Source organism: Rhodnius prolixus, unplaced genomic scaffold (assembly GCF_049639745.1).
Source record: "Rhodnius prolixus isolate KJV_2025 unplaced genomic scaffold, Rpr scaffold_47, whole genome shotgun sequence".
Lineage (NCBI taxonomy): Eukaryota > Metazoa > Arthropoda > Insecta > Hemiptera > Reduviidae > Rhodnius > Rhodnius prolixus.
In genome coordinates, this window is record NW_027411631.1 from 1 (window position 1) to 144,179 (window position 144,179).

At 33.6% G+C, this 144,179-nt stretch overlaps 6 protein-coding genes across 9 annotated transcripts in view; 3 read left to right on the plus strand and 3 right to left on the minus strand.

The window, feature by feature from the left end:
• Window positions 1-11,527: 11,527 nt before the first annotated feature.
• LOC141460008 (uncharacterized) lies at window positions 11,528-34,043 on the minus strand. The gene is made up of 2 exons (XM_074139605.1): window positions 33,442-34,043; window positions 11,528-11,712 (listed from the first exon to the last, which is right to left on the minus strand). The coding sequence occupies exons 1-2, from the start codon at window positions 33,662-33,664 to the stop codon at window positions 11,543-11,545; spliced, it is 393 nt and encodes a 130-aa protein (XP_073995706.1). The 5' UTR covers window positions 33,665-34,043; the 3' UTR covers window positions 11,528-11,542.
• A 2,078-nt stretch (window positions 34,044-36,121) lies between these two features.
• Window positions 36,122-40,457, plus strand: LOC141460014 (protein C1orf43 homolog). Its single transcript, XM_074139613.1, has 4 exons — window positions 36,122-36,465; window positions 37,319-37,469; window positions 37,681-37,903; window positions 38,505-40,457. The coding sequence occupies exons 1-4, from the start codon at window positions 36,295-36,297 to the stop codon at window positions 38,683-38,685; spliced, it is 726 nt and encodes a 241-aa protein (XP_073995714.1). The 5' UTR covers window positions 36,122-36,294; the 3' UTR covers window positions 38,686-40,457.
• A 157-nt stretch (window positions 40,458-40,614) lies between these two features.
• Window positions 40,615-46,794, minus strand: LOC141460013 (peroxisomal leader peptide-processing protease). Of its 2 annotated transcripts, XM_074139611.1 has the most exons (9): window positions 46,617-46,793; window positions 45,486-45,760; window positions 44,577-44,795; window positions 44,041-44,183; window positions 43,519-43,706; window positions 42,833-42,936; window positions 42,016-42,193; window positions 41,498-41,776; window positions 40,615-40,862 (listed from the first exon to the last, which is right to left on the minus strand). In XM_074139611.1, the coding sequence occupies exons 1-9, from the start codon at window positions 46,621-46,623 to the stop codon at window positions 40,777-40,779; spliced, it is 1,479 nt and encodes a 492-aa protein (XP_073995712.1). In that variant the 5' UTR covers window positions 46,624-46,793; the 3' UTR covers window positions 40,615-40,776. The 2 variants fall into 2 exon arrangements, with proteins under 2 accessions (XP_073995712.1, XP_073995713.1); XM_074139612.1 differs by lacking the exon at window positions 41,498-41,776 and having other exon boundaries at window positions 46,617-46,794.
• A 5,193-nt stretch (window positions 46,795-51,987) lies between these two features.
• On the minus strand, window positions 51,988-104,792 carry ITP (ion transport peptide). Of its 3 annotated transcripts, none has more exons than XM_074139614.1 (4): window positions 104,405-104,790; window positions 56,633-56,865; window positions 54,981-55,101; window positions 51,988-52,234 (listed from the first exon to the last, which is right to left on the minus strand). In XM_074139614.1, exons 1-3 carry the CDS (start codon window positions 104,429-104,431, stop codon window positions 54,981-54,983), a joined length of 381 nt encoding a protein of 126 aa, XP_073995715.1. In that variant the 5' UTR covers window positions 104,432-104,790; the 3' UTR covers window positions 51,988-52,234. The 3 variants fall into 3 exon arrangements, with proteins under 3 accessions (XP_073995715.1, XP_073995717.1, XP_073995716.1); XM_074139616.1 differs by lacking the exon at window positions 104,405-104,790 and adding an exon at window positions 91,409-91,804; XM_074139615.1 differs by lacking the exon at window positions 54,981-55,101 and having other exon boundaries at window positions 104,405-104,792.
• A 22,195-nt stretch (window positions 104,793-126,987) lies between these two features.
• LOC141460010 (uncharacterized) lies at window positions 126,988-134,264 on the plus strand. The gene is made up of 6 exons (XM_074139606.1): window positions 126,988-127,260; window positions 128,567-128,726; window positions 129,023-129,287; window positions 131,349-131,459; window positions 132,028-132,142; window positions 133,996-134,264. Exons 1-6 carry the CDS (start codon window positions 127,062-127,064, stop codon window positions 134,229-134,231), a joined length of 1,086 nt encoding a protein of 361 aa, XP_073995707.1. The 5' UTR covers window positions 126,988-127,061; the 3' UTR covers window positions 134,232-134,264.
• Window positions 134,265-141,873: 7,609 nt separating this feature from the next.
• Pngl (N-glycanase Pngl) overlaps window positions 141,874-144,179 on the plus strand; it is a 7,871-nt gene continuing 5,565 nt past the window's right edge. Inside the window, exons 1-3 of the mRNA XM_074139607.1 lie at window positions 141,874-142,313; window positions 143,005-143,187; window positions 143,558-143,799. Coding sequence (XP_073995708.1) covers window positions 141,975-142,313; window positions 143,005-143,187; window positions 143,558-143,799 — 764 coding nt within the window. The 5' untranslated portion in view covers window positions 141,874-141,974. The remainder of the gene's footprint in view (window positions 142,314-143,004; window positions 143,188-143,557; window positions 143,800-144,179) is intronic.

Here is a 144,179-nt window from a genome sequence, read left to right on the forward strand (position 1 = left end):
AAATTCCAGTAAAGCTAGCTATGATTTCCTATTTTTCCCTTTTTACTGGACCTCTGCATCCAAAACTAGCCGACCTAATGTTGTATAATGTATGCTGGCTTAGAAATAGAATGTTAGAATCAGAAAATAAGGAAATTCCAGTAAAAGCTAGCTATGATTTCCTATTTTTCCCTTTTTACTGAACCTCTGCATACAAAACTAGCCGACCTAATGTGTATAATGTATGCCTGGCTTAGAAATAGAATGTTAGAATCAGAAAATAAGGAAATTCCAGTAAAACTAGCTATGATTTCCTATTTTTCCCTTTTACTGAACCTCTGCATCCAAAACTAGCCGACCTAATGTGTATAATGTATGCCTGGCTTAGAAATAGAATGTTAGAATCAGAAAATAAGGAAATTCCAGTAAAACTAGCTATGATTTCCTATTTTTCCCTTTTTACTGAACCTCTGCATCCAAAACTAGCCGACCTAATGTGTATAATGTATGCCTGGCTTAGAAATAGAATGTTAGAATCAGAAAATAAGGAAATTCCAGTAAAACTAGCTATGATTTCCTATTTTTCCCTTTTTACTGAACCTCTGCATCCAAAACTAGCCGACCTAATGTGTATAATGTATGCCTGGCTTAGAAATAGAATGTTAGATTCAGAAAATAAGGAAATTCCAGTAAAGCTAGCTATGATTTCCTATTTTTCCCTTTTTACTGAACCTCTGCATCCAAAACTAGCCGACCTAATGTGTATAATGTATGCCTGGCTTAGAAATAGAATGTTAGAATCAGAAAATAAGGAAATTCCAGTAAAACTAGCTATGATTTCCTATTTTTCCCTTTTTACTGAACCTCTGCATCCAAAACTAGCCGACCTAATGTGTATAATGTATGCCTGGCTTAGAAATAGAATGTTAGATTCAGAAAATAAGGAAATTCCAGTAAAGCTAGCTATGATTTCCTATTTTTCCCTTTTTACTGAACCTCTGCATCAACGACCTAATGTGTATAATGTATGCCTGGCTTAGAAATAGAATGTTAGAATCAGAAAATAAGGAAATTCCAGTAAAACTAGCTATGATTTCCTAATTTTTCCCTTTTTACTGAACCTCTGCATCCAAAACTAGCCGACCTAATGTGTATAATGTATGCCTGGCTTAGAAATAGAATGTTAGATTCAGAAAATAAGGAAATTCCAGTAAAGCTAGCTATGATTTCCTATTTTTCCCTTTTTACTGGACCTCTGCATCCAAAACTAGCCGACCTAATGTGTATAATGTATGCCTGGCTTAGAAATAGAATGTTAGAATCAGAAAATAAGGAAATTCCAGTAAAACTAGCTATGATTTCCTATTTTTCCCTTTTTACTGAACCTCTGCATACAAAACTAGCCGACCTAATGTGTATAATGTATGCCTGGCTTAGAAATAGAATGTTAGAATCAGAAAATAAGGAAATTCCAGTAAAACTGGCTATGATTTCCTATTTTTCCCTTTTTACTGAACCTCTGCATCCAAAACTAGCCGACCTAATGTGTACAATGTATGCCTGGCTTAGAAATAGAATGTTAGAATCAGAAAATAAGGAAATTCCAGTAAAACTAGCTATGATTTCCTATTTTTCCCTTTTTACTGAACCTCTGCATCCAAAACTAGCCGACCTAATGTGTATAATGTATGCCTGGCTTAGAAATAGAATGTTAGAATCAGAAAATAAGGAAATTCCAGTAAAACTAGCTATGATTTCCTATTTTTCCCTTTTTACTGAACCTCTGCATCCAAAACTAGCCGACCTAATGTGTATAATGTATGCCTGGCTTAGAAATAGAATGTTAGAATCAGAAAATAAGGAAATTCCAGTAAAACTAGCTATGATTTCCTATTTTTCCCTTTTTACTGAACCTCTGCATACAAAACTAGCCGACCTAATGTGTATAATGTATGCCTGGCTTAGAAATAGAATGTTAGAATCAGAAAATAAGGAAATTCCAGTAAAACTGGCTATGATTTCCTATTTTTCCCTTTTTACTGAACCTCTGCATCCAAAACTAGCCGACCTAATGTGTATAATGTATGCCTGGCTTAGAAATAGAATGTTAGAATCAGAAAATAAGGAAATTCCAGTAAAACTAGCTATGATTTCCTATTTTTCCCTTTTTACTGAACCTCTGCATCCAAAACTAGCCGACCTAATGTGTATAATGTATGCCTGGCTTAGAAATAGAATGTTAGAATCAGAAAATAAGGAAATTCCAGTAAAACTAGCTATGATTTCCTATTTTTCCCTTTTTACTGATCCTCTGCATCCAAAACTAGCCGACCTAATGTGTATAATGTATGCCTGGCTTAGAAATAGAATGTTAGAATCAGAAAATAAGGAAATTCCAGTAAAACTAGCTATGATTTCCTATTTTTCCCTTTTTACTGAACCTCTGCATCCAAAACTAGCCGACCTAATGTGTATAATGTATGCCTGGCTTAGAAATAGAATGTTAGAATCAGAAAATAAGGAAATTCCAGTAAAACTAGCTATGATTTCCTATTTTTCCCTTTTTACTGAACCTCTGCATACAAAACTAGCCGACCTAATGTGTATAATGTATGCCTGGCTTAGAAATAGAATGTTAGAATCAGAAAATAAGGAAATTCCAGTAAAACTAGCTATGATTTCCTATTTTTCCCTTTTTACTGAACCTCTGCATACAAAACTAGCCGACCTAATGTGTATAATGTATGCCTGGCTTAGAAATAGAATGTTAGAAACAGTAAATAAGTGAACAATGTCACATCTTGAAAGGAAGGGCGTTTTTCCAATTTCTAAGGAACCATAACAGTGGTTAAGATGCGGAGAGATATTATTTACAACAGAGAAGTAGTAAAACTTGCTTATTTAGAAAAGTTGAAGCAAGTATGAATTTGTTTGACAGAATATCAATTGTGAAGCCTTGTTCTATCACTTTTTAGATTACCTTAATTAATTTTATAATAATTTGATTTTTTTTGTTGCTAAAAACAGACTTTGACAAGCGTATAATGGACAGATCCTTTTACAAAGAACTGAACCAAACAAGCTGCCAGTTTCTCTAGCTAAAGAGGAATCAACACTTTGACTGTTCTCTGATTACTTCTCTGCCTATCTGGGTGGCCTTAATTCAAAAACTTGTTAGTAAAAAAGGAACCAACTGTTACGACAGCTAAAGAACTTTGGATATCATCGACGCTAACAACACCTTCTAATTAATCTGATGTTAAGCTTATCGTCAATATTACAGAATATTTTTTATTATTTTAACCTAAATTGAAGTCCATCAACCTGAATTTTTAGAAAACATTTTTTAATATTATTATATTTTCCTGAATCCAGCTCCTACGGTATTTTTTAACTTTCGTAAGCAGTTCAACTTAAGAGACATGTTAATACCTAATAATTCATTCAGATCAATTATTTGTAATAATACTTTGCAAAAAATTGATTAATATAATTAGAATTTCAGAAAGTTAAGACAAAATACGTAGTTGACTGATAGAGACAAGAATTGCCAAGCCTTCTGTTTGACAGAAAACAAAATGACTTACTGTTCTTTAGGATATAATATAAGGGCTAGCTTTCTACAGAGAAGTATAATATAAACGTTAGAACATCTATGATGCCCGGATGAAGAACAAATTTTGTCATTGAAAAAGCCAGTAATACTGTTCAGTTCACTTCTAGAAGCCATAAATCTGAAAGATGCGAGTAAATTGCATAGTGCTACTCGACAAAATGATCCACAAACCTTCAGCTATAAAACTATTTAAGTGTTTTTATAAAGAAATTAGATTCCCCTATATTTAATAAAGTAAATTTATAAATATTATTATAATTCGACTTTTACATTTACATGAATTCTCATTTTATATAAGTTTATTTCTCTTAAATATTGCCTTTTTAATTATTTTACCCCTTAAGTTAACATAGAACTCCAAAACTTCCTTAGAAAAGTCTCCAGTGATTCAATAATTATTTAAATTAAATATTTTAAATAAGTAAAGAGCAACCCTCCGAGAATATTAGATTACAAAATAAAGTTAAGTAATATTACAAGAGCAAAGGCAAAAAAGTAAAACACTAAATGGTTCCAATAGCCAAAGAACAAGTACCATTGAGTGAAATATTACGTATTACGCTATATTGCGACTAATATTACGAAAGTACATAATAAACTTAAATGAAGAAAATCAAATAATAAACAATAAAAATGTAGTAGATAGCTAAATTGTCTATAATTAGTGTACATTAAATTAGTAAAATGTACATTAATTTGGACGAATCCCGTGATTTATCATGATTCTCTGAGTTTTTAATTAATTTCTCTTTTATTCTACTTTTTACTTATTTTAAAATGCCATCCTTACTGTTATAAACTATCACAAAACATTAAATACATAAAAAACAAAAATAGCTAAAAAAAAATTAAATTAAATTCTTTTCGTTCAAAAAGACAATATTGTAACGAAGTTGACCTGGGCATAGAAGAAAGGCCTAGATTGTTCTAGGGGTTGAGCGATCAAAGTCGGTATCAGGCCACCACTGTGTAGACAAAAGGGCCGGTCTCTACCTGAACTAGAAAGGAAAGGGCTAGATTGTTCAAGGAGTTAGTGACCTGTGTAAAAGCCAGCTAAGAGAAAGGCCTCAGTTGGGGTGGTGGCATATGTGTTTTCCCAGCCAGTGATTGACAGGTAGGAGCGAGACAGAGAGTAGGAGGAGGGCGGCCCCAGCTGAGGTGGTGGCAGTATGTTTTCTCCAGCCAATGAACGTCAGGAGGGCGTGGAAACTTATGCTCAGAGAGTTGGAGGAGGGCAGTCCCAGTTGGAGGGAGGCACGCAGTTAAAAGGAGGCAGACACAGCTGGAGAAGTCAGTTTTAAGGAGTTATTAGAGTTGTTAATCAGTTAGTTTTGAGTGAGTCTTGGAGAGACGTTAGTTTGGAGAGACACTTTGGAAGTGACAGTTTGAGAGAGTCAGTGTTGCGGAGTGCTTCAGAGATAGCTAGTCAGGCGGTTAGTCAGTTAGTGAGTAGAGCTTTGTTTGTGTAGCAGAGACTAGTGCAATTCGGTGCAGTGCGGACCAGTGGTCAGTCGGGGAACAGTTTTGTGGCGTTACGTAGTGAGTAAGTAACAGTAAACTGTTGTGACTGTTGTAAATGGTGACTGTAATGAATAGCGTTAGTTGCTACCAATGGTTAATGTTAGTTAATGTTAATGTGTTAATAAATCAGGTTATTACTTACAAATTTAGCGAGTTTTATTATTTATCAACCCACATATTATTTAATAACTAGTGGCAGGCATTAGTTGTGTAAGTAAAGTTCTTTCTTAGTAAAAGGACAAGAAAAACTTTACAATATATTCTTATTAAATCATATCGGTCTGAATACTTTTAAATGTGCACACTAAATTCTTCAGTATACGATATAACAAGAAGAAGAAGAACAAGAACAATTTTTGAAATCTATTCAATCTTTGTTGTAGCAAAAAAAAAAATTACAGTTATAAAGGAGGATTTGCCCTATATTTTAAAGAAAATTTGGGAATTTTATCTTTTATAGAATAAGAGAAATAAATTGTCAAAGCTGGGGTGTTTTTCAACGTTACAGCTTTTTCTGTGCACTTTTTGACGATCAACCCTTATTACAAGTGTCCTACCGGACAGTTTTAATGTTGTTAGGCAGTAATATATCTTCTTTCTCATTGTTATTACCCTTTAAGATTTCAGATCCGTTATTTGGAGATTTATTATCTCTAATTTAAAGTGACTTAGTATTTAAGTCTAAGTTCGATGGTCAAATCTTTACTCAATAATTATAATGTGCTGGATGTTTTTCTGCATTTACATTCTTTTTTTCTAATTTCATTTATCACTATTCCCCTAATAATTCGCTTATTACAACCCAAAAAGTGTTAGCAAACTAAAATTTACATCTATTTATTACATCTGAATCAAATCTTTATGTATGGCTAATATTTATGATTAATTAAATCTGATCTCTTTGAATGAGATTTGAGATTTTAATATCTTATTCTCTTTTTATTACTTCTTCGGTTAAAACCAAAAATAATTTTGGTGTAGAATCAGTAAAGAATTAGAATACTGATTGCGCTGGTGATGGTTTTAGTAGGTCTTGAAACGTCTTCTAAAGACATTAGACAAAGATGAGTTTTCCTCTATCAATCTACAAGCTAAAAATTCTATCATTCCCAAAAAAATCAAAACTCTATATGAAATTATATTTAGATTACAAAAGGAACACCAATCAACTAGTGATGAGTTAATTTCTCCTTCATTCAACAAGAATGTTTCCTCTTACGTAAAGTATTTAAACACTTTTAGAAAATTGATGGCGGATTTATTATTCTTAAATTTCTGGAATGGTGGCATTGCCTGTCCGAAATATATGGCTGTCATTCATGATTAAGGACCAGCTCGCAGAGAGCATACGACTAAAATCTTCACTGTCCCATTCAATTGTACATGTATTCGATTGAAGAGAGATTGTCATTTCATTAATACGTTCTGTCTGAATGGAATGAAATTCTATAACCTCTCACTGACAATTATCGACCATTTTACTACAGACAAATCAGGTCTCAAACGCTGAAAGACTCATTGTAGCTTCTGATGTCTTTCTTAGCACCACTAGAACTGGTCAATTTCATGAAATTCTTTCATTGGTAGCCTTCGACCAAGTAGAAGTGTAAACTAAAAGGCGATTTAAGACGCGGAAAAGTTTTTGCCAGTAAATTCATCGTCTTAAGTCGTATATCCAATCCAAGCCAAAAGCAGTAGACAGAGGCGACCTTCACTGATTATTTTCTTAAAGATTCCACAAACGTGAAGACAGAGCTGGATGCCTGCTAATCGTAAGTATTCGAAGAATTGGATAACAGTTCTGCTCCAAATGGTGCGCGATTTTACCGGAAGGAAGCTTCATGAAAGAGTTCATGCATACCAACAATTCTTCTTCTTTCAAAGTTGGTTAACTGCGCATAACGCTATCTTCTGGCAATTCTTGGCCGACCGTAACTTCATTGCTCTTCTTTTTCATTAGATAAGGATTTATTTACAAATATATTGAATGTATTTATAGCATACCTGGCTATAAAAGTACTATCCAACTAGCTACATACGTTAAATGAAAGATTGAATCTTAATTAATACGCATGTTTCTGATTTAGACATATTTACAATCAAGAAAAAATAAACAAAAAAAAATGTAAAAGTTATTTTATAGCAAGTCCCTTAGATTAGTTCATTTTTTACAGTATTGTGTCTTTATTATAGTCCAAAGGTCTCAGGAAAAGGTGGCTTGCCACCACAAAGCAGAGACAGGCGAAGGAGTTCATAACAGGCTTATTCGCCAAGGCTGACTGCAGAATTAAATCCGTCAAGGCCGCGTGGGGCTATAAGGATAATTGTAGGCCTATTAAACTGGGCCACTGCAGGCTCAGAAAACACATGCATCGCATGGGCCTGGAAGATGATAGCCATTGTAGGTTCTGTTAGGAAGAGGAGGAAAAACCAAGGCCTGGTGAGCTTTACCCAAGAGTCGCTCTCCAGAATTAAAGAGTCTGATTAAACGGACGGGTCTCTGGAGGGCGAGCTCTAGAGTAGGGGAGCCACAATAGATCCAAATGGGTCGCAGTGGCGTAGGCCTTGAGGGGGCCGCCCATATTAGAATCTTAACTTATTATAGTCCAAAATATTGGCCCATATTAACTATGAGCACTGTTAGACTATAAGTCTAAATAAGTCTTTCAGTTTGAAGCTGCAAAAATGTCCAGTACAGAGTGGATATGATGAATTGGAGTCCAGTGTCCATGGATCCTATCGACTACAAAAATTTAGTGTGCACACTTTCGGTTTGAAGCACAAGATTGGATTAGTCAGAAAGATGCGTAATTCTTACATAATTCTATTCAAAGGCTGATTATTTATTGAAAAATGAACTTAATTTGTTTGTTGACTAATATGACTTCTTTTACGTTAAACGTTCTTCTTTAATTGTTGAACTAAATCATTTGCTACTTAGATTAATGTAAATAATTACGAGAGCCTTAACTTAATTCTTCTGGCTAGTAATTACTAGTTATTTAATTATAAATAAATAAATACGGTTCAGAGGTACCTAAAAATATATCTTAGACAGGTTCTCAGGTTAGAACATAGAAAATTTGCCTTTTCGAACTGTAATAACTGCAGTAAGGGAGTGTCCCCACAAGAGAATTTCTTTATGCCAACTAGAGGGAGGGCAGTAGAGCAAAACCAATCGTTGACCTAGATAACTGAAGGTCTCACGGCATCCTGACGACTAGTCGAACGCACGCACATAGCTGGGGAGCTAAAAGTGAATTCTACTTTCTTCATTAGTTAGATTGATTTTCCCAAATATACAAAAAAACGTTACAAACATTAGCGTTATGTACATAATTTAATGATAATTAGGCTGTGAAATGGCATGCAGTGTCATGCAGTCTGTTTACTATGTATGTCCGTTTAAAGCTATGTAAGTATCGATTTCTGCTCCTAATAGGGACACACCTTCTTTACAGTGCAGCCACCCCATTCAGCACACATCTTTGGCCTCTTAGTATTACATAGCATCATTTCTTACACTCTATATGACACTATCTTTTCCTGCAATTTACATTCATTGCAAGTAAAATGCTGTTCCTAGAGACCTAGTATGGACCTTTACCTAACACCAGTTTATTACATTTTGAATAATTTGACAAATTTCTCTTATGTTTAGAGAAGTCCTGCCATAATTTACGACAGTCTAATACGACATTCCAGGATTACCAACTGTGGTATTGTGGTTCCACCCCAAACAACACTCCTATCAAATCCGGAAGTCTTGGTTTCACGTATAAAGCTAAATATCTATTCACATTAAATAATTTTACAATCTGCCCCCATTATTCCTAAATTGTTTCAAACGTTATACGGACATCTCTTGAAACGATCCTCAGTCTATAAACATCAAACATTTAGTTTGTTTAATTTGATCAAGACAAACAAGTCCTATTTCTAGAAACAAAAAAAAATCTAGAAAAAGCTCTTCATTATTATTGGTTATTAAAGAAAACGGGACTATCCTTATTTTCACAAACCAGGGTATTAACAGTCATTATTTCACGAGTACGTAGGGTTGTCAACTGCCCTTTTTTGGAAAGGACAGTCCTTTTTTTAACACCTGGTTGTCCTTGTCCTTTCTTAAATTAGGAAAGGACGCCTTTTGTCCTTTTTTCAGATATTATTCACACAAATCTAATTGATTTTATGTATTTTTGATTTAAGTTCTGACTTCTGAGACTTCTTCATTTAGCGTGTTGTTTTTCTGTTCTAACTGAACTGAATAGGTCAACAGGTTATTGATGTAACGATGAACAAAATGCAAAAAATGGTACTGGATTTGATGGATTCTGATTAATTATATTCTTATGGTAGGTGAATTCCTTTCATAATGCTGACGCTATTTTGAGGCCTACTTTTTTGCAATTAATCACAGATTTCTGCATCAATTTTTAAAATAACCACTATTCATGGTATACCTTTCGAAAGGTGATCGTATGTAGATGTTTTTCATGAATAGTGCACGTTTTAAACTTATATAATATTTTTGAGAAAAATGAAGTCAAAGTTTTTGGAAAAAATTAGAAACTTGCTATTTCTTATGTTTGGGCCACAAAGTGAAATACTTGATATTATTATTTTGAAATATAAATTAGCTTATTTAAAAGGAAATTTAACCTTCTTTCTAATGAGCTTATTGAAATTGCTGTAGCTTTAATAGTTTGAGAAATATAGACATCTGTTTGCTAAAAAGTAGTAATACCTTGAAAAAACATAAAATTAAAAATATCTATACAATGGAGCCGAATCGTGCCATAATTTATATAGAATTTTTTTGTTGCAAATGATGCCCAGAATCGCCTCCCGAAGTAGCGGTAGTCTTATGCCGAACACCCTATATATTCCCGAGCCCCAAAATCCTGTCAACGGCCCTGTACGTACCCAATTTTAAAGCTGGCAACCCTGTATTTTCGGTCTTGGGTACTGAAGAGTAGGTCAAGAAAGTGCTTATTTATGGTAAAGTGGGACACTGTACTAACCAGCCTGCAAGTTTTCTAGCGCTTGTTCGAGGATCAGCCCCTACTACAGCTTCCCTTAAAACAATTGGGTCCCAGAAACCGTGGACCCCCTGCCCGTAACTCATAACTTCTTCTCCGAAATTTCAAATCCATACTGTGCAGCACGAATTGAAAAAAAATCTAAAAAGTTTTTTTCTCTGCTCGAAATTTAAAAATCAAATTAGAAAATTTAACACAATCGCAATACTTCCCTCTATCAATTGTAAGGGAAAGTAACTAAAAGTGGCGCACCTAGATTTCCTTTGGAGGGGGTCATTGAGAAGTAAATGCATCAATTATTCACTTCATTTAGGATGCATCACACTCTTCTTTTTCTTTGCTTTTTACTGAGAATACGTACGTAAGAAATGTTTTTCTTTAAGCTATAAAATGTTAATTAACAATTGTTAGTTGCTAATAATTAAGTAATCATTTTAAGCTTATAATTCTGAATTCTTGGGCGACTCCAATTCAGATAAACCTGGGAAGCCAGGGGTATGACGCTAATCCAAGGTCCTAATCCTTCTCGTTAGTACTTAGCTATAGAAAAATGGCTACAGCCTTTCAGACAGTATTAATTGCAAAACCTTAGTATAGTAAAGATTATAAAAGAAGATATAATCAATTCCAAGCAGTTCTTGTGGCTATTACATCCTACGAAGTTATTGCATAGCAGTAAGAGTCTGCCTGAATGGACGTTATGGTCTAAGTAATCAGGCAATATGGACAAAAGTTTAATGAGGCGGCTGTCTAGCCTGTAAGAATTCTTACAGAATAGCAAAATAGTGTGGTAATGTAGGAAACAATGGAGAGGAGGTACAAATAGTCTTAGCAATGTTGGGTGAAAACATCAGACTATTCTTAAAAGACTGCTATATTACTTCAATAAGACTAGAAGAACATTAGGACATCATAGGCTTTATGTGATCTACTGTAGACTTAGTAAACATATATATGCAAGAGCCTGATAATGAATTGTCTAAAACACATACAAAGTATTCCTTGTTGGAATTCGATTCCTTAAAATAGAAAATCTTGTCGTTTCTTCAAGCTTTCCTTCTAAACTCCTATGTCTAATCAAAGAGGCAGTGCTTTAAGTAAAGGGCATTACAAGCCTTTTGATTAGCGTTAGCATACTCTGACTGGACTATCCCACACAATCTAACCTAATTTAAACTTTCGTAAAATTTTTAAATTAAAGAATTATGTTTGGAATGCAGACACCATAATGGAGACATGTTTCAATACAGCTGAAGGACCGTTTGAGCTACTGAATTTGTCCTGGAGCTGAAATTTCCTATAAATTAAGTACCATAAATTTGATAAAGTATTATTGAAAGAGTTTGATTTTGTCATACATTTTGAGTCAATCCCTAAAACCATCCTAGGTAAACCTATGATAATAAATACTAATAATTTTGAAAAATTCTTTACCTGATTCAGGTCCACAGACTCGAGGTATTGTCTCTAGGATGGGCGAGCACGAGGGATCTTCGAAACACAGCTGTCTGGCCAGCAAGCAGTTCAGTGTTTCTACCGAGCCTTTCTCTTCTCCTAAAACAAACATGAATCCATTGTTATTCTCCGGGTTAATCTTCCACAATAATTCTGTGCTATTAAAACTGTCCAGTAAGACAGTTCTCAATTGATCCACAAAAAATTGCACGAAAATACGTAAAGGTTGAAAAACACCAGTCCAGCTCATAGGGGAAGTATCGCAATCGTTTATAATTATCGACGCGTGAACCGTTTTAAGAACGATGAATCATGAAATTCAAAAATTTTAATAAATCTTAATTTTAGAGAGCATCTTAAGTATCGTAGATTTAGAAATCAATTTCATAAACAACTTGAGGAAACCAAGAATGCTAATTTTGAACTTATAATCGATTAAAAAGAAAAAACCCAAGAATACATCAAAAATGCTTAGAAAACCATTTGGGTAAACAAAAATTATACGAGGGTCGTTTGAAAAGTCCGTGCAAAGTCAGACAGATAGCACCACTGGCGCGTATCGAGGTTATGTTTAGTTAGTAGCATCTCTTGGAAGAACACACACAAGTTTCAGCCAGATCGGTCTATTTCTTTGTGTTTGGCATTCGTTTGAATCGAGGAAGTCGAGTGATTTTCAAAAAATGGACGAAAAAGAATTTCGTGTGTTGATTAAACACTACTTTATGAAAGGCAAAACCCCTCAGGAGGCTAAAGAGAAGCTTGATAAACATTATGGTGACTCTGCACCTTTGATTAGAACAGTTTATAAGTGGTTTCAAAATTTTCGGAGTGGCCATATGGGCACAAGTGACGCTGAACGTTCTGGACGCCCTGTTGAGGTTACTACTCCAGAAATCATTGATAAAATCCATGATATGGTGATGGATGACAGAAGAGTGAAGGTGCGTGAGATTGCTAGTGCTGTGGGCATCTCGAATGAACGGGTACATAATATTTTGCATCAACATTTTGATATGACAAAGCTATCCGCAAGATGGGTGCCGCGATTGCTCACGCTTGACCAAAAACGAAATCGTGTGAAGTGTTGCAAGGACGGTTTGCAGCTGTTCCAGAAGAATCCGCAGGACTTTAAGCGTCGTTTCGTCACTGTGGATGAAACATGGATACATCACTACACTCCTGAGACCAAAGAACAATCTAAACAATGGGTTACCAAGGGGGAATCTGCTCCAAAAAAGGCGAAGACCATTCCTTCGGCCGGAAAGATTATGGCGACTGTCTTTTGGGATTCGCAAGGAATAATCCTCATCGACTATCTGGAAAAGGGTAAAACTATTACAGGTGCATATTATTCATCGTTATTGGACCGTTTGAAAACCGAGCTGCAAGAAAAACGCCCACGATTGGCCCACAAAAAAGTCCTTTTCCATCACGACAACGCACCAGCTCACACCTCAGCAGTTGTGGTCGCAAAATTAATGGAAATAGGGTTCCAACTCGTTTCACATCCCTCCTATTCTCCAGACTTGGCTCCCTTGGACTACTATTTGTTCCCCAATATGAAGAAATGGCTAATGGGAAAAAGATTTTATTCAAACGAGGAGGTGATTGCAGAAACGAATGGCTATTTTTCAGACTTGGACAAATCCTATTATTCGGAAGGGATCAACAAACTACAGCAGCGTTGGACGAAGTGTATAAGCCTAAAAGGAGACTATGTTGAAAAATAAAAAAGGTTTACCCCAAAAAATTAAGTAGTTTTTATTTTTGCACGGACTTTTCAAACGACCCTCGTAATTAAGGACTTATGGTCGATTAAAATGACAAGATTGAAAAATACATTAAAAAGGTTAAGAAATCTATTCCAGAAAAACACTTGGTGGAACAGAAATACTAGTGTAGAAATTATGATCGATTGATAAAGAAAGATTAAAAATAAATCAAAAAGGGTTAAAAACCAATTTGTGGTACAATGAAAGGTAATTTAAAACTTAAACAACTAAAAAGAATAGATTATAAGGGATACATTAAAAAGAATTAGATATCAATTCCAAAAAAAAAAACATTTTTGGGAAACCATGAATGAGAATTTTGAACTTATAGTCGATTAAAAAAAAGATAAACAATAAATAAAAAAGGTGTATTATTCAATTCCAGAACTAGTTTAGAACTTATAGTCGATTAATAAAGACAGATTTACAAAAAACGTTTAGAAATCAATTCCAAAAACAACATAGGGAAATCAATGCTAACATAATTTAGAACTTATAGTCATTTAAATAGAAAATATTAATGAATAAATTATGTTTTCTATAAGCCCTGAGTCGAAAGCTCGGCTTAATAAAACATTATGACTGAAATTGGCAGTTATTTTTTCAACCTATTAGATCAATAAATCAGTCACCAAAAACAATGAACAAATGCTTATAGTCTGAGTGTGTAAAAAATTACCGCAGAGTTACCTTTGTCCACTTAAGTTAGAATGAGATAATTCTTTTTTAGTTTCTGCCTTAGGTTATTGGCTGTGCCTAGTTCCTGAATATCTGCTTTGTTCTGTGTCTTCAGTTTATTAATCGGTCGCTAAGTTTCTTGTGATTTCTTCAATTCATGAACCCAAATATTTGGACCAATCTGATGGGAAAAAGTGACCATAGGCCATTGACTTAGAATGATTGCGTTAAATTTACTTTTGTTTTGTTTTCATTTGTACTGTACTGTAACTGTTGCTAGGTAATTCTGTTCTCTATCACTAATGTTTTATAAAAACTTATTTAAAGGCTTCGCTCATAGATTTTGTTTGGGTGAAGTATATTGTTACGGATATACTTTAAGATTGAAAACAAAAATCGATTGAGAGGTAGTTCGCTTCTATCGAAACAAATTTCTGAATATACATATCGCAAATCTTACCGTAATTACCCCTAGACACTTACTCGTATGTAAAGAATAACTGAAAGGTTTTAGAGACTAAATTGACTACAGGAGGTGCGATGGGCTGAATCAGAAAAGTAACTTGCTATCAATTTGTGGTTTTGCTGTTAAATTCCTTTAATCAAAGCGACAGCCTGCAGAATTTCTAGTCCATGGAATTGCTCAGCAAGATTCCTGAAGGATTTGTCAGCAGTTAGACAAAATCCCATTTCCGGTGCCAACGGGGTGCATACTGAACCCCCTCCCCCTCGAACAATTCCAGCTCCTTGTTACATAACCATTTTGAACTATTTGAGGGAAACCAACAAAATGACCAATGAGAAGCCATTTTTATGCTAACAATTTTAACAAGATTTCTTAAGCACTTTAGATTAAACTATTTTCTTTAAATTTGGTGGTTTTAGCATGCTTTTAATATTTTGAATTAAATGCGCAAAACAGTAAATTATGCGCAAATGATACTTCAGAGTTTCCCAAAAATTTTACAAAATTCAAATTACTGAGAAAATGTTACAAATAAAAGACTGAAATTTAAATTGGTACGAAAATTTTAGTGACATTTTCGTGAAATTCGCACCTAAAATAATATCAATTAAAATCTAAATAATTAAACAAATTTACTGTACCAACATCGCATAGCCCAAATCAAAGTACAAGTCTATTTAAACATAATTAATAAGTAAAGTTAGATCTCCTTTCATTTAGAACAAAATAACTAACTTCCGAAGCACAATAGAAATTATTCTATTGTTCCAATTCAGAAATTAACAAAGTTGTTTCTAAATTTTTTTTGTTCTGTCTTAGTTTTTAATGTAAGTTGATGAAAGTTCCAAGCTGTAACTTTACATCTTCTGGATAGAGCATTTTCAAAAGAAGACAGAAATGTACGTTCGCTTCAGATGGTTTTTTATCAGAATTGCTTTACGACTTAAACAGCAGAATACCCATTCCAACGATATAACTATAAACCCACTGCCATCTATATTATATTTGAAAGAAACAAAAAAGTCTAAAGAAAATATGTCTCTTAAATTTTTTAATAATTGGAATTAGTGAAAGTCCGTATCATTTGTTTTACACCAGATTTTTTTTTATTTTGTAACATAATTTATACGAATTAATATGACAGTTTAAAAATAATATCTTCAGTAATTAATATAAAAGAGGTGGTAGAATTTGACGAAGTGTTTGGAAGTGAATGTACGGCATTTTTAAGAAGTGAGCTACTGGAGCTAATGGGACTTTGTCGTGACCGCAAACGGCCCTCGTCCGACATCCTACAGCTACAGTCATGACGTGACCCCGGCCCAAGGCACTACGTCATCAACCATCATACTTGCCTGCCCACCTTCCGCTCAATACTTTAACAGGAAGTCAACTATAAAAATATATATGGTGTGAAATACTCACATTGCAGTTCTAAAGTTAAAATATTACCATCTCTTAACTCTAGAACTCTATTAAAATAAATATTTTAAGAACTACATTTTAATTAGTAATAATCGCATAAACTTTACAGAAAATCACGAAAGCCAACGTTCAGGAAGTACTGAACTAATTGTTAGTAATGTTGCATTTCCCAAGAATCAATTTCCTTTCAATTCTGTCCACAAATTTGAATCTTATTAATTTTAAGCCATTCATCCCCACAAGTGGACATATGAACAGATCTGATATGGTCTTGATTTCATTAATTTCAAATAAAAACAAACAAAAAATAGTCGTAGTATCTCTGAGGATCTCTTATAAATGTTTTATAGGTAACATTTAATACTAATAAAAATAATAACTGCTACTGCAATTCCCTCTTCATGAGGCTATAAAAGCTTGAGTTCTTAATAAAAACTCTGTGAAACACGAACGACCTTTGTAATTCTATTACTACTTGCTATAAGAGTTCGCGGTAAGCAATATATCGCTGGTAAATTCTAGGGTTTGATCACCCCTTAGCAATGCATGTTTTGAAGCCTCTTGACTAATAATTCTCATAATTACTCTTACTGCAACTCATAACAAATGCATTTTTCTTATAGACACTATTCTAAACAAAAATTCACGATTTTTTTTTTCCCAGCTTTTTGGAAAATTAGTTTGCAAATTCAGTATTTGTACGAAACTTCATTTTAAATTACACGTTCTTCGTGTATACGAAGCCTATACATACTCTTGTTGGATAAGCTGCTTTTAGAAGTAGTCTTGCCATTTGGAAATATTCAGAAAGGTGGGATGCCCATCGAGTTATCAGCTGAAAGATTGAATTGAAATGCATTCTAAATGCACTAGAATGAAAATTCACTTTATCAGTACTAGAATTGTCTATTCATCACTTTCTTGCCCTTTAATTGCTGTAAAATTCATCAGCAGTTTTGTAAATCACTCCAATTGTAAACCTGAGTTTCATGTGTGCAAGTCAAGGATTCAGAATTATTGGTTACAAGATGACCTTTTTTTTGGCCAACTTGTCCGTCCTCTTCCATTACCTTGTAAATAATGCCTAGCTTCTAGAAAATATTTGATTTTACGCTGTAGAACAGATGGAAACTTAAACTTGGAACATCCCCAAATCAAACAACTCCATAATGTCATGAGGTTAAGTATGTCATTAGTCGAAAAGTCTCCAAACTGTAGGCAAATGCCAATGCCAAGTTACGTATAGTTAAACAGTTCACCTAGAGCACAATTTGAAAACCAATTTAGCTTAGTACTAGTTAAACATGCTTTCCATTTAGAATAGTCAAGCAATTTGCTATATGATTTGTAGGTTAGTGTTATTTTCGTACATTTGGCCTTTTTTATTTTAATTATATATCGATATTCGGCCAGTTAAAAGTCTTTAACTTTACTAAAAATTATGATTTTGGTGTAAAAAAGAGTTTTAGCTGCAAAATAACTCTTACTTATAGCAAGCTTAAAAAAAATGCCCTAGAAAGTTCAAATTGAGCCCCAAATGGCAAGACTACTTCTAAAAGCAGCTTATCCAACAAGAGTATGTATAGGCTTCGTATACACGAAGAACGTGTAATTTAAAATGAAGTTTCGTACAAATACTGAATTTGCAAACTAATTTACCAAAAAAGCTGGAAAATTAGCGAACTATCTTTAATGTAGCTTAGATTTCTTCTTGGTTTGCTTCTATCCCAATGCGGAATTCCCCATCCGTCCAAAGCAATTGGTTAAATTGGTTTAGTTACAAGTATATTACAACTAAACTGCAGACAAATCTATGAAGAAGGAAATCAACGCCCTGTTCAAAGAAATATTTTCCTCAGCAAGCATATATGCTCACGATTCCTTAGGAAGGGAAATGCGTTCAACAGTAGGATTCCCATAGGGGCATTCTATACTTGATCATTTCCGTTCTCATCTTCTATATTCTTTATAGACTTTCTAGGACTGTTTTGGAGCAAACATTCCGAAAGAATAAGCGAAAGTTATTCCCTGTCTAGGCATTATAATAATTATTAGATAAATTCTGATAAATTGATGTCAAGTAAAAAAAAAAAAAAATGTAAAACAAAAATAAACAATAAAGTAGAAGTGAAATGTATAGAACTTAAAAAGAGAACAGTTAGGGGTATGCGTGCGAGGTAGCCTGCCAGTTTGGATCGTTAGGCAACCCTCATGCCTCCATTTATATTATATGTCGAGTCGAAATTGTACACGTTCATGGTCGATCTTGGTCGAATCAACGTCCTCTACTCAATTATCCCACACAAACACACACCGCAAAAAAAACAAAACATAATTCATCTTTGTATCTCCAATCCGCCGCTGCTCATTTAACAGAACAAACAAAAATTTGACAGATCTCAATAATTCTACTGAATAGGATTGCGCGAAACATAAGTTCTATTTCTATTATTCCAATTCTGAAAATTCTAACTTGAAAATTAACTCAAACTTTTAAAATTTGATTAGCTTGAATATTATATAATATTTATTAGTTTAGAGACCGTAAAATATTAAAATAAGTATTCAAATTGGCGAGGAATCGGTCCAAATAAAAACAACAACTCCGTCTTTTTGCCTACGTTTCAACCAATATATTGCCTACTTCAGAGCGTGGCTATGTGGCTTCAGAGCGTTGGTTCAGTTACAGAAAACTAAGTTCTATAACCTTATATTTGTCGAAACGTTAACAAAAAGACGGAGTTGTTGTTTTTTATTTGGACCGATTTCTCGCCAATTTGAATCCTTACTTCAATATTATATTTCAGGATCACAGCAATAAAACTGTAGGTAAAGATTCATGGATTTATGAATATATCTCTACAATTGAAGAGCTTGGTACAAAAAGGAGTTATCTACAGTTTTTTAAAATTTTTAGTAGGGACAAAAAACTAAATATCCTTTAAGATGTACTCCTTATGTTGTGTCTGCTGTAAGGATTAGTTAATATATTGTGATGGGGGTCATTTGGGGCTCAATTTGAACTTTCTAGGGCATTTTTTTTAAGCTTGCTATAAGCAAAAGTTATTTTGCAGCTAAAACTCTTTTTTACACCAAAATCATAATTTTCAGTAAAACATGAGTACATATTAAGTACTTTAGTCAATAGATTTCTTGTTTTTGAGCTTTTAAGTGGCATTTTGTGTCTTGTCGAAGCGAATGTTAGATATATTATTATGCCTGTCAAAAAGAAAAATAATAATATCTACCTAATATAAACATTAAATAAACCTAATAAAAAAATTTTTGTTTGATTGATGGCGTCATCTTTTCTGTTTGAAGCAAAAGAAAGTTATCTGCAGTAGAAAACTCATTTTTGCTCCAAATCTAACCTAAGTTAGAGAATAAGTAATAATAAAAGAGTCTACATAAAGACTCGTTTATGCACCAAAAGATGTAGAATTGAACATACAATAGGGGGCGCCACTAAACACATTTTCTGAAAAAAATGTAGATAACTCCTTTTTGCACCAAGCTCTTCAATTAGCGACTCACTGACGCAAAAACTAGAACTAAATCTAAGAATATATAGTGTTACTAGTGATTCTACTATAAGTGGTTCTCAATCACTTTGATTTAAACGTGTTAATTGGAATTCATTGGTTTGGCCTTAGTTACAACGTACATCAGAAAAAGTGTACTTCAGACCCGTGAAACTGAGTATCAGTAATTCTTCTTCAAGACCGTTCAATATTGAATGCTATGGGTTTGTTTGCGTGGATTCTGTATAGGAAGAGTTCTGTAGCATGTACTTAGTCTAAGTAAATACTGCGAGTATGCTGATGTGTTTCTTCATGGAAGGCACCAGAAAAAGCAGGAACTTGCTGGCACCTAAAGAGACTTCTCAATAAACCTTGATTACGATACCATCAATCACGGAAGATATGGATACCAATTGTTGGTGTTGGTGAACAGCTCTCAGATTCTGTTATACCACAGATATTTCAGTTTTGGGTGAGTTCTGTGGGATAAGCAGTCTCACGTGGTACCAGTGGAGGCGTCACAATAGATTGCCTAACACCTTCTCCACCAAAAGTGTCGCTTAGTTGTTTGGTCTTACCATAAACGAGAGAATTAAGCAGGTTGCTGAAATTCAGTGTTTAAAGCAAAGCACTTGACCAGAGGAATGAATTTCTTGAGCGATTCAACTATTCAAATAAAGACCTAGACGGTTTTGTTTCGAATTATTTTCATTAAAAAAATGATTTAAGGAGATCTTCTGGGATGCCCAAAAATCCTTGTATTATATTGAAGCCAACTAACATTAGGTAAAAAATAGAAGTTTGTAAAAGCTTAGGAATTTTGGTAAAAGAATCAGGTATTCCACATCAGATTCATTTGATTTTCTCGTCACGAAAGAAAAGCTCCTCGGTCCAATCCCCTGCTGTCTGTTTGCTGAGGACGTTCTACTTCCTTTTTGTATAATTAATATTGAATTTTGATATTATTATTGTAACTAATTAAAAGATATTAGTGGAGAAAGAGAGCGTGAGATTGGAAGTTTGGCAGGTAGTTGGGCGAGGCAGTTTGGATCGTAGCGGCCGCCCTAGACCAGGGCACTGCAATGCAGGCGAATGGATCACCTTACTGCCGCACTCAGACACAGCCTATTGCCCCTGATTTATAGAAATAACACGAGTTACTACTATTACTTAGCAAAATAGGTAAGTTCTTCCAACATTCACTTACCGCAATGAAGAAGTATTGCGCGCAGTGTAAAATTGTTCGAAAATGAGTTATCATGGGTAATACGTCCTTGCGGGTAGATCACACAATCAGATATTCTGAATTTATTTATTTTAAATTTATATACATAAATTATTAATACCAATTAATTTAAAAATAGCCGTATCGAGCTATTCTTGTTTAGTACGCTCGTGTGGAGTGGAATTAAAGAATGGAGCGAATGAATGGGTCGCGTAGAATGACTCGTTTTTTATAATGACGTGTAGTGCAACAATAGAAACTACCACATCGACTTTCAAAAGACTATAGCGCCTCAATGGATTTCTTTGCACCTCCAGTGTATTTAGAAACAAAGAAGCTGATGAATAAGTTGGGCCGATGAGTGGTACGGAATGGGATCAACCAAAAATTATCGCTATCCATGTATTTCTTGAAAAAGATAACCATAGCCTTTTGACTTCGCATAGAGGTTGAAAATTATTGAACTTGCGCCAAATTTGAAGGGAAGCGCTAGCAGATAATGATTAATCCAGTCTACAAACGACTGATTGTTTACTTCCATCTCCTCACTGGGCAACATTATTTATTGGCCGGAAATTTTCTGAGGCACAACTTATCATGCAGGCCAGATCTGAATCGTTGTACCTTAACTACAGGCCTTTTAGTACGGAGTCTAGGCAAGAGTGTATCCTGTTTAATCTATCCTGAGATTGAAGACATTTTCCACTTTATTGGGATATGCCCCTTTCTGGCTCCTTATAGATTACAATATCTGGGAGGGAAAAAGTTAGCACAGGAAGACGTCATTCTTTTTCTTGATGGGAAAAGTTGGGACCACTTAAATAAATAATACTTAAAGGCAGCGCTGTTGTAGAAGACTGATTATGGAGGAATTTGTGAATTGTTAATTTATTTTTTGGTTAATTTTATAAATTACTTTGCTGTAACATACTACCGATGATGTATTATTTTGTTGTAGTATTTCGATGTAGCAATTCGACAGACGGATTTTTATTCATGCTGAAAAGGTTTATTTTCTTTTTACTTTTATTTTATCTTTGTATCATTTGAAGTAAATTATTATTATTATTATTTATTGGTCTACCCAAAAGGGGTTAAAGAGAATCCAACTGAGTCTTTTTGGAAACCAAGCCGTGACATCAGACACCCTCTTTATTGAATGTAACTACAAAATAAAGCTTCAACCAAAGATCAAAATTATATTGGGAAGCCTGACGTTGCTTGCCGTAAACTACTTCTAAACATGAACTCCTGGTAATCTTACAAATCTTGAAAATCTGTACAATTGCAATACTTCTTCTTACAAATGGCAAGAAAAACTAATAAAAATTGATTAAAATCGGTTACAATTTTATTCTATTTAATAGGATTTTCATGAGAGAAACGCTCATGCAGGTGAATAAAATTGAGTACCTTAATAATAAATTCTACAATAGAACATATTGATCTAAAGCTTTCAATATTCGCGTACGTTAGAGGCATTAATTGGATGGCAGTGTGTAGTAATTCGTACTATACGTAACCTACATATGTTTTGTGACAGTTACTATATGACCTATCGCAAAGGACACGCTGCTTCATTAATTAAAATTCAATCGTGCTTTCTATTTTATACCTCTGCAAATAAATTTTTTATGACAAAAATGAGAGGTTGGTAACACACAATTTATTACAATTCTTAATGCTCATATAGAAAGTTTTTTTCTCCTTCCAATTTTTTATTAAAATATTGGTTCAGCTAATAAAACTGATACTGTATAGATTTAGTATAATAAAACTAAATACTTTGATAGAATCGTCACGTCTCGGCTTTTCCTAGAGTTGCTCTAACAATAAATTCAAGCAAAAAAAAAAAGCTCTATCAAATTTGAGAGGTCTATTTACTAAGGAAAAGTGAGTTTTCTGTCTTGTACAGAGATAGCACAGCTGACATTTAACAATGTAATTGTAATTTGGATCATTATAAAAAGTATCCGATTGAGTTTATCAGCTGAAGAAAGTGTGTCCATACAACAGAAAAGAAACAGCTATCAAAGAACTGAGCAAAGGAAACCGTTGCTCAGTCTTACGAAGGACAAATTCATTTCACATTAGGAGAGGCACAAGCCTCCTAACATTTACATAACAGCACAAATATCAACAATTTTACAGTTCATCTTAATTAAAACGCATGTATTACATTAACTTGCTTATAGTTACGAAATAATTTCACGATTTTCATATTTAAATGATAGCAATCAATTACAGTTTAATCCTACATGTTAAAGCGAGTCTTGTGTTTATCGTACAGATGCCTGGAAAGTAAATATTTCAGTAATATATGATACGAGGTACCTGAGACATTGTAACTCATCTATCCCATATTCATCCCTTCGCAATAGTTGCCAATTAAACCTGCTAGTCTCGTTACAGTATCTTTACAAATCCTCTGAGTCCGACCTATAAACTTATCTTTTTGAATAACATCCACGCCAAAGATCCCTAAGCAGGGCCAGATTTAGATGAAAAGAGGCCCTAGGCTATTCTACTTATGAGGCCCTTTCACCTCCCATTTTTAAGTTTGTAATTTACATGAGAGATAATAAAATATATCACTACTGTGATATATGTATATCAATATGTTAAATGAAACATGTTATTGGAACTGTTTTTAGAATAGTGTAGTTTTAATTTAGCTAACAATTTGAATGTAGGCCACTCTTGATCTTGAGGCCCTAGGCTGAAGCCTAGTTAGCCTAAAAGAAAATCCGGTCCTGTCCCTAAGTCTACAAAACGCGGACATTTTCTTAAATATTAGTTTTTTTTTTGGCATTGGCTTTCGCCAATTAAAACAAAACTATTTACATAAACTTCAGCTAATGGATGGATCAGAACTCTAAATTCCTGCCATCCTTATAGCTTAACCGAAATTAAAATCACCGTAATCCTTCTCTAATCATTTTCTTGCATTCATTCTAATCGGCTATAACTTTTAAATACATTCTTGTTTCATTGCTAACTCTGCTACAGATTTAAACACATAGAAATGTTGGTGGAGAATATTATGTCTTCGTAGCGAAATGGTGCATCTAAATACCTGTATATGTCGTCAAACATTCGTTTCCTTTCTACTACATAACGTAGACATATCATTATTATATTGTCTTGAAATCCTCCTCCTCAATGCAATCTACGCAAAGAGGAGAGAGGACCTTTTGTTGATCCTGTGAAGATACGATCTGCACACCGCGTGGTTCACTCTCAGCCTGCTTATTGTCGTAACAACCCATTTATTAGTGACAGTTCCCTTAAGTATTAACATAGTTCTCGCAGACTCTTAAACATTTCAATCTTTAAAACCTATAAAGATATTTCCAAGTTACATGTATTATTTCGACTTAACCTATTTCTGATTAGTATAAAAAATCAAATAAATAATGCGAATTTAGATACTGTTAATTGAACATCCTTTCAAAAATTCTAATAATTATTTAGATAATTGTAATGATTCCTTTACAGATTTAAAAGTTTATAGCGAAACACTGGCTCCAAAGCACTTAAAAACAGATATTACGAATATACTTTTCGATAATGCAAGTTTGACTGGTCTTGGGCACTGCAAATGTTGATAAATCCCAGAATTATTGCTATTTTCACTAAAAAGATATGTCTGAAACCAACGGCATAGTATCGTCACACTATTACTGCAACTAACGCTAACGTGATATAATAATAATTATTATTTTTTAAATTATAATCATTATTATTAAACCTTAATTGTGCAAGAAGTACTGCTAATTTTGACTTTGGCGAATCATCTAATTGTTGCTATTTCGAAAAGCAAATATAAATGAAAAAACCAAAACTCAATGGCAATATCTAAGATCTTCAAGTTGGAAAAGTCTTTCTTAAGTGGCATTAAAGATAGACAAATGGCAAATAGAATTAGTTTTAATAGAATTATTTAGTTGCAGTTAAGTGGTAAAATAAGTTGTAGATTAGTTTAGTTTTAGTAGTAGTTTATAGTATTAGTTCTAGTTGAAGTTATATATTATATATAGTATTAAGTTTTTGTGGCATTAATTTTATAGTATTAGTTATAGTGTGATCTTAGTTTTGATAGATACTTGAAAATCTTCTTACAATCTTGTGGTAAGATTAAAATCCTACCGGATATATTTCAGAATTCTTTTAGCAAATAAAAGGGCATCTTCTAAAGTTTATAAACAACTTCGAGGGCTTACTTAATGTCCAGTAACTTGCAATGATTACCCAATAAAATGGAAATCACCAATTCTATTAGGCTGGCCATCCTTACAACCACAAAAACTCGTTGTATAGATTGTTCAAAAATGAAGATGCTTTTTACGTTCTAATTAGTTGCTTTAATCTGGTTTTAGTTGTTCAAATTGTTGGACAGAAAATACAGAGAGGGAGTGTAACAGATAAATGCAATTGATATAATGATTGTGGTTTTAAAATAATATTATTTGAACCTTTCTTAACAATATCGTTCAAAATATAGAGATACTTTATTTGTTACTAACTGCAAAACCAGAAAATACAATACTTACACCTCTCAAACGCAAAGTGAACGTCCTGCTCACCTAAATTCTTTGTTAAATAAATTAAATGCTCGTACATTTTAGGTAAATTTAAATTTTTCTAGAGTACACTCAGTACGTCAGTTACATTTTCGAACAGTATGATTTTCGAACTATTCAGTACCATTATATTCTAACAAATAATTTATTTAGCAAATGACTGAGAAGAACATGGCGCTAGGCGATTTCAAAAGGCATTTAACAGTTGAATTCATTTCTGCTGTTTCGCACATTGTCCAGTAGAATGAGCAAAATATTCTTTTACCACAATTACTTGTTTCGTTGTTGTTTATCAAAATATTGTAATGTCAAAACGTTCCTCAAATGCTCGTCGTTGCACATTGAAAACTTTGCGATCTTCTAAGAGTAAAAGATTTTGGATTGTCTTACTTTTCTGGCCCTTAAAATTCAATTAATCATCAAAGTACACATCATTGCCAACAGTATGATGCACTTTCCATTTCAAGTTGGGCCAAATAGCGGGACTCACAAATTCTATAACGTTATTATAATTGTTGATAGAAGTTGTACAGGTAATTACCTCAAATGGGAATACAAAATACATTTATGTCTTATGAACTGTTTTTAAACTAATTATCTATTGCCCAATGGAATTCATTGTGCCTGTACAAAATTATTTATCCCAGGTGGCCATAGTGTGAAAGGTTCATGAATAAACAAGATAAAATAAGAGGCAACACCCTTGAGGTATACCCATAAAATATAAGGTAATATCGAAGACAGCAATTACTTGATGCACAGATAATAGTGGAATTATAATCTGCTTTTTGGTCCACCAGACAATTTTGTTTAAGAAATTTTTTTGAAACATAAAAAAATCCAATTTGCTGCCATTATTGGCAGCCATAATATTATTTTAGTGTAAAAATCAATTGGACTAATTCAATTTGAAATGTACTATCCAATCATTAATCTGGCAGACGAATTACATGCAACCTTAGCGTTCAAGTACTTCGTTGTTATTGGCTCCCATTCTTTCATAAACGGAACATTATTATTACTATTAGGAGAATCTAATTCACAATAAACAGTACACAAAGAGTAATCTATTGTAATCAAACATCGGTTATTAATTATTACAGTAAAAAAGTAATGTAGTTGCCTAATTTTTCAGTCGGGGTTTAAACGTATGGAATTGGACAGAAGCTCATTCTGTTTTGTTAACGTTTATCCAACAAATTTTTACTTAAAAAAAAACTCGAAAATAGTTTGACTTCGGTTTAATGTATCGACTATAACAAATAAGTACTTTTGCGGAAAACTTGACGAATTAGCTCCATTTAGAAATTTATGAAATCAATACTCTAGAGGAAAAAGAACGATTCAAGTAAAAATAATAGCTCGTTACACATTTTTAGTTAGCATAATTAAGTTCATAGAAACCATTTGTGTCAGTACTTTGAATGATGCAATAAAATTAATACAATTTTGACTTCAATGCATATGTAGTGTGCATTCGAGCTTAATAAAAATTGAAGCCTTTTATTTAACCACTTGATCTTCTAAAAAACCTCTTCAATAGCTCAGAAGACTCTGAAATGCTCCTGGTAAGATCTCAAAATAGATAATCTAAGTGAATTCAGTTTTGTACTTTTATATTGTAAGTAACTTGTAAGTTATTAGATTGTGAAATGTCGTAAGTTACAGAAGCAATTGTAATTATGAAGTTTTAGTCCTCAGGAGAGATTTACAAATGAATTAACGTTATAATTCAGACTTATTTGTCGAAATAAAGATAAAACCAGCTCTCCAGTCAGGTGTTACCTTCGATGTAGGTAACTCAGGGCGGTAGTGCCAAATTCCATCAAAGTCATGCGATATATTTTGCAAAAACTTCCAGGTCTATCCCAGGGAAAGAGGAGGCATCGGATGCATTGTTCAACTGCAACTTTTAGTACAGTGAAGTCAGGCAACTTTGAATAAAAATCGAGAATCAACTTATTTAATTAAAACAATGACAAACACCAGTTTACTGAATGGTCACTAAAAAATCCCAAATATCCATTCTAATTTCTAATGGTTAAATTTAGTTTTCTAATTATGTTTAACTCGAATATCTTCAAAAAAGCACGATTATTAATAATGAATCTTAACATCTATTGCTGGAAAATAAATTGCTTTGTTTTCGTTTGATGTATATGGTAAAGTTTACTAGTGACTGAACTGTAATATAGTTTAGTTGACAGGGACGCTACCAGATTGAATCACGCACGGCTAGTTGCCCCTTTTGTGTAATTATTATGTACAAAACTTTCATTGACGCTTGTTCGCTTGTATCACAATTTCTATTTAATTTTAACCAACAATTTACTTAATCAAATTATTAATTTATTTCGTAAAGAGGATTCAATTAATGTTTTTTTAAAGAATTCACACAAGACTAGCTAGAAGAATATTGTCTGTAATTTAGCATATTTCAATATTCTTTGTTTTCCATTTAGTTAATTCATATCAAACTAGCAAAGTTCTTAAATAGCATTACATTTGACCTTCACTTACTTTATTTAAATTATAAAGTTATCAATGATTTCATCTATATTCTGTGTCATTTTGACCATTTTTGGACTTGTCAGTTTACTCTTTTGTGATCAAATCAACTGGTTTGTGTAGGGAAATTTGATTTTTTACTTAGAAAATCTGAAATTTGGGAAAGACTTTGATAGTGTTTCTGAATGTAAGTAAGAACGTGTAGGTCGATAAGATAGTATAAACGTCAGTTGTATCCGCCCCTAGTATTTATGAACAACTAGATATTCGTCTCACGTTATGCCAAAAATTAAAATTTTATATTCATCCTAGCACTTCTTTATCCATACACAAACACACCTAAATAATTACAGGACAATATCTTATAATTGAAAAGTTATAATTATAACTAAAATTGTTGTGGAATACTTTGAATTATGCTCATCCGTAAAACATAGTTGTTCTAACAATCAAGCAATCTTTCGATAACTTTTGCCTGAGAACATTATCACATTGCATTTCGCACACATCCATACACCATAGTTTTTGGACCTAGTTTCTTCAAATATAAACAGAAAGCGTAATAATAGGAATTTTACTGAAAAAAAAAGCAAAAAGTAACATATATTTTGAATTGTGCACTAGGCAAGCAGCTTTTGAAGTTGAGAAAAAGTATTAGTAGATGAATAAAAGCAGTAGAAACGTCATGATGTTTAAACAACTCACAAGTATGCCAATAATTAGGCTATATTACGATTTTTGGTTTATGTAAAATCCCAACCATGCTCCATAAAACTGCATTTGCTCAAATTTCGGTACACGTACTTCGACTTCAAACCATTGTTTCCAATTTAACATTAAATTTCCTCTAAGATAAAATTATTTTCAGATTCATTATGTATCAATAAGTTTTTATTAAATTAAACTCAAAACAAGATAAATGTAAGGATGTGAAATTTTTGATAAGGCTAAATTTTAAAATTTAGGACATTTTAAATAATATTTACTAAAAATTTACCTCATGGATAATTTTTGATACTTGATAACCTACCTATGTACCCTTGGCGCTCGACCCTAAAAGATTCTGCCTATCCTTCACAATCCTGCACTCCACTATCCTTTTTACTGGGCGTGTCTTCTCCTTCTTCTCACTTCAATACTACTTCCACATCACCCAGCCATCTCAATCGAAGACGTCCTTTTCACTCCCGGTTGGTATCCCTACCAACAGCCTTTTTGGAATCCTGTTATCATTCCACATGCCCCAGCCATCTCATCTGGTTTTTCCTTACAAAGGATACCAAGTCTAATTCACGATACATTCGAAGGAGCTCAGCGTTCTTCTTTTTTTTCTTTTTTTTCTATCCTCCAGCACCCATTCTCACAAACAGGTCCTTATTTTCTTCTGAGTACCTTCCTTTCTAATGGATTTAGAATTCTACCTGTTTCTTTCGAAAGTACCCATATTTTACAACCACAGATCTTATGATTGTTTTCTGTTTGTCAGGCCTCGAAACTTCAGCTATTTCTGGAGTAAGAGAAATAGCACTTGCTCCTGGTACTCACTTTGGCCTTAATCTTTTTCAGAGGTTTAATTTTTTTTTTTGTTACAAGAGCTCCTCCAAAATATTTGAACTCGTTGACTAACTTAAATTCGTGGACCCCCAAATATCCATTTTCATTTATTCTTCTAGAATCTTTTGTTGGTCTTATGAACAACGTCTTTTTCTTATCATTTATTTTGAAAATTCAAATTCAGTTGAAGCCGTTTCAAAATTCCTCATGAACCCTTGCTCTTAAGCCATTGCTGATCCATTTTCATTTCTACAAATAGCTTTAATTGCGTAATCGAGTGCTAGAATAAAAACTGTGCAGTATCTTTTCTTAGATCTTTCTGTGACTGCAGACTTCCTCCGATAGCATTCCCTCAACCTTCATTTTACATTTACAAGGGTCTCCCCTCAAGTTGTTGCTGTCGTATGCTTGCTTATCAAACGGCGAATAGATAGGGTGTATCCACATTAAATTCATAACATTTGTTAATCATTTGTCTGACGAAGAAAACATGGCCGATGGTTAATCTATTCTAAATTTTTAGTTTTGGTTTCACAGTGAATTCACGGACAGAAGTTGTTCACTATTAAAAATTTCTAGTTTTTAAATTTTATTTAAAATTGTCGAAATACGTAAGAGAAATTAGAAACTAGAATTTAAACATTTAAATGGAAATCACTCTAAATTGGAAAACGTCAGTTGCTAAACTAATTCCATGTTGAGTTGGATATATAACTAGTTTTAATTGTGAAACTTTTATTACCATAGTTTAAACTTTAAATGTAATTTAAACAAGTGTTCGCAATAACCGTCTAGATATTTAAGCAAAATATATTTATGCAAACGAAGATGTTACGAATAAAATTGTCACATGTTGAAATAATATACAAAATCTAGAAAGAAAACCCTGAAATAAACTCTTAATGCAATTTATTATAGTTTATAGTTTATTATTAATTTCTAGTCAAGTGACTTTTTTGAGACAGTGTATAACTTTGTCCAAATATATAGCCAAATAAAAATTTAAGGAACCGCAATTTGAAATCAATTTAATTCATTACGCATCAACGAAACTCAAAAGACTAACTTAAGCTTTCAAAAAATATTTTGAAAGAGGAAACAAAGAGTTTTTGGACTTCTTTTTATTTTAACTTTTAATTAAAATACATATACATTTGAAAATTCCATCTAATAAGGTAACTTTTAAATTTTTATGTACCAACAAACTTCGTTTTAACTTTGGAGTGTACTTTAAGCATTTTAATACCTTATATCCTTCTACAGCAAAATTCATTATTTTAAAATTTTCCCTTAAAACTTTTTATTCAGTATTCTACTTCTACAAACAATTTTCCACTTCTACGCTAACGATATCAGCAATATTACTCCAAATTTGCGTGTGCAGAGACATGAAGTGTCTGGGTAAAAGGTGAAATATTACCTTCACCATTCGCCATTCTCTCTCCGATGCTCCACTGACTGTAAATCACCTACGGTATTAGGTTTTTATAGCGACAAATAACTCACTCAGAATCCACACACAAGATTAGTCAAAGACTGAAACTTTCCACTGTACAAAATTCTTTCTAGACTACTTGACATGTCAGATCTATGACTATAATTAACTACTACACTATAATAACATACGCTAACCCTTGGCACACAGGATTTAAGGTATAAAATACAATCAAACGCGCCAACTTCTACCGAATACTGTCCTTCTAGTTAATAGTTTTCAGAAACATTACGAACGGCCTGTTCTAACTCTTTATATTGATAAAGTTATGTACAATTATCAAAAATCATCATACGTTATTCCATGATTTCACGTCTAACAATCTACTCATTCACTGACTTTCCTCAATCGATTTTCCCATAAGTGAAACTATTTATATCAACTTACAGGTGGTAACCTGAATGCAATTTATGGCTGGTTCTAGTAAGTTAAGGACAAAGGAATTTTACTAAAATTTGATGCTAAAACAAATATGTTAATTAAATTGTAATCGTTGAATGAGTAAAAAATTCACCCTGGTTGATACCATGGTTTACTTTGTGATAGAAACGTGAATATATTAACTTTCTCTTTGTGTAAAAAAGTTCCGTTCAAGTAAAGAAGACGAAGTGCTACGTGAGATCAAAGGAAGTGGGGCGGAATTTTGATAAGTTGTCTATTGGGATTTCACTCCGGTAAATAAATGGCTCCCGAGGGGATGAAGCAGGAGAAGAACTCCTTGACGCATGTTATGCGTAAGAATAGATGCATGAACCAAACTACGTGCAGGCGTTGAAGTTGTTTCAGACATAGTAGTTTTTTTTTTGTGTGTGTCCAGACGCCGGCAGTGCACACTGATAAAGAGTACGGGCACCATTGAAGTCAGATATTGACACACCTTAAATTACAATGAAACTAGTAAAAGAAATTATAAAATTATTTAACATAAAACAAAATGGATTGTAATCATAAAATTGATAACGCTTTTTGCTATTTTCTTGCAACATTTTACTCTGCCTCTACTAAGCGAAATGGTTACAAACAAATATTAATGAACACCACTTACTAGATTTATGTTTTGCAAATTTATTAATAATTGAAAGCAAAAATGTGTTAAGGATGAGACGACTAATATAGCTTAGGTTTAAACCCTAAAGGATTCCAGAAATTCTCAAAGAATTCTAAAATAATTTGTGAGGACCTTACCTTAGTGAATTTCATTGCTTGGGATTTGTTACGTATCTCTACGAACACAAAATAGCAGGAGGTTCAAATTTGGCATTAAGTTAATTGTGCCACAAGGAAAGGGTGACAATAAGGTTTTGGTTAAAATAAGTCAAACCGGGAAAACCAATTTGATAGATTTTCTTTTTAATTATTTCGAGATTTTCTCTCGAAAACTATTAGAAAGATTAAAATAAACAAACTTAGCTTTCATGTGTGAAATAGTTCGAAAACATTTTTGTGAAACTTGTCCCCAAGAGAATTCGAAATTTGTGGAAACTGGTGGTTGGTTTTTCTATTTAAATGCTATTTTTATTGTAATTTAAGGACTTAATTCTTATTTTTATAAATATTAATCTAAATTCAAAGTATTTTTGAAAATCGGACCGCAATTCCAACAGAACCGATTTTTGTTAACTATTTTTAATTTCTATTAATTAATTTCACATCACTTTTCAAGGAAATGATTGCGATTTTACCAAATTTTCAATACAGAATTCGCACTAGCGATAACTATTTTGAAGTCCCCTTAATTCGAGATAGAAAAATGATCTCGTATGTGTTTAATTTTAGTAATAAAAATATCACACTTTACAGAAAGGTGTTTTTAGTTTGCTGCACCGTCTTAAAGGCCATTTTGACTTTATGTTAGATATTATCCTTTATATAATATTAAGAAGGATTAAATACGTTGCTATCATTACTAGTAAATAGAAAATTTCTTAACTGAAAGGGGTAACTTTGCCATTTTTTATTACTTTCTTTTACTAAAGCAAGGAAAATATTGTACTAGAGTAAAAATGTTTTTATAACGACTCTTCTTTTTTTACGTTTTTGGGGTCTTTTGAGTGTGATTTTTTTGGAGAAATTGGCCTGTATGTATGATCGAATTTGTGAAACAATGATAATTATGAACAAATTCTACTTTTCAAGACCATTGGATCACTTAAATTGCGACATGAGTAATTCATTATGAATTTTCTTATCAGTTTATCGTTTTGTTGTACCGTCTTCGCTGGTACAAAAAAAAAAGACCTATCGCTCTTTTTTTTTTTAACTATAGTAAATTGCAAAGTTTGAGGGGAACCAGAATTAATTACAGGCTAGTTTATTTTTGCGGTCAGGGGTTCTGAGACATATATTTCATGAGCATAATACGTACTTTTGTAAGAAATAGAAGAAAGGATAAGGTGGAGGTGCGGCAGTTAATAAAGTTTGAAGTGTGGGAATCCGCAGTAAGTGAATTGCTTTGAGTGTTTCAAAAATACCTTCTTTTAAATTATTATTATTATTATTTGATTGTAGTTGTACGCATGTCTACTACAGTTACTAGTACGCTTCTTTTTTTTACTCACTTTTATTCTTTGTAGGTTAAATAGTTAGTGCAGTGGCACATACCTTGTCTTGTGGTGTGCTGGGGTGGAGTTGGCGTATCTGGACCTATGGAAGCAGAAACCGCTGCCAATGGGTATACCGGATCGCAACACTCCCGATCCGGAAATTCAGATGTACTCACAAATTTTATTTGAGTACTATTTATGATTAATAGTGTAAAAAATAGCGTAAAGGCCTTGTGGCCTAGCAATATATGCAGCACTAGCCGTGTGGTCTTGCTGGCCATAGTTCTTCCAGTCGAAGCATGCCTCGAATTATGTACAAATTGATAACTATTTTTTATATTCTCCCGAAATCAAAATTTTTAGGGCGGATTTCAGTTTTTAAAAAAACAAAAACTAAAATGGTAAGAAAGTAAAATAATATTACATTAATTAAACAAAATAAAAAATAAAAAAAAATAAAATATTCAGGTTTGTTTTACTAATATTTAAGGCCCGTCTTTTAACTTTAAAAAAATTAAAATAAAATAATAAAAAAATAAAAAACAAATTTACTACTGTCCCTTGGGTGAGCGATTTACGCGATTAAACGGCGTACACGCCAGCGCGACCTAGACTGGCGCAGCTTGCTACGTCTACCCTTGTTATGAGTTTTGCGACTGTTCGGCCTTCCACAAGTCGATTTTGTTCGAACATGACCGAATGGGTGGGTAGTAGCCCTTAGGAAAGTAACCACACATACAAACACACACCGAGAAAAGTACAAGGGTGTACTCCAAGGGTGGATCTGTTAGCTCGGTAGTTTTCAAAGTGGTTTACAAAATGTTTTCTTCGACAATTTATTAGGCCTGTAAAAGTACTGTGGAAATAGAAATCTGGTTTATAACATACTGGGGATCTTTTATTACTCAAATAATTACAATTTAACTACAATTTATTTATTTGAACAAAAAGTCGCTGTCTAGAATTTATAAAATTATGTATAAAAATTTGTAGTTCATTGTTTTGGGTAATTGATTCAATAATACAAAGGGAAGAAAAAATGTTGCCAATTTCAGAAATTACTTATTATTTATTTTTTACCACTAGGCCAACTATAGGTGTCTGTAGTCCCTTGGTTGAAATCTTGGTAAAATATAAATAAAAAATTATAACTGAAATTAGGAATAAGTTTTCTTTCTTATAAAAATTTAACAATACTAAAGCGAAAAACTAGCCCAGTTGGGCCAACCTCTTTGAGAGTATCACTTTTTCCTGCAACATTCCAGCCGCAACTTCTAGGCTACTAGAATTAAATCCTTTTTAAAGATGAATACTGTTCCTGCTCATCTGAAATAAACAAAAAAAAAAAACTAGCCTAAACCTTAGCCTAGAAACAGGTTTTCCATTGACCAAAAGAAACTTACTAAGAACTAACTCCGTCTGCTCCCAGACTGCAGAACACCTCAGATATAATTATCAATTATCATTGTTATTGAGGGCAGAAAACTGTAGCTAAAAGACTTTTAAAATTAAATACGTGTCTTTTATTCTGTCTTATAGAGTATAATTTTTGTAAATCATATCGCGATGATTGTTTGTAATGCTAATCTTGCCTAAGCGTTGGTTTAATTTAGCCCTGGAGATCAAGCCAGGTCTTTTCAGTGCCCTGCCGGCTTCTGAATAGAGTTCTATCCTTACAGACCTATTCCATCACCGGGCAGTAAGCGTAAGAAGCTTCTAGGAAGAGAAAATCTTCCTAGATTCGAACCCGGCATCTCACTTCAAACCCAGACCTCCTATTTTGTGTTTAACCATGGTGAAATGAAGGTTAGCAATTTCCTACTTTTCTGTCAATATCTACTTCTTTTTCTTTTCTAAAAATTTCTACTTGAAAATATAGAGCGGGCGTCAATTCTCTCTGCCGCAGGTCGGATGTACAATTGTCACAATATTCAGTGTAAAGAGATTGGATATGATGCATGGATTTATCAGTTAGAATCCTGCGTGAAGCTTCTTTTTATTATTAGTGAAGTATGTGCTCCCATCGAAGCCACAATAGATCCAAAGAAGTCGCAGTGGCGTAGGCCTTAGGCCGCCCTACTAGAATGTGCCCTCATCCCCATCCACGGTGCCTAATTTGTAGGATGTTAAGCCTCGCCTGAAAAATAGGCGATCACATTACTTATAGAATCATGAAAAATATTTTGGTAGGCCATTAGTTACTTTCTAAAACTTTTTTTTTATATTTTTATGTACGTTTTTGAGTTACTATTTTCATTTTACGTTCCTACGAGGTGTGCTTCATGACATTATTATGAAATGTGAAGAAATTACATTACAATTTCATGTCTACAAATCGGGTTACATCGAACAAAAGCGTATAATGGACCGCGGTTTTCTCAGACTTAAGAAAAAAGATAATGGCAAATTTTGAATACATATTATGTGCAGCCTAATTTGTGAGTGCTAGATATTGTTCTTATAAAATAATAAACATAAAAAAAGATAAAATGGATTTATAAGGGTATTCGTTCTGTTTTTGGAAGTAAAGTCAAAGGGGATACTTTGTGATGAATTTTACTGACTTCAGGAGGGGGCACACCAGTAGAAATATAAATATCTTACAAGCATAATAACGTAATTAAAATGTTTCTTATTGCGAGGATTAAGATGAATTTTATTTATTTAAATAAATAATTCATTTGTCTTTCAGAGAAAGTTGAACAAAAAAAAAATCAGTTGACGTTTTGGGTGAAAGGTTACAAAACTCGTGGTTATTTTGTTGTTTTAGGCGATGTAACGGTTGAGTTTGGTCAGTTCCTCTTTTAAACGTTAATTATATGAACAGGTGGTTGGATAGTGTTAACTTATAGTATATACATGTTAATTTATTAATCTTTAAAGGATAAAAGTAGCCATCATTACTGAAGGAATGGCTGAGAAACTATCTGGTGTAATGGTTGTTATCATTATAGCTGGCGGAGTGCTTACGTTTATACTATTGTTTATTTTTGCAAAAAGACAGATAATGAGATTCGCTTTGAGATCACGTCGTGGTCCTCATGTGCCTGTAGGTCATGGCGCAAAGAAAGCGTTAAAAAAGGTATTTTATATATATTTTTTTTTAATATTGGAGAAATTGAGTAACTAGTGTCAATGCTCCACAGTATTTTACTACAAAAACTTCTAGGCCAAAGAAATTTCAGATTTCCATCTGCAAAATATCATACTTGAGTCAGACATAAGTAATGACATAATTCCTGGGTTAAACCAACCATGCCATGCTTAAGAAACCATTTTAAACCTCATTTGATAAAAAGGTCTATGATTCGTGCTGCACTTCTCAGTTTCAGACAAAATTTATTGCAATTTTTTAAATATTTAACTTTTTTTTTACAAAAATATTCGTATTCCACTTAATGTAAGCTTCAGTAATGGGTATCAAACCCAGATTCAAGATCTTGTTAGCTATCTCCAAAACAGCTGGCCCCCAGAACATTGTTTTAGGCAGTTCAGTCTGAATGTGAATCTGAAATTTGTGACAAGCTATCCTCTTAAGATGGATATATTGATCCAGAGGATTGAAGCCTGGCTTCGTAAGAGACAACTTGCATCGCTAATAAACTTCAATTAAGCTGAAAACCTCAAATGCTTTCATTTCTTCCTGGTTTTGATTGCATTATATGCTCCTTTCGCCAAAAACTTGTTCTCTAAATTTTGAGTACGCTAAGTTGCTAGATTATGTCGAAATATCCAGTTAGTCTTTGACAAGTGGTTTTTACAGGGAGTTCTAACTTTTAATTGAGAAAATCAAGAATATTACTTTTATAAATATTGACCGGAATTTTGAACTGTATTATGTGGTATTGTATTGATAAGTGTACTTTGTTTTCTCGTAAATAAACTTCATGACTTTAGGCCTATCGGTTTATAAACCTGTATTGTTTATTTTAAAGGAGATCCATCGTAGAATTGAGCTCGTGCCGAAGATAGTCTACGAGCCAAGAGTTTCAGATGAATCAAATTCAAAATATATCCTGCCTCCAGGTTCAAGTGTTCCTCCATTTTATTACAGACTAAAGGCTTGTGATGATGTAAAATTATTAGGTATGTTATTATTTTAGTCAGTTAAAATTTAAATTAAGAACGTGTTTTCTTCTACAATCTTCAGCGTCAGGCGTTTCGTCACGGACGTGTGGTTTCTTTTTGTAGCTCTCTTTTGATGTGATACAGAAATACTTCTGTACAAACTATTTTTTTATTAAGTTGTAAATTCGAAACACAAAATAACAGTTTTTTTCCCCTTGATGTTTACTAGAAAAAGAAATATGTCGACAAGATATTACCAGTGCTGGACGACATCCTTCAGAAAGTCTAAGAGCTTACCTGCTGAACAATCTTGCTAGCCCCCTGGGTGGTCCAGGCAGCCGATTGATACATCAGTTTTGCGATTTATATGAACACGCTCGACATGATCCAGCAGATTTTGCAGATGACGAATATCACGTTTATTCAAGAATACTGTTGAAATTAATTGATGCGTAAGTATTCGTGTTAAAGTCAAGTTAGTAGTGAATTTAAAGGTCACATCAAATCACGAACCAAATGCTATTACTCGCCATTTTTTTTATTTCATGCTTTATTCATTTTTCCACACTTGTTACGTGTCTACGTAATCGTTTGTGAGCATCATCCCCACATAACAAGAAGGTGAAATGGAGTTTCGCCCTTCTAACCGCATACTTTCTTCTATAATGTGGTTACCAAGATAGATCCATTCTATAATACCACCAAAACTACCAGATAATGATTCGCCTTTGTTCGGTCAAGAAATAGATTGTGCCAGTTTGTTTCTAAGCCGGCCTAATTTGGAAGTTTGACGTAAAGCCTACCTGAAAAAATAAGACTTTATTTCACTTTTCTTTTTATTTTGAGCAGTCTAGGCATATCTTGGAATACTCAGTCTCTAGTTTGTACAGATATCCGGGTATTCGCAAGATTCTTTCTCAGTCCACTTGTCCGGCTTCTTCGTATGTATGATCTGAAAAGTCATTCAGAAGCTAATCTTGCCTGTTAAGAATGTAAAGTCGTTGGTCTTCTAAATTATGTATATCTTTTGAAATATACTTTTCTTATTTGCAGGGCTAGACTGCTGAAGTCATTCGGAGGCTCTAGAAAGACCAGTCCCCTTGGTACGCCTCAGAAGAACAAATGTCAGGATAAGTTTTCCGGAGGAGTCGGTGGAGGTCGCATTGGCGTTGTAGAAGCGCGAAGAGGCGATATGGAAGACTTAATTCATGATAACAACGAAACATCTGTATAATGGACGAAAGATCAGATGCTAATAATACATGCAAACGCACAATCGCGCGCGGTCTGGATTGACTCCAACCGCTCCATGATTTCAGAATTATTCTGCGGCTGCCAAAGGCGCTTGAAAAAGAGATAACATACTCACCCTCGAAAAGTGTTTCTAACTGCCCGGGTAAACAGGTGCGCCAAAAGCAATAAAGAATTATATTTTTTTATCGATGCGGTAAACCAAACAGGGAAACTCATCACAATGAAGGTCGGACGTAAATGTCCTGCCTGACTTTTTTCGAAAAGAACCCTGTCGGCTACTTCGATTGTGTAAGTCGACCGCTATCATGTGTTTCTTCCCACAATTCCTGTTGTTGTGGTACTAAAGATAGGATTGTTCAATCTCTGGTGCCTTCATGTTCAGCTGAGTGCGGTATCATTTCTCAGACTCTATTAAATAAAGTGTTCGTAATATCTATCAGTATGATGGAACAAGTCAAGTTCCTGCGCTGAATGCGAGAATAGAAGACTTATCTGTACTAGCATTTCTGGCTTTAGCGGCGATTGGTAGCGTCAATTCCAATTTTCGTGTTCAAGCTATGCTTCATGAAAGCAGATTTTTCCCGTACAGATAAGGTTTCGTTATCTTTGCTGTTCTCAGCTTACCACCAGGTTTTAGAAGAATTGGTATAGCTTCTAGAAACAGCCATAAAATCCAACTCTAGTAGAGTTGGGATCTTAACAGCGTCCAAAAAACAACAGTTCATCATTTGCCCCTAAAGATACACCAAAGATTAAATAATTAAGCCTTAATTATTTGTTGAAAAGCAAGAATTGCTTAACTAACTGGCATGTTAGAGGATGCCGTCTTTACCGGATCGCTTGCAGGAAGTTCCTTGTAAGAAGAAGCCAAATTGTTACTGGAATGTGCTAAAAATCTGCAGGAACACGTGGTGGTAGCATTGCCAACTTATGACAAACTCCATTATTTTTTAGAAGAAAAGTAAAGGAGAATGTGTAGTCTAGCACATAACAATTACTCAGGTTCATGGAGGATCCGTAAAAATAGCAAACTTGATGTATCAGGACAGAAATATGGTCTAATTTATAAATGCTCGCTCTAACGGATGGCTTGACCACGTAGTATCGAACTAATAGCATGCTGAGCAGACTACTACATGGCTCCGTTTTTAGTTTGCCAGTACCGAAGACAGGATGTAAAGGAAGACCTGAAGTGGTTGATTTTAAGTGGTAAGTTGGAGATAAAGGGCAGAGATGTGAGAAGCGAAATTTTGTGGAAATTCAAGGCCTACCCCTGGTTGAAGAGCTACTTAAGAAGAATCCCTTACTGAACCCGCAAAGCTACAACTACAAATCTTGTATGTACTTTGTTCAGAACGCTGCTCTGAGCATATACGGTTCGACTGAGCGTGTGGGTTTGATCGCCTCTCTTAAGAAACAGAATAAGCAATTGTCGCCTTATTAGTACGAATTAAAAAAAAAAAAAAAAGCGCAATAAAGGAATTTTGAAAATTACAATATTGCCCAAAATAAGAGGACTTTTTTCGCATGGTTGGTCCCGATATATGTCAAATAATCCTTTCTTTTTATAAAAATGCACGCTACCTCTCCTACTATCTACATACCTTGTAAATATTGACAACAATCATTAAAGAAGGAAGTCATCGAATATTTTAAATAAATTATTATTGCAACTTTTAATATGACGTTGAATTGATCTTGTAATTTGTAAACAAAAATATATATATTGAAAGTACTGCCTTAAGCCCAAAAGCGAAAGTGGACTAGACACTTTTCATGATACTGGCAACCTCACCGTGTTTTGTAGTCTTCCACGAACAACACTTATAGTCTCATACGAGTATTGATATTCACACCTCAAAATAGAAGAGATGTTTCAAAAGGCTATAACTATTAAAAATTTGTTACATTCATTCATACATGTGTTTTATTAAATTTATACAAAATAACATACGTTAGAAAATATACAAAAACTATCATTACGATCACATTTTCGTATCACAGAGTCAATATCTCAAAAAGAAGACAATAACAGTAAAAAGTATATTGCCCTCCAATACAATATTCGAAATTAAAATTTACTTTTCAAGGTACCGGAACTTAGAATTGCTGCATCTTCAGATACTGATATATCCCAATCTCTTAAATGTCGGACATCTGGAAGTAAATATATATATATATATATATATAAAATTTAAAATTCATAAATCAATTTAAATCATATAAAAACTTGGCTAACAGACACACATTGTTCTATAAAAATGTATTGTCAAATATGTCTCATGCAGTGCTTGAAATTTTCAAATTTTCTATTACACGCCACGATAACTATAAAAGATAGTTTCGGCTAGATAAGAAGACTAGGTTATCCCTCTCTTGTGGCAAGAAATCTCAACAATAACAAAAGTAGTTCTAAGATAGTGGATACTTAACTTACAAACCGTAAATAAAACAAATTATTTATTCAAATAATCTGCCAATCGCTTTTAATACATCTATTATCGATAAGAAGAAATTCATCAGACATTTAGTTTTACTATATTGTCTGAAGTAAGTTGTAATGAGCATTTTTAACGATCCCCAAGCTGGGATTAACCCCCTAACCATATTATACGACCCCCGATTCCTAATTAGCATATCGCTGAAACTTGGAAGAGGATTGAGAAAATGTATCTAAACGAACTAAACATTATGAATTATTTGGTCATACATATACAACTCCGCTTTAAAAACAACCAATAAGAAGAAATAAGCGTTGAAATGAGCCTTAAATCAACTTTAAAGTGGAATACCTCTGGTTTCAATAAACTTTTCCAAACTTGTCCTAAAAGAATATACTGCTACATTCACATTCACGTTAGGGAACACAGATTCTTTCGTTCTGACATTTGAAATTATAAGTCCAAGTAGTTGTCCATTTCTGTCCACTACAGCTCCACCACTGGCGCCTTTGTTAACATAGCATGTTGTGATGATGGAATGTTGGGCTAGCTTACTTACTATACCTCTAGTAACACATGGTTTCTTTGAGCCTTCAAACAAACTGTAGCCAACCGCGAACACTTCTTCACCTAAAATATTTTAAAATAATTGTATTCTTTACTCTTAGAGTTGAACAAACTCAAAAGAAATAAACATATCTATCCTGTCAAAAGATGTGGTTCATCGAAGAAGAATTTCCGACATGACCAGTATTGGAGATTTTAACGATGTTTTTAAGAATGGGTACTAAGAATTATGTGGAATGAATAGAATTGATAGTAGAAAACTCTAACTGAACTATAAAACTTGGAATTTTTTAAATACAAACCTAATATTCCAGCTGAACTTCTAAGACAGATGGGAACACCAGGATAACTGTCCAAGAGAGTGTATGTGATCTTTAAAACTGCTAGCTCATAGAGGTGTCCATAAGGTGTGCTGAAAACCACCCTAGCTGCATACAGCCTATTTCTTACCTTCACCTGTAAGTCACTTTTAATCGCTCCCTGAGAAAAATCTGGCATTTAGTTCAGAAGAAAATGCAGAATTGAAAATAGTGTAAAGTGACTAATGCCCAGGTGAGTGAATCACTCTTCCATTTACACAATCTGAATAAATTCTATCTGAATCTTATTCTATTCTGTAAACAAATTTACTTAAATCTTAGAAATTTAATTAGAAGTCATTTAATTGCCATTGCATAAGATCCCTCCTCTAGTAAAATGGCATTGTGAAAAAAATTCCGATGCAGACAGCTGCCAACGTGCCTCGAAACACCACCGCTATTATCATCAACTTCGGAATAGTAGCAATATTCATAATTCTAATTAAACACGATACAGGTGATAGATCCATCCATTTTATACTCTAAAACGATATTTACATTACTCTACAACCTTCAGTTAAAATGAATTTACCAGGAAAAATGTTTCAAATAAAAGCTATATACATTAACATAATCTATGTTATTTACAAACGAATTTTAAAGAAAATCGTACGAACATTTTTCCATAAAATCTCTAACAAACTGAGAAATTCGTGATATTTCCTGTTGAACAGGTTTTGACTAAAACCGTATCACAGTTATCCTATCTAAAAATAAATAATAATAATAATAAAAAGAAGGGAAATGTTCTTATACATACATATTTAACTAAGTGCGAACAAGTAAGTATTAATCCATCTTTTGAGATTATGGTACCGGACCCCCAGACATTATGCAACAGAATTTGTACAAAGCACTCTCTATCTGAAACAATATTAAACAATTTAAAAGGTTTACTTGGGGTGTAACAAAGCCTGTGCCCCTATTAATATTTAATCATTCTTTGTGCTCTGTACCTCTGTACCAGGTTTAACAACATCTTTTTCTCATCAGTAGCTTACGCAACGACCTTTGCTATTTAAAAAAAATGATAAATGAATGTACTAATTCGTGAAATTTTCTATCACAACTACAAAAGAGACTAAGATGTCACTAAGACCGAATCCAAATTAATGAAGTAGAAGGGATGGGGGTGATATTCACCGCTTTGGCAAAATATATTCGTCCATGGTAAATCGAAAAATAGTGCCTTTTAACAAGACAACATGAACAACTTACAAATATAGCTGCATATACATAATATTTGGAGGTCTTTTACTTTCAAAGAAAGCTTCTGGTATCGGGAGGACATCGAATGTTACGTTCAATTAATAAATAGATAAAATATTTATATTTTAGTAAATATACCTATTTGTTTTGTAAGGTGCAAACTCATAGACTTTCGGTACACGCATATATTAATTTAAGACTAAAACTATTGTACGACATATATACAGGCATACAAACCTTCTAAACCTTGGTCGTCGAAAGATGATTTTAGAAAGTACGATTGAGAAGAGGTAAATATTGGGAGCTCGCTGGAAATGAAACTCGCCGGCAAACTCATAAAATTCAGTCCTACTAAGTCACCGTTGGGGTAAATTAAATTCCCTAACATCAGTCCAACCAAATCTCCAATATTGCCGTTATCCAATCTGCAAGTCAAATTTTAGATCAAAAGTGATATAACAATACCTAGGTAAGCTTTCATCATAATATTAAGGACAATTATATTATTGGAAGAGTTAATTATAAGTGTGAAGTGAAAGTGCGATTAATAACTATATTTATGAGGTGTTCTGAGAGTAGTTTTAAGAAAATCATAAATTGGAATTATTACAATTGCAGTAAGAGAAAGTCATAAGCGTCTTTCACACCAGAATTATTCACTCACACAAAGAAACTATAGGCACAATAATATGATACAATGTCTACCCACTAAATGGCCATATTACAGTTTAAAAAATCTTTAATTCCAAAAATACTAACGTAAATACCGGCGCTCCTTCACATCCAATAGTAATTTTGATGTCCGTTAGTGCGACATAGCCATCTAGGATGTTGCAAATGGTTCCTTGTGACCACGAATTATGTAATGTAATGGCTGAAAAAGGTGTGCTTAACGCTACAAGCTAGAACAAAATGAACAAAAGTTAGAAATGAAACCTCACGTGATTTTTCTTACTTCAATTTTGTAAATTCATTTGAAGCATGTCAACACCTAAGGTCACTGGACCCGGAGTCTTCTCGGAACAATGCCGGCTCCGGACAATGTCCTCGCGTTCAGACACGCTGTACATCACTGGACAGTGAGCTGCAGAGCCTTCTAGAAAGAGGAAATTGAAGGAAAGCAAGGATTTGATTCTGGGTTCACTAACTTATGTCCATCGCTATGAGGTAATATGAGGTATACTCAACTTTCAAAAAGATATTTCAAGCGAAAACTCAATTTCAAAAATTTTAAATAATCGTTATACTGATACTTGGGAGCAGTTGGAGAAAGAAAATGAAATGTTACGTGATACCTGCTGTCCAACTGCTATCTGCTTGGCAAACAGTGGCTTTGGAGGTGATGTATCTACTCCAGCTTCATTTCTCAAGTAAATATAGTGAGAGAGAGCAAAGATTTTTTTATTCAAATTTCCAGTGAAAATGCCAGTTAGTAATGAAATTCTTTTGTCAGCACCTTTCATGATTTTGTTTAAAATCAACATAAGTTTTTCATCTTTATACACATATGCCACCTGCATATAAAAAAAAAGAAAAGAAAAAATGTACCATCAATTTCAATTGCATCATGAAACATGTGGGATCAATAAGTGCGCGAATACTCCTACGTAGTCATTAACATTAATATGCTTACACTGTAATTAGTAATAATCTTGTATGTTAGAGAAGGTTTATGACGCACTCGGCACGGAGATTTTAAGTTTGAGTTTCGTACATACTAAAAGATTTGCTATTCTACCTGCTCTTAGATTTTCTCTTCCTAGAAGCCTCTTACAGCTTTCTAGGATCCAATATAAAGGCCCCACAAAATCGTCTCCGGAATTGTGAAAAGCTAGTGCCAATCCTCCAAAAAATTTTAGAAGTGGAAAGAAAAGTTACGCTAGCCCCACCAACATTATTCCAACAAAAAAATGTGTTTGTTCGAAACTTTAGAGTTAACGCCACCAAGTCCACTAAAATTACAAAATGTTACATTCACATGATTAACGCCGGACAATAAATAGCGTTGCAGATCTCTCAGAGACAAGAAGAAGCGGTAAAAATGTGTTTAGTACCAACTTTTCGTCAGTGTAAGGGCGTGAATGACTAAGAGTCGCACCTGAGGTATTTAAATTTTGAGGGGAAATCTTTAACCTCAGCATTGCAACATTAACGCATAAAATAATAGCGACAGATAGCTTCTCTAACTGAATAAAAGAACTCACTTGCAATAGTTGTCTTTCAAAAAAGTCACCGCGACTAATCAATAATGACGGAGTAATTCCATAACTATTTGTTAGTGGTCTCAGTTTGGCAGTACTGTCATTAAGTGAGTCGTCGTCAGGGTGTTCCTGCAATATATGGTCTATAACAGGTCCACCCGTAGTAATGATCCATTTATCTACTCTCAGGGCGCACTGTTTTATCTCTGCAACATCCTTCAAGCAGCTTTTCCTGCTGCACTCAAATCGCAATACAACGCTCTCCATCTGTTTAGTATCTGAAATCAAGAAAAATAGAATTAACGACTGCAATTCGAAGCACCAGCAAAAAAGTGTTAAAACTCCAATTTTTACAAAACTGCTTTAATATTTTAGTAAAACTGTAAAGTCACTTCGTATTTTATTTTCATACTAAAGAAACTAAACAGTTGGGTACAACAAAAGTCTATGCGTTTTTTACATTTAACTTCAAAAAAATTGTTTTCGGTTACAGTGATAGTGGATGCATGTTCTTACGGAAATAAAATCTTACGAATTGTCAGAACTCTCAAAGGAAGTAAAACTTTCTAGAAAATAAAGATCATCTGCCACTTCCCTCTTCTCTAGAGAAGAGGGCAATAATAGGAATAGTTGGGATAGGCTAACTCCTCGGAAAAAACGCGTTTTTAACGCTCACCTCCTTTTTTCCAATCAGACACCTTCTGTTCCGAGCTTCCTCGTACAGCTTGGGATAAAAAACGCTACAGTACTCCAGGGAGCTTAAGAGATCCTCTCAGGAAACTAAAACAGCCTGTAATGAAAACTGCTGAGTTTATTAGTGCCGCAGATTGGCCCTCGGTAAACCCACACACAATTTTCTGGACTACAATGTATGGAATAATCTTGAGAAAATAGCTTATTAACGATTCCTGTGCTAACAATACAAAAAAATATTTAGGTCATCTCTCATTTATTCCTGAAAGTTAGATGGTTCTTAAGAACACATACGGTTTGTATTAAACGAAAATTTTGTTTTAGAGAATATTAATGTGTTCATTTTGGGTTGAGGGGTAAATTTCAATACGCTACCGAGTAAAATACTTATTACCATTCTTCAGTAATATTCAACTATCTTACCAATACATATGAACTTACCTTCCATCTTTCGCTATAAAAAGAGGGCTTATACATGAAAAACAACTTAATTTTGCCGTTCCGTAAAAGACATTAAAGCCTATCAACTAACTCACCAGTAAGACTGTTATAAATACTACAAAATACAAATACATGATAAGTAACGAGGTGACCAAACAATATTTGTTATCATACAAAACTAAATCAAAATCATCCTACAGTTATCGATAGTATCAAGTAATGTTTGTAATGTTCACTTAAATATAACAGAAATATACAAGTTTTATTAATCACATAGATTATTTATTATGTAGACTTCAAACCTACAATTTGCCTAAATATGAAATGGCATCCATGAAAAAGGCCCCCTCAAGTTTATATTCCGTTTTGCACCGTAGTAATATTATTGGAATACTGGGGGGGAGGAGGTTCCGTACTTAAAAATTCGCAGCACTAGTGGTTTATTTAAGAAAACAATCCCATTATAAGGACTAGTAGCTAAAAATCCCACATTTACGAGGTCTCAATAATCAGCTATTGTTGCATAATCGCCCCTGGTTTTAACTTCCCAGAAATCTCATACCATACACTGCGATTGCATCGCCGGCAAGAGGCCACCAATTCCCCCTTGCTTCCATCCTTCAAAGTGGCTTTAAGTAAACCAACACTATCAAGTAACATTGTGCCTTAAAATAGATGGTGCAATATGGAAGCCAAATTAATAGACACACACTTCGAAAACTTTACAGACTCTCCAACGAAACAATGGTCGAATAAAATGGTATCTGAAATCAAAAATACTCTTTTCCAATCAATCTTGGTCTATATTCCAACTTTTTCCTGTGTTTTTTAAGTATACATTTCGAAACAAGGACGACCCAGTGTGTTATATCGGGCGTGGGTCTAGTAAATAGTTATCTGAGATCAAAATTACTTTTTTCCAATCAATCTAGGTCTATATTCCAACTTTTTCTGTGTCTTTTAAGCATACATTGTGAAACAAGGACGACCCAGTGTGTAACATCGATCACTGGTCTAGTAAATAGTTATCTGAGATCAAAATTACTCTTTTCCAATCAATCTAGGTCTATATTCCAACTTTTTTCTGTGTTTTTTAAGCATACATTGTGAAACAAGGACGACCCAGTGTGTAACATCGACCACTGGTCTAGTAAATAGTTATCTGAGATTAAAATTACTCTTTTCCATTCAATCTAGGTCTATATTCCAACTTTTTTCTGTGTTTTTTAAGCATACATTGTGAAACAAGGACGACCCAGTGTGTTATATCTGACGTTGGTCTTGTAAGTGGCTATTTGAGATTTTTTTTAGATATATTTAGGTCGGTGTACAAACTTTTTCCTGTGTTAAATGCAAAAGTAATGTAAAATACTAAAGAGGGTTAATAAATAAATAATATTTTACAGAAAATATGTCCGCTTTATTTCAAATACATTTAAATACATGTGAGCTCACAATTAAAAATAATAGTTTACAATGTAACATTGTTTTACTAACAGGAATTATTATAAGATGGCAAATTATAAATTTAAATACATATAATAAATAATTTTTGAAAGCGTACACATTTGGAAAATTTAGTAAAGATGTACATATGTGGTAGAGAATTTTAGAAAATTAAATTAAATTCATTTTTCAAACTTTAAATTGTTGATACAATAGATGCTGTAAAATTTATAGTTAGTCGGAAATAAATAAAAATTTCATATTTAACTTTAAAACTCTACACTGTTGTTGATATTTATAAAATGTGATATTTTTAATTTTTCTTCTCTCTCTTTTGTTTAGAGTACTTAGCATTATCCAAAAAAGAGCATAACTTATTTGCTTTTTATATATTTTTATTTCTATTTTTGCGTTCGTCTTGTGTGTAAGCAGTAGCTGTTTTTGTTTGTGTAAAAGTAAGTTTAATAACATTTTAAAATTACAACTACTTAAATTGAAACAAACGTTTTAATTACTGTCCTCTTTTAAATGGTAAATTTTTAGGTGGCAAGAACAATTAAACGAAATTTGAAGTTCAAAGTATTATTTACTACGGAACTTTGGGTGATTTAAGCAATTAGAATTGCTGCTTGAAGAACACATCAAAACACATTTGGCTGGTTTGGCAGAAATAAACATATCTTCACTGACTTTTTTTTCCTCTCTCCCAATCTATTTAAAAATTGTTGGCCTCTATCATAATGGCCAAAATCAAAATGAAAACAATGCTAAGAATGATATCAAGTTGGGAACAAAATCAAGAAAATAACTGAATGCTTTTATTTCATTATTTAGACAATTATCTATGCAACAAGCTGACAGACACAATTGTTGGATTTCCTGTACTGGAATATATTCAAAATAGAAGATATTTGAAGAAATACCCAAGCACCCGCTTTACTTAAGGAAAAGCAAACACTTACACCTAAAACGATCAAGTAAAAATAATAAAAATGGAGTGGATTACAGCATATATGAGTATTTAAAATAATGGTCAGATGAAAAAGTATGGAAATGCGACAGTTTGAAACTTGTTGGATAGACTGAATATCTATATATTTGTTTTATTTATGATTTGAAACTCGGTGAATCATCTCTAGAATGATTATCGATTTCTAGAACAATTTTTTGTCCAGTCTCCAAAGTTTTGTCCTGTATGTCATCAATAATTGTGACATTAGTACCATAGATAATTGAACTTAAAAAGCCTCTCGAAGGAGGGAATTACTTCGTCTTTATTCCAAGCGTATTTTTTTTTTTAAATGAGAGAGATAAAAAATTATATACGAGGCGTTTCAAAATGTATGGTTATTTTTACCCAAAGCCGCTTTTCAGAGCAGTGCCGAATCTTTAACATTGGGTTCCCCGTTACAGACAACGTTGCTTTTGTAAAGCTTAACGTGTACTGTAGAGGCTTCTAGGAAGAAAGGACCTTAGGGCAGCTCACCTGGATTTGAACCGAAAACTTACAGCTTATAAGTCTACGCGCTACCTTTTAAGCTGATTTCTCCCCTATTCGGTGTATTGCACGATTTTTATTACATACAATAGTGTCCGTGAGAGCTAAATATGTCGCTAATGTTCACAGTTTGTGAAAAATTGAATGAGAGAAGAGCGAATTACTTTAATATTTCATTACATTTTCGTGATTTACTCAATAATGATACGAGCTGTTTCCTGTATACTTGGTATATAGACTATTCAGATAAAGATCTATAGAATTTGACTGAATGTTCTGAGAGAGTTAAAATGTCAAACGCTATTTTTTGCCCTGTTGTAGTAGTATTTAATACAAATTCAGTTCAAGAAGATTTGTCAACCTTACAACAGTAAGAATGACAGTAAGAGAAAGTTTTGAGAAGTATATTTCGCACAATTTGTTTTTAAAATAACTATGCTCTCTTTTATTGAAATCTAAATGCATTATTTAATAACAATGGATGTAGATATTTCTCATATTTGCTAACAAACAGAACTTTAAATTTACACTTTAAACAAATTATACATTATATAATAAATAATGATTTATATATATAAAAAATAATAAAATTATTCTAAATTTTAAATTAATAAAAAAACTTTTTAAAAAAGTGTGTTACAATTTTATACAAGTTGAACATTCGAATGAACCAGCATTCATGTGTTACCATTTACTAACTTAATTTCTTAAAAAAAAAATAAAAGAAAAACTTAAAGGTTGGAAATAATATAAATAAATAAATAATTAAAAATAATTATTATTAAAAAAGAGAGAATAATTTGTGATATTGTGTAAAAATGTGAAATTATAAATGAAAAAAAAAAAATTAAAATTGTAAGTACATAAGAAACAAAACCTGTTTAAATAAATATCTTTTGATGATATGGGATAAAAAAAAAAAAAAAAAAAAAAAAATTAGAATGCCCATAACCTGGTTCAGGCTGTAAGACACTCAAAAATACTCTCATTTTTATTGATTATTCTTTGTTTATTTTTATTTATTAATTTTTATTTTTTGAGTAGATTCACAGCCACCAATACATACACACAAAACGACACACTTATATATAATATAAAATTTAAACTAGAATGTATATTTAAATTGCAGTAAAGATGTTTAGAAATAAAAAGATATAGAAAAATGTAATACACTTTTACTAGTCATGTGTTTAAAAGTAAGTAATAAATGTTTACTTTCTCTTACTTGTAAGAAGTATTGCCAAAAGGATCATATTTTCGGAGTTGAGCTTCCACGTATAATATATAATTTGAGGTCACCAGATTGTAAAAAGTTTTCAGTGTGATAAGCAGCGTGCAACAGAATATCTCAAAAACAAAAAGAATTTCTGTTTTATAACAATTTTAGGGGAGAAAATATCATACCCACAAGTACTACACATTTCTAAATGTTAAAATAAGGGTTTGCATAAAGTAGAGAAATATTTCCTCTACTGCTTCTAGGAGCAAGTAACAAATACAGGGCAAAATGATTTGTTTTTTGGATTAAATTAATCAGGGAGACTAGTAAGTGTATACACAGATTACTATTGTTGTAATGGAAATTTAAGCACGACCGTTTCTAGAACTTAGAGACACCTATATGTGGACATAGATTTCTGGAGGTTTATTACGAAAAATAATGAGGAAGAAATGAGGATTTAAAAAAAAAAAAAAAAAAAGGCATTAAAAAAATTAGTTCAACACTGCAAAATCTAGCATTAATTAACGATTCCAGGCTGCGGTTATACTTCGGATTTCTAAATAACAGAATTATTTCTTCATGACAGTTCTTGTAACAGAGCTAGTGTTCTTTCAAAAAGATTTGTTTGGGAAACTAGCATCTCTAAATTCCAACGGACGTGCCTTACCTAGCACATTTAACTGTGGCATAAAGTAAATATAGTACAGATGAAATAATAATTCTAATAAAAAAAAATAATAATAATACTTAGTTTTTGTGCATTCGCGGCACGTGGAATTCTTTCTTTAAAATTATTTTGTGAACTATTATATTAAAAAAAAGAAAGAAATCAACTGACACTTTGCTTCTTATTTTGCTAAAACAACATAAAAGACGGTAACTTAGTTCGACAAATTCTGAAAATGTGTACTATTATTTAAAATAATTATAATAATACAAAATAATTGTACAACCTGAAAAACAAACTATAAAAACCTGTGTACACATTTTCATCCAATGGCGAATTTACATGTTGTTGCATTTATTTCTGAACCAACTAAAAATAGAAATTCATAATGATGTACCTTCTTTTTTTTTTTTAAATAAACTTAATCTTTTTTTTAACTTTAAAAATTTACTCACCTTACAAACACTACAATAAATAAATTAAAAACTCAGCTGTTATAATTGTACATTTTAGAGTTCACATAACTCTATAGTAGCTATTTTTTTTTTTTTTTTTTTTTTAATGTTTTAATTTTTTTTTTTTTTTAATTTTTACTCGTAATCTTTAATTTTTTGTTTTTTTAAATTGTTTAATAAGACTAGAATATAAGATGGTTTTTTGTTTGTTATTAGCCGGCAATATCTCATCCTAGAAACTCCACCATTTGAAAAAATTTATTTTCTTCCTCACGAAGGAGCAATGCTTCGAGACAGCCGGCGAAATACTTGCTGGCAAAACAGTCTGATCTAAAAAAAAAAGTTAAATAATATATTATAAACTTATCAAGAAAACATTCGAAATGATATGATATTTTCAATTCAATTAATACTTTTTTTCAACTACTACTTGCCAATTGTTTCTCTGCTCTACCTTTTTCTTCCAACCAAATTGAATTGAAAAGGTTGTAACCTTATTAGAAAAAGCCATTTAATGGGACAGTGCATAGGTAAATGGATTTTAATTAAATTTTGTAACATTATTTCTATAAACACTTATCCACGTACCTAGTCTGAAAACGTTAATCCTGGTTAAATAAAAGTTTTTAATTAAGTTTAAAAAGTAATTTGGTTGATTTGAAAAAATAAACCGTAGGGGGAAGTGGACTAGCCACTTCTTCAGAGATCTTGGCGTCCCTGCGGGTAACCCCAGCCTAACAACACGAACCACTTTTACAATGACACCTTAAACACTTACACACTATTCATAGGTAGTTTGAGCCTTCATACGTAGCTAGTTGATAGATATTTGGCGAAACCACAGTTAAAGTTACCACTTATCATCTCACACTCACATTTATTGTTTGTACAAGGGTCCAGAAGAACGCTCTAGTGCTCGTTTTTTTTTTTTTTTTTTTCTCATGGACCAAATAAATTAATAATAATGGAAAAAGTCTTCATTGTTCTAAAAAAGTTTTGTTTTCTTACTTTTTCCAAATTTGCCAAAACTTAAATTATGAGGAGTAAGTTCTTTTTATATTAAAATCACTAGATAAAAAGCCATTTTCAGAAGCTGCTGTTGGAAGGATTGGCACCCGTAAAGTAGAACAGCAATAATGATTTTTTTAAAAAAGAGAAGATTTGAACTGACCCATCCCCTTTTATTCTCCTTAACGCTTGCTTTGCTCAACATTTAGTGCATTTTAGCGAGCAAATTTCTACTGTCTCAATCCATTAAATTTGCTTTAAAAAAGTCGCAATATTATGACTTTTAATTATGCACAATGCCAATGAAATAACGCTATAGTAAAAGCTTTTTTAAAATAATAACAAGGTGAATCTGTAATAAATGCGTCCCCTATAAGTATTTGCTATACAACTTCAATCCAATGCTCTATCCAGAAATGAACTCAAATACTTCAGTTTTTTTCAGAAAAATCGTTTAATTTCTCTTACAAAGAAGGAGATATGAGATTGTCAAAAGTTCTCGAAATAAGTTCTTCAATGAATGTACACATTGCACATTCTCTGCTAACGGAATCAAATATATTTTTCCTTAATTTTTTGTTTTCTGTTTTTAAGCATCTCTCTAATATACTACGCCAGTACAATAAACCAATCTATTACTTGTTTTAGATAAAAAAACATTCAATGCAAACCTAGAATTTAACTTTAAAAAAAATAATGATTTGAATAGAAATGCAATTTTTTTTTCTTCCCTCGTTTCAATAAACGGAATTAATCTCATTACATTACTTGTGTTAACAAGTATTAAGACATTTTAAATTCTGATAATGAAAATTACACCGACCCATAATAAGTACTTCATCAAGTTTAAGAGCTATATTATGAGCTAGAGATTAAGTTGTATTCACATTAGAACAATTCTTATTAAGGGACTCAGCATTGTTTAGACTCACCTTGATTTTTTGCTTTAGTTACTTATCTTGAATAAAAGCTCCTTGCAATATAGCTTACTGCATGCATGGTTGCAGTAATAGCTCTTATTTTATGAATTTAAAAAACAAAATGGTCAACATGTCTTGAAGCCTATAGATTGTCAGCTGGAAATATGGTCCCTCAACTGTATGAATCTGTTCCGTCAAACGTTTGTTATTCTCAGTGTTTGACCTAAGATCCTGAGTTAGTTACAAGTAAGTGCAATTTAATGTTCGTCATGATTAATGGTGTTATGTTTTATCTTGTCGTGTTTTAGTCGCATTTGCTGCAGTCTTTGAACCAATGTTTTATTGCAATGATAAGCAAACATTTCTTTAATGAGGGCCACAGATAAAAACAAAATATAATGCTTGTACCTAGCAGGATGTTATTCTAAATATAGCCCATTGTGTTTGAGACTGTTAGACTCCACATTTAATTATTTCAGGAAAGTTATTATATTTTCTCTCTAAAGGAAAGAGTGTCATCGAAACAAACAGTAGTTGGATGAAGTTAAGCTTGAACCATAGGTTGGAGTAAAAGAATTTAATGCTGTTTTTTTAGTTTCTTTACTTTCATGGGAGTTGTATGATGAAGTGGAGTGTACGTTCTTGTGGTACAAAATTAGCTTACGGTTGAGCTGGATAACCCTGGTATTTTTTAGTACTTCCTATATCAGAGGTTGGATATTAAATGTTATGTTTGGTTGGACTTCATTCGATAGTTTCTTCGATATAGCCTAATCGACGAAAAATGATAGTCATTGACTGGTCTCACTATTAAGGTGACATTATACGTTTACTAAATTTTTTAAATTAATACCAGGGAATATACTGATCAAGAAGATTCTCGTAAATTTTTGCCGCTTGCAAAGAAGAGTCGCGATGCGCTACAAAAGAGACTAGAAGTTTTGCGGATTGCTTATCACTGATTGCTTACTCTATTTGTCCATAGATGGTGTTTCCATGTGAAAAGTTTAGATATACTAGAGAGAATTGTACTATGTTGGAGTTTTCTTCATCGTTAGTAAGAGTCCTTAAGTAATAATTCCGTTTAATTGCAAAATGAAAATAAAATAATAATAATAATAATAAAACTAAAAAGAAGCAAGCAATACCTAAACCTCAGGCTCTGCACCATGCAACTGTTTGATCCAGGTTTGTATGTTCTCCATTTCATCCTGCAGTAAGAGGACTTCCAAACAGCCTTTGAAGTAATCTGTGGTGAAGCAGTTCTTCCTAGAAGCCATGATATATAAGCTTTATTATCTCATCACACTAAATTATTACTCTTCTCAAGATTTCTTGTAATTAAAAATTAAAATAACGCTGTAAGTTGCTACCTAAGTAATTTCAATTAAATATTCTAACTTATATTTAGTGAAAATATTGATCTCGTGCAGATTTTCAAATTTAAATTTTCTTCAGAAATAACTGTTGGGATTTGGAAAAATGTTTTGCGATCAGCGAAAACAAAAAAATATAGAGTACTTTTCATTCTATTGCCACTTTAAAGAATAGATTAACCAAACTTGAATTTTTGGTGTAAACTCAAATTACGAAAATAAAGAAGCTTAATTTCGTACCAAACTTTCGATACTAAATGCGTGAATTTAATATTTAATGAGAGGAGAATAGTCTCAAGGGTGTTGCAGGAAAGTTGTTATTCTGAATAGTGCCAGGTAAATGGAAACTTGCCTTTCAGGAGTTAGAAGAAAAGCGGTATCTATATACTACGATCTTCTTGGCTGAAACTATTGGAGTCAGCTGCTGACTGTTAGTGAAGTAGCAAAGAGATTAAAAAGATGATGTGAAAATACATTTTCAAATGGTTAAACTGAGCTCAAGACTTTGAAAAAGACTTCTTTAGAAGTTGCATATTACTGGAAGAATGTAGGAAAAGAGAGAGTTAGAGGTGATCTCTGCAAGGAGGATCACTTCGATGGACCGTGGTGGGGTAGAGAGAAATTGAGCTTCAGATTAGCCGGCGAGGCTGTAAGTGTAAAAATTGATTTTTTTTTTTTACCGGCAGATTGCGCAAACATGAAGTTAAGGCTTGTCCAACTTTGTATATCCGCTAGACACAAGATTGCCATTAAATCAGTAGCTCAAACTTTGAACTTTGAACAGAACGAAAAGAAAGTTTGAATCGCGCATTACATTAAATCGGTAAAAAAGAAAATCCCTGGCCAATGCAGATGATATAAAAATCAGTTCAGCACGTTACGGGTGTCCATTTTTCTGATTACGCAGTTTCTTTCAAGATGCAAAAGAATGTAGCTGAAATGCTAATCAGGCGCTAGCTAATTAACTCTTCTGTATGAGAGAGAAATAGAGGGGAGCGGTATCCCCAGTATTTTGCGAAGGACGAACTGAAATATAATGGGGAACATGATGAACTGGGATCCAGTTCATGGACACTTGTGGAGATGTAGTACACATCAAGACGATGCCGTTATTTCCTTAGATGATGTAACCATGAAATTTTAGCCTAGAAGATGCGGAAATATCAGTAGAACTGATAGATATGTATTAAATAAAAGTAATGCCTCGCTCTGGACTTGAATTCCTGTCCCTAGGATAAACTTGACAACGGTCTCAGCGTTGTTTTGGTCTTAGCGAGGGCAGTTTACAACAATAAAAATGGAATAATGATCATACTAATATCGCTAGTATTAATAATAATAATGCCTCTCCGTAGTTGAGAAAGCATAATAATATTAATAATAATAAGCAGCGGATAATAAGGCATAAAATTAACAATGAATACCTGCAAAGTGAATGTAGCTGTGGTTCTCTGAACAAGTTGTAACAATCCTCGCATATGCGGTCCAGCCGTGCGAAAATACTCTTATCGTATACACCTTTGCATTGCAGATCAAAGAAGGATCTCTTATTCAATGGGTGTGAAAGGACGAGCCGCGATGAGGGACCGGCTACGGCCCAGGAGAGCAGGGTGGACGCCACCACGAGACCCGCCAGCGCTCTCCGCTCCTGATGCATCTGCAACACAGTACCAATAATTTTTATTATAAATCCAGCCACCTTCAAAAAAATAGAAAAAATAAATGGAATCTTAGTTCAAATCCAAGCTCACTTGTTCCCTGATGGACAAGAGCTGTCCTGTGACATAAATAAACTTTCTGCAGACCAGCAATACAGTACTGAGAAGGCTCCAGAAACATCCTGTAAAGGCCCAGTAGATCTAGTGTACAAGTAGCATTTCAATGAAATGCCCAATGTTGTGATTACCTAAACCTTCTTTAAAGACTAATACATTTTTCTGGATAAGCATTACAAATAAAAGTGATGAGTCTTGTTTGTACAATAAGAACTTAATAAAATTAATGGAGAAAGACAGAATAAATACAGATCATCACCTTTAACAACTAATTTGACAGAAAGCGAAGAAAATACTAAATTTAATTTTCACAAACTAGGTAAAAGAAAAGCATTGCGATTTAGAGCTTTCTTCAGAAATGTCCATTTCTCTTAATTGTTTTCAAAAATGAAAAATTGCTGGAAGCTGATACCTTATATTTCGATTGACATGTTCGATAGTAATTAATTTCTTTAAAGTCTTTTGTCCCAAACAATGTTAGTACTTAAAAGAAGTATATTAATCTACCTTCTCGTTCTCCAGGATCTTCTAAATATGTAAGAGGTGTTCCTTTTAAGAATGTTGAGAGAGAATAAACAATTATTTCGTAAAATCGTACTTCTGTTTTGAAAGAATTCTTACCAATAGCTAATATATGAAATGGGATCCACAGTTTTTAGTTTGTGTAAAGTTTAAGCTTTCTTTGGAAGGAAATTTTAAAAAGGGGGGAACATCCGGTGCAAAATTGGTCTCGATTGCAATAACACTTCCTCTTATATGAGCCGTGAGATAAAGTGTATTGAGAAAATTTTTATAAAATGGATGAAGCATGTTCTTTTATGAAAAGAGACATTGATATTCAATGTGTATAGCTTGTGAGAAATAAAATATCAAAAAGGGAAAAAATAAAAGAAAAAATGTATAGAAGGTATAAAAAAAGTAGTGGACAAAGGGAAGCCGGCGCAGAGCCTGTGGCCAGCGCTTCTTAGGAATTTCACTTACCGTCCTGGAATTAGTGATTGCGGCCAGGTGTCCGCGATGAACTAAGCCAAGCACTCTAATGAATTATTTAGACTGGCACTCCATTTGCCCTCCACCGCGTGTCTTTAATGTTTTATTTATTTTGAACGCGAATGGAAATAAAATAAAATAAACAAATGAAGGAATAGACGGGGTCAGGTATATTGGGGAGGTTTTGCCTTGGTATAGAACACTTGGACATAGTGGGAGTGATTAGCTTTCAGGAAGGAAGATGGTCGACCGCGCCAAGAATCTAAACACTGCGTAACATGCTGGCCAACTATATCTTTTTAACTAGTCCTGCCTTAAATACTGATACAAGAGTTCAATCAAGGACTACTATGAATTGCTTAGCTCATTTCATTAACATAAAGTAGGATAACTAGACCATTTACATGGTAGACAAAAAAGAAAATCTGGTATCAAAACCAAATTTGGAATTTTTAATACTAATATATAAAAAATAGTTTTAGTTCTGAGCAGAGCCAATTTCAAAATATAATCTGAAGACCACCCAGAACCATGAACTCAAAAGTTAACGATTTAAAACCATCTCATTTAAGTTCTCATCAATCTTTCTCTTCAGTAACCGAATAAACTGGTACACGATATCTCAATACAGTGATTTAGTTTTTTCGGATCGTTGAAATACTACAACTATTTTATGGCAATTTGGTTTGAGGATACAACAATCAATCAAATAGTAATAGCATCGGAAGTCTCAGATACAAATCAGCAGTTGTGGCTGCCGTTAGCTTTTCTTTACCAGTGAATCTCTATAGATCACTTTTGTTATTCTGTAGCATGTGGCGGGTGTTGGTCTAGTGGTCAAGAGCATGGCTTTGTAAATGGGAGATCCCCAGTTCGAATCCCCCGTATGGAAAAAAAGAGAAGTTAATTGTGAAATATGTGCTTGCGCTCCCCATGTCAACCTAATTGGTATTTTTGGCGACTACTTTACTTTTATACTCAATTTATTTTTTCCAGCCTCAGATGTAGGACGTGCCTCAGATTAAATGGGACAAAAAGTAGGCCTGCGGCTTGCTAGTTGCTGTGGAAAACGATATTTAGTTTAGTTACCACTATGAGATCCGACTGTAAGCTTTAAGACAAAATCAGGTTAACCAATACCAATGCCAAATAGATCCTTTTTAGCGGGATTCTTCTAGAATTTAAAATTTCCTTTAAAATTGTAATGCAAATTGCTAATGTAAGTTTTTTTTTTTAACGGAATTACTAATTGATGAGGTGTCGTGGTTGTAGGTGGGATAGCTAAACATACTTCACTATAAATTTCTCATATTTAACCATTAAATAAAATCCAAGGCCAAGGCCGGGAATCGAACCCAGTATCACAATAATATATTGTGAGCTGCGCCTGGCGCTTTACTATAATTGCATACATTTAAATTCTAAAACTTTTCATTTAAAAAACATTTTCCCAGCCATTTTAGGTGGTTGGGGGGCGCGCAGGATTTCTTCAAAAATCCATAATATTAATGAGTTGGTCTAAATAAAAATCCGAGTACATCAGTGAATCGAAAGTGCTTCTGTACAGACCGTTTTTTGGTTTACGGAAGGACTCATTTTTTTTTTGTATTAAGGTATGTTTGGTTATAAGTTTGATTTTTAAAAAATTGTTTCAGGGTTTATTGATTTTAGTAGTGAACTTAGAAATTTGTGGAAGCTGTAAAAATTCTAGATTAAAAAAAAAAATATTAATTACGCAAATTGCGGTAATAGAAATCGAATGAGTATGTCACCAAATTGCTATTCTACAAGAACAACTCACTCTTGTTATTTTTGAATTAAAATAAGTTGCGTCGAATTAAATATAAAGAACAGGTCAATTTGGATTGCGCGCATGTAGAAATGACAAATCAATTCGCTAATCGGTAAATATAACCTCAAATAGAACAAACCAAACAAACAACCGTGATGTAGATCCTGCTTGTCCGCCAATCACTGATCGTGATTCGTGGTGGGGCGGTCATTTAGTTAAAAAAAAAAAAAAATTATATATCTTTTTTTAAGTTTCATTTCTTGTTCCCAACGTCACGCGCGCAATTTTAATTACCGTCCAAAAACCGTGACTCATTATTACATTGAAACATGTGTAAATAACTGCTCGTGAAATTTAGAAGCTTGTGGGCTGGTTTTTTTGAATATGCTTCGCAGAAAATTTGTTTTTTAACATGATTTACTGTAAAACATATACTCTCGACTGCTCAATAGTGTTAAAGAATAGAATTTCAGCTGATTTTTGAGGATCTCTAATGGAAAATGGTAGTATCTCAATAAATGAAAAGTAGAAGGAGAAGCTACTCGCATAATGAGGTTTAGATGAATAATTTGGTAATTAGAAGTGTGAATTTACCAATAAATAGGATTTTTCTAATTTCTCCAAGACTCCAACAAAATAACGCCAAAGAATTTGATTTAATAAAGATAAGCATGTCGCTTCTAGAGTCCTGCTTACAGGGGTAGAAAGTGGCGTAGATTGTGAGGATGAGCAGAAAGCCAATGGTCTTTTCTTGTTTTTTTTTTTTAAATAAAATAAACTCTGTTTAAAGGTTAATCAAACTAGAGATTTAAAGACTTGAAGTTGATGGAGAATTCTGTATCGTCGTAACGTCAAGGAGATGGATTGATATAAAATATTAAATAATTCCGATCTATTCATTCAATGCTGCGAACAAGTCACCACTGTGTTTCAAATCTTCTGTTTCATTACAGTCTGAACTTAGTGGTTGAAGATTACTTACTGATTAGGTCTGAATCTTTTTATTTTATAAGGTGCACTTTAACCATGTTCTCTTCGATAAGTCTTGCATTAATATAAACAGTAACAAACCCAATTCTGATGTAAGAAATTTATCCATCTAAACGTGATGTCTTCATGACAACGAGATGTGTTCTTTCATTCAGACTGGTTTTCAAATTTTGGCCATCTTTAGTGATTTTTTCTTTCGAAAGGCTTGAAAAAAATTCCACCAATTCTAGGTGAGGGAATGTTTCAATTTGTCCTGTTTTTCTCGAAAATTGTCCCTTTAAACCTCCTTACATTTTTGTAAAAACGTTAGGCATTTTTTATTTGTAAATTTTCCGTTAGAAAAATTTATTTTTTTGGTAGTTATCGTGTCCTATAATGTGCTCTTTCAAAACAAGTTCGTGTTTATAAAATCAAGTAAAATTAATAGTATAGATACAATTAAAAGATTTTAGGATAAATTAATCCGCAAGTTTATTTTTCAAGATTTATTTTTAATGACGCAACAATTGTCTTATAACTTGTCATACTTTTATCTGCGATATTTAATTTCAAAAAAAGTTATATTGAGAACTAGCTGCTGGATTGCATTTAGTTACAATAGTTTGTTACTGTAACAATTGTAAGAGAAAACGTGTGAGTATTTACAAATAGTTTTTTATTTATTTCTTTATTTTGCCGAAATAGTTTTGTCAGTCATTACTTAATTTCTTACTGACAAAAACAGAAAGAAAAGTCGGTCTAAGTTTTACAGTTTTCCGACTGTTTTACTTTAAATCTATTACTTGAACAATGAGATTAAAGTTTTTTCAATTTTATTACATTTATTTAAAACTGGTTGAATTCATATGTTACTTGTCTGAGCTTTCAAGGTAAATAATTAAAAAATTCTATCAAATTAGTGAAAAATATTTTTTTTAAATTCGTTTTAACTTTTTGAATGTATTAAATTTTTGTAAACTTTGGTTTTATCGTTGATTGAAAAATATGACTCGATATTCGCATTTCTTATGAACTGATATGAAATATTCACGCGAATTTCTCTTACACTAAATAACACAATTAATATCAGCAAATTTGAATCAAATTATGCAGTACTTTTCCAAAAAATATCACCCAACACGAAAAAAACTGATTTTTTCACAAATTTTGGATTTCATCTATGCTTTTGAAATTCCTTAAAATTGTTTTGAAATTTAGCACTTTAGAAAGAATTATTTTGCATTGCGATTTTCATCTTTCAAATAAAACATTTCTGAAAATAAAATGTTACCCTTATTTAAGAAGCTAAATGATATTCGTTCTAGCTATTTTGGATACAATCTCGAGGAACTGATAGAAAGAAGAATGCTCACTAAGATCGGATTAACGCAGTATCTCTTGATGAATTGTAAACAAAGAACTCCATTAAAGTCACAATTCCATTTTTGCGGATCTCTGCTTTAAATTATTCTCTTCACAGTTAAGCAGACTGTTGGCTAACAAACATCTATGTTCATATTAAACAGGATTCAAGTGAATTTATTACATCGAAATCTTCGCACTTAGCGATGGTAAAAGTTCATTATGATTTACTATAAAAGTTAGCTAGTAATATGGAGCGTAATTCTAAACATATACACTTATTATAATCAGTAACGACCTTGACTGAACTTCTGCTGCATCAGTATCCAATGGCACACTGGCCGATTGCTTAATTTGCATGTAGGTCCACGTATTTCCAATGTATCCGCCGGCTACACTGCGCTGTTATCTTGTATTTAGAACAACTATTGGTCTTACTTAGAAAGATTACTGTCCTGATTGCCATTTAGGAAATAGCATTGCATTCAGGCTATTTCAAGAGGCCCTAAAATGCTGTAACAATACTGTCACTGTCCCTACCAACTAGCACTTTCAATTACTTAATTGAATTCCTTTTAGTTGGGCAGTTTCTCTGTTATGGACCACGTGATGAAGACAAATTTGATGAGATTCCTTTAACCCAGCATGATTTGCTATGGCTCGCGAAGACCGGTCTTTTGAACCGCTAGATACCCTGTTTCAAGCTTCTCCGATGAGCCAATCTCTCTCTCTTCTTTCGAGGCATCCGTACATTAAGTCACCAACTTTTTTAAATTGTTTCCATTTATCTTTTTCTGGACGTTCCTTTCTAGTTCTTCGTCGCCTCTGACATAATACCAGGACGTCCTGTCGAATAGGCAATTGTTAATATGCTCCTCTTTTCTTTCAGATCTGGTATAGGAAAAAGATACAGTACTTCTAGATTAACGAATGCCACTTTTGCTCCTCTTCAAAATGGTGTTCCTTACTTAAATTCTTCACGCTACAATTTTAAATTTAACTTAATTTGCAACATTCAGGTACTTCTATGTTGGGTACACTGCTTATTGCTTTTCGATGTCGAACCTTGCCCCTAATTGATGAAGTTTGAGTACAAATTAAACTAAAACTGTTAATCGAAAACTTTGTTAGGATTTTTTTCAAACAATGTTTGATATTAGTGAATTACATATGAGAATGAAATGAGGGCATTATAATTTTGTCTAATATCGGTGAAACACAAATAGGTTATAAAGACACGCAGTGTATGCGTTGCATTTATGAAGAATACACCGATGTAAATGACAGCACTAGGGTATATCCAAAGAATTATGTGAGGAAAATAGGTCTAGAAAAGAAGTTAAGAGAATTATGCTATGAATGAGTACTGTACCTCTTTGTTAAGTGACAAAAAAAAAAAAAAAAAATGTTAAAGAGTAGATTAAACGAGGTCGCCAATTCTGTAAGTGTCCACTTTCCTACATCTGGAGAAAGTAAGTAACCTTGCCCGAACACTCCCTTCAACATTTAGCCGACCTTTAACCAACTATCTGCCATTATACACGTAATAAAGCAGGCCTTCATACAATTCCCAATCCACCTAAAAGTTTACATTCTATCTTTACAAATCTGTTGATACCCTTCCGATACTAAAAACTTTAGTTTCGAAATCCGTTATCAGGAAGTAAAACTTGTAACTTCTCCTTCCCATTTTATTTGCAAATTTTCTCCAAAATGGCAACAGTGATTTTAACTTCATTTACTATTATTAACCTACTAAAAAATTGTATAACTTTTAATAAGAAATGTTTCCACAAAGATTTGATTTTTTTCATACATCTTTGGGCTAACTTACACGGTAACCAAACCTTCTTAATCCTCCTCTTGAACACTTTACGATTTCGCACACAAGACATATATTTAGCTATTCCTAACTACGATGTTAGGTGCTTCTACAGGAACTTGTAGCCTGTGTATGCGATTAACCCTAAATCTTTTGGCATCACCATCAGCAAGCTTGGCTTGTGAAGAATTACAGCTTAATTTGGTCTATTTTTTTTTTGAGGTAAAAATAATTAGATAATGTCAAGGAAATCTATTTAAATTTTGCTAGTTACGTAAAATATTTTCTAATTGAAGAGCATGGTGCAAAAAGGAGTTATTTTACATTTTTTTCAGAAAATGTGTTTAGTGGCGCCCCCTATTGTATGTTGAATTCTACATCTTTTGGTGCATACACGAGTCTTTATGCAGACTCGTTTATTATTACTTATTCTCTAACCTAGGTTAGATTTGGAGCAAAAATGAGTTTTCTACTGCAGATAACTTTCTTTTGCTCCAAACAGAAAAGATGACGCAATCAATCAAACAAAAATTTTTATATTAGGTTTATTTAATGTTTATATTAAGTAGATATTATTATTTTTCTTTTTTTGACAGGCATAATAATATATCTTAACATTCGCTTCGACAAGACACAAAATGCCACTTAAAAGCTCAAAAACAAGAAATCTGTTGACTAAAGTACTTAATATGTACTCAAGTTTTACTGAAAATTATGATTTTGGTGCAAAAAAAAGAGTTAGCTGCAAAATAACTTTTGCTTATAGCAAGCTTAAAAAATGCCCTAGAAAGTTCAAATTGAGCACCAAATGACCCCCATCACAATATATTAACTAATCCTTACAGCAGACACAACATAAGGAATACATCTTAAAGCATATTTAGTTTTTTGTCCCTACTAAAAATGTAAAAAAACTGTAGATAACTCATTTTTTGTACCAAGCTCTTCAATTGCTGACCTAATAAATTCAATTTGTCTCCGATATTGTGCATGCACAAGTAGAATCGTTAAATTTTAGACTTCAAGAAAATCGCAAAATAAATTTAGAAACTTATCACTAAATTTAATATTTCTAATTTGCTTCGATTAACAACTGTATTGTTCTCTGGTATCACCTAAACATATTATGAAATTTTGGAACTCCTGTGATTTGAGTTTTTTTTTTTTTTTATCTTGATTACGCGCACTAACTTGATACATCGAAGATTCGAACTGTGGCACTGAACTGAGGGAATTGGTTAATAGAATTACTAAAACTGGTCAATCCAGACTATATTCAAACATATTTTTTTTTTTTAGATTCTGTTCCACCTCTTAGACAGTTACATGGAGCTGTATATTTTTTCTTCTTCCTCTTCATTTAGCTATTTGCCATTATTTGAAATCCAAATTAATTGAGATACTTTTAAAAGCAACCATTGCATTGCTCAGAAATACATTGAATGATTTTACGCAATTCTAAGTTTAGATGTTTTTAGAATTTTGAATCCTATTTTCTGCGTTTATTGTGGCGGACCATATATCAGTTACATTCACCTTAGAACGTTAACGAAGAGTATTCTTTTCTTCGCTGGCCCAAATAAGGCAACTTTTTTTATTCTGTGATAACTATGTAAATATTTATTAATGCAATATTTTAATTTCAAAGTATTCCCACGCAGAGATCCCTGGTTCGAATCCAGCTGCCGAACTTTTAGATTATCTTTTCCTAGGAACCTTCTTACAGCTCGTGATGGACAGTGTTGTATATAAACAAATAAATAAACATAAAATAATATGAGCATAAACAGAAATTACGAGGAATCTATACTATTTGTTTGTATGCATATGTTATTACGTGAACATTGTAAGATATGAGCAAGGAACTGCGTGTGCATGCAAATCATGAGCGAGACTCCAATGTTCTGAGTCATGCACATTCAAACATATGCTTCACTCTACACTTTTTAAATTAGCAATTATGTAATATTTGTGAACGCATTTTATTAAGTCCACTAAATTTTACTACCTAACTAACACGTAAATCGCATTATTTTTCGTTTTACTTTCTTTTTTGGGCTGGTAAAAACAAAAATGGGGCTTTCAATGATGTTGTTGAAGGAGATATAACCTCACAAAATCTGCGAAATACGAGGGTCGTTTGAAAAGTCCGTGCAAAAATAAAAACTACTTAATTTTTTGGGGTAAACCTTTTTTATTTTTCAACATAGTCTCCTTTTAGGCTTTTACACTTCGTCCAACGCTGCTCTAGTTTGTTGATCCCTTCCGAATAATAGGATTTGTCCAAGTCTGAAAAATAGCCATTCGTTTCTGCAATCACCTCCTCGTTTGAATAAAATCTTTTTCCCGCCAGCCATTTCTTCATATTGGGGAACAAATATTAGTCCGAGGGAGCCAAGTCTGGAGAATAGGGGGGATGTGAAACGAGTTGGAACCCTATTTCCATTAATTTTGCGACCACAACTGCTGAGGTGTGAGCTGGTGCGTTGTCGTGATGGAAAAGGACTTTTTTGTGGGCCAATCGTGGGCGTTTTTTCTTGCAGCTCGGTTTTCAAACGGTCCAATAACGATGAATAATATGCACCTGTAATAGTTTTACCCTTTTTCCAGATAGTCGGTGAGGATTATTCCTTGCGAATCCCAAAAGACAGTCGCCATAATCTTTCCGGCCGAAGGAACGGTCTTCGCCTTTTTTGGCGCAGATTCCCCCTTGGTAACCCATTGTTTAGATTGTTCTTTGGTCTCAGGAGTGTAGTGATGTATCCATGTTTCATCCACAGTGACGAAACGACGCTTAAAGTCCTGCGGTTTCTTCTGGAACAGCTGCAAACCGTCCTTGCAACACTTCACACGGTTTCGTTTTTGGTCAAGCGTGAGCAATCGCGGCACCCATCTTGCGGATATGCGGATAGCTTTGTCATGTCCAAATGTTGATGCAAAATATTATGTACCCGTTCATTCGAGATGCCCACAGCACTAGCAATCTCACGCACCTTCACTCTTCTGTCATCCATCACCATATCATGGATTTTATCAATGATTTCTGGAGTAGTAACCTCAACAGGGCGTCCAGAACGTTCAGCGTCACTTGTGCCCATATGGCCACTCCGTTCTCCCATATGGCGTTCTTAATATCACAATTCCTCAGTCAACTGAATTTCTTACATATTATATATTTGTTAGAAGCGTAGAATTTATTGGAAAAGCACTCTACCACAAATAAGCTTCAATTCTCAATTCTCGCTTTTGCTGAGATACTCGCTGTTCACGATATAGAGAGCATAAATTACACGAAAAACAATAAAATCAAGAAGACTGATTACGTTTGCCTCATATTTTGGAATCCAATAAAACTTTTGGTACTGGAAATCTATCTTTTCGATTTCCTAATCCTCTAAATTGTTTGTCCCCAACTCTATAGTGTGAAACTATAGATAAGACGTTGGGATTCTATCTATACGGCCCATCACAGAACTCGTTTCAAAGTTGCAAGATATCTTTGAATTTCTTTTCACTTAAAATTAATCACACACAATCACAATAATATAATTGAAGAATTCACTTTAAAGATGGAATCTTATGTTAAACCATTTCTTGTTTCAACATTTAAATATAAGTTAACTGAATCGTGTTTTCCACTTTCTTATCCAAATCTTCTAAAAACATTTTAAAGCAGACTTTAATATTATGCATGTTCCCTTTAGAGGATTCATTTTCGAAAAAATAACAAAACCAAAAAATTGGAGGCTCCTGATGTCCTGATAAATGAAGCTTAACCATAATCAAAAGAGGCTTATTGTGCCCAATTCTTTTCAAAAGATTTTATATCGCAAACCAATTAGATTGCACCAAACAGGACATAAGTAGATATTTTATTCTCCTTCTATCTCGATTGGCTCTGGAGGCCACCCTGAGTTGTTTGATTCCACCTTTGATTTCTGTGTCTTATAGAGAAAAGGTGTAAAACCAGATTAAGTCGGCATGGGCACTCGGCATGGCCCTTGTCGAGACCGGAGGGCAGTTACATCGTCATTGTGCACTGAGATGGACTTGTATGGCTTATGCTGGCACTACGTAATTACCTTCTCAGGGCTCCAAGGGCTAAGAAAATCAGAAGCAGCCCTTAATTCCCACAGGAGTAACCATTACGGAGCGCATAAATCATGCCAATAACTAGCGTAGAGGCCCTCTTACATTAGACCAATTTTGCTGGCTAGAGATTCAGATCAAAAAACTTGAGTATTTTTTTTACTTTTGTAACATACTCGTCGTGTTTATGAAGAGAAGAATTCGGTACAGAATGTCGCATAGCCTAAATGGGAATATGATACCTAAATGGGAACGTAATAACGTGGAAATTCTCAAGAGAGTTGGGAAAACATTATGTTCCCAAGAAAATATTTTTGTTTAATGCCTAATTAAATTAATGTAAGAGAAAGTAACCAGATTGCATAGTAGCGGGTTAAGAGAAACTAAGGAGTAATAAAGTGGTTAGAAGAGAAACTAAGGAGCTATAAAACAGTTAGAAGAGAAACTAAGGAGCTATAAAGCGGTTAGAAGAGAAACTAAAGAGCTATAAAACGGTTAGAAGAGAAACTAAGGAACTATAAAGTGGTTTGAAGAGAAACTAAGGAGCTATAAAACGGTTAGAAGAGAAACTAAGGAGCTATAAAACGGTTAGAAGAGAAACTGGCTCAATGAAAACATTTAGGAGAGTAGAAACTAGAAAGAAAGGAGAGGCAATATAGCGGTTCTCAATTATTATTATAATTACTGGAAACTGTCCTCCAAAGAATGATTGCTGGCGGCGAGATCCGCCCAAGGCGGACCAGTTTGTTGTCGGCTAAAAATGTTTTTACGCTAGACAGTACACCAATGAGCGCCATGCAGTCTAGCAGCTGGTTTCTCGTCTATTAACTGTTTAAAAAATGTTTGAAAGAGATTCCTCCCCTCTCCGGAGGTGTTGGTGGGGGGTGGGCAACACTAATGCTTCCTTTCTAAAATGGTCTGTATTATTTTATCATTATTTTTATTTTATTTTATTTATTTCTGCTTGACTTGTGGCGGGACTAGAGCTCGGTCAGCTCCACAATCCCACCAGCTACATGATCTTACCGGCGCATCCGGTTCGCCGGATTTATTTCCTTCAAAAACTAAGGAATACCAACATTGTTATTAATGGCAGGCCAACATAATATTAATACAGGTGGCACATCAGTAAAGTACAATGAAGTGGCACTCTTTAGGAATTTTATTAAGGTTGTTATTTCCTTAAAGGGTTAATTTTTTCCAACTTTTGGGCAATTTTCTCGCCTGCAACTATTTTATTGTATTTGAATTTAAATTTCTGTAAATCTTTAAAATAAGTTTTAGAAAAAAGGCACAATAGAAGGGCTCTGAGTAGTGCTAGTAATTAGACTCTTCTCTAATGTGCTATTTCTATATATATTGTACGTATGTAACATCTCTGTCAAATTTGGGGATTCCTTGTAGATTAATAATGGTTAATCATGTTAAATTTAAAATATATAACACTATATATGTACAGCGGTAAGCCGAAAATCATGCGTTCATATCAGATTTTTAAGCGAATTTTCTTTGAATAATGTGAGACTCGCTCAAAGACAAATATAAATCTGAATAATACATTTTCTAAAAATATGGGTACAAGTAACAAGCTGAGCAATAGTATTTAAATGAATAGATGGCCTTCAAATTGAGTTCAAGCAGTCATTAAGAAATAATTCAGTGTCCAGAACTGTAGACTGATTGTCTCAGCGAAATGCCATTCTTAATAATTCAATCCAAATATTTAACATTCTTTCTTCCTTAATCATAGGGCCACAGTCAAACTAATCTGAACAATTCAAATCATTACTGATTCAATTGCACTGTGAATGCTACATGTCTTTTTTCATACTTGATTATTGCAAACCTAATGCATGTATTTTTTTGCTCCAACTTAGATAAAAGTGTGTAAATGTAGGTAACTAAGGAGAGAGGTATCGATTGCATTTTGGAAATGATGAAAAAGATTTATGTGGTGGGTTTTAAATGGGTAGAGAACGCCTTCTGTCTTTATCCCTCCATTACTGTTAAACCAGTTCAACATTTCCTTCCTTTACTTAAACTTAAACCAATTCATATCATTTCCTCAAAATGTCGTTCTTAATAAAAACTATAAATTGTTCTCCAGATAATTGTTAAATATCGGATTTTACAATCGCATTCCTTTGTAACTGACTTTCAACTTAGCCAACAGAACTGCCCAATGTTATTATGTGAGATTTTAGAGGGTTCCCCTTCGGTGGGGAATTACAAACAAATGAAAAAGTGGTTCTGTACCTCAAAAAAAAGAGCTTATAATCCGAAACTTTATAGGTTTAGTAAGAATACCTTTCTAAGGTTTAAGGTATCCCATCTTTCGTTTTGTGCATTATCTTCTCTGGTAATCAGATGCCCAAAATTTTGTATCGTAAAGTAGCAGAAGAAGCGCTATCAGACAGTGTATGAACCCTTTTTTCTTTCGTCTCCTCTCATTTCAAAAGGAGAACTTTAGGCAGAGAGCTACTAAGCCAAAGTTTAAATATCACTCCACCAATGCTGAGGCGGCCGGCCATTCGGACAACCGGAAGGGACAATCTGCTCTTCTTGAGTTGGGATGAAAAAGAAGACTTAAGAGAGTAAATTTCTGGAACAGTCATACTTCATTGTGTTACAGTGAAAGAAATCACATAATTTTGGGGTTCAACAATATTTAGTAAACATTCTAAATTAAAAGTAATTCTTTCGAGAGTTCACGTCACATTTTTCAAAAATTTATCTTGAAGGCTATGATCACATTCTTTTTGTCTAAGAAACTAAAACGAAATAAATTTAAATTAATATAAATAAAAATATAGCAATTTCGTGTAACTGTAATATCGAAGTACCTAATATTATATTAAGTGAGTTTCTCAATTCGACATTGTTGCGCAAGCATTTATGCAATAGTCGGAATAGTGAAGTGGTAAAAGGCGAAGTGCTAGCGGCTGGCCGTGCTGATTGCCAGCTTTCTGTAGAAAATAAAGTCGTTCAAACAGTTAAGACAAAAAAAAATTACTATAGTGATTATGCTTATTTTACATTTTTATAAAAGTTTTTTTTAAACCTTCATCACTTTCAGCTTTTTCAATTCAAATGTTCTCGAAATATTGGTTGTAAGGATTCTCTTGGATCAACAGTTAACTGAGTAAATTCATTTTAGCGTCGTTTTACTAATGGAGAGATAAAATTAAGCTCTCCCTAAATTGGTACGCTTCTAAAAACTATAAGAAATTAAATTTGAGGTATAAATTCTGCGTTTGATAAAACTCGTTTGACAAGAAGTATGATTTTTATTTTTTGTCGTCTTTTTGAATTTATTTCTATCAAAATTTATACACGGATTTTTTTGGGGGGGAAATACCACTTAAACCTGATCCTAAAATAGAATAGGTATAAAATAAAAATAAAGTCATTAAACTTTTCAACCATTTCGAAAATCTTTGATTTAGTTTTATTATGAGAAGAAATGAGCCAATAAAAAGTTTTTATCGATTCTCTGTCGATAGTTATTTACATAACAGTCACAATAAAATGATCTACGAATTGAATCCTAGTTCGATTCTATCTGTTCTTTCATTTTTCTCTTGTTTGCCTTCTTTTGCAGCTCACTGTCCGCAAATGGACAATGTAAGTGTAATAAAGACAATGTAACCAGAAAAGATACCAATGATCTCACATGTTTGCGCGCCTTAATTAAAAGCAAATTCGAAGTATGGTGTCATCTTCTTCTGTTTGCAAAAGAAATTTCTCTTTTCTAGGAAAAATTGACCTCATCTCTCAAAAATCCGCCTTTCTTTACAAAAAAAAAAATGATTTATATTTCACCAGAAAAAAAAAAATAATAAGGATCACCTACACACCGGAAAGGCCAGTGAAAATACCTGTGGTAATAAAATTCAGGTAAACCTTATGTCCTTAATAACGATCATAACAAAACCCCGCCCCAAATCTATATTTTTAGAATTGCAGGAAGAGAACGTGTGAGTGAGTCATAACCGGATTCGGGTTAAAAAGCTAGACGTAAATAACTGTAAGTATAATTCTTTGCCGGAGGAATTAAAAAAAGAAATCTTAAAATATAATGCTAAATTAGTAGTATAGGTTCAAGATCAGCGCCTAGAATAAATTTATGGTTGTTTTGAAATTCAAGGATCAATTTTTTTGAATTATTCTCTTAAACTAACTTTAACCCAAAATGGAATGTTTCCAAAAATAACCACGGTAGTGTTTTGTAGCAATTTTCATTACAACAACTTGGCGCTTTTGATCTAATTGTGTTCAGTAATCTTACACATGTTACACAAAAATAAAATTAGCAATCTACGAACATAACAATAGTGATTTCCAAACTAAACTCGCTTAATTCGAAAATCCGATGGGAAAACGAAGACTTGCACTTTCGAGCAATGAATGAAAGTGAAAGTAAACGCAATATCTTGTAGACTCTTAAATAAATAAATATATAAATAAAAGATAAAGAACGCTTTGTATATAAGGATGAGGGAGATGTAGCCGAGCCAGTATGGGCGCAAGTTCTGTGCGGACGACACGCAGTCTGGCCACACGCCCCTTGAAAGCGGACCACTCATGACATCATGGAGAAATTTAACGTGGCCAGACGTCGCCGGAAGTTTCTCCCCTCCATTCCACATTTATTTAATTTTTTTTTTTTTTATTTTAAGAAACCGCGGCTGCTGAGCGCGCCTCTCGCTGACTTCTTTTTACCAGCTACTTATCTCAAAAACAACGTTCTTCTACTTCCATGGTCAACACCGCTCAACCGTCTCTTATATCCTAGCACAGACTTCCAACTCCTTACAGTTTTGAATTACATTGCTGATTCAATCCGTCGTAACATTGCATGCTTATTGTATTCCTGACCAGTATTACAGAGATTGTAATTCATTCATCATGAGGTAGATTTGGTGTAGAGAATTCACCTTCAAACTATGTTTTTGTCTCACACTAAACTTGCTGAATCGTTTCTTAAAAAAATCTGCAGAATCATTCTACTGGGCAATTCAAGTATACTATTTCCGCTATACTCGCAACACTTTCATGTACGTATTGCAGTTGGAATTGAGCAACCAAGTGTGCAGAAAACTTGAACATGCAATTCCTGTAATACGTACTTGAAAGTGATACGGGTGAAGTGGAATTCGCCAAGTAGAATTTATTATTCTTCAGATTTTTTTCCCAGAAAACTTCTACAAGAAGTTTTCGTTTAAAACAAATAATAAAAACTCTGTTATCGATTGTGAGGGGCTTTTGGATAGAATAGGGATCGATACATAATATTTATTTTCCGTGGGAACTTAAAATCGAATATCTGCTCGATTACTCTTCTTCTACGGTAAAAATGTTTACTTCTCAATTCGTTGGTATCAGAGGCGCCACAGTAGTGGAGCGTTTAGATACGAGGCCTGCAAAGCTGTTGTATTTTGGTACTGGGTTCGATTCCTGTTCTTAGATTTTAGGCATGGAGTCGCCTCCTTACGCGAGTTTACACCAGATATCTATTTACACCACACATAAATCATGAACTCAGTAACATTGTTTATGTATGCAGAGGTCTTATAGTAACATTTATTCCCGACGTTTCACAAAAATTGTATATCGATCATGATGCTTCTTCTTAGTAGGAGTAAGAGAATGAAAAAAAAAAATCATAGGAACAGAAAGTAACTATCAGAACTTGACAACTATCTGATTATATGATATTAAAAAAAAATAAAATAACAATCTACCACTTAACCTTCTAGTTAGCTTGTGAACATTGCTAGTGAATTTGAACTTCCTATTCCGTCTAACGTTCGACATTTCCTGAAACGCACCTACGCTTCAATTTCGACAAAGTGAGAGTGTTGTCGTAATTATTTCATTTCCTATACAAATTAATTGTAGAAGGAAATTAAAATAATAATAAAAATGCGAGCGTACGACAAAGAATCTTTCTCTTATATTACTTATTTCCAAATTTTCGCAAAATATTTAATTATGTAGTTAACATTATGCAAATTGTAGAAATGAAACACATACAAGTTTACAGTAATTAGCTGAATCAGTTTTTTTTTTCGAGAAATTTGTGGCAAACAAAACCCCAAAAAAAGTTAAGAAAATTAGCACTTGCGGTCAGTCTAAAATTTTTGTTTAATACGTAATTTTTGGCAACTTATTGCATACCCATTAATATGTGAGCTACATCACGCGATAGTACACTATAATTACATATTAGATCAGTGATTCTGCGAAGAAAATTCTAAAGTTACATTTATTGATTTGTTTCATAAAAAAAGAGTACATTTGTGGTTACGAACGGCGATATAGATTGGATCCTTATAATTGAAAACTGCGCGTACATGGACATTTTTTTAAAGTAATAATTAAATGAAGATATAATGCAATAATTTCCCTGAAGATAGCAGCATAATGCAGCCGCTTACGTGTGGGGTCTTTTTATCTTCTTACATTTCAACCATTATTTGCGAAATATGAAAAAATGTGGAAGAATTATATTAAATATTGCGAATTTAAACATAATTTAGTATTATATCTTGTCTTTCTTATTTATTAGTGTATAAAATGCGGGTCAACCAGTTACCAAAATCGAAGAAGTAAAAATTGAAAAAATGTACAAGGAATTTAAATAAAATTGAAATTCAAAGTAGAATTAATTAAATTAATAACCCAAACTGGAAATTTCAAAATCAATATGGTTGATAGATAGCGGTAATGTTTTATGATGCAATATCTGAACTTTATTACTATTTATTTTATTTGAAACTGAACGGTTTTAAAACAGTAATCAAGTCTTTAAAAATCAGTAGAGACAGCGAATCATTCAGGAAGGTAATTCCAATTTGTGAAGTACGGATTTTTCCATGTGTAAAAATTTAATTCATTCATATTTACATAAACGTGACAAAACGAATGCCTCAAAGGTGAAGGATAAGTGTGTTTATTTTTCAATGTACCATATTAAATTCATTCATACTGTTGCTTCCATCTTTGGTTGTATGTAGATTAGTATGCTAGCACTTGTGTATTTCATTAAGTGAACGAGCTATTAAAATAAGTGACAGTGCATGTTTGAATGAGTATAATATCGAGAAAAAACTATAAAATAGTTATAACTTTGTTTATAAAAAGCCTAAAAAAGTAAATAATTGGTTGCTTTTGGTCCCAAATCCTAGATACTACTTTTCAAAATACATTGTCACTAAATCCTAAATACATTAACGAAGTGCTGCACCAGATATGTGAATTCATTAACGAGTATTTTATTAGGTGTTGTTTTCGTAGTTTTAAATAAAAGTAGATTTCTTTATTACAAAAGCAAAGAGCATTTCAAATTTATTAAATATCGATTAAAAAGGTTTTCAAGAACTGAAAATCTCCTCTTAAAATCAATCTTTACAGAAAGAATTTCAAACACGGGAGATACGTACAAATCAGTGTTGAAATGGCGAAGCTAAACAGAACTCGATAAAGAGATTATTAAAGCTCAATTTTTCTAAAAAAAAATGTAGCTTTTCGGTTAGCCTAAGAAAACTAGCTACAGTTTTTCAGGCTGAGCTAGCTGCAATTAGGTTCTGCGCTACCGAGATTAATGGGCAAGGAATTATTAATTCTAAGGTCGTAATTTTCTCGGATAGTCAGGTTGCTCTACGAGCTATTAGTTCCTACCAGGTCAACTCAAGGCTGGTTTGGGACTGTCTGGGTGCCCCTGAAGGAAATTAGTAACCAGAATAAGGTCTTTCTGATTTGGGTACCTGGTCATTCAGGACATAAGGGAAACGAAGCGGCAGATTTATTGGCCCGGAACCCTGTTTTGGGGTTCCGAAGTGTGTTAAGACTGCGACCATTAACTTATGGGTGCAGAGTAGGTCTCAGGAGTGGTGGGCAGAGACAGGCGAAGGAGTTTATTAAAGGCTATTCGCGGAGGCTGACTTCAGAATTAATCCGTAATAATAATCATAATCTTAAGGATGATTGTAGGCCTATTAACTAGCCACTGCAGGCTCACAAAACACATGCATCGCATGAGCCTGGCAGATGATAGCCTCTGTAGGTTCTGTCAGGAAGAGGAGGAAACGGCACTGCACGTGTTATGTCAGTGTGAGGGGCTCGTGTGGCTAAGGATGTTACTTCTCAGGGAGGAAAAACCAAGGCCTGTGAGCTTTACCCAAGAGTCACTCTCCAGCATTAAGAGTCTGATTAAAAGGACAGGTCTGGAGGGTGAGCTTTAAAGTGAGGGGAGCCACAATAGATCCAAAGTAGGTCGCAGTGGCGTAGGCCTTGAGGCCGCCCTAGTCTAATCTAATCTAATCTAACCCTTTAATGATGTAAAATATTACATTTTAAATTAGCCCTGAAGATGACCTAGTCCCTAGGCAGAAAGCTCGGCATAATAAAACAAAAATACAAAATATGACTGAAATTGGCAGTAATTATTTTCATCCTATTGAAACAATGAATCAGTCACCGAAAATAATGAACAGTAATTTAAAATTCAAGTTATAGGAGTTGTTTTCGAGAAAAACTGAATAAACTAGAAGAATCTACGCAGGAAAGTAGAACTTTGGGCTCAATTTTCACTAAAAGCTTAGTGTTAGCACTCATGATGCCACTTAAACTAAATATCAACTGAGAATATTTTATAGTTTTCCAATTTTTGAACTATTCTGGCCAAAATCAAACAATCGGACTTACACAGTTCCTATTTGAAAAACCACTGCCTCCTGGATTGGAGATATTATGAAGACTACTTCCAGGATAATAATAAAAAAAAATAATTGCAAGATACCAACCTACGCTTCTAGTACCTACTTCCCCCATATTAGGGTAAAGGGAAAGTGACTATAACATTAATTACATTAATATCTTGCTTAGTAGTTAGAGTACTAGTCTCAGATCGCGAAGATTTCAGTTTCAAAATGGTTTCCCTTTTATTCTTTCTCTTTCTTCCAAAAAAAAACCTCTGTCTAAAGATCCGTCCCCGTTGAAATTCATTGTTTGGAGGCCGACAGTGCTTTGAGAAGGCTACAGGCGCCATTGACCTCAAATGTTGATGTAATTTAACTTATAAATAAATAATACTACTTTATTCCAAGAAAATGTTTTTTATTTTTTATTTTTAAAGTGAAAACCTGTCTTTTGCAGACATTACGTTCAAGGGATTCCCCGTGATTTTAATTAGTTTCTAAGTCTTTGAGCTAGTAAATTTACTGATATCCTGATCCACATTTTCCTTACGTTAAATACCAACCATTTCTTTTTTTGTCTCCATTACTCCTGGTAAGTATTTTTATCACGACAAAATGTTCACAAATTGAGAATTAATTGGTAATAAATGTTTTTAGGCCTCCTGAATGATATATCGCTTGACTCCTAATGAAGAGGCATCAATAGTACTCGAAAAGTAGGGCACCAATATTTTTGTTTGAAAAACTATTTTCTTAGCAGTTTTTCTTACAAATTTAAGGCCTGAAAAATCTTAAATCGAATAAAATGGACAATTATGCTGAAAAACTAAACGTAAAATCTGTCCCACACAATTTAGAACAAGATTTAAAACTGAATCTAATGGGAATGGAATGAGATTAGAATGAATAAGACGAGTTAGTGTTCATAGCATCCACGATGCACTTAAGAAAGGAACAAACACTTTTATTATGTATGTAATACCAACTTACACATTGACCAAACGGAGCATTGAATTTAACTGAATGATCAAAACGTGAAATGATTGAATATATAAAAGGTGAAGGTACAATAGCGAGACTAATGCGATGATTAAATGGTAGTTTGGGAAGTAATGCTTTTGCTTGAAGACATTGAATTATAGGTTAGCATACTCTAGCGCGTAGCGAATACAGTGTAGCGGTGCAGTTAGCAAACTGTATTTTAGTTACGGCTGCCTAAGAACTAGATCTAGCCGCTGTTATACAAACGTAAGGGCAGCTAGAAAGTACCGACTTCGGTAGTCCTTCCACTTCCAAGGTTATTTTCCATTTTAATCACAATGATACCATGGGATTTGTGAGTCAGCTAGTTCGGGCTTCCAAGCTGGAATATGGTTTCATGATGGTCGCGGCCTCTCTCACCCAATGTGGCTCCTGTATCCCTCTACCAACTATTCTTAAAAAACAAAGCAGACACTATGGGCCCCACATAGCAGCCAGTAACCTTCCTAGCAATGCGTTGGATTCTATGGCTCCCTCGAAAGGCCTAAAGCTAGTACTGGCGAAACGGGCACACTGTCAAGAGTAAATGATTTACAAATCCCACAATATGTCAGTCAATTAGGCTAAGCGAGTTCAGTCAGCATTGCTAGCTAAATTCTTAAGGCTAATGGGGAAAAACACTTTTATAAAGGTGATAACGCTCTTTAACGAAAGAGTCAGGACTGTTCATTACAGATAATGACACGTTAGAGAGAATATACTCAACTCTTTCCACGTAAATACCAATCATAGAATTATCCCCAACAGAAATTTTACAAATAAAAGTCATAGATCATAAAAGTCAATTGATTTTCTTCAAAATTTGGAAATTTAGTTCTACATTTAATTCAATTGATTATTATGCGAGTAAGAAGAAAGTATAATCCAAATAAAATGCGCTTAAAAAGGAAGTATAATCATCACTTCCTATAATACATTAATAAAATGTTTACGATTAAGCAGTTTACAAGGATATTATAGAAAACCAAATAAAAGCAATGATAGTTGAAGTATTTTAGTAAAAACTATATTTTTGGAAGTGAAGAAACAGAATAACCAGTTTCGTTTCATTCTTCTTTTATTTTTTGGCATATTCTATCATCAATTGAAGGATGAAAACTAAGTTTTAACAACGATTAAAGAAAACAGAAGTAAAAATAGACTTAAGAAAAGACAAGATCGTGTGTTTCTCCAAATAGAGATATTGTTTTTTTACAGAGATTTATGTAAGAAAAGATAGTTTACTGGTTTTGATTGAAGTACAACTATAATGCTTGAGTCCTATCCGAGGCGATATAGCTTTGAAACTTTCACCTTACCAAATACAGACCAACCGGGGAATTCACAAGACAAACTTAGAATGTTTTGCTTTGGCTGAATCAAGAAGTTATTATAAATTGTTATGGTAAATTTTTATTTTATTTAAGCGAAGTAATTGTAATCATGAAGACTTACAATTTGGAGTTATCATCTGTAATATCCGGTATTTGAGGGTTTCCCGTTAAATGAGTGAATAGTTTTTACGAATTCTGTGTGCGTGTGTTTTTTCATGTATCTTATGTAACTCGTAAAACTCTGAAAATTCAAATTTGATAGGTCATAATAAGAATTTAGTCAAAATAGATAATTGAAAATTACCATTTTACTGAATTATTCGTTCTTCTCGAAAACGGCACTTGGGCTTTTCTGAAAAAACCACCGTTTAGTTATACTTCTAAATTTTTTGGCCAACTTTTCGATCGACAAGACCATCTCTACTATTATCTTATTTTTTTAAAATTCCATCTCATTAAAATCTATAATTTGTTGAAATAATTTTTCTTTTTATATGAATACCAAATATAATATTATTTACCAAACATGAAGGTTCAACTTTTGTCCAAAAATTAATAAACTGTATTCTTAGGATTCAAGATTGCCGAGGAATCGGTCAAATAAAAAACAAACTCGTATTTTATTTTCTATTTTATTTTATTTATTTATTTATTGTTATATTACTGTTTGTTACTTATTTTCTGTATTACTGAATTATTAGTATTTGTGTATTTGTAATATCCAGGCCCTGAAGAAGACAATATACGAGGGTCGTTTGAAAAGTCCGTGCAAAGTCAGAGAGATAGCACCACTGGCGCGTATCAAGGTTATGTTTAGTTAGTAGCATCTCTTGGAAGAACACACACCAAGTTTCAGCCAGATCGGTCTATTTCTTTATGTTTGGCATTCGTTTGAATCGAGGAACTCGAGTGATTTTCAAAAAATGGACGAAAAAGAATTTCGTGTGTTGATTAAACACTACTTTATGAAAGGCAAAACGCCTCAGGAGACTAAAGAGAAGCTTGATAAACATTATGGTGACTCTGCACCTTCGATTAGAACAGTTTATAAGTGGTTTAAAAATTTTCAGAGTGGCCATATGGGCACAAGTGACGCTGAACGGTCTGGACGCCCTGTTGAGGTTACTACTCCAGAAATCATTGATAAAATCCATGATATGGTGATGGATGACAGAAGAGTGAAGGTGCGTGAGATTGCTAGTGCTGTGGGCATCTCGAATGAACGGGTACATAATATTTTGCATCAACATTTGGACATGACAAAGCTATCCGCAAGATGGGTGCCGCGATTGCTTGACCAAAAACGAAATCGTGTGAAGTGTTGCAAGGACGGTTTGCAGCTGTTCCAGAAGAATCCGCAGGACTTTAAGCGTCGTTTCGTCACTGTGGATGAAATATGGATACATCACTACACTCCTGAGACCAAAGAACAATCTAAACAATGGGTTACCAAGGGGGAATCTGCGCCAAAAAAGGCGAAGACCGTTCCTTCGGCCGGAAAGATTATGGCGACTGTCTTTTGGGATTCGCAAGGAAAAATCCTCATCGACTATCTGGAAAAGGGTAAAACTATTACAGGTGCATATTATTCATCGTTATTGGACCGTTTGAAAACCGAGCTGCAAGAAAAACGCCCACGATTGGCCCACAAAAAAGTCCTTTTCCATCACGACAACGCACCAGCTCACACCTCAGCAGTTGTGGTCGCAAAATTAATGGAAATAGGGTTCCAACTCGTTTCACATCCCCCCTATTCTCCAGGCTTGGCTCCCTCGGACTAATATTTGTTCCCCAATATGAAGAAATGGCTGGCGGGAAAAAGATTTTATTCAAACGAGGAGGTGATTGCAGAAACGAATGGCTATTTTTCAGACTTGGACAAATCCTATTATTCGGAAGGGATCAACAAACTAGAGCAGCGTTGGACGAAGTGTAAAAGCCTAAAACTAAAAAAGGTTTACCCCCCAAAAAAGGTAGTTTTTATTTTTGCACGGACTTTTCAAACGACCCTCGTATTTGACGAAACGTTGGCAAGAAGACGAGTTTGTTTTTTATTTGACCGATTCCTCGCCCAATCTTGAATCCTAATTTTAACAATTTACGGTCACGAAACCTATATATTCAAACTGTATTCTTTTAATATTGTATATCCATAAATAAAATGGGTGCCTTAAACGCTTCTGGTGCTTGTCGGAAGAAAATTCAAAATAAATAATCGGCTTCATTATAATGCTTCCACTTAAGTGGAAATATTTAAAAAAAAATAAATCTCAATTTCGACCTCAAAGTGATCCGGTCGCAACTCATCACGATATTAAAAAGTCTAAGAACTTAATAAATTAAATAAATTAGAATCTAGCAGTGGCACAGTGAAATTATTCTATCAACAAATCCAAGTTGTTATTTTGATTGTATTAAAGTAAGAATCAAAGTTGTCAGGTTGAACGCCACAAATAAGGCGCACCAAGGCAAACTGCCACTTCAGAAGGAGTGCATTTTGTTTTTGTTTTTTAATTCTATTTTCTACTTATCTTTGTTTTATATTTAGAAAAAGGAAAAGAAATAAACTGATTTTGAATTCAACAAGAGTTGCACTCGGAGCGCAATGCAACTAAACAGGCAACTACCAGTAACAAAGCTGTTTGAAACATTTCCATCACACTTTCATGCACCAATTTACGCAGTGCATTAATTGCACAAACATAGCTATTGGTAAATGAAAAAATTAACACATACGAAATTACTGCTTTAATTTTATCAAAAAGTCCTTGTAATTTTTGAATTTTGCTGTACGTACAGTTGCCGGTTATTACTGGAACTGAAAAAGGCCGTCATAAACCAATCTTCAGGTAAAAAGAAAGCAGTAAGCAGGTTTCAATCTTCAGTCACCATTAGCTTCGCCACAGTCAAGCCGTGGAAGTACAAAATTAAGTTTTAGAGTTAACCATAGACTTAAAAAAAAAAGAGACTCGTCACTAAAGATAATTTTTGTCTCATTACTGGATGTATTTCTTGCCGTTACTGCAGCTTGACTGGCTTATAAAGGACAATGGGTAGCCTCTGAGATGGCCTGTGCACTTGAGAGAACTGTTCGCAAGAGACATTCTTTGTTATTGACTCTTGTTTATCCATTTCAAGCCAAATGGTAACTGCAGATTGAAACCTATATCTTGAAACTATTCATCCAGTGGTGACTATATTAGCGTTGATTATTTATTGTAAGAGGTCGTCCTCTTCGGGAACAAAGTTACTGAATGGATGCCATTCTTTAGACCAGGATTTCTATACTCGAAGAACAGAAGAATGATTTTGGTGTTTCATGTATTCCAACTGTTCTTCCCTATTCAAAGTTGGTATGCAATCTTAACGCTATTTTCTGGTGCTTCTTGGCGGAAGTTCAATGCTCTACTTCTCCATAAAAAAATAACTAGACAAAGGCTGACTATTTTCTTGTAAAACTTAACAAAAAAATACCCATAAAAAGATAATATTTATCTTTGTATGTGATTTTATACTTTTGAAATAGTTCACAAACAAACACAATATAGTATTCGCTAATAACCTGTTATTATTGCATAGCCAGAATTAGATCAGACTATGGAATTCGTTCATTGTTTGAATCGAATGATGAATTTGATTTTAAAATTAGCAAAACATGTTTACTATACGAATCATTACGTCGATGTGTTCAAGCATTTGTACGCAATTTACTCCAGTGTGTTTGTTTGTATTATTATTATTATTTTTTAAACACATGTTTACTCTATTCGATTCATATTTAAAATATGAATAATTGACCATTCTAATTGACAAAAAAATTAACTAGTAATGAATTTTATTGAACATAATTAATTTTTCTCATCTATCTAGTTGTTCTGCTGGTGGCAAGTCTTATATAACTACGCGCCACTTTGTAAATAACTGTTGCGCTTATGCTAGCAACCAGTTTCCTAGTCTTCAGGGTGGTAAAAGATTGTCCTAATTCTATAGATGGTCGCATTTCTTGTAAATTTAACGAAATTTCTAGGTTCATTCAAATGACTGGGACACTTTATGTCTCCTAGTTTAACCGCCTTAGGTACCTTATAATCCTCTACCTTCCGCTGTTGGAATGGATTCCTACTTAACGTTCTTTGGCTAAGAGGTGGACGAGAAACAAAGGATAGCAACAGCGTTCTTTCTCTTTTGGATCCGTATTAGCGATCTTATCTAATCAAGATTGATCTACCATAAATTACGCTTGTAGATAAATCAATATTATTAACTACTTTAAAAATATCAAACAGCGCCACCATAAAATAAGGAAGTGAAGTTACATCTATATATCTTGCTCAGGACTTCTTAAAAGACATTTTCAACTCACACGACTTACAATATAACTTGTAAGTTTTTTTTCTTCTTCAAGGTTCTAATTTTGACTAAATGTTAGTGAGCTTTTAATAAAAGTTGACTGTAATAAAAGGACCTCTCCTTAACATTTAATTGTTACAGATTTTAAATGAAAACCGCAGATTATCTGAGTACATGGAAAGTAAAAACGTAACAGTAATCCTTTACAAGACTCACATCCGGTCGTGCGAGTTTCTTTAAAACATGGCATCCGAGCAAAATATTATAATTCTCACTAATAAAAATTTTCCATAGCAACAAAGAATCCAAGTTAAACTCTGGAGATTCGCCAAAAAATAGCATTTCAAATTAAAACAGGGTTTATATTAGTGCAGATAATCGCTTCAGTTCAGTTTGAAGCGAAGGGTGGCTTTTTTTTTAATAAACAAAAAATCCTTCCCTAAAATTTAGAATCTATTCTATAAAATTCTACCACCAGTTAACAGATTTTATTCCAAAATATAAAAACTCTTAGATTTTCTCTACCTACGAGCATCTTACAGCTTATGTCCCGTTATGGATAGTGTTACTATGAGAGAACACTGCCCAAAGGCTGGCACTGAATTGAAAAAAAAGCTCCGGGTGCCAATGAACTCAGATTTTGACGCGCTTTAATTAAAAATAAAAGACAATAATAATAAAATCACCTTCGACTCCAATGTAAACGTTGTCTTCAGGTATATATCATACCATATATCATTAACAGAATATTTTGATTTAAAAAGGGGAAAAAATTAATGGCCAAGCTTCTGATCCAAAAGAATCTAATCAAAACTGTATTATTGGGAAATGGTGCAGCAGTATTTTTCGAAATCTTGTGATTCCTACAGCTTCCACAGCCTAGTAGTACGAATAACTTTTTTAGCAAACACTTTCAACCCCATCACTGTATACTTGAATCTTAAATTTGGGAAGATCTTGGTTAACTCGGGATGCTGAGTCATATCAAAAAAATGTCCATTATTTTTATAAACATTTGCACGCCTAGTAAAAGGTTTTTTTTATATTTGTTTATTTAAAAAAACCCAAAACTTTTACAAAAGATTTTGCTAGTGTAAGCCCGCGAAACAGATGTCGCTCCTTAAAAATCCAATGCCTTTTAGATTTGAGAAGTTTAATTCACAAAGACTTGTTTTTTTTTTAGTTCAGTCATTATAAACAGCGGAAGTCCATTTGATGATTCTTTTAGTTGTTGATTAGCTTTGCAGTTGTTCATAACTTTAAAAAAAAAGAAGAATCTAGCTTGTATAAACTAACTATTTCTTTATATTACAAATCTCAACATTCAAACTTCGTTTGATTTTATTTTTTTAATTCATACTTAATTCTTCCTAACATTATGCAGTTTGTAGTAAAAACGTACATCACATTGAAACCAAACTTTAGAGGAATGGCTGCTATTCCCTCAGAATTTCGAGAAAACAAAACAAATACAAACGAGAGAGCACTGGTCTTAAAATTCACCATAACTTATGCTTTGATTTCTGTGGTAACTCGTAGAATTTTCATCTTTCAACTCGCCGATGTTTTCGTAAACTTTTAGGTCGACTTAAATCATTCGGTGCTTTCTTACAGCCTAAAATCGCATCAATTCATCTTACAATTGCAGCTCATCTTTCTCCGCCATGCGTGTTGCTCCATTATGTACTGCTACATAGAGTTATAAATAATTCAGCACATAATATTAAGAATTTACTGTGTAAAATGATAAAAAAAGATGATTAAAGCTTACTTAACTTAAATAAACAACAAAATGACGAGTAATAAAATACCGGAGATCTATAATGTCCAGTCTGGTTGTCTGAATTTGGATTAAAATTTTATTGTCGGCTTTTTTTGGCCCAGTATCTAAACGTAATATCAAATTCGAACTACCTGTGTTCTTGAATGGTAACCGTACAGTCGCACAAAAACAGATTATTATTGTGTTCTGTAGACCATAAAAATCCTGTTTTTTTTAATGTAAATGAAAAAAAAAAAGCTTCTAAATTGTATTAAATCAGTTTAAGCTACAGCACAATAGAAGCCTCCTTTTATCTTGTCCATACATCTTCAAAGCCAAGCTAGGGAGCTTCTACATTAAAAACATGTGGGTATTCCCCCAGACAAACATAATTGCAGACAGACCTCAAGAATGATCTGCCCAAGTTGTTGTTCATTAAATCTGAAAACATCCATTTCAAATACATACAATGAATGAAGGAGCCAATTAAATCGAATTACCTGTACTTTTTTTTTTTTTAAATCCAATTCTAAGATACCTCGTCGCCCATATATAGAGAATGGTTTGACTGGCCAACAATCCAAGAAATTACATCATCTCTTGTTTTACATAACAAGAAGTAGTTTAAAATAGCCTCTTTAAGCCATCAGTCCAGGTAGAAATAGGTCGTACTTATTACGAAGAAAATACTATCAGAATAATCATAAGACTTTTTCTAATCCTAGTTTACGTAATTAATAAATTTTATTGCCAGTCAAAATTTTTACGAAAAAGTAAGTTGAAATCAATATTACATAAACTGTTCAAAAAAGTGAGATTGTCAGAGCTTCCACCCAGAAATCCAATTAAAATCAATGATCTATGAAAAACTTTTCAAATCGAAGCGACAACCTGATGTCCAAGTTCAAATCAAATCCTTTGGCGACTATCCTGGCAATGACAAGAAAACAGAAAATAAAAAAAAAACACAATGGACAGTTACAAATCTTTTAACTCGGAATTTCGGCTAAACATTTCATGATGATCTTAAAGATCTCTTTAACCAAAACTTAAAGATTAAAAAGTTAAGAATAAGAATTGATTAAACGACAAAAGGTACACAAATCAGCAAGTACCCAACATTTCATTCATATTTCAACCATTTTGAAAAAGCTTATGTGTTTTTATTCAAATTTTATAGCAAAATAAAAGTCATTTTACTGCATTAAATTTTCATTATTATAAAATTGTTAGAACAAGTGAAAGCAACATTTTTTTAGAAGAATATTTTAACTTCATCCTCGTTAGAAAGCCGCTTAAATTGAGTTTTATAGAGTCACAGATTATCCTATTTAGAAATGGTTTAAAATGAATTGGAAAAATGAAAAAAAAATCGAAAATTTTTTAGATTATACACTGCTCCACAAAAAAAGTGGCGCACTTTAAAAATGCGTTATTTTTTCTTCAATGTAACTTTTTTGTTCTACATTTCACTTTAGTTAGCAAATATAAGAAGTATAAAGTTACGGGAGGGCTAAAATAAAATAAAAAATGATCTAAAAGAAATGAAAACCTTTAATTTAACAAAAATGTACTTCTCGGCAAAAAATGAGTTTGAAAAAAAAATGTATTTCTTCCGATTAAAAAAAGAGAAAAATAATTTAGTAACGTGTATTGCTCGTATTACTGCATCCAATCTCCTCGGCATACTCCTTATTAAATTTCTCACGAAATCTTGTGTTAATTCCTGCCATATCTCCACCAGAGCACCTCGCAAATTCTAAGCTCCTGGGAGGATTATTTCTCCATCTTAATCGCCTACCCAGCTCATCCCAAAGATGTTCAATAGGGTTTAAATCCGGGCTGCGTGCTGGTCATCTCAGAACACGAAAGCCAGTATCGTGGAGATATTGAACAACACAGGCGGCAGTGTGTGATCGGGCATTATCTTGCATAAAAATAAAATTCTCCCCAATAAATGGTGATAGGGTATCACATATTGCTGCAAAATTTCCCTCACATACAAATCTGCCTTCAAGATTGCCCTGTTGAACACGTGGAGCTCAGTCTAAGCCCCCATAGAAATCCCAGCCCACACCATCTCTGAACCACCTCCGAATGGTAGTCTACCAGAAATATTTCACGGAGCGTAGCGCTCCCCAGGCCTTCGGTAAACTGGGTAAACCCATAAGATGCATAGAGAGCAAAACGGGACTCGTCTGAAGAGAGAACGTTTCTCCAATCGTCCTCAGACCAGTTGCGGTGTTTCCTAGCGAACTCTAGACGGGCTCTCCGAGGATCTACGGTGAGAAATGGTCCTGTGGCTTGCTTCCTAGAGCGTAAATTCATTTCAGCGAACCTTCTTCGTACGGTTTCGGCACTGACTGAAACTCCACGAACAGTAAGCAGTGTTTGAGCTGTTTCAGAAGCAGTTGATGTACGATTTCTTAGAATGTGAATTCTAATAAATCGGTCATCAAGTGCTTCTGTGGCTCTTGGTCGACCCGAACCTTGCCTGCGAGTCTCCCAGTAACGATGGATGGCTCTACGGGCGGTGGTCTCAGGCAACCCTAACGTTCGTGCTGCGTACCGCTGACTCCGTCCATCCTCAACTAATGCAATAATACGGGCCACTTGCTCTGCTGTAATTGAGAGTTTGCAATGCTTTCAGCTTGAAAAAAAGTAGAAACGCAACTGAAGAGGTCAATAAATTTATTTACTGTTGAGGTAAAGTTCATGTTGTTTACACAAAGACCGAAGGGGATTAAACGAGGAATTGCTTCTCTATTTACAAGAAACTTTGGACCTTGATTCGATTAATTGTTCCCTGACAGGTTATGAAAATAATTAAAACTAATGATCTTTCCCCAAAATGTGATAAAACAAAAAATTAACGCTTTTTTCAAAGTGCGCCACTTTTTTTGTGGAGCAGTTTATTTACAACCAAAAACCACGATTTTTTTTTTTACATAGTTTTGACTTTTAATGGATAGTAGATAGATCTTATAAGACAAATGAACAATGTATTCGGCGACAATAGTTAGACTAAGATCTGGGTTTTCTAAACATTACTAAAATTAAAAAAAACCATTTTGATAAACTCTAGTTATTGATGTATTGGCGTTACCCAATCGACGAAATATGCCGGAAACTACGCCAACAACAACCGCAATTAATATCTTAAATAAAATGGTGCCCGAAATTCTACTTCACCCATAATACCTCTTGCGAACTGATAATTATTCGTACAACTGGATATTTTTCTACTGGTTGAACTTTTAGAACAGAGAGCCGAACAATCACAATAAGTCTGATGGAATAAATCGTCTTATTTATTTTACGCAAAGTTGGTACTAATGGTTGGCACTTGTTTCGATTAAAATGAACGAATTGTAACTGAGTTACGCAACTTTTAAACTTTTTTCACTCCTTGGTTGTACCAATAGAATTTTGGTAGATAAATAATTCTACCTAAAATATCTTTTTGTGCTTATTTATTTTTAATTTTCGCCTATTCTTGGATGATGGTTCCAGTATTATTATTATTTTTAACGAGTTTGTATTTGCTCCGAATATAGAACTATTGTTTAAATCATGTAAGGAATCCCATGTTAAATTTTCGTTAAAGGGGCCCCTTCAGTTCTTATTTATTTAATTCATTATTTTCTTTATTTTAATAATTATTTTCTTTGACTTGGAATATTTAAAGCAATCAAAAAAATTGAAGAGTTTAAATTCTACATGTATATCAAATGCCGTATATTAACCTCGCTTGATACATGTCCAGTGAATTGAACAGGCGGCTTAAAGGGTTTAATTTATTTCTTTTGTCATTTATTTTTTTGCAGCCATGAACGTTTAGGCGAACAAATATTGAAGACGTATCCGTACATATTTTTTTCTCTCAGTTTAATTATTAAAACGTTCTAATTAGGAAAAAAAAAAATCAAAATTCTTTAAACTAGTAATTTTTATTCGCATTTTTGTCAAATTTTTGGAAATCAAGTATTTAGAGGAAATTATATATTTCTTGGTGGTCCTCAAAAATTTCGAATTAAATTTTGTATGAACGGAAACATGCACGCCATTACCGAATAGGCTTTTTTAGTTTTTCACATTTCTCACTTCCTCTGTTAAATCCTTAATTTTATTTAGTATATTTTCTAGTAAAAAGTTACTTTGAATAGAACCTTTCTCTACATCAAAGTCAGCGTGGTTATTTTCTTGTAGGCTGGCTGTTGAATGATCAAGAGAGGTGATAATAACAAATTCCGCAACTTGGTCTCCCATTTTATTTAATTTAAAGCAAGTTGTAGAATGTTTTGATTGATTCCATCATTTTCTGTACTATTTTTACACAATAATAAAACCATTAACTGTGGACAACATAAACAATTCAAGTACATCTAGTGAATTATCCAACTGAAACCTCGTAGAAAACATGAAAAAGTATTTTTCCAACTTAAAAATCGCGTAATATGTCCTACAGTAGTACCCAACAGGAATATCCAGCTTTTTCTAAGACTTTCGAAGGAAACGATGGCTAGTCTTTGTATGTAATTCGTATATTCTTTGAAAATAGTTTTTTCTCAGAAGAGTGGAGAACTGCGCATGTGTAGAAGACTGAGATGATGTACAGCCTTTGATGTAATTCCTGAACGTTCTGATTTTTTTAGCGCATAATTCAAAGTAATTGAATAAAAATCTGCATTTGTTTGCTTTAAAACAAAAAAAAAAAGAAAAAGTATTATGTTTTCTTTTTTCAAAAAATATTTAGGTAGGCGTTGGCTTAGTACAATTTTAAATTTTAAGGAAACCAGCAACAGCTTTTCTCAAGAAAATAATTCTGTAATGACAAACGTCCAGTGAATTAAATTGGCTTAAATTTCGTAATTTCATTCTTTGTTATGCATTTGTGAAATAGCTTTCTGAGAGGAAAATGCAACATTATCTTTCATCCAGCCGTAAAAATTAATTTTTCTTTTTACACAAAAACAAATGTTTTTAAATTTAAGTATCAAGAGATTTACACGCATGGAATATATTATATGCAAACGATAGAAGGCAATTTTTATTTTTAAGTTAATTTTGAGGGGAAAAAATATAAAACAATCATTTTTTTAAACCAACGTGGTACTTTAGGTTAATCGATTTCGACTAAAATTATAATATCGTTTACCTTACTTCAATGAACTATCTACTTTTTAAACTTACAGCGTTTTCACTTTTTTTGTGTTATGAACTCAAAACTGACACGACTAAAAGAACGCTTTTTCTTGTTTCATGGGGCCTTAAAACGTTATATTTCTGTTAGGATAACTAAAATTTTAAAGTTCTTGTAAGAAATAGTTTCTTACCCAAATTAATGTTGTTTCAAAAAATGTATCGTAAACACTAACCCGAATTTATCCATTGTTATTCTAAAACTTAAATAGAACTGAAATAGAACAAGACCTACAGATAACTTGTACACCTAGAACAATGTTTTTACCTTATACCACAACTTAAGGGTTGCCAGGTTTTATTTAAAAATTTTTTTAGCTTTTTTACAGCACAAGTTCACTACTATAAAAAGACACGCTTGTTTTAACGGTTCCCCAATATCCAATATCTTCCTGACCACTCCCCCCTTCACAAAATATCATTGGTTTTTGCCCCAAAAAGAGAAAAAGTAAGTATAGTTAGTGTATTAAGTTCAATGAGAAGAGTCTGTATCTAAAAAAAATTTCAAAAAAGTTCAAGAATGTTCTATATTTCCGGCCAACCAATTTGGTTTTTTTCAAACTTTCAAAAAATTATGGAGGCTAAAAATTCAATTGTTTGTTATCAGCAGTATGGTTGAACAATGTTTAAAGGACCCTACTGTATGTAGAACTGGTTTTTGTTTTATACCATAATATATCACTATACTTCTAGTTCTATAAGAGAAATCTCAGAAATATGATACATCTACGTGTGTACATACAAAGAATCCAGAAAATGTTTTGTAAATGAAAAAATATAAAAAGTAAAGATGAATTAGAAGGGTACTTCCGTTCTGTTGACCATAATCATTTCTGTCCACAGTTTGTCTTTACTAGTTGTACGGTCATAGACAAGCATTTCTAGAAAGAATCACATTTACTTATGGCTCAGGAGGCCTAAAAACATATATTTAGCGGTTAGAAAGAAAGCAATTGAAATGTGGAAATCATAAATTTAGCCATTAAGAGAAATTAAGTGAAGATAAAAAATACAGAATTAAATTCACTCACCAGTTAGTTAAGATGAATTGATCTCAAGTCTGTGGAGCCACGTGCGATAGTAATCCCATTAGTGAATTAAATGAAACAAGTTCAAAAAATATTGGAATTTAGATTTGGTGTTTAATTATATGACATCTTAATAATTTTTTTTATAAAAAAAAAATATAAAAAAAAATCAAAGTCTAAATAAAAATTGTAGATTGTATAGTACACGAATTTACAATATTTTAAAAGAACTGCAGAAATGGATGTAGAATTAAGAAGCGGAGCCTTTTATTTGATTGAGAAACGGTTAAGGTGTAGATGTGAACTCACTAAGAAGGCATATGGTTTGGGGCCGGAGAAGTCTTGCTAGCTACAGCACAGCTAGGTAAGTAGTAGTAGGGGAACTGACCAGATCTTCCACCACCATGAGGAGCCTGTGACGTCATATACCAAACTTCTAAAAGGAACCTCCTCCTGTGCCGGCACAGGCAAGTTTTGCTCCGGTATCTTTCCTTTGAGCCCCACTTCGCTTTCAATTTCTCTTGAAGGCGCAATCAAAAAGTCTTGCAAAGAAACCACTAAAAAAAATTAAATCTTACGTCAAAGCTGACCACAACTTTCAATGTACTATAGTTTTCAAGGTTCTTCAAATTTTCGTCAAGTGTTGATTGTCACCAGAAGTATAGTCAATTAATGCCAAGTTTTACAGGCGGGCTTTACGTCCAACTACTACTAAAGTCTCATATTAACCATTAAATAAAATCCAAGGGCCTAGACCAGGAATCGAACCCACTAAACCAACAATACATCTTAGCTTTGCGGGCCTCGCCTCTAACCACTCGGCTATCGTGGTCTTTAATTGCCTCTAATATTGGTTAACTATGATTAAAAAAGATATTTTGAAGGAAGGTGACTTCTCAAGTCGCATTAAAGTCATCTTTTAAATAATAATAATAATAATAATAATAATAATAATAATAATAATAATAATAATAATAATTGTGGTTCATTATTTTTGGTGACTGATTCATAGTTTCAATAGGATGAAAAAATAATTACCATTTCAGTCGTGATACATTTATTCTGCCGAGCTTTCGACCTAGGGACTACGTCATCTTCAGGGCTAGTTTACAAAGTAATATTTTTTACATTACAGGGTTGGTGTGTCTTCTGTCTTGTCTCTCAGTCATGGACACTCAGTCCATGAACAGACAAGACAGAAGACACACCAACCCTATAATGTAAAAATATTACTTTGTAAACTAGCCCTGAAGATGACCCCGGTTTAAAAATATATTTCCTGCTTCAAACAGAAGTTAAGTAGCAGCCCTTTTAAAATTTTATAAATGCTTCGCTCAAAATTAGCACAATTTCGTCAACTTGGCTAGCCATTTCTTGATTTCTGTTAAAGGTATTGCTTACTGGTCTAGGATTCCAGCTTCTTTACTATTTATTTACTTTAAAATTGCATTATTGGACGCGCCTTAAAAATAAATAAAACAAAAGCCCGAAGAAAACAGATACACGCTGTATTGCGATACCCAGGAAATTGTGCACCATATCCTTGAATTTAAAACCATGAACAGGTATTTGCGAAGAACAGGCATGATCCTTACTAGTTGCTGTAGCATTCCATATACACTTATTAATCAAGAATGTTTGTCTTTTATAGCTTAGAACAATCGATAGAAAAGGCGTGTGTTCACTTTAGACTTTAGTTTCATCCTAACATGTATCCAAGGCAGACAGACGCTGTGAAATCGCTGTTGTATAATGGCTGAGGAATATTCTTAAATAGTTTTACTTTCCAATAGAATGTAGTTTGTCCCATTCTTACCTGTTGCCGGACCCTTATCTGCTGATAATGAAAAAATATAAATAAACAAATAAAAAAAAAGCAGTTTACCTGAGAAGGATTCTATCAGGAGTTTTTTAGATTTTTGTGCTGTCATAGTCACTAAGAAAGGAATCAGTGCTGTTCAAACAATTCTCTTACTAAAAATCTCACCGTTTCGAAAGAAAAATTGTGTAATGAATATTTTGACTGTGATCAAAGACAATACAGGTTTTCTTTGCTTACTGTTCTTACAACTAAAAAGTTACTTTTATTATTTACCACTTTTGCTTTCAATAGAAATCGGTTTAAACAACGATGAACTAATCCGGAAAACACTTCATTCTAAAAAGCAATATCAGCAGAATTGCTAATCCAAAAACCAAAAAAGTCTAAGGAAAAAACAAACAAAAAAAAGTCAATGTTCTACATAAATTCAATCGTCTGAAGAATGCAGATCAAATTGCAATACATCTGCTGAGAGAACAGCCGCCTATTCATCTACAGTCCATGCTGATTTACAAAAGTCAACCTGTTTGTATGAAATAATTAAGGTACATCAACGTTTGAGCTCGTTTGTACCCCAAAAAAAAACCCATATCTCACTTAATTGTATGAAGTTCCTTTGAATAAACTAAAAAATCTCAGAAACTCCTATACAGGACCACCGCATTGGTAACTATTTAACTTCAACTCCTGAGGAGCTAATTCCTTCCCATGAAATGATATATCCTAAAGAATGATAGTTCTTTCTGTTCTAACAGAACAAAAAAAGTGTGAGCCTGCGGTTCGAAAATTTTTATTAAAATCTGCGGACAATACATAAATATTTGCTAAAATCGAACTTACGATATTTTTTACAATTAAGAGAAAGACATGTCAGTGTTCCCAACCTATATATTGTTTGGTAGTTTAATTTGGGAAATTTTATAAGTTTTGTGCTAATTTCTAGCGGAAATTTCCCGAGTGGAAACATATATTGTATTAAATTTGCACAATAATTATAGTTGTAAAATATAACTAATTCTAGGAACTATAGTTTGCACAATAATAATGCACGGAAATAGATAATTGCACCACTTTTTCTATTATTCAATCCGATTATATTACTTTTTTCTTTTTTTTTTTTGAAATCCGCCAAAATGACGCGAAGGATAGCTCAAGGACTTGCATAGTACGGTCTGATCTACAATGTGTGAACTGATGCGGAAGAGTTTTGCAATTAAATATGCATTTACTTTTTACTTTCAACTTCAATAAAAGGAAATGTTATGAGCTTGTCAAAAAATTTTCATATAGTGTTTCTATAATACTTCTTTTCTTGTCTCATTGCAGTCATACTACTTTCTGTTACTGCACTAGTCAAGGTTCTAATAATGCAGTTTTTTATTTTATTTTAATGAAATTATAAAATGCTATAGATTGTATTAAAAGGGAGGTTCTACCAAAAAAGGGGTAGAAACGCAGGCAATCGAAAATGCCCATTGTTGCCCGTCCACCCATCATCTCATGAGATACCGGGGCTTCAAGACCAGCAAATCCGGCTAAGTGTTTCCCGATAGCAGTACAAATATAAAAAGCAGTGATAGGACACTAGAGGAGCATGGCGATTCAATCGCCCAGTGCACTGAATAAACCTAGTGAGTTCGTAAAGATTACCAGATGCCACAATCTCCGGTAGGGAAACATTCAAAATGTAGTTTTAGAATAAACAGGACACACCTCAACAAAGTGCCGCACAGTCTCATTGGACTCACCACAGCCAGCGCAAATTGGCGACTGGATATGGCTGCATTTGAAAAGATGGTACCCTAAATTCACATGTCCACTCAACACCTGAACCAAAATGGCGGATCTGGGACCTGCTGAAGGCAACCACAGCCCTTTTTTGACAGGCCAAGAATTTCCTTAGCATGACGAAAGACAGCTAGGGATCTCCACCGTTTTCGATGTTCCTTCAAATTCCACTGCTCCACCTCGGTTCTACAACGTCGTAAGATAATGGTATACATGCAACTATTAGATAAAAATCTGGCCCTTTGTTTAAAGGTAACTCACCAAGACGGAGGCAGATTAGAACTTTATTTCTGATGAAAGAACGACGTGTTCAGATTTTAAAGGAAATTGTTAAGAATTGAACTTCAGGTGAATAAATTCTCCCAAATTTTTGTAATTTTTCCAAACAAATATTCTTAATAAAGTTATTCCCGGCTAGGTATGCGCGCATCTTGCGACCAAACAATGGTTTTAGAGGAACGCTGGGGGAAAAATTAATGCACCGGTTCAAACAGTGTAATGCAATAAAGCAAAAGCTGGGCTCTTGGGTGGTAGTTTGGGTATGATATAGACGTTCTCCAGGTCTGGCGGCTGTTTTGTGAGGTACCACCTCTACCATCAGCTGTTCTTGAATCTGCAGGGCTGCAGAATTATAATTACTCAGCAAATGACATCAATTATTCACTCTACCTTCCATCCTTCATATACCTGTATGCAAGACTCCACAAATAATGATAGGAAATCTTCTGATGCATTTGTTAAGTTAGAAAATCTACTGTAAACTATCATTGAGAAGGGGAAATTCAGTGTAAACTTGAGAAGAATGACAATGGATGCCTACCCAGAAGCATAAGCCAGGTCCTGCAAGTTGACCTGCAGCTGTGTGCGGATTGAGAACTTTTCCACGATGAGATCTTTGGAATGATTGAGACTAAAAGAGAGATAAGATAAGGGTTTGAGAGACAACTAGCGATATCTAAACTCTTGCAAACAGGAAAGGTTTTGCGTACTAAACCTTGAAAGAGTTAGGCTTTTTTTAAACAAGCTTGTTTTGCAAGAGTTAGAAGCAGTAAACTGAAATAGCACCTAGAGAAGTGCCACTGCTGAACGACATATTGCCGTTGGAACTTCCCTACCGGAAGTGAGAATAGTATCAAAACGGAATTAAAACTTTCAAGACACTTCAATTTTTTAATTAAAAATCTTCTATCCACCCACAGAGATAAAAAACTATTTGTAGAAAACTTGTTCGATCAATGTTCTCCATTGAGCAGTCAATTTAATGACAGAAATAAAGTAGTAATTGTTCTAGTTAGCACTAACTAATGTTTACATTTAACCGCTTAGGTGACGCTTGAGTAAATACTTATTAACATAATGCAACTTGCAAAGGAGACCTTGGCAGACAAGCCGACCCAGCGAGATCTTGAATCTCTTTCTCTGAGTGCATAATATTTCTCTTACTGCCGTACTGTTACCGCAATCTCACCAAAAAAAGTTTCAATTTAGATTTTTCAGCAAAGATACACGTTATGAGTTCATATTTTGGGGTCCAAAACATTAATTTTTGGGAAATAGCCTTTTTGTATAAATGTATGTGACTAAATTCACGTAAAAAAAATGAAAAATCACAAGTGAACACAAAATATGGATCCTACAATCCAAAATCTGGGCGTAATGTACCAAAACGGATCAGGAACTCATTCATAAACTGAAAGCTAATCCATTTATTTTCGGCTAAGAGCCATCTATCTCCTTTACTCCCATCTGAGATCCTTTTTGTGGTTTAACCTTTGACTTCCTCATTTTAAGACAATCTACTTTAAAAATTGATTACTTTAACATTATTAAACACATTAAAGAAGGAAACTTTTATAAAAAGTGCCAGCACCTAGGTCTGATAATGATCACGTAAGGGCCTAATGAGTTTTCTTAAAAATTTCTATTACTTTTTGTTTTTCCAGCATCCGGAGGAAGATTGAGGCTGTTTAGAGAATAACTTATGCTTCAAAATGGTATCAATTTTTAGAAAATTTTTCTGTCTTTCTAACCGTGTCATCAGAATCGAATTCGGACTAAAACTTTCTGAAAAATAACATTTTTATTGGAAAAAAGTATTGATTCTAAAAAAAAAAAAATTAAAGTGACGTCACTCAAGAACAGTAGAAAATATGAAGTTGGCCAATACGTCATTGAACTCCACTTTAGATGTACTACACCACAGTAGGCCTATGGACAATACTTACTGGTTCACCCTGTATATAGAAGGAAAACCGCGAAAGAATGGCGGAAGGACATTTGATTGGGCCTCATTATGGGACACACAGCGATCAATGTTCGTTCATTAACTCGAGGTGTCAATCTACAAAATCTGATCTGTATCTTTGCGTGGTTCTCTCCGTACAACTGCTTTTTTTTTTAGGGCTAACAGCGATAAGAACATGTGGATCCTATCAGGACATCTTAGTCAATTTAATCTCCAATTTTGAATTAAAGTTTTCCACTCTAAAACTTTCCCTTGAAGTGCCTGGGTGGTCAATGTTCAAACAAGTCTCTTAAATTTTCCTATTTTTAGAAATATTGGTCAATCCGTTCACCCAAAAAATTCCTAAAAGTCTTGAATATTTATACATAAAACAATAATCCAAATACTTTAATTTGTAACTGCATGTGAAATACCAATTAGCACCACTTGTTAAATAAATTAGACACACCAGTAAACGCCGTCTATTTATCTAATGAAACTATTCTTAGACGATGTAATATTTAAAGAATTATAACGCGTGTAAATTAGGAATTAGTCTGTCAAACCCAATGCTTCAAACTTCTTCTTTTACATCAAGTTTCTGAAGCTGTTGCTTATACAGTTTTATCGAAACTAGAGTTTCTATTATTGTTAATTGTAGCGTCAGTAACCGGATGTCCGTGTGAAGATGTCAGCATCTATAACTTCCGTTTTCTTAGGATGAAAAAAATAACTGCCAGTTTCAGTCATGATATAATTTTATTATGCCGAGCTTTCTGCCTAGGGACTAGCTCATCTTCAGCGCTAATTGACAATGTACTATTTTACAACATTAAAGGGTTGATGTGTCTTCTGTCTTGTCTGCTCATGGACTGGAGCCTGAAAGGACGAACTTTCCCCAAAATACTGAATTTTTCTAAATTTAAGAAAGCATTTTGAGGCTAGTAAAATAATCTATCTGTACAATATTTCATAGTGTGGAATTTGAGAAGTAAAAAAAAATAAGGGAGTTAGTAAGATGAGCATGCCGATCCAGGCGTCACTTTGCCTGCTCTATAAACCCCTATTTCCTAAAGGAAATTGAATACCCTCTATATAAGTAAATAAAAAAATACTTCGATGCCAATATTTGTCTCACCTTTCTGTTGGACAAAGTAACAGGTTGAAAAAAAATAACCTCGTACAAACACTTCCAGTGCATTGTACACTTAAATTTTCTCGAGACATACCACTTCTTTATTAAAAAGGATTTGATTAACGTTGTTGTACTCACAATGTTGTTTTTTTAATGATATTTCTATATTATTTCAATGGAAGGTTGATTAAAGTGCAACTGTTGATGGTAGTGAGTGACATATCTCTCTCAAAAAAACCTAGTAAAATCGATATTATTTATGTCGACTGATGAGAAAATTTACAGAAAACTCGATAAAGGTTGTTCTATAAAGTAATTTTTGTTTAATTGAATCCATTAACTTTAAATTGACAATTTATGGAGCTACAGTAGCTCTTTTAGATCGTGGTATATTCTCTTAACCAACCAACGAAAAAGTAACACTCGATTGAGTAATTTAGCATAAAAGTTATTCGATTATTTCACAATCATTGAGTAAATAATGTATATTGTCCGAGATCTACGTTTGCTCCTAAATGGAATTAGAAGTTTCTGCGATTGTTTACATTCGATAAATATAATAATTGTCATATCGCTCATTCAAATCACAATGCACAAATCGATCATCAAATCAATACTACTATTGAATGTGATGTGAATACTAAATTTGGTGAATATTTACTACAATAATACAAGAGTTGATAAATTTTCTTCCTGTAAATTATCGAAGAAAACTTATATTGCTTCAGTGATAATAAATTTGATAATCTCACGATCATACAACTGATTAGTGTGGACGAACATTGTATGGGATTCAAACAAACGTTGAATACAATCTCTTCAATCCAAAATCTTCCGAACAATTGTTCTCTCTCCATTTTTTGGAGGCTTCCTTCTACGTCGTACAATTATTAAGGCTCTCTTATAAATTGTACAATTGTTAAGGCACCTTTCTACGTCATACAATTGTTAAGGCTCCCTTCTCGTTATACAGTTATTAAGGCTCTCTTCTATGTTGTACAATTGTTAAGACACCCTTCAAGGCTCCCCTTCTACGTCATACAATTGTTAAGGCTCCCTGATAACTCTCTAATTCAACCATCTACTGTAACTTCGAGACTTCTTCTTTTATTATCATTTATTAAAGACGTATCTACTATCTCAGGTCATTTGCACCATGAGACTTTTTCAATGCTTTACAGTATTCTGGAAAATATTCTGCCCTTACAGACAACACTGTCCAAAATCGGAATGTGAGCTGCAAGAAGCTCCCCTAAAGGCAGATAGTTGGATTTCAATCAAGCGATCTCCGAATGGGAATGCAGTGCGCTAACCTCATACAGCTAGTACCCTTTCACCATGCCTAGTTTTCTATTAGCGCTTAAATTATTAGTACAAAATCAAATACGTAAGGTACTTATAAACTTTCTGCATTTTTGGCCACTTTTTTTGCTGTTAAAGCAATTTAAAACGTACAAATTCAGCCATTGCGAACAACATTTGCGCTACTGGTCCCCAAAATAACTGTCGACTAACTTTGATAAAGTTCTCTGCAGAGCCTGAAAGCGACTATTTGGCGTAAAGTATTAGTATATTTATGTAAAATAAGATAACATTCGTACAGATTGGTAAAACAAGAAATGTTGTTTTGAAGGTGCAAGTTTGTGATTGTAGTTTCACAGAAAAGATTTACAGCGCCAGAGAAGTTTTCTAATAAAAATGATAAACCTATTTCTGTAAATAGTGTAAGAAATTATAAAACAAAAAACATAACTGAGCTATTTACCGTGCAAATCTTGAAAAAAATTAAAACATTATCTTTGCAAATTTCCAAGAACATTAAAAAAAATCTTGTAGATTTATGTAATTTGCGAGTACACAGCTTCCTTAATCGCATGGGATTCTTTTCTTTATCTTATATTAATTAAACAATGCACAAGAAATTTTTTGTACGTGCGACAAAAACAAACTGAGACTGGATTAGATCCAGTTTTAGCAACATGAGTAACAAAACATTAATTGTGATAATATAAAACACTTTATCTTTTTGTAAATAAAACTTTTTAAAGCAATATTTTTGTTTAACTCGGAATTTTTACTTATTGCACAAAGGTGAAAATTTTATTAATTCAGGTGCCAAAATCATCTCTGATAATTAAGAATTTTATCAAAATCCATCCGCTGACTAGAAAATTATAACATTTCTGATTTGTTTTTATCTCAGAAGTGGCTCGTAACACTTTTCTTTGAAATACGTCCATTATTTACTCATCTTAACTGTCTATATCTTTAATTGCAAACATTTTTTTGAGGGAAAATTTTTTTGTGGAGTTCTTAGGTAACACCAAGTTGAAATTTCACCTAACGTAAGGATGAGCAAAAAAGTGGCCTGCTGATATTTATTAGAAATAATTTTTACAGGTTCAAAATGAGTATATATAATTTTATTTTTTTAAATTCCTGTTGAACATCCAAATATTTATACCAATTTAATTTCTTTGAGACTACTTGAGAACAGATCTAAACTAACATTTCTACACAAAGAATTAATCTTAAGACCCCGTCTAGGTCATTAGAAAACATTTTGGGTTAAATTTGGGTTGCCCACCACTAAGGTACCCCCGAGCCACTACTCGGGTCAAAAGTCCTGCTGACCCTTGTTACCACCATACTTACTCTACTTCATAAAACCATGTACCATTAGCCCAGACATCTATTTCTCTTCTGGAAAGCTTCAGACCTATTTACCATACCCCCAAAATCATCAGTAGCCTTGATAACTCCTTTCAAAAGTGGCAGCAAGTAATTGAGAATGCTATTTCCGGATAGTTCCTCCAGTCAATTAGTGTTTCCGTCCCCTTGCTATTTACTCTACCTGGATTTCTGTTCCTTTATGTTTTTTTATTACATCTTCTTATTCGGATTCGCTTAGATTAATAGCGCGTTATGGGTAAAAATTAAATTTTAAAGGGATAAAATAAATAAATCCTTTATCCGTACATAAGGTATCCGTAAACCTGAACTAAAATGGTCGACTAAGCGGCCGTCTAAGTGACAATCGTTGCCACTTCTGAACTAAAGTGTTAATCAGATCTTTTTTTAGGGCCTGTCAGGTAAATGAGGCACATTTAAAGCATAGAAAGTAAAGTAATTGCCTATTTTTTTTTCAGGCAGGGCTTAACGTCTAAATACCAATTAGGTGCAGTTGACAGGGGCGGAAGCTCATACTTTACTATAAACAATTTTCCCTAACAGATAAAAAAGTAGTCATACGCGAGTTTCGAACTGGGGATCTCTAACATACAAAGCCACACTCTGAATATTTCTGAATTTTGTAGACTTTTCTTGAAAACTTCTTTACTTTAGTTTCACTCAAAAGTTTAGGCCAACAAACTGTACAGATAAATCCACTCATTTTATTTATTTATTTTTTTAACAATTTTTTTGGACATTTCAAAATTTGAAAACTTCTGAAAATTGATAAATATTAGGGTCCAGGTAAATTTCAAAAGAGAGAGACGAAGACAGATGGTGCTCTCTCTCAAAAATCCTACTTTTTTTTCGGAAGTTATTTTCCTGGCTGAATTGTCAAGGTTTTTTACGAGGATACTATTAGCACGACGAACAGGCGACATTAACGGATTGAAGTGACAAGTCACGGATGAATGCCATTTTGATATTTACAGACCAACTTGAATATTCATTCTAGAGTTCATGAGTTTATTTTGAGTAGAAAGCAGTACCGCTGAATGCTGTGCTCAAAATTCTAATTTCTCTTCAAAGTAACCATTCCGTGGATATTTTTTCTAATTAGTATGTAAAGTAGTAAAGTAATCGCCTATTTTTTCAGGCGGAGCTTAACGTCCAACTACCGAATAAGGTGTCGTGGACGGAGGCGACTAGCAAACATACTTTACTGTAAATTTCTTTGTATTAACCATTAAATAAAATCCAAGGCCTAAGACCGGGGAATCGAACCCAGTACCACAATACATATTAGCTTCGCAGGTATCGCCCTCTAACCGCTCGGCTACTGTGGCGCCCTAAATTTTTGAAAAATTCCAAAACCAAAAATACCATTTCATTGAACGAATTTTTCACTTCCTTGTTTTATTTTTTTCTCGAAAACACCTTCTACTATTTTCTCAAATCATATTTAGAAGTTTTTAGATTAATTTTTCTGTATTTTTGAGGGGGTTTCCTACGGGTTTTGGACAATAAACGATTTTTAATTGAATGTGAGACGACCTAATTGTAAGAACCATATTTTTGACCAATATTGTTTTCTCCAGAGAGCTTAGCTTTCGTGCTGACATCAAAATCACTGACAGGATCTTAAAACAATAACCAAAAATATATATTTTGCATAGTTAGGATTCCTTGAAGTTTATCACTTCCGGAGTAGACTTAATCACTATAATTTGATTAAAAATCGATACATTAGTATTTCCGTGTATAAACTTTAGTTTCAAGAAGTATAAAACATCGATAATTCCTTTTCATAGGCTAAGCGAAAGACAGGAAGTCTTTTACTTCCTTAGACAGGGAAATGTAATAATTACTATAATCTATAAAACATTTAATTGAAGAATTTTAATCGAATCGTTAGTGATGTGATATCAAAACTTGGAAAACTGAACGCAGAATTTGTGCTTCTTTATCAGTTTTACAGTGCATACAGATGCAGGCTAAACGTTTATAAATTTTTTTTTTTAATTCACTAGTCAGAGATGCACTGGTGTCCTAAATAAGAAAAACGTACTTTTACAAATCGATATATGTTTCAGAAGTTTATATCTACAATTAGTCAAAAACGGAAATCGATAGTACTCTAATTTGATACTTTCAGGTACAACCGTGGGTGCTGGAGAAAAACTTTTTGACGAAATTAGCTAATAAGAAATGCCAAATAACTGAACCACTCTTTTTTGGGCAGTTTTTTTTTGTAAATGCTGCTAAATCTTTTCACGTTCAAATTGCGCGTATATTTATTTAAATTTTTTGAACAAAAATTTTGTCAAAAAAAAGAAAAAGAAAAAAAAGTAATTTAGGGAGGAGTGGGCTAGCCCACTTCTTCAGAGATCTTGGCGTCCCTGTGGGTATCCCCAGTCTAACAATACGAACAACATTTAAATCATTGACATCCCGAACATTTTTTTTTTTAAATACTTACAGGAAAAGATGGATGTAAGCAAAACTATTTTGTGTTTTAGAGTTACCTACAAACAAACTCTTGTTCATCTTACCAATCCTTCACTCACAAAGATGCCTAAATTTTTAGCATCAACAAACACTGATACATTTATAGGAAACTATAATAAATCTTTAATATAACAATGGATTTAGTTTATAACCAATCCTATTTTTGTAATCTACAATCTCTAAGGGCACTTTTTACAGAATGAAGGGTTTCCCTGTAAATTGCTATTCCATTGTAAACTACGGTAATATCAAATGTTTAATTTTTTACACAGGAACCATATAAGTAAAATTTCAAAATTTAAGGCGATTAACAAACCGGAAATACCATTCTACTAACAGAATTTCCTCTTATTTCAAAAATAGCAACATGGATTTTTTTATTTTTTCTTCTTTAAACATCGCATGGTAGGAATCTATATTTTAAGCGAGGTTCTTGGTGAGGCGAGAAAATTAAAGTATGACTATGGAATGTCCTGGAATTATGAGTTAAGTGTATCAGTTCTTCAGAAGTGCCTTTTTCTTTCAACTTTCCATTCAGTTTGGAATTTACGCTCAGGTAATATGGATTTTTAGTGGTTTTTTGTTTGGTTTTAAATTACATTTAGTGGAAATTCGACGATTCATAATTTCAGGACCTCTTCTCCAATGTAAAAATCAGAAATGAAAATAGACTTTCATGTGAAATCCTTCCCCACCGAAATTTTATTTCGAATTGCTTAAAAACTGCTTAAAACAATTATATTTTCTGATTTATACTGAATAGAAATTATCTATAGCAGTCCGGCTACAGTTATATTTCAATTTATAAATTTTAACAATTAATTTAAAGGAATTACATATAGGACATACCTTAAGTAGCAACCTGCAGATGTACATGCAGATTCTGTTGTAGTATTGAAACTGTTGAGACAAAATTTGAATAAATTCAAAATATGTTATCCAAACACTTGTCACTTCGGTTTTTATATCACTCTGGTACAATATATTAAGATCAATTTGAAGATTTAAAAAAATTTGGTTGGAAAAATATATATATATATATATCACCACACAATAAATATTTTTTTTATATTTTAAAAAAATAATTAAAAAATTGAAAAAACAAAAATGAGAACGTCCTCTGGGTATTGGTCTGTTTTGTTTAATTCAAAGTAACCAAACTTTTTCCAAAAAATATGAGTTAATTTGGGAAAGGCGCGAAGCTGTCTGTTAGCATCAAGTGTTTTGATCCAGCCGCTGTCGGCTTGCGGCTTTTATTCACTCGGCCACCCCACTCTAACACACCCATCCTCCGCTACTCCCCCTTTTCTAATCAGCCAAAACTGGGTACTACCCTCCAAACTTCAGCTCGGCTTTCCTTTTTTCTTTAATTTTTTTTTTTTTTTGGTTTCTCCTTCAAAGAAAGAAAGAAACATTTTATTTAATAGTTGAAAGTAATGGGTTGGCAAATAAGTTCGTTCGGTTTTTGAGGGTGGAATAAATAACAGTTTTTTTGAAACACAGAATAAATTTTAATCAATTATATATTGACCATTCTTATTGATGACTTCTTGCCATCTTTCCACCAACTTCATTATACTCGTACCACGTCCATAGAACGTCTGTGGCTTATCGTCGAAAAACCAATCATAATGTTTTTTGACAGTCTTTCCTATATCGAAAGTTTTTCCGTTCTTGGAGTTCTGCAACTATCAGAATAAATGATAATCAGAAGGTGCCAGGCTCAGTGAATACGGAGGATCAGGCAAAACGTCCCAGCAGTTTATTCAGAGTGGTCAATGACGTATGCGGTCTGGCGTTGTCGTGGTGGGAGACGACACCTTTGCGATTTGCCAATTCTGGAAATTTTGTGCGGATTGCATGCTAACTGCAAGCTGTATGCGGTTGAATCAATGGTTTTGCCTGACGGTAACAGCTCGTAATAGATGATACCATTATAATCCCACCATACGGAGAGCATAATCTTCTTCGGATGCAATTCCGCCTTCGAACTTGTTTGCGGCGGCTCACTGCAGTGCTTCCATGATCATTCACGGACTACATTATCGTAGACGATCCATTTTTCATCTACCGTTACCATCCGCTTTAAAAATTGGTCGTTTTCTTGACGTTTCCCGCAGCGAATCGCAAATTGATATGCGAATGGCTAAGTTGGCCTCGGTTAATTCATGCGGTACCCAAACATTGAGCCGAGAAACGTATCCCAGCCGACGCAAAAGCTTTTCGGCGTTTGTATGGGATATATTAAGTGCACTTGCTATCTCTCTCACCGATTGTCATGGATCTTTATCGATTACGCCATTGTTATCATCTGAATTAATCTCGGACGGCCGACCGGAGCGGGGCGCATCATTAATGTCAAAATCTCCAAAACGGAATTTGGCAAACCACTTTTGGCATACGCGTTCTGTTAAGGCATCATCACCATGTACACAACATATCTTTTTATGGGCCTCTACAGATCCTTTGCCTTATTTAAAATAATAGTGCAAAATAATGCGAAAATGCACTTCATTATCTTCCACCTTTACAGCTACGCAGCAAGCACAATAGTAATGTTTGTTAAACCGAAATCCATAGAAAGGTTAAGCTTAACATAATCTTTCGAATGAACAATCGAGTTGTGCGCTTGCGCCGAGAATAAAAAAAGAAAATCGGAATGAATCTATACCAAAATAAAAACCGAACGAACTTATTTGCCAATATATACGAGTAAATATGTACATAACGAGTGCCAGTATAAATACTATAACCTCCAGCTAATTAATAAATTGTTACAAAATTATAAAAGTAAGTAATGAGGGGAAAAACAATGAAAAACCCTCAGCCTCCAAGGAAAGTTTTACTTCAGGGAGTCCTTGACTCTTCTGTGCCTGTGCACCGTGTCCAAACTATAGTCCTCTATTAGTCTGCATAGGTGGTTGTGACTGGATTCACACTTACTGAAGAAACCAGTAGCGAGGTACTTGATGTAGTGTTCTACATAGTCCATGTTGGTGTTAGAGTGTAAGTCTATAATACGGGTGTAGCGGGCGGTAGAAGTTGTTGCAAGCCTGAGGAATTTATTTTGGATTATTTGCAGCGAGGCGATATTGGATCGACATATCCAGACTCCAGGTGGGACAAGCATAAAGTAACATGGGCCTAACCACTACCTTGTACAAGAGGAGTTTATTCTCTGGGGACAGTTTAGAGTCCCTGCAGAACAGCGGGAATAGCACTCGAATGGCTGCCTTGCCTTTATTTACTCTGTCCTTTATGTGGAGGGTTAAGGTCAGCCCACGATCCAGCAATACTCCTAGGTACTTGATAGTGGCAGCCCACAGCACAATCCCCCGAAGTGGACGTGCAGATACAAGATCGGCCTGCGCTTAGTGAAAAAGGATAGCCTCTGTTATTAAGGGGTTAATTTTTATTTTTCCACTTGGTAAAAAATCGGTCCATACATGACATGGCCCTAGTAAGCCTGTCGACTATCGTGTCCAATCTCCAGGACGAAGCATAGACAGCGACGTCATCAGCATACAAGGCCAGTCGAACATCTTTTGATCGAGGCATTGGGGTTTCTTCTTCAAATTTTTAGAGATGTTTTAACCTATTTCTTTATTTTTATTCCTACCTCCATCTTTTGTCTGGCTCGAACCCATGATAAAGACCACTCAGCCATCAAGGGGCACTTTTTTGAGGCCATCGTCCTCTCCATAAGAGGTAGATAAAGAAGACTCCTATCTTTGTCAATCTGGTCACCAGCAACTTACCACCTGAATTTCGAGTTTTGGTTCTCCAATAATCTTGATCTTTCTTGTCTCCTGCTATAAGCCCTTGACTCGTCATACACAAATAACTAGGAAATCTTCTTCTTCAACCTACCGTATTGGTGACCAATATTTCTTCAACCCTGGCTTTCCGCAGGCACCTCTTTTCATCGGATTTACATATTATTTGTAACCTAGGTTAAACCTAAGTTAAATAACCTAGGTTAAATTCATCACCTAAGACTCAGTAGCTTATAATAGCGTGGCTATTTTATTTGGATACACTGTAACCGGAGTGAATCTTCTGTTTTCCATCATTAAAACTTCTACTAACGAACACCTGTTAGTTTAGGAAGTATCATAGAAATTTCCATAACATAGAGGTCCAAAGAATATTTTGGGAGATGCCTTACTAGCTTTCGGACCCTCAATACTATCATGCTGTCAACAAAACTGGTGTGGATAACTGCGCAAGTGCAGTAGGCGGAAAAAAACCGCAAGCCATTGGTATCGTTCAGTCTTCTTTTATTCGTAGAACACGTTACTCAACCTGATTATCGCCTCAAAAATGTATATTTGACCCAAAAAATCGTTAGTTATGGATGGAATCATTGTTAAACCTATGCATCCAAATGACTAACTTTTAGTAATTGAAGTAATAATGCTAATCATAATTTAGCGAAGAGGAATTATTTGGAAATTAAAGTATTCGAACATTTCCCATGCTTAGACGTTTATTTCTAAATTTACAAATATTAAAAATTAGTATCGGTTCTCTAGAAATTGTTTTAAGGAAATGTACATCAGTTACAATGGAATTTAGTTATTTTACCGATGTAAAATCGAATTTATTAAGTTGGTATTTAACAGTGTTACGTGGTCTAAGCGTAGGTAATTTAGAAATAGAATTAGTAGAATTTCAAAACATCTTTATCTGGAGAAACTATTTAATACAGAGGCAAGAAACAAAATTATGAATACAAATTTTGAAAAAATAGAATAAAATAATTTGATAGAGATCTATTATTCCAAAGGAATATGAATCCATATGAGCAAAACCATTTTAACGATTTTTAGTTCAAAATAAGTTAGTTCACAATTATTTTCAGTAATCTATTTTTATAAAATCTATTCTAGAAAATGAACTTGGAAAGAATTAATAGCTGCATTTGTTAAATTAATTAATTCTTAATATGAACTAAATATAGAAGAATTATCTAACAACAAATAAGGGTCGCATTAAATATGCATTATGGACCAATAGTTTTAGATTCTACCACAAAATTTAAAAATAAAATTTAATAAAATTTTAGACGAACATTAGTAAAAAGGTTAGTAACCACGGCTAGCTGATTAAAATGTAAATTCATAAATTCAAACGTCATATGGTTTGGGGTTCTTTCATGGAAACCGACATAAAAATTAGCTCTCAACGGGAGATTAACTCTACAACGGCTCAAACGACTTTTTTATTTATTATTATTATTTATCGTTAGACTAACCTCTAAAGTGCAATTTTAGTGCAAGGTATAATCCTACCAATTATTTTATCAAGAACCAATAAATGAATAAGAGATTTTGTTAATTTGATGGAAAAGGTCCTGCCGGAAGGGCGAACTTTCCAAAGGAAAAGTTCAGTTTTCCGCATTCTTAGATCTCACTTCTTCGCTTTCTTCGCTTTCTTCGTTTTTCTTCACTTCTTAGATTTCTTAAAAACTTAAGATATCAACTGCACATAAAAACTAACTTTCTTTAATTTAAACTTTAGCACAATAATTATGGTGGAGTTCTATGGTTAGAACCTTAACTGTAAAGTAGTTTTGGTCATTCAAGATTCCTTATCAACACTGATAAAGAACTGCTACTATTTTATTTTATTTTTTTAGTTCCATGGCTTCCTTGATAGCATGGTATAGCTATACCACTGAGTCCCTATTTAGAATAATTCATTCTTAAACACAAAGTGTACCTGGTTTATCGAATAGAAATTCGCCACAAAAGTGCAGCGCTGCAGTTTTTTTTAGTTCCATCTCGTTCACCCATGCAAATAATGCACTAAAATTAAAAGAAATTTTAATTAAAACTAACAAATTAGATCTGTGATACAAAGACATTTCTTTTATAAAGGAGTATTTGCCCTATATTTCAAAGAAAATTTGGGTATTTTATCTTTTTTAGAAAAAGAGAAAAAAAATTATCAAATTTAGGTGTTTTTCAAAGTTATAGCTTTTTCGTACAGTTTTTTGACGATCAACCCTTTATACTATTTGTCCTACCGGACAGTTTTAATAAGTAATTCAGGCTTAGGTTATAGATTAAAATTAAATAATCCATTAGTAAAAATAGCTTCCAAAGAAATAATTAAAACTGTCCGGTAGGACAGTTGTATAAGGGTTGATCATCAAAAACTGCACGAAAAAGTGTAACGTTGAAAAGCACCCAACTTTGACAATTTTTTTCTATTTTTCTATAAAAGATAAAATTCCCAAATTTTCTTTAAATTATAGGGCAAGTCCTCCTTTATAACTGTAATTTTTTTGTCAAGACCCAGATTTAATATATTAAGAGAAAAAAGTTACTGAAAATGAGCAAAAACGGCATTTTCAAAAATTGGTCTTGTTCTTGTTGTTGTTGTTCTTCTTGTTGTTACCTTTTTTGTAAACAACGTAGCGCCTAAACGCGTGAACCGATTTTCATGAATAAGGTGTCATTCGTTTCGGAATTTTATGTAGATGTGCCTTTTGGGGGTCTCGACGCTGTACATCAAATGGGGGAGGAGTTAGCCCCATATATGTGAGGCCCCTTCTCAAAATTATTATTACTAATAACTCTGAAAATGTTAACCCGATTTTAATAAAATTTGGCAGGATGAAAGGTTTAGGGCACTCCTACGTAACATTTAAACGACGTTCTGCTCTTACCCTTATTAGGGGGAAGTATGGTAATCGTTTCAAATTATCGAAACGTGAACCGATTTTCATGAATAAAGTGTCATTCGAATCGAAATTTTGTACAGATTTGCACTTTAAAAGTCTCGTCGCTATGACTCATAAGGAGGGGAGTTTGCCCCACCCAAGTAAGGCCTTTTCTAATACTATTATTACCAATATTTCTATTACGCTTAGTTCGATTTGGATAAAATTTACCACGAAGAAGTGGTTAAAGCTCCTCTACGTGGCTGTGAAGTGCCACCATGCTCTTACACCTACTAAGAGGAAGTACTGCAATCGTTAAAATTATCAATGAGTGAACCTATTTACATCAATGAATTCGATTCAAAATATTTGCCTTTTAGGGAGAAGTACTGTAATCGCAGTTTATTTTTCTTACTCCTCTTAAAAGGAAGTACTGAAATCGCAGTTTAATTTTGCTATTTACGTACAAATATCTTCCTATTTTATTCAAAACGCTTTCTCTAAAAAATTGTTATTGAGGATGGTTTGGGGGACCGCAACTATAATCATTCTTTAAAAAGATCGCTCCAGTGGTAGTTACGGTTCGGACTTAACACCTTTTTAGGTTATAATGGTAGAATTTATTATTCCAAATTTTAATAAAATCTGTAAAGCAGATATGTAACTTTGCAAAACAGACAAAAAGGAAAATCTATCCAAAAAGTCCAAAAATCTCCTTAACAAAAACTTACAGTTTAAAATGTTAAGTATAAGGGTTGATTAAACGCCAAAAGGTACACAAATCAGCAAGTACCCAACATTTCATTAATACTTCATTAATATTTAAGTAATTTTACTGCATTAAATTTCATTTATTTTTTTGAATTTATTAGAGGTCACAGACCCTTATGCTGGCCAGTTCATTCATAATTTTTTTTTTTATTGATTTAAATCGCGTCAACATCTGAGGTTATTGGCGCCCGGAGTTTTTTTCAGTGCACTGCCGGCCTCCAGACAGTGTTCTCTCGTTACAGACAACACTGTCCATCACCGGCCAGTGAGCTGTAAGAAGCTCTTAGGAAGAGAAAATCTAAGGGTCAGCAGCTGGATTCGAACCCGGAACCTCCACGCGGGAATCCAATACGCTAACCGCATAGCTAATCCCTTCCCTTAGTTCATTCATAATATTTTATTTTTTGTTATAATTATGATAAAATGTATATTATGTCTTCGTAATTAAATAGGTACTTTATTATAGCTTTATTCCAAATTATTCTTCTGATTTATCTTTATTAGGCCCTTTATTCTGAGTAGTCACATATACATGCATGTTAAAATAGAAAAAGACAAAGTTAGAGTCGGCTACTGTTTAAATTTGAATCACGGATTTAAAACAATATTTCAGTCTAGAATTCTTCTTACCGAAGTATTTGTGAGTACAAATAACGCATAGGTAATATCCAGTAAATTATTCAACAATAATTATTCATTTCTCAATTGTAATTTAATGTAGTCCCTCTAATTTTACTTATAGTAGGTAAAATACTGGTGTAATTAGCTGTCATAAAAATATGCATATCTTATATTCCAAATATATAACACTGCGGTAAGAATACCTAGATTGAGAATTGAAGAAAACTATATTATTTGCGATAAAGCCAGATTAATTATTACCTATTATTAAAAACGCTTGACTACTAAATAAAGTAACAATTGCTTTAATCGAATTACGAACTTAAACCGAAGATTTTTATTTAAAAATAAAAATAAATAAATAAAATAAACAAAATCATTGATGAATGTTGGTGCAAGCATTTTTGAAAAAAGTTTTTGAATTTTTTAACCTCATATTTTTTTTTATAAAGTTTTTTTTTTAACCTGTGATTAATAGTTTGTTGATTAGATATTACAGTCAATCTAAGAAATAGTGTTCTATTTGAACAAATATTTTGTAGACGAAAATGGCCAGCATAAGGGTCTGTGACCTCTAATAAATTCAAAAAAATAAATGAAATTTAATGCAGTAAAATTACTTAAATATTAATGAAGTATTAATGAAATGTTGGGTACTTGCTGATTTGTGTACCTTTTGGCGTTTAATCAACCCTTATACTTAACATTTTAAACTGTAAGTTTTTGTTAAGGAGATTTGTAAAGTACTACTGTCTTTTTTGGATCACCCTTCTTTACATACAGTTTCGTGGAATAATAAATATAATTTTTTTAAAATATATATTATCTTACATTATTATCAACATCTACATGTTTGTAAATATCACCTTATCGGGTACACCATAGCACGGATCCCTTTAAATTTGGGGTACGGATTCGCAGGTGGTTCTTGGACCCCAATTTAAGCACATGCTCCAAAGACTGAATGTAACAGTGTTCCCAGATATCTGATCTCTCAGTTAGAATTAATTATGTTGGCTATAAATTCTGAGTTTGACTTTTATAGATAAGGATTTTTTAATTAGACATTCTGGGATGATACGCTGCTCTCTAATAACACTTAATGAAAATTCAAAATTTTGAAGGATAACTCTGGATATTTTAGAAAGAGAAGTGATGAGAACGATAACTCTAATATAATTCATTTTCGAGTTGCGCTATTCGTATAATATTAGACAATTCTATATTAACTTCTTCATACTGTTCCTTCAAACATTTCTTAACTGAAAGTTTAACTGATCGCAATATGCTTGTTGATTAGAGAAAGTAAAGCTGTTTTTATGAAAGGTGCGTGCTGATTATAAAGACAGTGTGTCCCTGAGTAACAGTATTTACTTATAAATGAGAACGCATATATACTTAGTAATCTAATACTCTAGTGTGGTTATATTCTGGTGAGTTGGCTAGAACAAAGGCTGGTAACTCTGGCCAGCTCATTCATTTCGCCTAGTGATCATATTTCTTGTGAATTTAAACTGACAAGGAGTGCAACTCCCAGTCTAGTACCGAAGAAGTAAGCAGTTGTTAAGTAGATATCTAAAGTGAATCAAAGTAGCGAGTACTTCTGTTTATTTATAATAAAAGAAGTAGAGACCGTTGAGGCCAGAAATGCGACTTTCCAGCTATTTCTTCCTCATCCTGGCATAGCCTACAAAGAGGTTCCAGGTTAAATAACCCCTTCCAGAGAAGGTTATTTTTGAACCTGCCTTGCCCTATAATGAGGCCAGCCAATCTGATTCCCCTATTTTGCTTTGGTTTCTCCTCAGTTCTGATTTAGGCGTTGTACACTTATCGTGTACAATATCTGGAACGGCTTTCCAAGATTTTTTGCGTTCTCTTCAAAGCTACTGCTCTTGATAACACGAACGTGAAGTTTATCTCTAACGTCCCTATTGCGTACATTAACTGATTCTAACTAGAAATTTATCTATCTGAAACTAACTAATAATGTTAGCAGTATAATACTCTAGTAATTCTTCTACGTAGATTTTAATAATAATGCATATAAGTAATAATATAACAATGCTGTAATTGTTAGTTTGAAGAAATTAACCTTAGCTGAGTGCAGATTTACACAATTTTTTCCTGAATAGATTGAAATTTTGCCGAAATCAAATGCAACAATTTTTATTAAATTAAGTGAGCCTAAGTTTCGAATAAAAATAATTATTATAATGAGTATGTTCTTGGGATGATAGATGTCTTAAATTAAAGTCTTCCTTTTCAATTTGATGGCGCGAGATTAATATTGTGAAGCTAAATTACAATAGAATGGCACATCAGAAAGAACTATCTGAATTTCCAAATCTATTTAAGAATTTTAAAATAAGAACTAAAACAAATTTGCCTGGATAGTGTTACAAATAATAGTCAAGTTTAACGCAAAATCTATATAATAAACTCAACCAAACTCGCCTTTTTTCTACCCCAAAGAAACCTTCACAAAAAGTGCATTTCTGGTGACAAGTCGAAAGCCAAAATCTTCACTATTGCATCATTTCAATTAGAGGCGAGAGAAAGTAAAAATGAAGCACTACTTTATTGCCCTGATTGGTTCAGTGCAAGTGTTATGAGTGTGGATAGAATTATGAAATACAGCTACGGCAGATCCTAATGTACACCCCACCCAAGCAATTTCTGAGTAGTACACCATATGACTGGTGGACGAAGTATGCCAGCAATGTGTGCAAACGTAAGTTAATGTTGCATCAACTAATACCAACAAAATGGTCCATTTCTTGCATCAGCTAATTTAGCACCATTATTATTAACTACATGGCTGTTACCTAAAATGGAGTAGCTTTGGTGTGTTACCCCAGAAAGATAGGCCACTTCTACTTCTAATTTGATAGATAAAACTATCTGAGATGGCCCTGGGTCCAGAGTAACCCCGAACAGGTCGGAGTACTGTGTGAAACTCGTGGTTCAATTTTAAGTTTGTTTAGGTGCTACCAGCGACCAGAAAGTAAGGCATTGGTCAAATTCAGTCTGAAAATCAAATTCAAATTCACCTGAATGCGCCACATTACTGAATACATTATTTGCCTTTTTCATTTACTTTAGATTTACTAATAATCACTTTTGAGATATTCCTTTGTAGCTTGTGTATACTCTTGATTCATGTAGCTTTCCAATACATTTATTTGGCAGCGTGCAAACTTTTTGGTATTAATATTGAGTTTGACACATTGACAAAAAAAAATTAATTCAGAAAAATCTCTCTTAACTTCAATAATGATAATTGTCTGTAACAAAAGTCTAATTTATAAATTGTATTTCTTAAATTAAGAAAAACAAAAGTTTAATAAACTTAAAATGAGAACATCGTTAAAATCATCTTGTGTAGATGATAAAATAGGCAATTGTTGATAATAAAACCGATTTTAGTAAAACAACTCTTCTTGTTCGTATATTTTTTAAGACTTATACAACTTTAAAATTAAAACTGAAGGACATATCAAAGATGGGCACATTAGGTCAAACCAAAGGTGATTGGGTTAAGTCTTGATATATCCTAGATTGACGAGCGGCTATCCCAAGATGGTACTCCAATTGAACCGCTCAGAATTGCTGAAGGACTAACTAGATCTTCAAGCGAGTTGCAGTAGATTGCACCTACGGTGCGTCAAATACATATCTGTGGTTAGTCCATCATATCTTGAGAGTGTTTACCATCATTACATTTCAGAGATCAGGTCCAATCATAATTTCAATTGTCACCATACAATGCGGTATGCTTTTGTACAGTTTCAACAATCTTTTTTTTAAAAAAACGTATTATGCCAGAGATGTTTTTTGAGTTTTCTGTCAAAAACTGTTTTAACTATATTCCTTAAAATGTACACTAGATGTAGGTCTATCACTTTTATCTGCAACTTATCTTAGAAATTATGTTTCAGGGAAGCTGCAGCGAGAGGTGGTAAAATTACTATAGTTTTGCTTCTAAAACTATAATAATAGTAAAAATAATGCTTAATGAAAGAGATTCATTTTATTCTTCTCAAACATTAGACTATTTTTATTGTTTTATTATTTATTTTTTCATGTAACAAACTTTTTACAGTGTATACGAGTGAGTAGACTGTAATATACGAGGGTCGTTTGAAAAGTCCGTGCAAAAATAAAAACTACTTAATTCCTTGGGGGAAACCTTTTTAATTTTTCAACATAGTCTCCTTTTAGGCTTATACACTTCGTCCAACGCTGCACTAGTTTGTTGATCTCTTCCGAATAATAGGATTTGTCCAAGTCTGAAAAATAGCCATTCGTTTCTGCAATCACCTCCTCGTTTGAATAAAATCTTTTTCCCGCCAGCCATTTCTTCATATTGGGGAACAAATAGTAGTCCGAGGGAGCCAAGTCTGGAGAATAGGGGGGATGTGAAACGAGTTGGAACCCTATTTCCATTAATTTTGCGACCACAACTGCTGAGGTGTGAGCTGGTGCGTTGTCGTGATGGAAAAGGACTTTTTTGTGGGCCAATCGTGGGCGTTTTTCTTGCAGCTCGGTTTTCAAACGGTCCAATAACGATGAATAATATGCACCTGTAATAGTTTTACCCTTTTTCCAGATAGTCGATGAGGATTATTCCTTGCGAATCCCAAAAGACAGTCGCCATAATCTTTCCGGCCGAAGGAACGGTCTTCGCCTTTTTTGGCGCAGATTCCCCCCTTGGTAACCCATTGTTTAGATTGTTCTTTGGTCTCAGGAGAGTAGTGATGTATCCATGTTTCATCCACAGTGACGAAACGACGCTTAAAGTCCTGCGGTTTCTTCTGGAACAGCTGCAAACCGTCCTTGCAACACTTCACACGATTTCGTTTTTGGTCAAGCGTGAGCAATCGCGGCACCCATCTTGCGGATAGCTTTGTCATGTCCAAATGTTGATGCAAAATATTATGTACCCGTTCATTCGAGATGCCCACAGCACTAGCAATCTCATGCACCTTCACTCTTCTGTCATCCATCACCATATCATGGATTTTATCAATGATTTCTGGAGTAGTAACCTCAACAGGGCGTCCAGAACGTTCAGCGTCACTTGTGCCCATATGGCCACTCCGAAAATTTTGAAACCACTTATAAACTGTTCTAATCGAAGGTGCAGAGTCACCATAATGTTTATCAAGCTTCTCTTTAGTCTTCTGAGGCGTTTTGCCTTTCATAAAGTAGTGTTTAATCAACACACGAAATTCTTTTTCGTCCATTTTTTGAAAATCACTCGACTTCCTCGATTCAAACGAATGCCAAACACAAAGAAATAGACCGATCTGGCTGAAACTTGGTGTGTGTTCTTCCAAGAGATGCTACTAACTAAACATAACCTCGATACGCGCCAGTGGTGCTATCTCTCTGACTTTGCACGGACTTTTCAAACGACCCTCGTATAATACGAGTACAGTGAATTAAGGGCATTAGCAGTTTACGAAATTTCCAAAAGTAAATTACTATAAAAAAATTACATCTTCAAGATATTTAACCCATAGCTTAGTCCTCAAATAAATGAATACAATATGAAAAAAAAAAAAACTAAATGAACAAACATAATTGAAACATAAAATAATCTTTTTCGCAGTGTAAAAAAAGCAAATAGAACAAAAATAAATTATTAGATATACAACACGGTGTCTAAGCGAGTAAAGATTCTTGCATTGCACTACCTACGGTACCAGATATTGATTCCAAACAATTAAATTATATGGAAAATTTAAATTCTAGACAAATACCCGCTATTGTCGATTTAAACTTAATGTTTTTCACTCATTAAAAAGTAAAGCTGCTCAGATAAGGTGCTAATCGTGAAATGAAATATCTCATTAATATTAATATTGTCGTTCGTTTGAAATATGGTTCAAACACATCATAGTTTTTGAGCTTTAGGATACATAAAGAAGAAATATTCCAAGTGTTTAGTAAGTATCCATAGCAAATAATGTTGACGAGTATAAAGTCAAAATTCTTGGCGATACTGAACACTTTTATAATGAGATCTTCACAGATCATTTGAAGAATCCTTTGCAACAGGCAGTATAAAAATGAAATTTTAACAAATTAAATATGTTTTAACATTGAAAATAGTACAATATACTAATTACATATAATACATAAATTTTATATATTTTTTTAATTTCAGAAATTGGTGACCAATGTAGGGGGAGAATGAACTATGCCAACTTCGGCAAAAATAAATTCTTCCTGCTTTGCATCTTTATATTCGTTGTACTTTAATATAACTGTATCCGCGTATTTCGCCGAAAAATCCATGCATAAACGTCCACAAAATACTTTCATACAGTTGATTAGGCCTATGATGGCTTCTATCTACAAGAATTCATGCTAAAAAACCGAGCACATGCGCCTAAGTCTCTTTTTTTTCTACCGCATTGGTGATAGAAGAGTTGTTGAATAACTTCTTCATGGAAAGGTATTCCCCTAGTTCTGGAATTGCAGATTGAACAACAAGTCCACATGACTAGCACGCGAAAGAGACGCTATGGTAGCCGAACGGTTAAGAGTGGGCCTTCTAAGCTGAGACGAATTGTGGTACTGGGTTCGATCCCCGGTCTAGGACTTGAATTTGTTTTATTGGTTATTAAAAGAATTTTACAGGAAAGTATGCTTGTAAAATTGGCTGTTTGAACCAGCTTGAACTATCCTTGTTTAACTCACTATAACACCAAGAAATGTAAAAACTCGTAATTTTAGTAACCAGCAAAGCTCCTACAATCGAAGCGAGTTAGCTATTTTTACCCTCGTACCCAAAGATAGGGAGGACACTATGATCCAGGTGTATGTAGCAGAAATGGTGTAAAAGACTCGGTTGAACTCGAAGCCTCGTCTTGTACTATTGCAATTGTTTCGAGATAGTTATTTGCAAAACTGTGAACTAGGAATTGGAACTGGTTATCATTGATGATAATTTTAGTAGCGGAAATTCGAAGAAAACGAGAAGTTGAAAGTGAAAGAAAGTTTCCTATAATAGTGAAAATGAAGCCGCAACAAGAAAATCGAACGAAGTCTCGAAGAAGTAGTCCACAAAGTTTAGAGAAAGATCTGAAAGGACGAACGTATTTTTATTAAAGAACTATCATACCCTATCTAACCCCAACGTACTGTTGAAAACACCAGACCTAACTTAAGAGTTTCTATTCCGCTGAAACTAGGATGTTGATTTCGTGTGATTTACGGGGGGCGTGTACTGACGCTGGACAACAGCGTAATTACTTGTGATCTTTTTGACTCCTGAGTGATAAGCAATTGCAACCACCATATCTATGTTTAGTTGAAAGCAAAGTTATCAATTATCATTGCGGTTAGAGATAGTTTTTTTTTTTGCGGAGAATCTAGTAGTTTGTCCCACATTAAAGGAGTACTTGATGAGATGCTGTGGACGCTCGCCTAGGTCTAGGCGGCTAGAGTGGGAGGCGTTGACGTAATTCAGCGTCTATCTGCCCCATCGTCTGTGCAACTGATTAGAAACAGCTCGAGAATTGCCTGCTGAATCCCCGACAAACAACTGCCGACAATCCCCTAACTAAATCACATTCTCAAACATTATTGCGTTAATCCCCACCATACTTTGACCAAGTTTTCGCGTATAATTTCTGCCCTATAGATTCAGTTTATGTTTGAATGTATATATATATTTTTATTTACTAGCTTTGTGTGCTATTCATGGGCCGAGTGCACCACTTTTATCACCATAATTATCTACCCAAACTAGGAGATACGCAGCTTGTTCTAGTTAATTGAAAGTATTATGTTTGGAACATTTCTTAAAATAGAGCAAGTGACGTATGTAGTTGCTATTAATTCAAATTGGAATTTCAGTAGAGAGCAACAAGAAATTATCTTTAACAAATAAATTTTTAATACTTTCCCTTTCTAGTATAAAGGGGAAGCTTGCAATCAAGACATATTTTTGAATTTGAATATAAAACGGAAATACGTAAGGATGAATAGCAGTTTACTCCGGTAAAGTGGACATTGCTAATATTTATTAACCATGTTCAGGTACTGAAATCAGTCCTTTCGCTTATTACTCTCAGATTTATCATTTGCATAACCACAGTCGCAAAAACGAATAATTAAACACTGTTAAAAACGATGTTTCTCGATAATTGTTTTATAAAAACGGATTTATTAACTTAATCATTGGAAAAGAGTAACATACTTGTTCATTTTTATCGATAATGAAGTTATTATAAAACAAAAATTATATCCGATTTGTACTTTCAATAAATAGAAAACCAATAATTAAAAAAGTAGGAACAAAACTTTCTTGGTTACCTAATGAATAGAAGATGCATTTACAGTAATGCTAGCTACTTCCCTTGGACTGACAAAAACGTCACTGGCCTCGAAATTGCCTTAGTGAAAGTAAATGGAATAATTGCAATCTCCACAGCATCATGAATTCAATGACATTTACTGTCATTATAACTATTGTAATATTGCATTTATTAGTCATTTAGTTATTTTGGGAATCATGCTGTATGCACACTGCACGCATGGTTGCATTGATAAAACAAAACAAACAAAAAAGATTCTGGTGTATAAAAACCACTTTCTTTTGAATGGTATTATTGCAATTATTATTATTATTATTAATTATTAAATAAACGTTTAAGTGAGGAATAATAAAAATATAGATGGTATGGGTCGTTGTTTCATGCTAGTGACTAGTGAATTGGCATTCGAATAATTAGTGTTCAAAGTGAATTAGCCAATCAATCACGTATGATAGAGGTTCATCTTGTTATCCCATATCTGCGACAGAACGGTCCCAATATCTCCTGTACACTGTCCAATTGCACCTGGAATTCTTCCTAGCTAGCCAAGTATAGTTGTCATTTACTTGAATGCGTTCATTCTCTCAGATACCGATTGTAGTTGATGGCTATAAATTATATTCTTTCGCTATGATGGTCACTTGAAGACTTTACACTATACTTGCGTTTGCGGAGGACCGAATAAGTTATAACCTCAATATATCTGAATTTAACTTTATGAAGAAATAAAATTTAAAGTCGTAACAAATTTAGTCTAATTCAATCTGCATAAGATAGGGCTTATCAGCTTGGAACCGTTGTGTATATTGTGTCAAGAAGAGGAGGAAACGGCCTCTTACTTGTGATTCGATAGCAGCCGCGCTATGATATCTTTGGAACTTTGAGGCCAAAGGAGATTATAGCGCAGAAGGAACTAGTATGGAAAGTCCTAAATCTCTTTAGTAGGGGAGGTTTTATCTATTAGACTTAAAGGGGAAGGCACAATAAGCCTCTTGTGGCTGCGGTGCCCTGGGGCGTGGGTCCCGTCCTGTTTTCTGATCTAGTCAAATTCAATTGCAATCGGCAAAGTTTATTTAACGAAGATCTGCCCAAACTATTTCTTTCGGTTCTTGTATATACCTACTAAAAACACTTGTGGGCCAATCATATTCATTTAAAACTACTTATTTTTATTAGGCAAAGTTATTTTCAGAAATGGTGGGTGAAATGACAACTTAACATTTAATACAAACTTTTAAAGTTTGGAAAAGAAAAAAAAAAGTGTAAAATAATATTTCGAGAATTGTATTAAGAAAATGTCTGCGAGTACTTGGCATCAGATTAATTGTTTTAAAGTATTTCAGAAATTTATTTAAACTTTTTCTAAAATTATAAATTTCTAGACGGCGTTATGCAGTCTGTTAGGATTATCCTGAAACGTCACCACTACTAGAGAGTGGTCACACAGACTAATATGAAAGAAGAAGAACCAAGACCAATCATAAGAGATAATTGTTTCGCGTCGTAAACTACAATAAAGTAGTAGTAAATTAATAAATGGAGACCAACTTCGTCCTGCTCAATTATTGCACACTTCACCGACGACCATCAATTGCACTAAATTTATTATCATTGTCCGATATTACCTACAAGGCGAGCCTTTTTATACCAATTAGAAGGTGTAGATGAGAAAATCTAATATTTACTAATGAATACGACCGAGAGACTCAATTAATTGAACTCGGTATTAACCTAAATTCATTTCTTTTACAATTAGGATTAATTTTAGATTCATTAAAAGCGTCACTATATTTAGAACTAATTTTATTTATTCATTTTTTGCTATATATTACTTTTAGTAGAGTATTATTATTTATTGTATTCTGTAACTTAATATAGCTGAAATTGAATAAACGCTTATTATTTTATTATTATATAACTTTTAATAAGATCTATTGCAATAGTGTCAAATCTTATATTCATTTTTTTCACCAGAAATGGACCTTTTAAGCTCCCCTATTTTGTAATTGCTTCGTATATGTCAGTGTGAGTCTGCGTTGACATGGATATAGATATTTACGAACGAAAAACTGCATTAAGTTCAAACTTTATTTGCCATTTAAATACTCTTATAGCCGACAGCAAAAATTATTACCTAAAAAAAGAATCTTCTACCGAAAATTGCAACTTAACTAAAAGTTTCCATTATTATTACTTTATTTATTATATCTATTATTTTAATCATCCATTTAATTTATTTGAAAGTGTAGAATCTAATCACAAGCAAATGTTAATGTAGAATAAAATTTCCTGAATGACATTTGAAGAAGATATTCAGTGATAACACTTCATGGCGAGTTTACTTCATAAGTTCAAATGGTTTGTTCGAGAGGTCTCGATAGTCTGCGAATTCATCTGTTTAGTCACCATTATTTTCAGCTACAATCATTTCTCTAAATTTGGTGAAATCATTGTACATGCGTACACGTGTTTTAACTTCATATTGTTCAAAACAATTGCATTACTAATATTCCATTATTAGTGGATGGTTAGGGCTAACCAAGCAACTATACTTACAGAGGAATGTTCACTTATTAAGGAGGATATATGAGTTGCGGAAATTCCAAGGTTGATAGAGTAAAATTTCTTATTTTTTTTTTTTAACTCTCCTCTGAATTTAAGAATTTAGAGTTTTAGCAATTTTATTACTGAAGATTCTTTACTTGGATTTTGAGAGTTGGTTACTTTCCACGCATTTGTCTTCACCTACAACATGCTATCGATTTTAGATAGAGGGCGTTAAAAAAATAACCTATTCTCAAATCACAATTCCAGGGCATTGTGCGACGACAGGTCTAATCCCTTTATATCCCGGAAATCCAGTCTTTAACTCTTGAGATGGTTTTGGCATCGTATTCTGGCAAACTGACATGCAATTCCTTGGTGTCTAAGCACCATTCCATTCGAAGAGAGGTTATATCCTCCTTCAGCCCACATTATTACTTCTTACTTCTTTCGTGGCAAGAGGATAGCTGATTCCAAAAAAAAAAAAGGGTTCCGATCTCAACGTAGTAACATCCGTAAACACGGACGAACATTCGTTGAATTGGGCGTATATTTGGAAGTAAACCTTATTCTGTTGAAGTTAAATAAAGAGCAATTCTAAAACTAAAGAATATTTCATTTGATAATTGTATGAAGCAAGAGATGTATATGCTTTCTAATATCAAATGACATTAAAATTAGCAATGGAAACTTTAACCGCTGTTTGCTAGTTGATAGTAAAGGTTGTACGCAAGCCGTACTCTACCAGGTAACTGAGTGACCCACGGAGTCACGCGCTTCAGACAAACGAGCCAATGTTTGTGCAATGAATGACGAGCCTTGCACTAATGACTCAGGACTGTCTGTAATTAAATCTGTCAAACCGTGGACCAACCAATTCAATACAAATGCAACCTTGAATACTAACATACATAATTCAACGATTTCATTCTCTTCTTTAAACATTTATCAAATTTTTTTTTCGTTCCTTACAAAATTTTTCGATTACATTACATAATAGGCTACGTATATTGATGGCACTGGGATTACGGTCAAGGATGAGTTTTACGCGAATATTTTGATTATATTACTTCCTTTTGAGCAAGCGGAAACATTGAAATAGTGCATAGTTTAGTTTTTCTCTTCAAATACAATTTGCGAGGTTACCTGAACATGAGAACACTGAAATATATATTTATATTTTGTATTCAGGGTAGACTCGGAGGAGAGGTCGAAACTTCTGGAGGTGTTTCAGCAGTTCAAATGCAACAAAAAAATATTCTATTCACTTTGGCCCGATTCTCAATAGTGTCCAAGTTATTTGCATTTTTCCATCGATATTCGAGTTTTCCACCATAAAAACGGCTGTAACTTTTCTTTCCTTTATCCTACAACAGATCTGCTCATTCCAAACGAAAGAGCATTAAATTTACTTAACCCAAAACCTCAAAACGTTCTTTAAAACAATTATATTTTTATTTTGTCTAAAAAACCTCGTTCTCAATGATTTTTGTTAAAATTTCAACTGTATTTTTTCAATGATTAATGAATTAAGGATTCACCCAATTACAGAAAAAGATGTGCATTTATTGAGCTTCAAAACCATATGGATGTTTTTGTTTTTAATAAAACACTACCCCGAACAGAGGGGTGTAAATGCAGAAAACTGGGAAGTTGCGTAACCGACTTTTTACTGATATCAAATCATTTAATTTATTCGTATGTCAATTTTTGGAGAAGGAACAAAAAGAAATGTAACCCTTTTAGTGTTTTAACAATTATTATTTAATAAAACGGAAGTAAACAATACCGCTTACAAATCATACCAAAATTAAGAGTCTAAGAAAACGTTTTAATTAAAAATAGCGTATGACGAAGTCGCCAAAAATGCTATTTATGAGCAATGAAATAATTGGAATTAATTTTCTTCAAATTAGGTCGATAGATGTTTTATTCTCAATACCTACAATATAATTCGTAAATGAAGTTACGTAGGAGTATCAGCTTCAGCTTAAACTCCTACCAATGTGCCAATTATATAATTTTAATAATCACAATAAGAGGAAATTATATGTTTCACATCAGATTTTAGATTAGGATGTAATTTCTAAGGAAAATACAACCTTAAGATATGCCTTTAATAAGCCACGTCATTTTAAATTCTAGATGAAAGAAATTACATTGAAGAATGTTCAAATAATGAGCTAAATACTATGTAATCACATCATCTGAGCTTTGGTGGGGGATGCGGTGACTATATGTCTGGCAGAAGACATGGTGGTCTGTGCGTGCGATCATTTACTGAATATGTGAATGCTCTGAGAATTGAACGCTGGAGCTATCTATCAATCTGGTGACAGGCAGCGCCCTTGTGTGCGCAGACCGCGCGTACGTAAGCTTGGGCCAAGCTAAAATTCAACTCATAAATGATGATATAAGTGCAGATTCCAAGGAGACACGAGTGTAACATCTATTTCTTTGTATTACCTACTAATTTAAAAATATGGCGCTATTACTCGCTAATTTTTATTTTTTATTTTTTTTTTGTTTTGCGCTCCCCAAAGTAGTGAAAATTTCAAAGTAAAGAAACTAAGTAATGAAATTCTCTTTATAGTTTTTGATTAGCTTCTTGCTTTTCTTATTGAGCTAAACGTTCATTAATATTATCAATGTCCAAAAGTTAAAGGCGCTAAAATATAAAAATGACAGTTTTTGCAAATACAATAGCATGCAGGACACAATAAAAGTACAAAAATAATTGAACGGTAAGGAGCAGCACAATGCAGTCGACTACTTGTGGAATCTGTTGTCATTCGTGCAAACTAAAAAAATTGGCAGTATTCAAAGGCAATTCCTTTATTTTAAAGAAATATACTGAGCAATGCTCCAGATCACTGTTAAACTCACAAAACAAATTAACGCAACACTTTGATTTTTGTTGCAGTAGAAGTTTCAATCGTCGAAATTAGTAGAAACACTATATATCTACTATTTTCAATTTAAAAGCTTATTCAATGGGTATTGTTTGTTACAATAGTAGGTCCTCTAACAAAAACAACAATACTTTATTCAGTTAATTGGTGAAACAATTGCTCTATTCGCCAAATTTGCCCATTTTAAGACTTGCATCTATTCACAAATCTAAACAAAACTAATATTATGACAGGAAAATGTTTTGAGTAAAGTGAAGAGATAATACCACCTGTGGATGAGTATTTTGGGCCACCTTCCAGAATCGTACGTCAGAAAAACTTTGAACAAAGTGCATTGAACTAGTAAACGATTATAAAAAAATAAAAAAATGCATTTCAGAACAAAAAAAAAAAGAAAATATTTTGTTCCCTGGAATGCTGGGTAATATTCACTTTGTCCTTATAAGATTTATTTAAAAATTCTATAGAACTAAAATATAGGCAAAGTTGGTAAAATATTCGATTGCATGCCTTGGGTAAAAGGTTAATGATATGTCAATGCACGCAGCATAAGTTTTTACCAGGTGAAATCGAAATTGCATAAAACAGAATATAAGAAATGTGCAGTGTAGATCGTGCAATAAATCTTCTCATATTTTAGACTTCACCAAACCTGTGTAGGTATCAACTACATCCCTTTATCTAATTCATTTGAAGTTTAACTAATTTAGTTGTCAATCAAAACTATAATCACATCGATTAAGAGGAAGTCAAAAGCTCATTTGATACTGTGAACTATAAGGCACGCCACATATTTGTAGATAAGTGAGTAATGCTCTGAGAATTAAGATTGTTAGAATATTTATATCGAACGATGATAAGGAATACAGGTCTTGAATTTAAGCCGAAGTTATGGACACCTGCTGTTCTGCGAACAGTTGTCAGAAGGCTTGAGAAATCTTAACTGTTGCAATATCTGTGTGAACTTGCACGTAAGCAAACCAGCTCGTCCGCATCTTGTGGCATTATTAATTAAATATTAATTACATCTTGGACAGGCGAGCACACTGCGATCGTACCCAACAAGGAGTTTTCATCAGAATACATGTTTACTGAGGATCACCAGAGCTTGGAATTTGCTCTCGCTTCGGTGTAGATCTATCAATTTTATTTTTAATAATTTTTCAAGGAAAGTTGATGATTTTGTGTGGGTGTTTAATACTTCAATTTGGTATAAGCCCCACCCCACTAAAACTATTATTACTAATAACTCTGTAAATCTTAGTCAGATTTTGATCAAATTTGGCAGAATGAAGGGATTAGAGCTTCTCTACATAACATGAAAGTGCAATCCTGGTCTTACGCCTATTCACGGGAAGTATCGCATTCCTTTTCAGGAATTCCTATACTTATTCTCTCTTAAAAGAGCTATTTATGTCCATCTTGCCATTTGAGCAAAAAAAAAAAAAAAACCTCACCATCTGAATTTATGACGAATTAGATTAATTTATAAGTTTGCAAATATTCCATGTGCGAAAACACAATTTATCAAACAAAATATTAATAATTTTCCATTTAATTGTTATAAAAATATTAAAAATTCCTTAAAATAACATTACCTTGGAAACAATATTGTTTATATTATTCTCATTGAAACGGTTACGTAGCAGAAATTCAAAATGGATCAGACCGAAAAAGAAATTTATTTTATCGCACCTTGTATTTGTAAAAGTCCTCTTTATGAATATGTAGCTGAAGACGAGTATGATAAAGATGCAACTTTAAGCCACAAGAACGAATTTGAAGCCCTGAGGCCAAAACTCTATCTGCTTAAATTGTTATGCCTCGCCGACGAGAGATTGCCGAACAGAATTCAATGTAAGTTTTATTATTATTATTTATTTTTTTTCATCGCATCGACATCTTGGTCATTAGCGCCCAATATCATAGTTCTTCTTATTTCCTTATACTACACGAGCTGGGATGACACATGTGATAGCTTCCAATCACTACACCTTGCTTAACAAGGTAGGGTGGAGCCTGGGTCTGCAAAATTGTCTCCACACATCCCCTAAAGTTTTATTATTATTCTTATTATTATTATTACTATTATTATTATTATTATTATTTCTAGTAGCCGGTCGAAATATTCATTCGACCTCAAATGAAAATTAATGTGGCAGCTGATTCTTTCAAAACACGCCAAAAATCAATTTTTCGGAATAAATGTTTCAACAAAGACAAATGTTTAAAGATGCTTCCAAACCCTCTTGTGCGTTTTTCAGTAAATTTTTTTACAACTTATGCATGGCTTCTTATTATTATTATTATTGCATGTATGCACTCTTTTTTTGTTTAATTAATTCAACATGTGGTCATTGTCGCCTAGAGTTTATTTCAGTGTTCTGCCAGCCTCCGAAACAGTGTTTAATCTTCTTTCTTAACAGAACATCACCAGTGAGGGAGCTCTTTCTGAGGGGCTTCCAGAAAGAGAAAATCTAAGTGCAGGCTGCTGGAGCCCGGGATCTCCGTTTAGGAAACCAGGGAACTTTTTAAATTAATTTTGATTTTTTTTTTACTTAGCTCATAAACTAAACAAGTGGGGAAGATCTAGGAATGGAAACTGTGAGATAGATAGCCACTAGAGTCGACTGAATGTCTGAGAAAATTACGACTGTTAAATCGATTAACTATGAAAGTACAGTCAGTTTGTGAACGAAGTTTAAAGAATTTTTTTAATTTTTTATTTTTAGTTTTGAAAATTATAGCCAAAGCCATGCAGAGTTGTTCAATAAAAGTTAAAAGCTAATATTAAGCACTTTCTTAAGAGCTAATTTCTTAGCTGTTCAGAAAAGAATCAGTTGAACGATATTTGCTAACTGGAATCAGATAAAACTCGCTAGCGCATTCTTCAGAGTATTTGGACAACAATATATTTTAACTTGCATAAAATTTATTTTCTAGATGTAAAGTAATCGCTTAATTTTCGGGCGGAGCCTGATTTCCAACTTCCGATTAGGTTTCGTGGACACAGACAGATTTATTTCCTACATTTAAAATAATTGTCACAACAGTGGTTACTCTAAAATTTTTCTAATTTTTGTTCAAATCAGAACTATGTAAACCACAATTAGAGAATCATTTGATTACTTCTTTGATCACATAGCCGTTTTGGTGTTTTCAGTGGGGAAGTTATTTCAGTTCTTATACTTGAGTGAGAATAGTATTCCAAAAGCATATAACAGGCTACTACGATATTACAAATTTATGGAATACTTTCCAGAAATTTATGTAAACAGATTGGCTACATTTAAGGAAGTGATAAAACACACATGGAGAAAAATGTAAGTAATCATTTAGTCCAAAAGAAAGTATATTTCTTATTATGTATTTATAGCTATAAGTCTCCACCTAAAAGCTACTCTGAAAATGACACTGATTCGTGTATCATTTGCAATATGAGAAACCTAACTTCTCAACGGATTGTCCAAGTTGAGTTTAGACAGATAGTATTAATGGTAACACTTTTCTTTAGGGCAGGTCTTTAGCGAGCTATGGCAGAGTTGCTTGACCTTGACAGTGATTTTGGATAAAATAATGTTTACTATTCGTCATTTATTTTATTTTATTTTATTTTCAGAATATGTATAACGCTACCAAAGCTGACGCCAAAGGGTCACAGAGTCTTCTATATAGGTGGCAATCCACATAAACCAACTCCTAGAGTTGAGTTTCTGGATGTGTTTCAGTGCTTCCTTGCTTGCCTGGAAGCGAGTGTACTCCAGTTCCGCATCAGTTTACACAGTATGATTGTTGTAGACACAAGGTTCCTCAATGAAAATGGTGGTTCATTAGATAAGATAAAGTTTCGACAATTCTTAGATAGATATATGCCTCTATGTCGGGTAATCTTACAATTTATTTTTATCTATTGTAATATTCTTCTTGCATTTTCTCTCTTACGGCTTCTCGAGGACAAGCCTCTCTTTCTTGTGGAAAATTTTAGTAACTGGTTCTTCACCAGAAAAATATGATATGAAGTGCTAGGATTTCGGAAAACAATGTTTTTGGTAGTAAATAAGAAACCAGCCAAAATCCACCTTTTAATCCACAGTGTTTTTAATTATGGCTACTGTATGTGACTCCAGTAAGATCGTTACGTAGAACAGTAGGTGATTATTAGGACCCTTTCCATAAGTACGAGGGTCGTTTGAAAAGTCCGTGCAAAAATAAAAACTACTTAATTTTTTGGGGGAAACCTTTTTTATTTTTCAACATAGTCTCCTTTTAGGCTTATACACTTCGTCCAACGCTGCTCTAGTTTGTTGATCCCTTCCGAATAATAGGATTTGTCCAAGTCTGAAAAATAGCCATTCGTTTCTGCAATCACCTCCTCGTTTGAATAAAATCTTTTTCCCGCCAGCCATTTCTTCATATTGGGGAACAAATAGTAGTCCGAGGGAGCCAAGTCTGGAGAATAGGGGGGATGTGAAACGAGTTGGAACCCTATTTCCATTAATTTTGCGACCACAACTGCTGTGGTGTGAGCTGGAGCGTTGTCGTGATGGAAAAGGACTTTTTTGTGGGCCAATCGTGGGCGTTTTTCTTGCACCTCGGTTTTCAAACGGTCCAATAACGATGAATAATATGCACCTGTAATAGTTTTACCCTTTTCCAGATAGTCGATGAGGATTATTCCTTGCGAATCCCAAAAGACAGTCGCCATAATCTTTCCGGCCGAAGGAACGGTCTTCGCCTTTTTTGGCGCAGATTCCCCCTTGGTAACCCATTGTTTAGATTGTTCTTTGGTCTCAGGAGTGTAGTGATGTATCCATGTTTCATCCACAGTGACGAAACGACGCTTAAAGTCCTGCGGATTCTTCTGGAACAGCTGCAAACCGTCCTTGCAACACTTCACACGATTTCGTTTTTGGTCAAGCGTGAGCAATCGCGGCACCCATCTTGCGGATAGCTTTGTCATGTCCAAATGTTGATGCAAAATATTATGTACCCGTTCATTCGAGATGCCCACAGCACTAGCAATCTCACGCACCTTCACTCTTCTGTCATCCATCACCATATCATGGATTTTATCAATGATTTCTGGAGTAGTAACCTCAACAGGGCGTCCAGAACGTTCAGCGTCACTTGTGCCCATATGGCCACTCCGAAAATTTTGAAACCACTTATAAACTGTTCTAATCGAAGGTGCAGAGTCACCATAATGTTTATCAAGCTTCTCTTTAGTCTCCTGAGGCGTTTTGCCAATTCATAAAGTAGTGTTTAATCAACACACGAAATTCTTTTTCGTCCATTTTTTGAAAATCACTCGACTTCCTCGATTCAAACGAATGCCAAACACAAAGAAATAGACCGATCTGGCTGAAACTTGGTGTGTGTTCTTCCAAGAGATGCTACTAACTAAACATAACCTCGATACGCGCCAGTGGTGCTATCTCTCATTCTCGGACTTTTAAACGACCCTCGTATATGCTCCGTCCTTCCATAATAATGCAGAAATCCTTCAATATTGACTATATATTGACTTATATAGTCATTATATACACTTATACTGAACTTTTTAAACCATAAGTTAAAAACATATACATATATAAATAGAAATACTGAAAATCAGAGCCACAAATCTTGCGGTAGTAACCGCTATATATATATATATATATATTTTTTTTTTTTTTTTTTTTTGTGATATAAAGCGCGTCTACATCTGAGCCTAAACATCATTCTAGCAACTAAAAACGCCAAACTAAACACATAACTATTCTAAAGCTAAATCAAATCTTAATCAAAACTTCTAAAACATGATACTTCAAAATAATATACAATACTTTTTGGCTAATTTGCAAGGGCAAAATGCCAATTAAATACCAATAGTAAATAAATAAGGAGAAAGCAAAAGTTTATCTGTTTTTGTTTAATTTTATATTATTTTCATGATGAACTTGCAGGGAGGAGCACTGCCGATTAACGTAGAAAAAATATTTTTTTTATTTTCTGTAAAAAACGATGCGATGTGGAAAATATACAAGTATATTCTGAACTTTGACCTAGGTGACATGGTAAATAGTTTTTTTTTATTATCGTACTATACAAAACTAATAATATAAAATAATATAAATAATAATATAAAACTAAAGTCTCATTACAGGAGTAGCCTATGCCACTCATTACAGAGCTTTTATTTTAATTCAATTAAACTGTTTTCGAACAATCTATCACTTTTTTAAATAAATCGACTCGAAAATGCTAAATGTTAAGTTTAATTAATGATCCGACTGGTTTAATTTTACTACTGGTCTCTTCTGGAAAGCAGCTTGTCAATGCCACATCAAAATGTATGAATCCCTCAAAAATGACGGTCATTCGACAGAGGTTCTGTGGTTTTCAAAGCCCACCATATATGATTGATGTTTACCGACATATTATAATAAACTTTTCAATTAAACAGTTAATTTGGGAGCTGACAATGAACGGTCAGTAATAACCACACTCGCCTAGCTTTTTATAAAATATATTTAAAATTTTTAAAAAATCTGATTTCACTACAAAGACTTAAGTAAACTTACTTAAGAGCATGATGTACCTTACCTTGACTCGCTAAATATCACTTTAATGGTAATGTTGCAGGTTGTTTTTATTTCAACATGTGCAGAATACAGCAAATTGATGAAATATATTCCACCCAAGTGGCTGCCACCTATTTGTTATGGACTTTTTGAACATAGTCTCGAAGATGTAAATGGTAAATTTGTATGAATTATTACACCAATCATTGATTGGTAAAGTACGATAGAGGTATATCTCAGAATAGCTAGAGAAGGGATTGGGAAAGAAAAAGATGGTTTGGGATTTCTGCCAGCCAGCTGTTTTGCTGGAACTTTTCTGAAAGTGGGACATGCAAGAAGTATGGCTTCATTAACTTAAGGCTTAATATATGGAGCTTCAAGTATTGAAAGAACTAAAATAATAGGTTAAATACCAGATTTGGGGGAACCTATGGGTCAATTCCCCAACATTTTTCAGATTGAAATTCAGGCAAAACATAGTTTGTTGGTCAATAAGGAACGTGTCACTAAAATATGGGTCCACGCATTAAACCCAGTTAGTGTTTTATGTGCTTAAAATTCATTAAAAAATACTTGCACCAGTGCAATTGAAAAAAACTAACTAATTGATACATTTTATTCGATATTATCAAACAGTTCTTCTCACTTACGAGGGTCGTTTGAAAAGTCCATGCAAAGTCAGAGAGATAGCACCACTGGCGCGTATCGAGGTTATGTTTAGTTAGTAGCAACTCTTGGAAGAACACACACCAAGTTTCAGCCAGATCGGTCTATTTCTTTGTGTTTGGCATTCGTTTGAATCGAGGAAGTCGAGTGATTTTCAAAAAATGGACGAAAAAGAATTTCGTGTGTTGATTAAACACTACTTTATGAAAGGCAAAACGCCTCAGGAAACTAAAGAGAAGCTTGATAAACATTATGGTGACTCTGCACCTTCGATTAGAACAGTTTATAAGTGGTTTCAAAATTTTCGGAGTGGCCATATGGGCACAAGTGACGCTGAACGTTCTGGACGCCCTGTTGAGGTTACTACTCCAGAAATCATTGATAAAATCCATGATATGGTGATGGATGACAGAAGAGTGAAGGTGCGTGAGATTGCTAGTGCTGTGGGCATCTCGAATGAACGGGTACATAATATTTTGCATCAACATTTGGACATGACAAAGCTATCCGCAAGATGGGTGCCGCGATTGCTCACGCTTGACCAAAAACGAAATCGTGTGAAGTGTTGCAAGGACGGTTTGCAGCTGTTCCAGAAGAATCCGCAGGACTTTAAGCGTCGTTTCGTCACTGTGGATGAAACATGGATACATCACTACACTCCTGAGACCAAAGAACAATCTAAACAATGGGTTACCAAGGGGGAATCTGCGCCAAAAAAGGCGAAGACCGTTCCTTCGGCCGGAAAGATTATGGCGACTGTCTTTTGGGATTCGCAAGGAATAATCCTCACCGACTATCTGGAAAAGGGTAAAACTATTACAGGTGCATATTATTCATCGTTATTGGACCGTTTGAAAACCGAGGTGCAAGAAAAACGCCCACGATTGGCCCACAAAAAAGTCCTTTTCCATCACGACAACGCTCCAGCTCACACCACAGCAGTTGTGGTCGCAAAATTAATGGAAATAGGGTTCCAACTCGTTTCACATCCCCCCTATTCTCCAGACTTGGCTCCCTCGGACTACTATTTGTTCCCCAATATGAAGAAATGGCTGGCGGGAAAAAGATTTTATTCAAACGAGGAGGTGATTGCAGAAACGAATGGCTATTTTTCAGACTTGGACAAATCCTATTATTCGGAAGGGATCAACAAACTAGAGTAGCGTTGGACGAAGTGTATAAGCCTAAAAGGAGACTATGTTGAAAAATAAAAAAGGTTTACCCCAAAAAATTAAGTAGTTTTTATTTTTGCACGGACTTTTCAAACGACCCTCGTATTTTGTAGAATGACCTGGTAAATAAATAAGTCACAGCTTCCATAAAAGAATGACCCTCTGATAAATTTATTATATAAATGTTTCAGAATGTATCATAAAGTTAGTTATACGTAAAGCAATGCACTTAAAGAGGGAAGAAGAAATTTGTTCAAATTTGCCGGCAGAGCTTTTGTATAAATTATATGATAAAGCATCGCTCCCATTAAAGTCGGACGTCTTGAAAATGTTAACCAATGAAAAGAAGCAAGAAGAAAACTGTTATTATTTCCGAAAACATTTTAAAATTGAAAAACCAAAACTAGAATCTGACGTTTATAAATGAGGGTACCAGCGATACTGTTGTTAATAGTATTAGCTGTTCCCGATAATAAATTATATTTTGTAAAAATGATGTTAATTATTTTATTTCTAATTCTTGTTGCTATAAAAGTATAAATTTTATTCTGAGAGAAGCCACGCTTCCCAAAATTCCGTCGAGTATTTATAACTATTTACTTATTGAGCACTATAGTTTATCCATAAAGAACATTGCTAGTTGAAGGAAGTCATTCCATCCACCTATCTTTGGTGCAACAGACCCCGATTATACTTTGTGTTTATAACACTACAAGAATCTCTTTTTCATCTGGAGCAGACAAGGCATGCTGAATCAAATGATTTATTTTGAAGAACATCTCGTCTTCCTTTCTCATTATTTATCTATCTATAGACTGCGTGTTTTGCACAAGTGAGAAAACAAGTATGTATTCAATGGGTTAAAATTGGTGTCAAACTGCTCCAAGAGTAACACATTTTTTTTTTTTGTATATTCACTATGTAATTCCACATCATTGGGGGTTAAAGGAAGTATTTGGAGGATGAATACTAAAGTTGTATTATTTTTTAAGAATTTCGTGGCGTATTTGGAATGATTTTCTTCAGCTTACATAAGACCAGCGACATAGCGACTTTCAATATCTAATTCATTATTCTGCATTAACTACACATTTGAACAACGACAACGCATTTGTGTCCGCATACAATTCCTGCTTAAAATTCACCCTCTAAATCATATATATAATGTAAAAAGAAGATGGCTAAGTAGTTAGCCTTGCTGTACTCTACACCACACTGGCCATTAAGATTTGAAGGAGCTGTACAAGATAGCCTGTGGGTAAAGAATTCATAACTCACTCTATCAACTGTTCTTGACTTTATCCAAAACCACTATAGCTCCTTCATAGTAAAAAGAAAATCTAACTCCGGAGAAACATTAACTGGTGAGTACATATTAAAATGATAAAAACCTAGGGAAATGCCATTACCAACCAACCATATCTTGAGTAAGTATAGGAAAAACTGGTTCATCTACATTGAATGATTTTTACAGAAAATGTAATTTGGAGATGATCAGAGAACGATTAGCATTCTACTGAGAAATCGATTATAAGCGGGAGGACATTAAGTGTACACATAACACAAGTCTATGACGGAGCTACCACGAGCTCCTTACATATGTGAAGTGGCCTTCAGCGTCACTTTTAGAACGCCCATTCAATATAACTAGGCCATACTCATCACATAAATTTTTTAAAACTTATTCCCTCTTACATTCAACACATTATCTCTAGAACATCTGATATAGTACCACCTATCTAAATCAAAACATAGCTCAACACTGATTCCTGAAGTGATCCGATTCTGGCATTCATGTCACCTACCACAATGAAATCAAAATCAGTAAATTCTGAGATGAACTCGACAATGCCGTTTAAGTATTCTTCCCAGTGAGATTAATTTAAAAAAGTGGGTATAACATAATACTCAGAAATGTTAATGGCAAGACATAAAACTATTTTTAAATTTCCAATTCTTACAAAACTAATTTTCTGTTATAACTTCTTTCTAGTTCCGTATAAAGGCCTTTCTACTGGGTTTACCATATTGGTGTTGTTCACTGGTATCCATTTAAAATTAAATTCAAACAAATATTCAGCAAAATAAGAAGAATAACTGCCATTATCTTCAATATGGTTTCAAAAAGAAAAAAAATAATATTAAATAATATAAAAGGACAAAAAAAAACTTATAGTTTAAAAAGTTAAGTGTAAGGATTGATTAAACGACAAAAGGTAAACAAATCAGCAAGTACCCAACATTTTATTCATAATTTTGTAATTTTAAATTAGTAAAATTTGGAACAATTTAAAATTTATTTTACGGAATACATTGTTGCCGCTATTTCAGGAGCGATATATATTACTTGAAAAAATACCCGAATGTTACAGTGTAAGTTTATTTTTCTACAAGCAATTTATGTTAAGCCCAACTGAAAAAAGCATATGCAGTAGAATTCAGTCAAAGTACCGAATAGATTGGAGTTGCAATAGAACGTTGAGGATTGATATAAAATAAAGTTGTTATTGGTTTTTTACTGCCTCTGAGTAAGGAAAATATTGCTATCCTACCAAATTTTCAGAGAAATGGTTGAGTTCCTAAAAATCAAAGCTTGAAGAAAATTCCGCTGCTATTTTTTTAGTTTAAAGTGAATTCCATTTTCAGCCTATAATACCTTCATGTATGAGATCATCAAGTAGGACTTGTAGCAAATCCGGCGGTGAAGTTTAATTCCTTGGCCAAGGGAACTTCCACTGACTGATTGCAATTGCGCAAGATATTCCGTTGCAATAATTGCAGTGGAAGAATACGTTCTCTCTATGGAATAGTACGCTAATTGTCTAGACAGCCGTGCGTTGCTTGCAAGCTGACTTAGTCACACACCCTAATTACTGAAACTACTATTACTTGCGTGACGTCATTGGGATTTATTTATTGGCCATTTTTAATATTAATTGAGTTCAAACTCTCTATCAAGAAATCATTATGTGAGACTACTTTTTCTAGTTATCTTTTACATTTTCTTTAATTCGATATTTCCTGTTATCCTGGTAAGAAATATTATTGCGCATAAGGCAAATTTTCAAAATGAATACAATTTCTCTTGCCTTGAAACCGTTTACAAACAAAAATGGTAGACGTAACGTTAATTACCTGTCAGGAAAAAAAAATAGACATAACTTTAATGTACATTAAAATTCTGTAGAGCTTAAAGGAAAGAAACATCAAGAATAAATAAATGCCCTTTGATTTTTTAAGGAAATAATTAATAATAATTATTATAATTATAACTCGTAATTTGCAAAGTTTAAAGAACCAACTTCGAAAAAATTAAAGATTAAATTGAGAAAATGGATACCTGCTGAAACATTTATTATCGTGCTTTCGTTATTGAAAACTTTTCGCGATTTTTACGATGTGGGGCCACACAAACATTTGTAGACCAATTTCTTATAACCATTTACTCAGGGGGAGCTCGTAAAGAATATTTTTGGTAAAAACCAAAAATCTAAAATCCGCAGATTAATTGTAGTTTGTTCTTCTTACGAGGAATAAGACAAAGTAAAAAATGATGACTGGTATTCCGGAAGAGTAAACTTAAAATATTACTGTTAAAACTTCTTTTCAATTGGAACATTAAAGACAGTACGTTTCCATGAAATAGACTTTTTAAATTTGAGTTAATATAATATTGTTACTATATAGATGTTAGAATCGCTCATACGATATTACTTACTACCCATCTTAAGGTGCAATGGTTCAATTCGTATTTTTGAATCTAATTTAATTTTTTCCAACATGTAACAACCGCGGTAAGAAAAACAAATGAATAATTCGCATTTATTTTTTGCTTTAGTTGCACATTGGCAGGATTTAATTAATGAACCTTTTGTCATCATCACTAAGTACTAATTCTAATGAGTAATATAACGGAAGATCGTTGACGTCAACGCCAGCGTCACATGTGCGATCTGACCATGGCTATTAAGATGATGCTCAGATTAGATCTGTTAACACATTTAGATCTCTGATCGAGATTAGGGTGAATTAAGACAAATCACTCGAAACCACATTTTTTGCTTCTCATTATTAATAGAGGCTTGCTCTTTTTTTTTTTTAATGAACTTAACTTTTGAAAGCAGTGAGACAATAAAATAACATACATCTGGCTAATTTGTAAGTACAAAAAAAGCTATTCAAGGAAAAAAAAAAATTTTTTTGAAAGCAATTAATTTATATTTTTTTACTGTTGAGTTCTCATCTTTAGCGAAGTACTGAGAAATGTGTGACTTACATTGACGTCCTACAGGTCGACACAAGTCGAATGAGAAATGAGAGAGAGAGAATGTTGTCTGAAAAAGTTGCATTCGTATTGATGCACTCATTTTAGCATAGTCAAACAAAACGTTTCTCAATCCAGCATACAGGTTTTCATTTTTTATTATGCAAATTTTGGGCATGAGCCTCTAATGCATTGGAATATGTGCAGCGGTTAAACGGCATGATAGCCGAGCGGTTGTAGGCGAGGCCCACTAAGCTAATATTACTTTGGTACTGGGTTCGATTCCTTCCGGTCAAGACCATGTTTTTTTTTATTTGCTACGTTTAAAAATACATTTTCTTAAATTAAAATTAAGCTATCCACCTACATTCACGAAAACTAATTTGGTAGTTAGACGTAAAGCCGATCTGGAAAAATGGCTTCAGTCTTCATGAAGCTGTAGGCTTGCCATTATGGTGATAAGATGTGGATGGCAGTGTGGAAGAAGTAGACAAGATGGCAGTGTGGAAGAAGATTGATTATATGAGTGCGAATGGCTTGAATGGTAGAGTTCTTTATGTATTTCTGTGTTCCTAGTAAACTATGGTGGGCGTTCAGTGCTATTCGTAGTACTTTATTTCGAAAAGTCTGTAGTGTTTTCGTCAGTGAGTTGCTAGCTATAAACCAGACTGGGCAGACCTATGTTAAAAGCTTAAGAAGGGTCTTGTATAGCAATATAGTGCAAGAGAGTTTGAGCGGTATGTTTCTGTTAATTAATGGGTATAAATGTGAAAAATATTCTGTAAGCAAAGGGATTTTGATTGCAAAGTTAAATCGAATCCCTTGGGCTAAATCTAAAATACAAAGATTATACATCCTTAATTTCACTTGCTAGGCTTCATGAAAATCAATGCATGCCCTCTCAGAATAGAGTTCCACGAGAATGTGCGCATCATTTCTAAATACATTGCCGTATCATCTTTAGTAAAGGGAGGACTGAATTGAAGGGGCGCTGCCAAATAATTACAATCTTAAACCTTGAAAAAAAAAAAAATAACCGATTTCATTTAAATCTGGAATCCCTAGGAGTGATTGTACGAGTACAACAATACTAGAAAGTTTTGGATAAGCAGTGATCTATTTCCCATGAATGCAGGCCAAGCATCAATTACGAAGCAATGGTGTGTATTCATTGCAGTAATAATGGCACACATAACTTAGTAAAACCCCATCGCCAATAATTAGAATGTCTGATAGATTTGTTTCTTTGCACAAAAGAACAGTTTCGGTCCAAATGAAGTGAGATTTCTCGAAAGAAAATACCTGCTTCATGCAAACCGACAATTCGACCCTGTTTGAAATTGTTAACACCATGTAAGTGTTTTCAATTATGGGCATAGCATAAGTTTAAAGCTCTATTTTCTCAGAACATACTAGTCTAGATAAATATTGACTATTTTATTGAGTTAAATATCACAAATTAAATTTGTTTACTGATTTCACCTTTGTACCAAAAATGTAGTCATTAATAATTTTTTTTTTTGTAAATTCTAATAATTTTACAGGTTAATGAAAGTAAATTGTGAAAGTTACATGCGGTAAGTTTACTTCTTCATGATAGGACGTAGAGCATAGGTTCAGTGCAAAAGGCTGGTATATTGTCAATAGGTAGGTACGTAATCTAATCGTAAATTCCAATAGCCGAACACCTTTTACCTCCATCAATATCAAGCAATTACAAACAGAATTTTAGTATTCGATCCAGTTTTCTTAAGCTCTTCATTTTCCTCTTTTTTTCATTATTAATTTGTCTAGGGCTGTAGAAAAAGGGCAGTCGCCCCCAACCTTCAATATTCGATAGAAATTAATTAGAGGATTATGTTTTTTATAAATTTTCTCAAATTTATTCGTGCCGCCTTAAAAAATTTGGCGATTACTTTAATGTAATTACAGTTAATCAGCCTGAAACCACTAGTTCGCACTCAGAAAACCTCTAAACACTGTTTCTGTTATGTCCTCAAAATAGAAAATCTGTACATAAATCTCAAAACAGTCGAAGTGCAAAAAAAAAATTGTCTGCAATATTATTAAAATAGGCAAGAGAGAGTAAAAACGACTTATTCAAACATGTATATCCGGTCCCACAAACATACAACCTCTTTACAGCTGTATGACAAAGTAAAAATAGCATTGAATGAAAGAAAACTGTTGTGGATGACATTCAAGACAAAAATACTAAGCATGGCGCCGCTCTGGATTGCCGTATTGCTTCGTAGAACATTGGTGTCTCAATCATAGGCCCTTTAATGACTAAAAAAATTGGGGAAAAATAGCATTACTTTGGATTAGAGTGATGAGTAGGTTGGTTGATTTGCTCTTGTGACTATCATTACTTGTTATCAACATTAGCCCACTCCCAACAGTCTTTTGACGTCATTACCCACAACCCACAAGCAACACATATTTCACACAAATTGGCTATGGATCCCTGGGGGCCCTCTTTGACTTATGGCCTATTACAACTTGAATTTCCTGCGCTAAATTTAACGTTTGAGTTTTATTTAAGATAGACTAGTTTTGTTTAACAGTAGCAGCATCTGCGTTTCAGTACATGTGAACAACTGAAAAAAGTCTTCTTTTTTTTTATTTACATTTATTTATAAACAAAAACGCGAACGCCAATATAGTTGAATGAATGCTCAAAAAAATAATAAAGTAATATAAATAAATTAGTCGTACAACCCAGCATAACAGAGATAACTTAAAGATTATAAATTCGGATGTCTTATTCTTACCGCAATAATTACAATTCTGACGAATTTGCTACTAAAATTGTACATTGAAGTCTACAAAAGTGTTCGTGAATTCCTTAAGAGAATGAAATAAAAAAATTAAGAATAGTTAAGTAATATTCTTCAAATTCAAAATTAGAGCAATATGCTTTTATTGTTGGTAGTTGATCTGTAATATGTACATAGTATGTGGTAGACCTTGTAGGTACGTTTAATACAACCTAAGAGTATGTAATCTTATTCTTGCACAGTTTTGATGTGGCCTTTAGAGGCATGTTTAAATGTGTAGTTTTTTGAATTTTATGTAAGTGCTGAAGAGGCACATATTAGACACGTGTTTAAGGTCAAAGTCTCCCTCAAAAAGTTACAATTCCCTTAATAATTATTCATTTGGTAAAGCTGTTCATATGTATTCTGTTATGGATTTAGATTACGGAGATGCGTAAGATAGCAATTCTCTGTAATACTGCACAGGCTGTACATCGTCTTATGTACGGAGCAAAAGATGCATAAGGCTGCAGATCTTTTTAAAATTACTTATGAGTTAGATCTCTTCACAGAAGTACTGACGAGGTCTTTGTAAAAATGCCTAAGACTACAGCTCCAAGTATGTAGGGAATAGATTAGAACATAGTTCTGTCGCGGCATTTAATTTGGGCTTCCGTTTCCCTGATACATTCCCTGAAAAATCTCGCAAAAATCAATTTTTCGGGCACATTGATTGGCCTCTTTATGTATAAATAGCCCACAGGCACTGATGAAAATCACGAAATGAAAAACAAATCGGTGGAGTTTCACTTTCAGTTAATCATCTTTATCCGTAATCTTAGTTTGAGAAGTAACGATTGTATCTGAAGAATCCTGTACTATTCATATTGTGAGAGGAAAACGTGAATTTCTTATTTTGGAGTTTTATCATGAAAAAAAGTGAAAGGGCGCATTAGAAACTACACGGTACGGTCGATTTATGGTCACTGATACAAATTCATTATCGATACACGAATAATCGATGGTTCTTCACTTAGCTCACACTCCTCACTACTGTATGTTAGGAAAGGTTCTAGTTTGCTGTCAAATTGACACATTCAGTAAGGAGTGTAATTTTTCTACTTTTTGCAAGCTTTGATATTTAAAAATGACGGATTTAAATAGATTAGTTGATATGGTTTTAACTTACGAAGACAGAAATTTACAAATGAAAGCTCTATCGGCTGTACCAATTAGTGATATTACAGATAGAGCTTCCCAACGACTTAGGGATGAACAGAAAGTAGCTAGAGAATTGAAGAAGAATCTGGAAGAAGCAGAGTTATATGAAAAGTATTTTCTCCATGAATTAATTGATTGGTTTAGGAAAGATTATTTTTCATGGGTTGATGTGAGAATATGTAAGGATTGTGGTATAGATATGACACTAGTTAGGGATTTCTTGATAGAGAGTTCATCTAAGCCATCTTATCCTTACAAAATTGAAGTAAGTGATCCGTTTTGTAATTAAAGTCTTTAAAAAAGTTATTTTCAGTAAGTGCTAAATATTTTTCATCTAAAGTATTTATTGTGCCAGACTTTAAAAGCCCAATTTAGCATTACTTACTTTTATCGAACATCCATACATCCAAAAACTGAATTGTTGACTACGCGAATGCCCATACTGAGGGCACAACTTTAATTATCAGACAAATATTTTTTTTAGAACAGAAACTAGAGTATTTATTTTAGTTATGAATTCAAAGGTAACTCAAGAGTTTAAAGTTTTAATTTCTATTCTTTTCTATACTTTCCACTACCGCTAGGCTCATTTGTTGGGCTATTATTAATGTTTCTGACTGCAAGGTTTGTAATTTTTCTTATTCTCAGTGTTTGTTACCTCAGAAATTGGATATCTTTTGATTCTGGATCTAGACAGCTCTGTCTGGACCTCCTTGAGAGAAAACTGTCTCCAGTTTGAGTCTCCCCCTTTAGAGCAATACCCACGATTGGGTATAATGTCTTTAATTTTTTACTTATTTTCTTTTACATCAGTCAAAATTGAGCTTTGAGCAGTCTAGAAAAACATCTTTAAACACTTATATATACATACGTACATAAGCTAATAATTCAAAATCGGCCATTAGTTTTCTTTTGTATTTTCAAATTAATGTTCATTCAATTTTTGCTTTTAATAGATATACGAATGCCCGATGTGCGGACTATTTTCTGATTTTCCAAGATACCATGATGCAAACATGTTATTGAGCACAAAGGAAGGAAGATGTTCTGAATGGGTGCAGGTTTTTACTCTAATTGTGATAGCTTTAGGCTGGAGAGCTCGTTACATATACGATTTCACAGATCACGAATGGACAGAGGTAATTTTTTTTTTAATTTAAAAAAAAACCTGTTACTCATGTTACTGAATGTAGGGGCAAAAAAAATCTCATGTTGAATGTTAATTTTGATTGAAGTCTAATTTGGTCTGACTCCTTCCTCCTCTGCCGGAGTATCATTAACTTTAATCAACGCCTTCAGCTTATTGTGCCTCTGCTTATATGCAAGGAACTTTTATGTGTGTTACAATTACAGATTAACCAGGATTTAATACAAAGTAGGCTTCGTTCTGTACAATAATCCTCTTATCTTTGAGTTTGAGCTAAACTTCAATGATGATCTCACTCACTTGATATTTACATATTCAAATTAGACGAACTTTTTTCGCAATACATTTTTATATGGTTTTAGGTATGGTCTTCAGTTACTAATCGTTGGATTCATTGCGATCCTTGCGAAGGTCTAGTCGATTGCCCTTTAGTTTATGAAGTTGGCTGGGGAAAAGAATTAACGTTTATCTTGGCAATAGCTTGTGACGATTTACAAGATGTTACATGGAGATATTCATGTAATCATAAATCATTGTCAACTCGCAGACTTCCACATTTGGAGAAGAAATATTTAAGCCAAATACTACAGATCAGAAAAAGACTGTTAGTAAATAATCAATTTTAGTTTTTTTATAAGTGAGGTAGTTAAATTACTTTTAATTCCAGTTCATTGGATGGTGTGAACAAAAGTCATAACCTGAGCATGAGCATTATATATGGCAGTTACTTTAAAAATGGCGTCAATAAAAACTATTCAGTCAGCGACAAAATTCTAATTTAATGCCCCCGTGAGATTTTATCTAGCCCTTCTTCTAGCCCAGTTTCATTTTATTCATTCCCGGAGGTGGTTGCTTATTTGAGATTCAATAGCATTTTCTGCTTGAACTATTTGTTGACTGTCTGCTATCTTCCAGAAATGTTAACATTTTTGTTTCATTTTCTAGCCGCCTTTCTTTTCTTTAAAGCAGCCCATCCAGCTAAAA

What these genes read in the sequence shown, in the direction of transcription:
- LOC141460008 (XM_074139605.1), bottom strand. Translation starts at nt 33,664, where the DNA reads ATGGCCAGCAAGACCACACGGCTAGTGCTGCATATATTGCTAGGCCAC. An exon ending in CCAGCACACCACAAGACAAG is followed by an intron (nt 11,713 to 33,441) that starts GTATGTGCCACT and finishes TGTTTGTTTTAG; the next exon opens with GAGAAGAGAAAGGCTCGGTA.
- LOC141460014 (XM_074139613.1), top strand. Translation starts at nt 36,295, where the DNA reads ATGGCTGAGAAACTATCTGGTGTAATGGTTGTTATCATTATAGCTGGC. An exon ending in TGATGATGTAAAATTATTAG is followed by an intron (nt 37,470 to 37,680) that starts GTATGTTATTAT and finishes GATGTTTACTAG; the next exon opens with AAAAAGAAATATGTCGACAA. An exon ending in CTGTTGAAATTAATTGATGC is followed by an intron (nt 37,904 to 38,504) that starts GTAAGTATTCGT and finishes TCTTATTTGCAG; the next exon opens with GGCTAGACTGCTGAAGTCAT.
- LOC141460013 (XM_074139611.1), bottom strand. An exon ending in AGATAGCAGTTGGACAGCAG is followed by an intron (nt 44,184 to 44,576) that starts GTATCACGTAAC and finishes ATTTTGTTCTAG; the next exon opens with CTTGTAGCGTTAAGCACACC. An exon ending in AAAGTTTATTGAAACCAGAG is followed by an intron (nt 40,863 to 41,497) that starts GTATTCCACTTT and finishes ATTTACTTCCAG; the next exon opens with ATGTCCGACATTTAAGAGAT.
- ITP (XM_074139614.1), bottom strand. Translation starts at nt 104,431, where the DNA reads ATGTACATCTGCAGGTTGCTACTTAAG. An exon ending in TCTGCAGGTTGCTACTTAAG is followed by an intron (nt 56,866 to 104,404) that starts GTATGTCCTATA and finishes ACTGTGTTGCAG; the next exon opens with ATGCATCAGGAGCGGAGAGC. An exon ending in CAGCTACATTCACTTTGCAG is followed by an intron (nt 55,102 to 56,632) that starts GTATTCATTGTT and finishes CATGGCTTCTAG; the next exon opens with GAAGAACTGCTTCACCACAG.
- LOC141460010 (XM_074139606.1), top strand. Translation starts at nt 127,062, where the DNA reads ATGGATCAGACCGAAAAAGAAATTTATTTTATCGCACCTTGTATTTGT. An exon ending in GATATATGCCTCTATGTCGG is followed by an intron (nt 129,288 to 131,348) that starts GTAATCTTACAA and finishes ATGAACTTGCAG; the next exon opens with GGAGGAGCACTGCCGATTAA. An exon ending in TAGTCTCGAAGATGTAAATG is followed by an intron (nt 132,143 to 133,995) that starts GTAAATTTGTAT and finishes TAAATGTTTCAG; the next exon opens with AATGTATCATAAAGTTAGTT.